The sequence below is a fragment of the Neolamprologus multifasciatus genome, chromosome 4 (genome assembly GCF_963576455.1).
Source record: "Neolamprologus multifasciatus chromosome 4, fNeoMul1.2, whole genome shotgun sequence".
Classification (NCBI taxonomy): Eukaryota; Metazoa; Chordata; class Actinopteri; order Cichliformes; family Cichlidae; genus Neolamprologus; species Neolamprologus multifasciatus.
In genome coordinates this window covers 864-144,022 of record NC_140442.1, presented here as the reverse complement: position 1 = coordinate 144,022, position 143,159 = coordinate 864, and the positions used below count along the sequence as shown (strand labels likewise).

Here is a 143,159-nt window from a genome sequence, read left to right as displayed (position 1 = left end):
GACTCAGAATACAGTCAGAGCAAAAAAAAAAAAAAAAAGAAAGAAAAGAAAGAAAGTTGTGTTTTCAAAATTGGAGTTCAAGTTATTTTTAGTGTGAACGTGCTACAGGTCATGAACAATTTTTTAAAGAAATTGTCATTGTAAGTGGACTAAAGCAGTTAATTAAAAGTAGTCTAACATAAATGCTGTAATTTGATTACTTTAATAAACATGTAACTTGGATGATTCAATGCTGGCGTGACCACAGTGCACACGTCTGCTGTCGCTCACAGTGGTTAAAGGGACGCTCAGGGAGTTTGTGTGTCGCTCAGACACATGAAACATTAGAGGGAACATTGCCTGTGAGCATTTTTATACTGAGAGAATGTTCTAGTGTTGTTATTGTGAGCTGGTCTTAGTTGAGCTTTAGTTTATCTTTATTCCATCTCCTGGTTTCTTTTCCTGTCCTCTGTGTTTCACCTTCAGTCATGTCCGTGCTTTCGTCTGCTTTATCTACGTGTCTCCAGTCTGTCATGTGTTTCATGTCTGTGTGTTGTCATGTCTACGTCCCATTATGTTTCCTCTTTTATTTTGAAGGGTCTAGTGTTTATTTTTACTTCCCCTGTGGCGTTCATGTTCCTTTGTGTCGACTGTGTTTCCCAGGTGTTTCCACTTCCCTCATTACTCTCCTGTGTGTCTCCCTCTGTCTCCCTGTGTTCGGGGTCGGGTCGACTGTTTGTATCAGGTCATGGACTTCAGCTGATTACGTCCATGCTTTGCTTCAGGTTCACAGTTTTTGCACATGTTCTGATTCCTGTTCATGTACCATGTCATAGTTAGTTTTAGTTTATCCCAGTTAGGTTTTAGTTGAGTTTTTCCCAGCTCACCTTGTTGTCTGTTTGATGCCAGCCTTAATAAACGGCTCGCTTTTCTCATCCTTTGTTTTCTCTGCCGTGTCTGCTTTTGGCTCACAACACAACACCTCGGCTGCTCAGTCATGAAAAACACAGACAGCAAATTTTAAGCAGCTTCAAAGATAAAAGACATTTCATGAAAGTTTGACCTTATCCGACCTTGATGAAGAGGTCAGAGGTCACATGTGACATGATGTTTTAAAGCTCTATACAATGACAGGAGCGTGGATGTATGTGTGTGGCGTGTCAGTAATTATAGCCGCTGACTCAGGTCGGTGCTTGTGATCCCACCAGACGCGCCGCAGCGTGTTTCAGAAGCAGTGCTGCTAAAAATAGCAGCAGGTGTAATTTTCACCGAAGTCCTGTCAGAGCAGGTGAAGCCAGGAGCAGAATCCAGGATCAACGCTCCGCTGTGGTACAACAGTGTCAGAGACGCTCACAGCCAGCTCAGACGCAGCGATGACTCCGACTCTGAGTCACACAGCGCCGTCAGGCGTCCACCCGACAGGTGGAAACAGGTGAGAAAACTCTCAAAACACTGACTTTGCTGTCATTTTAAATATTACAATTTATATGTGAAAATGCTGCATCGCTGCACTTTCAAATATCTCAGTGAAGACAGAACAAAGATTTACCACAAAGCAAGAAAGCATGAGACAAGGCTAATCAAAAGGTATTGGCTGAAGCATTTGCTTATTACGCCAACCCTTTTAACAAAAGATCTTTTAGCATGCAGCTCCTGTACACAGGGCTCGAAGCAAATAATAAAATTCAATTCAATTCAATTTCATTTATATAGCGCCAAATCACAACAAATGTCGCCTCAAGGCGCTTCATAGATACAGAGAGAAAAGCCCAACAATCATATGACCCCCTATGAGCAAGCACTTTGGCGACAGTGGGAAGGAAAAACTCCCTTTTAACAGGAAGAAACCTCCGGCAGAACCCGGCTCAGGGAGGGGCGGCCATCTGCTGCGACCGGTTGGGGTGAGAGAAGGCAAACAAAGCAAAAACAAAACAAACAAACAAACAAGAAAAAACACCACCACCTTAGTAAGTAACTACATCAAAGCAAAAGAATCAAGAGGTTTTCTGTTTTTTGTTTTTGTTTTTTTTTTTTTGCTCTTTTCATTCTTGATATATATATTTTTCTAATACTCTATTTTTAAACATATTTTTAAACAAGGAAAATGAACTACACCTTTTTTAAATCACTGTCATAACTATTCCACAGGTTAACTCCTCTAACAGAAACACATCTCTGCTTTATATTTGTCCTTATCTTGTTTTTTTTTTAAAGAAATCTGTTCCCCTTAAGTCATATTGACTCTCTCTGACTTTGAACAGCTTCTGAGTACTGGGGCAAAGCAAGCTATTTTGTGCTTTATACATTATCTGTGCCATTTTATATTCAACTAAATCATAAAATTTCAGGGTATTCAGATTAATAAACAAAATGTTAGTTGGTTCTATATAGTTTGATTGGTTTATAATTCTTATAGCTCTTTTTTGCAACTTGAAAATAGGAAGAGTGTTCGTTTTATATGCATTACCCCATATCTCCAGACAGTAAGTCATATATGGAAGCAACAGAGTACAATAGAGTGTGTATAATGATTTTTTGTTCAGGACATGCTTTGTTTTATAGAGAATAGCAATGGTTTTTGACATTTTTGTTTTCACATGGTTTATATGAGACTTCCAACTCAGCTTATCATCAATTATCACTCCAAGAAATTTATTTTCGTACACTCTTTCAATTTCAATTCCATTAACCCTGATTTTAGATACATTTTTCATTTGTCTAGTGCCAAAAATAATCAATTTTGTTTTCTTTATATTTAATGATAACTTATTTACATCAAACCAGTTTTTTAATATATTTAACTCCTTTTCCGCTGTAGTCAGAAGCTGTTCCAGGTTTTTACCTGAGCAATACAGAGTGGTATCATCAGCAAACAATACACATTTTAACAGTTTGGAAATGCTACATATGTCATTTATGTATAATATAAATAATTTAGGGCCCAGCACAGAGCCCTGAGGAACACCACAAGTTACCTTCAACTGCTTAGATTTTACATTATTGAATTCGACATATTGATATCTGTCATCCAGGTAACTTTTCATCCACTTGTATGCTAACCCTCTTATGCCATATCTCTCTAGTTTATTCATTAATATAGAATGATCAATCGTATCAAACGCCTTTTTTAAGTCTATAAAAACACCAACAGTATATTCCTTATTATCTATAGCATTAGATATCCCTTCTACAAGTTCCATCACTGCCATCGAAGTGGACCTTTTCACTCTAAAGCCATATTCAGCACCTCTCAGTACATTTTAAACTTAACCTGAATTATCAGACTGCTCAGGGCCAGGAAAACAAAAAATTAATCACGTTTAATCACTTTCTTTGCCCCCCCCGAGTATAAACTCTAGATGTTCATCTAGAGTTTATACTCGGGGGTTAAAGTAGGCTGTCTGAAGGTGTCTGTCAGCTGCGTTTGTGGTACTACAGAAGAGTAGGGATGGGTATCGTTTAGGTTTTATCTGATACCGGTGCCAAACCAGTACTTTTGAAACGGTGCCAGTGCTTAAACGGCGCTCGAACCGGTGCTTAAAGAATGGAAAAAACACAAACTTTGTCCAAAAACCTCTCATGTTTAGCTGTTTTCCACTTTTTCTTTGGTCATTTTAGCCTTTTTGTCCAGGGTGAAGGGAGTATCTGCCATCAAACAAGAAGACAGCTGCATGTAGCTATGATGATGTTTGCTAGTTTACCTTACATGCATTAATGTAATAACGTGGTTAGCCTACTCAACGTAAATTACACACGAACAACATTAAGCTACTCACGCAGAGAAGAACGGAGTTGCGAGGTATTAGATATAAACAAACTCAGATGGAGTAATTAAGTGAAACAAAATCATTAGGCTGTTGCCTCGTTTCAGTCAGGCAAAATAAAAATCCAACTTACAGTCTGAGAGGAGATCCTGGATGAGATGCCCCTTACCAGTAAGAGAGTGGATGTTTAACAGACTGCTGTTGATGTGTGGCAGTAGGCTTAGCTGCCCTAACAAGGTGGACCAGCACGTTGTGGGCAACACAGTTTTGCAGGGAGGACGACAAGTTTTGGACCAGATGGAAACTATTGAGTTAGTGTCACTGGTATTGAGGTTTCGCTGGAGCCCACGGTGGACGTACCTGCAGCGGGGCTTGAAAGCGATTGCACGTGTTTTGGTGTTTGTACGTGCTTTGTCTCTAGGGACCACCGTAAATATATTTTTATTTATTCACTCCACATAAAATGCAATAAATCAATTATAAAATACAAAAAACAACTATTTAGATTTCAACTTTTAACTATTTAAATTTTCAGCTTTTTCTTTTAAACAAATTTAAAGTGAAACAACACAAAACACTGCAAACCACAACACAGTAAAATATAAATTAAAATATGAAAACAAAAAGAAGATGCACATTCTCTGTCGTACAGGCCTGGGAGGATTTTTGGGAGAATGTTTTCCTGCTTGGAACTGTGTACATGGGATTCAGTGCATGAATAAACTTTCTGAATCCTTCATCATCCGCAACTGAAAATAGTTTTGGATTAGTGATGTGTCGTTTGCGAACGAAATGGCTCTTAGAGCCGGGTCTTTGACGTGAACGACACGAGCCGGCTCCTTATCACTTTTTTCCCGCTTCACTCCACACGCGAGCTTTGTGCTTTGTGCTGGGCAGAGGGGGGAGGGGCGATAGTTACCCTCAGTAGCACAGGAACAGAGCGGGAGGGAGAGAGAGAGAAAGTGAGCCAGGGACAACAACGTCACATTAGAAAGGTATAGTAATCATCCACAACTATTTTCAGTTGCAGATGATAAAGGATTCAGAAACCATGCAGGCCCATATGACAGAGAATATGCATCTTCTTTTTGTTTATATATTTTAATTTATATTTAATTGTGTTGTGGTTTGCAGTGTTTTGTGTTGTTTCACTTTAAATTTGTTAAAGGAAAAAGCTGAAAATTTAAATAGTTAAAAGTTGAAATGTGAATAGTTGATTTTTGTATTATATGATTTATTTATTGCATTTTATGTGGAGTGAATAAATAAAAATATATTTATGGTGGCTCCTCGAGACAAAGCACGTACAAAACACAACAGAAGTGCTCCAGGATGCTAGGGGGCAGTGTTGAGCTTTTGTTACCTAGAGGCTACACAATCCAGCAAGTACCAACGACAGGATTTGGAGTGTGGTAATAACAGGTAAATTAACATTTTTTTAAATTATTTGAATATATGTGAGTGCTTGTGTATAAATACACAAACAATACACATATGCTTTCATGCTTTCAATTGTGTAATTTAAGTGATCTAGTAGCTCTGTTTTTAAGTTCAGTTCATGCTAGAAATGTGTTTTGGAGCTTGTACGTGTTTTGTCTCTAGGGGCCACCACATATATTTATATATAAACATATATAAATAACATATATAAATATTTTTTACATTAGTAATTCCTTTTGTGCATAATTTTATATTGTTGTTGGTAATAAATAAATTAAAGCAACAAAACAACCTGAAGAGCCAGTTGGGAGCCGAAAGAGCCGGCTCTTTTTAGTGAGCCGAGCCGAAAGAGCCGGTTCACTAAAAAGAGACGGAAATCCCATCACTATTTTGGATGATTACTATACCTTTCTAATGTCCCTGGCTCCTCCCGCTCTGTTCCTGTGCTACTGAGAGTGTAACTACCGCCCCTCCCCCCTCTGCTCAGCGCAAAGCACAAGGCTCGCGTGCGGAGTGACGCGGGGAAAAAGCGATAAGGAGCCGGCTCGCGTCGTTCACTTCAAAGGGTCGGCTCTAAGATCCATTTCGTTCGCGACCAACACATCACTAGTGGTTAGCTTGGTGCAGCAGCACGGGGTGCTGTGACTGCTAGGACCTGGCATCCACATATGTGGACATCACATTTTGGGTTATTTAGACCAAAATACTCAATTTTACTCTACAAGGGCCTGATATCCACTTACGAGGACGTTATGCTGCTACTGTTCTATCACAATTTTAAACGAATATCCTCGTATGTGGCTCTTATTTTTCTTAAAAACAAAAATAAGGTAAAAAAAAAATCTGGTAATTCTTTGTTTTTACATTCATTGGGCCCCAATGTGCCCAAATATCAAAGAGAAATTAAAAATGCTGCTGTGGAAGAGTTCGGGTCCTAGGAGGTTAAAGCTAAAAATGGGTAGAAAAGTCTCTGAAAAGTGTAGTAACTGTGATCAGCCTTTTATCATGAAGCTGCTTGTATTGTGGTAGTGATTTTTCAGCAGGAAGTGGAGGATCTAGATCATTTCTGACCATGTTGTTTCTGTTCATGTTCTGGACTGTGATTGGCTGCTGATTCAGAGGAACTCATTTTCAATGAAAGTGTCTATGTTGAGTCCCTGAATGCACCACAAGAACAAAAATCCATCGAACAAAAACTACCCAGCACATCTGAAGGGATTTATTCAGCCGTGGGTGCGGCCTCCATGGGTTCGTGTGGATTAGGATCCACGTAGTCCTGGTTGAACATGACGGTGTCGGCTCCCAATTTGAACCTGTGGATGGCAAGCAGGCTCTGCAGCACCTGCAGACACAACATGCATGTTAGGGGTTGTTAAAAGCACCCACAATAATCAGATAAAAATATATAAAAAATATTTAATAATCCACATTTCACTGTTTTACTCTTTGGTTCAGATGTGGATACTGTATTGTTCTTTCTTTGTGTTTATGTTTAAGTTGTTTGTTGCTGGTTTTTAGTTTTTTTTTGTCTGTTTGGGAGCTGACACAGTCTCTATGGAGATGGGTTTTTGGGGGGGTAGCAGGAGGAGAGAAGCTGCAGAGAGGCGTGTAAGACTGCAACTCTACTTCCTGGTCCCAACTCGTTATATTTTGGGGGGGTTAATAAATTTGTCCATATTTGTAGAAATGAGAGCTGCTCCATCCAAAGTGGGATGGATGCCGTCTCTCCTAACAAGACCAGGTTTCCTCCAGAAGGTTTGCCAATTATCTATGAAGCCCACATCGTTTGTGGGACACCACTCAGACAGCCAGCAATTTAAGGAGAACATGTCTGTGAAGGTTCTCAGTCATCCAGGTCATCGTAGTCTAAGGTCTGTCATGGTCCTGAGTCTGGGGACTGAGTGTTTTGTGTTTCTTTATATTATTTTATGTTCTTGTTTATTCTGTTATGTCTTTTGTTTATGTTTGCTATGTGTTAGAGTTTTGTTTTATGCCTGCCTATGTTCCCTCGGTCTGTCCATGGTGTCACTGTGTCTGGTCCTCTGTGTCTGTTTCCTGTTTTATTCTGAAGGTCCTTGTCTTATGTGAGTGTGTTCACTTTACATTTCCCTTGCCTCGTCAGCTGTGATTTCTCCGAGGTGTGTTCCTGTCTCCCATCCCTTGATTACTGCTGCGTGTATTTAAGCCCTGTGTTCTCCTGCCTGTTGCTGGTTCGTCTGTGTTCTCTGGTCTGCGTTAATCTCCTCCGTCATCCTGAGTGGTTTCCCTGCATCTGTCTGCATCTCTCTGTCCTTTTCCACGTTTGGTTATCATTGCATGGTTTGCTCTTTAGTTTTCCCAGTTTATGTTTACCCAGTTCTATTTTTTGCCACCCTTGCCTTGTATACTTTCCACCTCCTTTATAAAGCTTCCTCACATCAGAAGTGCCTGCATTTTGGGTACTTTAACAATTCCACACATCCTACGAGCCATGACAGGAGCTTGGAAAGAAAAGCGTCTGGACTTCTTTGAGTTGCTTGAAGACGTTTCACCTTCATCCGAGAAGCTTCTTCAGTTCTAAGGTCAAATGGTGGAGAGTCCCAGATTTAAACCTAGTGGGAGTTTCCCCCCACAGAGGGACAAAAGGACCCCCTGATGATCCTCTAATCGCCTGAGCCAAGGTGTGAAACTGGGTGTGGGTCCCAATCAGCCAGAGTTTCAGGTGAGTTCATTGTGAAACCTGGCCCCACCTTATCATGTGATTTCCTGAGGTCAGATGGCCCAGGGTGTGAGTGGGCGTTAAGGCGTCTGGGGAGGGATCTCAAAACTGGATTATAGATGGCAGAGAGTTGGTGTCGTAAACCACCGCCTCTGTTCAAAGATGGTCGCTCACAGTGGACATAGATGCTTCTTTCACTCCTCTTTCAAACCATCTGTCCTCTCTGTCCAAAACGTGAACATTGGCATCCTCGAAAGAGTGACCTTTGACCTTTAGATGCAGATGGACAGCTGGGTCTTGTCCTGTGGAGGTGGCTCTTCTGTGTTGTGCCATGCGCTTGTGAAGTGGCTGTTTGGTCTCTCCAATGTAGAGGTCTGGGCATTCCTCGCTGCACTGTACGGCATACACCACATTGTTAAGTCTGTGTTTTGGGGTTTTGTCTTTCGGGCGAACCAGTTTTTGTCTGAGCGTGATTGATTGATTGATAGATAGATAGATAGAATTTTGTCTGACTGTATTCTTTTTCCTTTTTTTATATCTATTCTTGTTCTGTTCATTGCACGTGTTATAAGGACAATAAAGACATTCTGATTCCATTACTGAAGCAGCGTGGAATCACCCTGACAGAGGACAAAAGGCAGAAACATCCAAAGAGGAGCTTTGAATGTCCGTCTGGAAGCCTGGAGAGCTGTTTCTGAAGATCCTCGTAGACATGAGAGAGCTGCTTAGAGAGTTCAGATGGAGCTGAAGGATGAAGCTGCTCACACCAACTATTCACTTTCAAGCTCGTTAGAATCAAACTCATTTACTGTATTCCACATACGTTTGCACAGGTTTCAATAAATCACAGCATCTATTCTTAGCTATCCTAAGAATGACTCAAGAGTTTTGCTTAGTACAGTAAGTTTGTTCTTTAGTGTTGCACATAAACCCGACCAGGTGACAGCCAGCAGCAGGGAGCAGTCCTCTCCATGGACCATGCGTCTACTTTAATATGTTAATCTTAAAGTCACTTTATTAGATCTTCATACACCAAAGTACATGGTGATATCACATCACACACAACGACATCACTGCAAAAAGAAAACGCACAACATAGTTCATGAATGACTCTGTTACCGCAGCAACAGTAAGGCACTTAGAATAAGAGTCCAGACTGAGCTATGAGGAGGAAACAGAAAGCACATGAAGGCTCGCCCCTGATTGGCTAAAAGAGACAAGTCAAGGAAGGTTTGAGTTTCAGGCAAGAGGAGGGCTGAACAGTTTGTTGTATTCTTCCTCAAAGGAGACTCTCTTCAGACGCTCCAGAGACAGCAGAGTGAGGGCGCCCTACATACAACACGTCACATCACATGACACGAGGCACGTCACATGACACGGGACACAACACACATACGACAACACAGACAGAAGGAAACGGAATCATATGAGTTGTTTGTTACATGTACACAACATATCTTATACATGTGCAAGGGTTTAAATATTTCTAAATAAACGTGTTTGTGCAGTAGTCTGACCAGCAGGTGGCAGCAGTGGAAGCCTCCACACACTTACCCAGGTGAAGATGGAAAAGAAGGAGAAAACAACGGTTGCTCTGGCTGCGTCGGCTCCTTCGTTCAGAGGATTGTCCTCTTTTTTAGAGACCTGCCACTGATTGGCCAGAAAACAGAAGCCCACAAACCAGATGAAGGCCCATAGAGCTGCACACAGCACGGAGGAACCACATTTAACAAAATGCACAAACACACGTGCCCAATCCCACCGACTCCAAAGCACGGGAGATGGACACTCACCTGACACTACAATGTCAGCCATGACGGCCTTCTTCCTGTCCTTCACGCCGCTGATCTGGGGGAAGTAAACATCCAGTGCCAGGAAAGCAGCGCTGCATAGGAACCCCAGTGTTCCCATGGCGATGCCATAGTTGCAGGCGTTCTGGTTGCGGTTGAAGATGCAATACGGCTCCACCTCCTCTGGCCTGTTGACATAGCCCTCGTTAGCAACGCAGCCGAGGATGACGATGGAGAAGAGCTGGAGCGAGGAAGTAAAGTTTATTAATGAGCAAGTTTAAACACAGCTTTTACTGATCAAAGTGTACTGAATGTAATTTTAGATTTAAGGCTACATATCTCATAATTTGTTCGTTTTGACTCTGAAAACACTACATCCACATGAACTTCCCTTTTGGGGCAGGTAATGAGAGTGTCATCTCCACATGTCCAGAAAGGCGCAGAAGAAGAAACATGAGCCGATGTCAGATGTCAAGGCCACGCTCAACAGTTTTGACCAATCATGTTAACGTCCCGCAGTAACACTGTTTACTGGCTGGGTGTGGGGCTCTTTCTTTCTTTTGGGTCTGAGTGACCAAAGAGACACAGCAGCCATTTTTATCTTGAACCTTTATTGCTTAATATTTTTTTATAAATGCACTTTGAGCATATTTGTCTTCTCTCTCAAAAATAAACCCAACAACCTATAAACGTGCATGAAATTACATATTACATGAGAAAGCAAACGCAGACACGGAACCATTACCAGGCCATCAACAGAGGACAGCAGGGGGCAGACAGAGTTTCAGCGGGAACAGCCAATGAGTGGATTCTTTGAGGCACACAGAAAGTCTTTTTCCATGGCCTCTCCGAACTCCTCCCACACAGGAGTTTTTGCGTTGGCCACTGCCCAAGCCGCTTTCTGCTAGGCCCGTCGGTACCTACCGACTGTTTTCGTAGTCCCACAGGCTAACCGAGCTCCATACAGCTGCTTCTGCATGATGGATTCCACCACCTTGTGGATGCAGCTCAGTGCAGCAGCTCCAGCAATGTGCTGAACATGGTCCATTTGGACTCAATGTCCTCAGTCTGCCTGGGAATGCTGTCGAAGCTTTACCGGAAGGTGAAGATCCTGTGGACCGGGGTCTCTCCCAAGCAAAATCTCGGGTGTGGGAGGAGTTTGGTGAGGCAATGAAAAAAAACTAAACTGGAACATAAAAAACCCAAATCTATCAGCAGCAACCAACCAACCCAGTGATGTCACACTGTGCTGTAACACAAGATGGCACTAATCACGTTTTAAAAATGTTAAGCACTTATTTTTTTTAGATCCAGCAGAGTTATCTATGTCCGTTTTTGAGAGCAGGGCTCCTTGGTGTGAATTTGCTTTTATCAGAGATAGCAGCAGGAACATTCATTATTTAAGTAGCACCATGGAGCTGCTGTACTTCTACTGGAGCTGCTGGAGTATTCTGAACCTGTGTTAAAAAATACTCCAGTAAAAGTACTGAAGCAACGTTTTTACTCAAGTAAAAGTTTGGGTTTAAAGAGAAGCTTTAAAGTACAGATTTAACAACACTTCCATGTGAGCTTTAAACGAGCATCCTTGACTCTAAGCTCTCTGCTTCCTCTCCTTCTTTCTTATCTGTCTCCATCTCTGAGTGAACGTAGCTCTCTGTCTTTGCTGTCCTTGTCAAATAAGCTGCAGCACACTGTGGGACAAACTGCACGCACACAGTTTGTGTGTTTGCTGGTGTTTGTTGAGCTGATTTGACAGTGTTTGAGGTGAGCTGAGAACACTTTATCATCCGTGGTATCAGTCAGAATCAGCTTTCTATTTTCACCTGACTATTATGCAGATCACTGTTAACAGTTTCGGTGCCATGAATGGCTCTGAGGCCCGACTGAAACAGTTCCTGTTTCTCGCCTGAGCTGGGACCCGACTGCTGTTGTAACATGAAAGTTAACTTAGGAACAGGACGGGATGTTCTTGGCATCAAGGTTTGATGTTTTTGTGCCATGGCTGGATTCTGGAGGCAGAGCGGGCATGATCACATGCAGTCTGATGACTTCCTCAAAGAACGAATGCTAACCACACAGCGCAGCTCGAGTGGATACACGGCTCCTGTCACACTTTAATACATTTATACAAAGACGATCACAGTTTTGGAGAGTGTTTTATTTGTGGTCCTTGAATAGCGTCTGTAGATCTGCAAATATTTCACATCAGAAACCTGTTAATAAAGGAAGCTTTTCAGCTTTTTTAATCATGTGCAGCTGGACCTAACAGAGCTCCATGTGACCTTTAACCAGCAAGCAGCTGTTACCCTGCACCTCCCAGCTCCACAATTACCTCTTCCATCCTGTGCTATGGAGGCGTGGAGGACTGCATGTTTCTATCCAATCACGGCAGTCTCTCTCCTGAGCTGGCCAATCAGAGTGGCTGCAGAGTCAAACAGTGAGGTTTTGTTTGAGCAGTCTTGTGTTGAGCCTCAGGAATTTTAACACCAATCTCATGACTGAATCACACAGGACTCTCAGGACCCAGCAGCCAGTAAAGTGACGGCTGACCCCAAACAGAGAGAGAACCGACCAGAACCACTCAGTCACACATTAACACAAAGGCTGATCACGTAAACATCAGAACAGGCAGACATTTGTGAAGATGCTGATCTCCTGAAGTGTTACTTCCACCATCTCTCAGGTCAGAGGCACATCAGAGGAGGATGGACATCAGCAGACCAGGTGGACCCAGACTCACCTGAACTGGATCAGAACCACAGATCTAAGAGGTTCTGTCAAACCTCGGACTTCATTCAGAGTTCGGACAATTCGGGACATTTTCATTCTTTCTGCCTCACTTTGCTGGATTTACTCTAACCTGTCAGACATTCATCCACCTGCTGGAGGGAGCTGAAAACACGTGTTGGGGAACATGCGGCGCATGAGAGGAAGACCTTCAGGGAGGGGGCCAGGCCTTCAGGGAGGGGGCCAGGCATTCAGGGAGGGGGCCAGGCATTCAGGGAGGGGGCCAGGCACCAGCGCGGATGTGAGACTGCGTTCAGCAGATGAGACAGATGAGAATGTGTCGCCCACATGGTCAAACTCACCTGAACGCGCTAAGATAAAACAGGTGAGCCTGTCACATGACACCACAGCTTCTTGGATCTGATTGGATGGCACTGTGAGACCTCTCAGGTTTGTCCATAACACTAATGATTGGTTTGTTTAGAGACCCATCTATGACATAATTAGGACATCACAGGACTTACCCAGCACAGGATCCTAACGACGGTCTGCGGCTGCCTGATGAAGGTCGCAGGGTCGAACGCTCCGCCGGCCTTCCCCGCCCCGTACGCCTGGAAACCGTCCATCCACTTCCTCTTCCTCAGACCAGCTCAGACCACTGCAGTCCACCTCAACCCTCCAGAACCCAGCCAAGTCCAGTTAGTCGCAAACAGACTGGTCCCACTTCACTGCATCAGGACAGGCCCAGTCAGACCAGTAGGCTCAGTTGGTCTGGGTGTGCCTCTCTCTTCTTCTTCTCTGCTGTTATAAACTACTCTGTAATCTGCAGTAATCCTCTTCATCCTCCCTCACTGCAAACAGCCTTTAGCTCCCCCCGCACTGACTCACAGGGTGGGAACTGCTGCACCAATCAGAGGAAGCGGCCACAGGTATCCAATCATAGTGAAGGAGGCGTTACTCTGCCTGAGAGGAGGAGCTGCCTGTGAGGCAGAACTCAGGGCGGAAAACTACCATGTCTGTCTCCTCGTTCCTTCCTTCCTTCCTTCCTTCCTTCCTTCCTTCCTTCCTTCCTTCCTTCCCAGTAGCTTTGTAAATCCCAGCGAGTAGAGGTTTGCAGTGATGAACTCACAGACCGGGATATCATGGCGGCGGCTCTGAGGAAGACCTCCCATCTTCATTGTCCAGTCTGGAGATCAACCATCAGCTTGATTGTCCCTGATGGTGTGGTTGAGGCGTGGGGGGTAGCTGTGACCCCTGTGAAGGCCTCATTAATTAAAAGTACATCTGCAGAGCAACATCTGCTCCTAACCCTAACACCACCTGTCTCAGGGACCCTCACTGAGCTCCATTCCTGACCTGAGTACAGCCCAGCCCCAGACCATCACGCACTGAAACATCTGGAGCTTCACAGAACCCAAAAACACCAAAACATCTGGTTTCAACCTGCAGAAGCTGGTCTCCTCAGTTCAATCAGAGCTGTGGCCTGAACAGCTACACGTTTTTTATATTTAATGATTGTTTTGATCTTTACTCTTTGACCCTGAACCAGCAGCGATGCTGCAGCTGAGAGAATAAAGACTCTCCTCTCATTCGTTCATGTGCAGCTTGTTCCTGAAAGCAGGAAATGAAGCTCCAGCTGCTCAGACTGAACATCCATGTGATCGTGCGCTGATGCAGACCATGGTTCTGATCTGCTGCAAACACACACCTGAGTATCTGTTCAACCAATCACATTCATTCACTCTGATCTGCGACATACTGCAGCGAGTTCCACCTTAAAGTCTGAGCGCTCTGATGGGGGTCGCTGTCAGAGTGGCTGTGAGCATCACAGCTGTATCAGCTGTTCCTCTGATGATGTCGCCTTGTTTGATGTGAGCATGCTCACCACGGTACAATACAATACAACTTTATTTGTATAGCACATTTAAAAGACCAGTGGTACACCAAAGTGCTTTACAATAAAAACAGGAAAATTAAGACAATAAATAAAAGACTATTAACAAAGTACCACATATGTCATCAGGTTAAGGTCACTAATTATACAACAATAAAAGGGAATATAAGAACAAAGTTACTAAGAACAGATATAGCTGAAATATAAGTACATAAATAAGAAATTGAACCAAATATAAAACAGGGACACTAACTAGATGGAAAAGTTATGTTGAATAAATGAGTTTTTAAACGGGATTTAAAAGATAAAACGGAGTCTGACGCACGGATAGCAATAGGAAGGTTGTTCCACAGATTCGGTGCAACCAGGGCAAAAGCACGGTCACCCCTAGATTTAAGTCTAGATCCAGGCTGAGCCAGGAGTAATTGGGCTGAAGACCTGATGGTGTTGAAAGCACTAGAAAAGTCAAAAAACATGACCCTCACAGCGCTCGCCGGCTGGTCCAGATGGGTGTGGACACGGTTGAGCAGGTAGATGATGGCGTCCTCAGTTCCGAGACGAGGCTGATAAGCGAATTGAAGGGGATCCAGATGTGGTCTTACTATGGGTCACAGCTGGTCCAGGATGAGCCTTTCCAGGGTCTTCATGATGTGGGAGGTCAGTGCCACGGGCCTGTAACCCTGGGGGCCACTGGGACGTGGCGTCTTTGGTACAGGGACGAGGCATGATGTCTTCCACAGCACTGGTACCCTCTGCAGACTCAGCATGAACAGTTTATGAAAGACTCCACACAGTTTTAATCGTGTTAATCGTGATGATCGCGTTAACGCATTTAGCTGTGTTAACGCCGTATTAACGCGTTAGTGTTGACAGCACTAGTTCAAAAACAGAAACACCTGTGGGATACTGTTTGTCCGTGATTTGAACCGGGGGAACAAACTGTGGCAGGATCTGTGTTGCACCAAGGTACCGACAAAATGTGTTCCCCTGCCTCGCGAGCATTAGCACAGAGTGCGGATCCAGTTCACGCCGACTCTATTACAGACATTAGACGTGGGAGTAGTGATGTTTTACTTTTGTGAAAAAGTGAAAAATGAGTGTCGTTACATTACCTTTCAGTTTGACGGTTACAACAGAAAGTGATATAGTTATTGTTCTCACGTGGTATCCAATCGGATTATTTTACCTTATTTTTATCCTCCTGCAACTTTGCTCTATAAATAGCTAAAACCTCCAAAGTGTAGTTAGTCGTACAAGAAGTGTTTGTGACCTAAAAATCAAGAATGTGGGATACTGTTTGTGTGTGATTTTGACAGCCCAGCGTGTGCTCTCGATGCAGGGGAGACCTACCTACCACGACAGCTGGTGTGCAGGTGAAGCCAAAGGCAAGATATGCTTCATCATATGTTCCAGTCTTTGGCTTGAAGCATATATGGAGATGCTTCATCCTCTGCTTTGTGTGGGAGCCCCCGTCAAAAACCTGTCATTATGCTAGCAGTGTCCAAGATTTCTTTTCTTTTTATTATACACACACCCCCAAGTGTGTCAGAGCTCTAACACACACCTGACACACCGAAATTCACACACAGGTAATGCTCAGTCAGACCAGCTGTGTCTCTGTTGAATGCTAGACTAGTCTGTACGACTGGCTGAGTAGTGGTTGATTGATTGATTGATTAATTGATACCTTCCAGAAGATGAAACAGAGAATGCAGAGGAGGAGGAGCCCACAGATGACTGACAGAATGATGTAGCCAATGGGAACACTTTTCTCACCGTCTGGAGGACGCCACAATACTCTGAGCTGAGTCTGCACACACACACAAAGTTACCAAATTAGCACCTCAACTGGAACTGTTGTGTGTGTGTGTGTGTGTAGTACCTGTGTGTGTCCACTGTCCAGCAGTAGCGGTTGGACCTTTGATGATGAGTTGATGACGTCATAAGATGCAAAGGAAATGAGCTCATAGTTCTGATAAGGAGTCTGTAAGGAGAAATGCAATAACATCACCACCTACACGTGTGTGTGCGTGTGTGTGTGTGTGTGTGTGTGTGTGTGTGTGTGTGTGTGTAGGTGTGTGTGTGTGCGCGCGCACACGTACCTCTATAAGTGTATTTGTCCACAGTCGGGCTGAGATTCGGATAACTGCACTGAAGCCCCGCCCCAAGTCTGTGACATCACACACAAACCTGACACAGCCTGCCTCGCCACTGCTGCAGTTGTACACACACAAACACGATCAATCGATGATTGATTAGTGATGCTGAGCTGATAAGGTAATGTTATTGTTATGGATGTTGTGAGATGGTAAATGGCCTGTATTTGTGAGATCAGTAATAAAGTTTCTTCACCACATGAACAGTCTGTCTGTGTGAGTTTGGCTCCGCCTGCTGGACTGATGGAGAAACTGCAGACACACCCGAGGAGTTTCCAGCCAGCTGCAGGCGTGTGGCGGGAGAGAGAGGCGTCCAATAAACTGTTTAAAATACAGAGTCCAACTACAACACTGAATATCAAAACTTTTCTTATTTTGGATTTGATGCAGTGACTTGTTTCAATAAAGTTTCCAAGACCAGTGAAAGGTCTTAATGCTGAAAACAGCATTGAAGGAAATATAAACAGGAAACGATAGACGAGCTGTGCGCTGGTTAGAAACCAGAGGTCATATCAGGCTGCACCGGACCTCAGCACCTGGACCCGTTTTCTTCACTGTTCAGGCCAACAGAGATGCCAGGACATCAACATCATGCTTAGTGCTGGTACCAAAGAAAGCATCCCCTTCTGGCGACTTCAGAGCAGTTGCCTTGATGTCACATGTCACAAAGGTGAACCTAACACCGGTTCTTGCAGGTGAAATATGCTCTCGACTGTCGACAGTCGAGAGCATATTTCACCTGCAAGAACCTAACCCTAACCCTAACTGAAGAGCTTCAGTTTGCCTCAGCCTCTCATGCAGGTGGATGATGATGTTATCTACCTGCTGCAGTGTGTTCACTCTCACCTGTGTAGTACTGCCTTTAACACCGTCCATCCACTTAGAATGTGCGTCGCCATGTCACGTTTAGTGTAAATTTTAGAGTATATGTGCACGGTGTTTATCATGAAGACAAGATGAGCAGAACATGAAAGGTTGAACTAAACTGAACGACTGATCTGAAAACGCAAAATTGCCAATGACAAAGCAACGGAGGGAAACAGAGGGCTTGAATACATCGGATAAATATAAAGAATAGAAACAGGTGACAACACCGCTTAACGAAGCCTGACTAACGACACAGGAAGTAGAAGTCACCATACAGCACACAGACAGATGACCGACACAATAAAACAGGAAACATGTGAAAAAAGACACTGGGTCAATGATCCAGGAACCCTGACAGCGCGTGAGTCGCTGATTGGAGTTTTGCATTCGCAAAAGCAACACAAGTGGAATATGATCTGTGAAAACTTGAACGGGCACGGAGCTAGACCCAGTGTAGACCTCGAAGTGTTGCAAGGCTAGCAACAATGCAAACCTTTTCGATGGTGCTGTAGTTCATTTGGTGTTTATTGAATTTCTTCAAGAAATAGCAGATTGGACGGTCCACACCCTGTTGATCTACTTGCAGCAGGACCACACCCGCTGCAGTTGCGCTGGCGTCCACCTCCAACTTAAAAGGAGACACGAAGTTAGGTGCTGCTAAAACTGTGGCACTGCACAGTAACGTTTTCACTGACTCAAAAACAGTTTGGCACGCCGCAATGTGAAGGGTTTGGTCGGGCTGACCAGGTCAGTCAGGGGAGCGACTACGGAGGCAAAGTTTTTACAGAAACCGCGGTAGTAACCACACATTCCCAAGAAGCGGCGTAACGCCCTCCTTGTGTGTGGAATCGGAAACTCAATAATAGCCTCCACCTTCGCGGTTACGGGGCACACTCGCCCGTGACCCACCTGCTTTCTGAGCTAGGTGATGGTGGCTTTTCCAAAACTCACATTTGGTCAGATTTACAGTGAGCGATGCTTCCTCGAAACGCTTAAAAACAGTTAAGAGGGTTTGGAGATGACTGCTCCAGGAAGCAGAATAAATGACCACATCATCTAAGTAGGCATCACAGTTAGGGACCCCGGCCAAAACCTTAGCCATCAGGCGCTGAAATGTGGCTGGCGCATTACGCAAGCCAAAGGGCATCACTGTATACTGAAGGAAGTGATCGGGGGTAACGAATGCAGAGATCTCAGACGCTCTTGCAGTTAAAGGACCTGCCAATATCCCTTTATTAAATCCAATTTGGTCACATAAGTAGCGGATCCCACCCGATCAACACAGTGATCCATCCTAGGTAATGGGAAAGAGTCTGCTTTAGTGGCCGCATTCACCTTTCGGTAATCTGTACAGAATCGAGGAGTGTTGTCAGACTTGGGCACTGACACACATGGAGAGCTCCATGCGCTAGCACTTGGAACGGCTAAGCCATGCTCTAGGAGATAATTGACTTCTCTCTGCATTATTTCCCTTTTCACTGGATTCACCCGGTACACATGTTGTTTAATTGGCTTATGCCCCTCCACACCAATGTCATGACATAAGACAGTCGTTTGGCGAGGGTGATCAGAGAAAAGTTATTTTTTATCAGAGTAATGATGTCAGTTCGAGCAGTTTCAGGTTAGTCAGCAACAAATGATTCAAGATCATTTAAAATTTAAGAGTTTTTCAGATGCCCACTACCTAATGCATCATCCCTCCCAGATAATCCGTCATCCGACAGTTTGTAGGGGGGGAGGATGGCAACCGCGCACACCGGGGGCGCTGTTGTATTTTGTGCACATGGATAGAACAGTTTCAACGTATTCACATGACAAACCCTGTTTTTTTGCCGCCGATCTGGAGTGCGGATCACATAGTGGTTATTGTCGAGTTTACATTCAACACTGTAAGGACCAGCGAACTGCGTTAGTAAACTGGACCCCTCCACGGGCAATAACATCAACACCTTCTCCCCTGGTTGGAAACTTCTATCCACAGCTTTTTTGTCAAATCGAGCCTTCATTTTAGTTTGCACTTGCTTCAGGTTTTCCCGGCTATTTTCCACGCTAGGCGAAGCCTGTCTAAAAGAAACAACTTATTGACTATGGGACGAATGTTAAGCAGGATGAATCGAAACCATGATTGTTGATCAACAGCTGACTGCAGCAGCACTTGAATGAAACACCTTTGCACACCTGTGGACCTGCCGGGCAGGGCAGGGACTCCACAGCCAGAGAAACCCCGATCAAAGAACAGACATAGCCATCGCCAGAAAAACAAAGAGCGGGGGAGGTTTCTTGGTTTCACCTGGACACCACCGGCCCTCGCTCACCTTTTCCGTCTGTTGGGGGTGGGAATCCCGAAGGTTGTGCACTCAGATAAGGAGGAAGAAGTTTTTTGGCAGCTGTCCCAGCCGCTCCCGACTGAAATGTTTAACAGTGAATCCCGATCATAACCACCAAACAAATCAGCTGACTACGAGCGGTCCTAGGTCTGAGGCTTCCATCTCCTGCTGATGGAGACACGCTGATGGTCACCTGCTGTAGCTCAGTATCCGTCCAACAGAGGGCAGCAGAGGCACTTCGCCAGCCTTCAGTTGGTGTTGAAGCAGCAGGACAGAAACCATCTGCTCTTCTGATCAATAATCAATCACACACTGTGTGTGTGTGTGTGTGTGTGTGTACTCATGAAGGCCCTTCCTGCCACAGATGCCGTCTGACTGTTTGTCTCAATGATTTTGTTTATTTGCGCATTAAATAGAAAAAACACAAATTAACAGTAAACATAAAGATAATAGTAAAGTATAATAGTAATAACAACAACAACAACAACAACAATAATAATAATAACAACAACAACAATAATAATAATAATAATAATAATAGTAATAATAATAATAATAATAAAAAAAGCAAGACCTGGAAAAGGAGTCCAGAATGACAGAGAGGATCTGTTTAGGATAAAAACGGGATCTTTGTTACTTCCATATCTTAGATGACGAGTCTTAACATCGATTTTGGCTTTAACCATGAGCTAAACTGTTGCAGTGAGACGACCCTCGATTTGTAAACAGAGGAGGTGTGACGCGATGGGAGCTGGGAGATTCATACATCAGTATTACTCAATAATATTCCTTTTTTGAAACACACAATGTTTAATGAATGTGTCAGAAACCATCAAAGAAAGAAGCCTGAAGCTTTCACTGGTCGTTCTCACCCTCATCATCGTCATTTGGGACACACACATCCAAATATGTCCTAAATCTGAGCAGTGACAATATCTACGTGCTAACGGTGACGGACCAAAGCACTCTGGAGCTTTTAACTCTCACACTTGTTCGAGTAAACGCCACAAAAACACAAATATAACAGAAATGTGGAGCTGTAATTATTCCTGACAGAATCATTTTGTTAATATGAGCACATCTTTGTATTTCCATCACCTGAGTCAGTCCGCCTTAAGCTGTCAAACTTTTATGGACCATAAAACATTTCAGCCAATCACAGATAGTGGAGAAGGAATGAGCCAATAACGTCCATGAACACTGACACAATCATCTATATTTTTGAGTTTGTCTCCTGTTAACGACCTTCGTCATCGCAGCTTCAGTCACGTGGCTGTCAGCTGCTGACGAGCTGCAGCTCAGCTGAATCCGGCTCGTACGTCTTAGCAGGTGGAAGTCTGAGGTCAACATATCTTTCCTGTCATGCTGCTCTGCATTCTGCTACCTGGGACGCGTGCACAGGTGACACGCATGCAATCTGCATGGATGTGTTCATGAAATAAATGGTAAATGGTAAATGGACTGGTTCTTATGTAGCGCTTTTCTACTCTGTCCGAGCACTCAAAGCGCTTTATACAGCTAATTCATTCACCCAATCACACCCATTCACACAAGCACTTCTAAGCTTAAGTGCGCAGTATCTAACATTCATACACATTCACACTCCGATGGATGCATCGGAGAGCAACATGGGGTTAGTATCTTGCCCAAGGATATTTGGCATGCAGACTGGAGCAACCTGGGATTGAACCACCGACCTTCCGGTTAGTGGCTGATCCGCTCTGCCACCTGAGCTACAGCCACCCCGATAAAAATAGGCGTGGCATGGAGCTGAAGAGCTCACGCCTGTGGTCCATCGCCTCATCCCTCACCTCCTCCTGCCTCCTTCATCACACGTGTGAACATCCTGCTGGCCGAGCCCGCTGTAAGCAGTGCCGACAGCGAGAAGACGAGGAGGAAGAGGCACGTCAGAGTAATGGGACGGATTCATGAAGCTAACATTAATCTGACAGAGAGACTCGACAGGCACACACACACACAGATACACACACACAGACACACACACAGATACACACACTCACACAGGAGGGTGGGTGATGCCTCAGTGTGCTTTGGATCGGTTTACCCAGAATGCACTGGAACATGAGTGTGGTTTTAAGGGGGGGGGGGGGGGGGGGGCAGTACGGGGAAGGAAACCCCAACAATCCACTGAGCAGCACTTGGTGGCAGCAGGAAAAGGCCTCCAGCAGATCCAGGATCAGGGAGGAGCAGCCCTCTGCACAGGTCAGCTGGAGGTCAACCTTACCTGAGCTCAGGTGTGGTGGCTCAGCAGGTGTTTCATGTGTCCCTGGTCGGCCAGCTGAACAGTGAAGTTTTGTTTCCCGAGACGATCCAAACACATCGCCTGCTGTCCCAGCAGCGCTCCGTTAACTCATCAGCAGTGACTCACCGGCTCGGTCTATTTACTGTGCGCCGGCTGGGTTTATTTCCTAACTCTGACAGGTATTTCTTTAGTGACTCAGCTCTGTCTGAGCCTCCGGCTGTGTTTCTTTGCTGCATAGAGAGCCACAGCAGACTCACGGAGACGACAGGTGAGCCTCACAGTTACAGCAGGCCCTGCTGACAGGATGTTCAGCTGAAAGTGCGGCAGCGACCTCTTTCAGCTGTAATGACTTCTGACAACCGATCTGCTCGTTAGCTCGAGGCTAATCTCTGAGCTGACTGAGCTGCTCGTTAAGATTAATAAACAGTGAGGGTGGGAGTTATTTTCTGCAGGTGAGCAGAATCAGAGGTGACACTTGAGTAGAAAAAGAGCAGAACTCACCAGCAGCAGGAAGAAGAATCAGAGGACCTACAAAATAAAACCCTAACATCACAGCAGCTCTGCAGCCCATGCAGATTTAGAAGCAACATGAGCTGCTGATTGGTCAGTTCTCCAGCTTCCTTCTGTAGACATTGGAGCAGGGCGATATGACCAAAAATATTTATCACGATATGCATTTGAAAATTTGTAATAACGATATAACTGACGATATAACTGACACGAGACAAAATACTTTACAACTCCTCAACTTTATTAGTGCAAAAAAATCATTGTATTTTCACTTAAACAAGCAGCTGTTTATTATGTGCATTAAAGTTATATAAAAATGTAACACTGCAAATGCAAATTCCTTGCTGAAAGTTTAACCAAAAGGCATTTCCAGTGGAAACTGGCCGACATATCCTCAGCATAACCATGTATAATATCCACAACACTTAAAAAGGCAACCTCAACATCGAAGTTTACCGGAAGCCCACATACACGGACCAGTACCTCCTCTTTGACTCCCATCACCCTCTGGAACACAAACTTGGAGTAATTAGGACCCTACACCACCGGGCAGAACATGTTCCCTCTAAGCCTGAAGGAAAAAGAAGGAACACACACATGTAAAGGAAGCACTCAAAACGTGCGGCTATCCTAAATGGGCATTTTTAAAGTCAGCAAAGAGGCACAGAAAAGAAGATCAGACACCAGCGAGGGAGGATAAGAAGGACAGACGCAACAACATTGTCATCCCCTATGTAGCCGGTGTATCAGAGAAACTCAGGAGGGTTTTCTCCAAGCATGACATCCTGGTGCATTTCAGACCCAGCAACACACTCAGACACAAACTGGTTCATCACAAAGACAAAACACCAAAACACAGACTTAACAATGTGGTGTATGCCGTACAGTGCAGCGAGGAATGCCCAGACCTCTACATCGGAGAGACCAAACAGCCACTTCACAAGCACATGGCACAACACAGAAGAGCCACCTCCACAGGACAAGACTCAGCTGTCCATCTGCATCTAAAGGTCAAAGGTCACTCTTTCGAGGATGCCAATGTTCACATTTTGGACAGAGAGGACAGATGGTTTGAAAGAGGAGTGAAAGAAGCCATCTATGTCCACTGTGAGCGACCATCTTTGAACAGAGGCGGTGGTTTACGACACCAACTCTCTGCCATCTATAATCCAGTTTTGAGTTCCCTCCCCAGACGCCTTAACGCCCACTCACATCCTGGGCCATCTGACCTCAGGAAATCACATGATAAGGTGGGGCCAGGTTTCACAATGAGCTCATTTAAAATGTGTCGCTTTTAACAAATAATTATCTGAATCTTTCAACAAACGTTTTCATCTGATGTAAAATGTATAGAAAATGATTATTGTACATAGTAATTTTTTTAGGGTCCCATCATAATTTCTTCAGAAGTAACTAAGTACTGTACATGATGCCAGTATTTCCCACATTTTCTAGATTCTGTACCAGTACTGTGTATAAAATGCCATCAAAAAGTCAGTTAAGTTTTATTCTTTCTCACCTGTCTTTCTGTCTCCTTTCACTTTTTAAAGGTTGCCATGTTAGAAAAAATATTGTGCCCTGCCATGCTGTTTATTGATGTGGCAAATGAATTGTTTATGAAAATAAATCTAAATCTGTCATCAGTAATGATCATGTCTCACCTCTTCTCTGTCTTAATTTCAGGTTTTCACCATGTGTTGTGTTCAGGAGGTTAACGACCAACAGTCTACTTTCAGGTACTGTTAGAATACCAGAATAGGGAGGATGGTGCAGGTTTAAGTTTATTAGACTGATGCATATATACCAACAAGACCGTGTACATCACTGTGACAGCAGCGTTTGTTTTCCTTCAAAGGCTTTGTGGTTTATCCTGTAATACCTGGTGGGCCGGTCTCTGGTCAAAATGCCGATTTTTTGTCCCAGTCCAGCCTGATCGGCACTCGGCCGCCAGCTGACCACGATCAGCTCAGAGAGAAGCGATCGATCAATAATCCATCACAATGAAAAGGTTTTCATCCGGTTTCAGTTGTTTTCTATATCACACACACACACACATGACAAAACACAAACACTGGCGGTTGTTCTCATTGATTAATCGATTTTTGATCTCTATGTTTGATGGTTTCTTAACCGCACCCCCCCATCTCTCCCTCTTGCACTATCCTCTGATTGGCTGCAGCTCTACAGCAGCCTCCTCACTGCCAGCACGCGCTCCTCAGTCGGTCAGTGTGGATAAGAGCAGCTCGGAGCGGACCGGGACAGAGCCGTGCTAACCCGGACTCTCGGCCCGGCTCGGCTCGGACTGACATGTTCTGGGATCTAAACCGGACCGGAGCGCGCGGGACACCAATGTGAGCTGCAGGAAGGCGCATGCCAGAGCGCGCGCGTCCGAGTGGATGAATGAGTGACGGAGATGGACCGGAAACTACTGAGTCAGGTAGGGGGCCGTGTGCGTGTGCACAGTTCCGTGCTGCGCGTGCACCCTCTCAACTTTAAAGTGTGTGCCAAAGTCAGCGACTCTTATTGTGAAAGAACGGCCATAATTCAGATGGGTTTCAAAATAAAGGTTTCCCCCATTAACGATGTTTTTTTTAATTAATTGTGGCTTTTATTTTGAAATTCTGACTCTGTAATTTAGTAGCAGGATATCTTTGGAGCATGCTCAGTGTTAATTCACTGCCTGCAGGAGGTGAGCTGATCCTCCTCACAGCTGTCCAGCTGGAAACATCTGGAGAGTTGGGTGATGTCAGATTTACTGATGTCTTTTTGTTTTCATCAAGTTTGAAGTTTTTTTTCCTAAACTCAGAACAAAGTTTATTGAAAGGAGGAATAATCTTTGTCGTGTCTCACACTTGTGTGATGCAAAGGTCAGAGGTCAGAAGTAGGTTAAGTCTATGCACCTCCCAAACCCAGCAGCACACATGCGTTTCTGTCTGAGAAACACTGTGACGCTGCTGCAGGAAGTGATGTCAATGATCTGACATCAAGCTGAAGCTTCTGTGAAACACTGGAACGTGCAGCTCTACTCAAACTTTGGATGAAAACCAAACAGCAGTTCAGGTTCCTGATGGGCGGGAACCAGCGGCGTCTGAAAGCAGATCAAACCGCGGCCCAGAGATGAGCCTCAGCGTCACGTCCTCACAGACCGAGTCAGATATTAGGAGTACTCTCACTGGTTGTTGCTTTAGTCAGTCTCATCTTTAATGATGTTGTTTTTGCTCCGCCCACTTCCTCGCTGATTTTCCTTCATATTTAAGAATCGACGTAAACATTTCCAACGATCAGGAGCTTTATTTATGTTTACAGTTTAATAAAACTACAATAATTCAGACAGAGCCAGAACAGTATGCATTTAAATAAAGAACACACAACCACACACACACAACTCAGAGTTGTAAGGACTCTGTGTATAGATGGAGGTGTGGCTTCTCTTCAGTGTACAGCCAGCTGTTTTTGTGTGTGTGTCACAGTGTGTGTGTGTGAGTGTGTGTGAGAGAGTGTGTGTGTGTGTGTCACAGTGTGTGTGTGTGTGTGTGTGTCACAGTGTGTGAGAGAGAGTGTGTGTGTGTGTGTGTGTCACAGTGTGTGTGTGTGTGTGTGTCACAGTGTGAGTGTGTGTATGTGAGTGTGTGTGACACACATTCACATACACACACTCTCTCTCTCTCTCTCTCTCTCACACACACACACACACACACACTGTGACACACACACACTCACACTGTGACACACAGTGTGAGTGTGTGTGTGTGTGTGTGTGTGTGTGTGTGTCACAGTGTGTGTGTGTCACAGTGTGTGTGTGTCACAGTGTGTGTGTTCAAAGCAGCAGTAATGACAGTGAAGAGAGAGAGGATGTAGTGAGGGGGCGAGTGTCATGCATCACCCCCTGTCTCCATCTGTGTGCTCCGTCCATCATGCTCCACGCTGAAGGTGGAGGTCAAAGGTCAGATATCAGGTGACAACATGAAAAGTATAGGAAGTAGTTCCAGGCCACAAAGCTGATTTATTGTTAACCACTGGCGAATGAAGGGTTAAACTTCCCACAGCTGCACTGTGATTGGTCGGCAGCCTGCTCCTTCACAATAAAAGCCTCCTGCTGTGTGTCCATAGTGAAATTTGAAGCTGTGACAGGAGGAGGTGGGCTGGAGGTGATAATCATCACTCCTCCACAGGGACATGAAGGAGGAGAGCGCGATTAAAGGAGCAGTCTGCTGCTTAATGATGATGAAGGACGCTGAAGCTCTAAGTGGTTAAAGCTCCGTGTGTGTGTGAACCGTTATCATCACAAAGTCATCATCGGGCCCTCAGCTCAGCTCAGACGGCCGATACTCAGGCATAGCAGGGAGGAAAACCAGCAGTGACACACAGCAGAACGTTCCAGGGAAAATGTTCTGAGCCCAGATATGAGGCCGTCCTGTGTAAGAGCTCGGCTCTGTGTGACATTCAGATTCGAAGATGCTGAACTCTGAAACAAACAGATCAGCTCACAGCTGGCTACAGTGGCGGTCAGACGAGGGGGGCAGGTCTTTGAGCCTAGTGGCTGGCGCCATGCTGTGGGTGCATGTCAGCCTGACATGCTTGCTGGGTTTTTCACATTTGTCAGCATTTCCAAGTCAGCCATGGAGGAGGTTCAAGTACTGGCAGAGCAAACTGAGACGGCAAGGTGCATGCTGGAAGTCGTGTGACGCAGAGCAAGAGACCAGTGTCATTGTGCATTAATGTGCATTACTGTGGTCTGTTAGTGTGTGCTGGTGTGGTCCAGGTTACTTTATTTACACCTGCAGGTAAATTTGTTTTACAGAGAAATGATGGCGTTTGTCGTCACAAAACACACCTATATGAACCTGACACACACACGTTTGGTCATCAGACACGATGAGTCTAATACAACAGTTCTTATTAAGTTGAGTGAGAGGAACCAAGCTGTTTCTATAACGCCTCGTCCTGCATCCCGCAGAGGATGGAGCCATTATTAAGAAGAGATAAAGCCATCCTCTGTACCTAAATCTATATTTCTTAAGGCTGAAGGAAGTGAGTTCCAGAGCCGAGGAGCTGGGCGACTGAAAGCTCTTTGCCCCATAGTGGTAAGGCGAGCAGAAGGAACAACAAGATGAGTGGCGGATGAAGATCTGAGAGAGCGGGAAACTGTGGTGATATGAAGCAGATCACAGAGATAAGGAGGGGAAAGGTTATGGATGGACTTAAATGTGAGAACTAAGATTTTAAAGTTTATCCTAGTTTCTATGGGCAACCAGTGAATCTGTTGAAGAATTTGGGAGATATGGTCTCTTAAGAGAGTACGAGTTATGACGGAATTTTGAAGAAGTTGAAGTTTATGGAGGGACTTATTGGGGAGACCAAATAAGAGTTGGAATAATCGGACAAGGATGGCAGCAACATGGGAGTAAGGAAAGGACGGAGTCGGTTAATGTTACGTAAGTGAAAGTATTCATACCAGGCTATGTAAATAATGTGAGGCTGAAATGAGAACGTACTGTCAAGTATGACACCCAAATTCTTTACCTGCGGGGAAGGAAGGGTGGGGGGATTTTCTATATTAATCGAGAAACTGTGAGATTTGGTCAAGGTAGAGGCCATGCCAACGAGTAGGACTTCTATTTTACTACTGTTAAGTTTAAGAAAATTGGAGGAGAACCAAGATCTCCATAAGACAGTTCAAGAGGGAGGTAGGTGGGAGGGATGAATTAGGTTTGGAGGAAATGTAGAGCTGGGTATCATCAGCATAACAATGAGAATTGACATTATATTTTCGGAATATATGACCAAGTGTGTTAGTGTGGTGTGTTGGTGTGTTGATGTGCTAGTATGATAGTGTGTTGGTGAGTTAGTGTGTTGGTCTGTTAGTGTGTTGGTGTGTTGTTGTGTTGGTGTGTTAGTGTGTGGGTGTGGCGTGTTGGTGTATTAGTTTGTTAGTGTGTTGTTGTGTTAGTGTGTTGGTGTGTTAGTGTGTTTGTGCGGTGTGTTAGTGTGTTAGTGTGTTGGTTTGTTGGTGTGTTAGTGTGTTGGTGTGTTGGTGTGTTAGTGTGTTAGTGTGTTAGTGTTTTAGTGTGTTGGTGTGTTGGTGTGTTAGTGTGTTGCTGTGTTAGTGTGTTGGAGTGGTGTGTTGGTGTGGTGTGTTAGTGTGTTGGTGCAGTGTGTTAGTGTGTTGGTGTGTTAGTGTGTTGGTGTGGTGTGTTGGTGCGGTGTGTTAGTGTGTTGGTGTGTTAGTGTGGTGGTGTATTAGTTTGTTAGTGTGGTGGTGTATTAGTTTGTTAGTTTGTTAGTGTGTTGGTGCGGTGTGTTATTATGTTAGTGTGTTAGTGTGTTGGTGTGTTGGTGCGGTGTGTTAGTGTGTTAGTGTGGTGGTGTATTAGTTTGTTAGTGTGTTGGTGTGTTGGTGTGTTAGTGTGTTGGTGCGGTATGTTATTATGTTAGTGTGTTGGTGTGTTGGTGTGTTGGTGCAGTGTGTTAGTGTGTTGGTGCGGTATGTTATTATGTTAGTGTGTTAGTGTGGTGGTGTATTAGTTTGTTAGTGTGTTGGTGTGTTAGTGGGTTGGTGTGGTATGTTAGTGTGTTGGTGTGTAGGTGTGTTAGTGTGTTGGTGTGTTGGTGCAGTGTGTTATTATGTTAGAGTGTTGGTGTGTTAGTGTGTTGGTGCGGTGTGTTAGTGTGTTGGTGTGTAGGTGTGTTAGTGTGGTGGTGTATTAGTTTGTTAGTGTGTTGGTGTGTTAGTGTGTATGTGTGTTAGTGAGGTGGTGTATTAGTTTGTTAGTGTGTTGGTGTGTTAGTGTGTTGGTGTGTTAGTGTGTTGGTGCGGTGTGTTATTATGTTAGTGTGTTGTTGTGTAGGTGTGTTAGTGTGTTAGTGTGTTGGTGTGTTAGTATGTTTGTGTGTTAGTGTGTTGTGTGTAGGTGTGTTAGTGTGTTGGTATGTTGGTGCGGTGTGTTGGTGTGTTAGTGTGTTGGTGCGGTGTGTTAGTGTGTTGGTGCGGTGTGTTGGTGTGGTGTGTTGGTGTGTTAGTGTGTTGGTGCAGTGCGTTGGTGTGTTAGTGTGTGGGTGTGGCGTGTTGGTGTATTAGTTTGTTAGTGTGTTGCTGTGTTAGTGTGTTGGTGTGGTGTGTTAGTGTGTTGGTGCGGTATGTTATTATGTTAGTGTGTTGGTGTGTTGGTGTGTTGGTGCGGTGTGTTTGTGTGTTGGTGTGTAGGTGTGTTAGTGTGTTGGTGTGTTAGTGTGTTGGTGCGGTGTGTTATTATGTTAATGTGTTGGTGTGTTGGTGCAGTGTGTTATTATGTTATTATGTTAGTGTGTTGGTGTATTAGTGTGTTGGTGCGGTGTGTTAGTGTGTTGGTGTGTAGGTGTGTTAGTGTGGTGGTGTGTTGGTGTGTTGGTGTGTTAGTGTGTTGGTGTGTTAGTGAGGTGGTGTATTAGTTTGTTAGTATGTTTGTGTGTTAGTGTGTTGGTGTGTTAGTGTGTTGGTGCGGTGTGTTAGTGTGTTGGTGTGTAGGTGTGTTAGTGTGGTGGTGTATTAGTTTGTTAGTGTGTTGGTGTGTTGGTGTGTTAGTGTGTTGGTGTGTTAGTGAGGTGGTGTATTAGTTTGTTAGTGTGTTGGTGTGTTAGTGTGTTGGTGTGTTAGTGTGTTGGTGCGGTGTGTTATTACGTTAGTGTGTCGGTGCGGTGTGTTAGTGTGTTGGTGTGTTAGTATGTTAGTGTGTTATGTGTAGGTGTGTTAGTGTGTTGGTGTGTTGGTGCGGTGTGTTAGTGTGTTGGTGTGTTAGTGTGTTGGTGCGGTGTGTTGGTGTGGTGTGTTAGTGTGTTGGTGCAGTGTGTTGGTGTGTTAGTGTGTGGGTGTGGCGTGTTGGTGTATTAGTTTGTTAGTGTGTTGCTGTGTTAGTGTGTTGGTGTGGTGTGTTAGTGTGTTGGTGTGGTGTGTTAGTGTGTTGATATGTTAGTGTGTTGGTGTGGTGTGTTAGTGTGTTATTGTGTTGGTGTGTTAGTGTGGTGGTGTATTAGTTTGTTAGTGTGGTGGTGTATTAGTTTGTTAGTGTGTTGGTGCGGTGTGTTATTATGTTAGTGTGTTGGTGTGTTGGTGCGGTGTGTTAGTTTGTTAGTGTGTTGGTGTGTTAGTGTGTTGGTGTGTTGGTGTGTTAGTGTGTTGGTGCGGTATGTTATTATGTCAGTGTGTTGGTGTGGTGTGTTAGTGTGTTGGTGCAGTATGTTATTATGTTAGTGTGTTGGTGTGTTGGTGTGTTAGTGTGTTGGTGCTGTATGTTATTATGTTAGTGTGTTGGTGTGGTGTGTTAGTGTGTTGGTGCAGTATGTTATTATGTTAGTGTGTTAGTGTGGTGGTGTATTAGTTTGTTAGTGTGTTGGTGTGTTAGTGTGTTGGTGTTTTAGTGTGTTGGTGCGGTATGTTATTATGTTAGTGTGTTGGTGTGTTGGTGTGTTGGTGCGGTGTGTTGGTGTGTAGGTGTGTTAGTGTGTTGGTGTGTTGGTGTGGTGTGTTATTATGTCAGTGTGTTGGTGTGTTGGTGTAGTGTGTTATTATGTTAGTGTGTTGGTGTGTTAGTGTGTTGGTGTGTTAGTGAGGTGGTGTGTTAGTGTGTTGGTGTGTAGGTGTGTTAGTGTGGTGGTGTATTAGTTTGTTAGTGTGTTGGTGTGTTAGTGAGGTGGTGTATTAGTTTGTTAATGTGTTGGTGTGTTGGTTTGTTGGTGTGTTAGTGTGTTGGTGTGTTAGTGAGGTGGTGTGTTAGTGTGTTGGTGTGTTAGAGTGTTGGTGCGGTGTGTTAGTGTGTTGGTGTGTAGGTGTGTTAGTGTGTTGGTGTGTTAGTATGTTAGTGTGTTAGTGTGTTGTGTGTAGGTGTGTTATTGTGTTGGTGTGTTGGTGCGGTGTGTTAGTGTGTTGGTGTGTTAGTATGTTGGTGCAGTGTGTTAGTGTGTTGGTGTGTTAGTGTGTTGGTGCGGTGTGTTGGTGTGTTAGTGTGTTGGTGCGTTGTGTTAGTGTGTTAGTGTGTTGGTGTATTGGTGTGTTAGTGTGTTAGTGTGTTGGTGTGTTAGTGAGGTGGTGTGTTAGTGTGTTGGTGTGTTAGAGTGTTGGTGCGGTGTGTTATTATGTTAGTGTGTTGGTGCGGTGTGTTAGTGTGTTGGTGTGTAGGTGTGTTAGTGTGGTGGTGTATTAGTTTGTTAGTGTGTTGGTGTGTTAGTGTGTTGGTGTGTTAGTGAGGTGGTGTATTAGTTTGTTAGTGTGTTGGTGTGTTAGTGTGTTGGTGTGTTAGTGTGTTGGTGCGGTGTGTTATTATGTTAGTGTGTTGGTGTGTAGGTGTGTTAGTGTGTTAGTGTGTTGGTGTGTTAGTATGTTAGTGTGTTAGTGTGTTGTGTGTAGGTGTGTTAGTGTGTTGGTATGTTGGTGCGGTGTGTTGGTGTGTTAGTGTGTTGGTGCGGTGTGTTAGTGTGTTGGTGCGGTGTGTTGGTGTGGTGTGTTGGTGTGTTAGTGTGTTGGTGCAGTGCGTTGGTGTGTTAGTGTGTGGGTGTGGCGTGTTGGTGTATTAGTTTATTAGTGTGTTGCTGTGTTAGTGTGTTGGTGTGGTGTGTTAGTGTGTTGGTGCGGTATGTTATTATGTTTGTGTGTTGGTGTGTTGGTGTGTTGGTGCGGTTTTTTTTGTGTGTTGGTGTGTAGGTGTGTTAGTGTGTTGGTGTGTTAGTGTTTTGGTGCGGTGTGTTATTATGTTAATGTGTTGGTGTGTTGGTGCAGTGTGTTATTATGTTATTATGTTAGTGTGTTGGTGTATTAGTGTGTTGGTGCGGTGTGTTAGTGTGTTGGTGTGTAGGTGTGTTAGTGTGGTGGTGTGTTGGTGTGTTGGTGTGTTAGTGTGTTGGTGTGTTAGTGAGGTGGTGTATTAGTTTGTTAGTGTGTTTGTGTGTTAGTGTGTTGGTGTGTTAGTGTGTTGGTGCGGTGTGTTATTATGTTAGTGTGTCGGTGCGGTGTGTTAGTGTGTTGGTGTGTAGGTGTGTTAGTGTGGTGGTGTATTAGTTTGTTAGTGTGTTGGTGTGTTGGTGTGTTAGTGTGTTGGTGTGTTAGTGAGGTGGTGTATTAGTTTGTTAGTGTGTTGGTGTGTTGGTGTGTTAGTGTGTTGGTGCGGTGTGTTATTATGTTAGTGTGTCGGTGCGGTGTGTTAGTGTGTTGGTGTGTTAGTATGTTAGTGTGTTAGTGTGTTGTGTGTAGGTGTGTTAGTGTGTTAGTGTGTTGGTGTGTTGGTGCGGTGTGTTAGTGTGTTGGTGTGTTAGTGTGTTGGTGCGGTGTGTTGGTGTGGTGTGTTAGTGTGTTGGTGCAGTGTGTTGGTGTGTTAGTGTGTGGGTGTGGCGTGTTGGTGTATTAGTTTGTTAGTGTGTTGCTGTGTTAGTGTGTTGGTGTGGTGTGTTAGTGTGTTGGTGTGGTGTGTTAGTGTGTTGGTATGTTAGTGTGTTGGTGTGGTGTGTTAGTGTGTTATTGTGTTGGTGTGTTAGTGTGGTGGTGTATTAGTTTGTTAGTGTGGTGGTGTATTAGTTTGTTAGTGTGTTGGTGCGGTGTGTTATTATGTTAGTGTGTTGGTGTGTTGGTGCGGTGTGTTAGTTTGTTAGTGTGTTGGTGGGTTAGTGTGTTAGTGTGTTGGTGTGTTGGTGTGTTAGTGTGTTGGTGCGGTATGTTATTATGTTAGTGTGTGTGGTGTGTTAGTGTGTTGGTGCAGTATGTTATTATGTTAGTGTGTTGGTGTGTTAGTGTGTTGGTGCGGTATGTTATTATGTTAGTGTGTTGGTGTGGTGTGTTAGTGTGTTGGTGCAGTATGTTATTATGTTAGTGTGTTAGTGTGGTGGTGTATTAGTTTGTTAGTGTGTTGGTGTGTTAGTGTGTTGGTGTTTTAGTGTGTTGGTGCGGTATGTTATTATGTTAGTGTGTTGGTGTGTTGGTGTGTTGGTGCGGTGTGTTGGTGTGTAGGTGTGTTAGTGTGTTGGTGTGTTGGTGTGGTGTGTTATTATGTTAGTGTGTTGGTGTGTTGGTGTAGTGTGTTATTATGTTAGTGTGTTTGTGTGTTAGTGTGTTGGTGTGTTAGTGAGGTGGTGTGTTAGTGTGTTGGTGTGTAGGTGTGTTAGTGTGGTGGTGTATTAGTTTGTTAGTGTGTTGGTGTGTTAGTGAGGTGGTGTATTAGTTTGTTAATGTGTTGGTGTGTTGGTTTGTTGGTGTGTTAGTGTGTTGGTGTGTTAGTGAGGTGGTGTGTTAGTGTGTTGGTGTGTTAGAGTGTTGGTGCGGTGTGTTATTATGTTAGTGTGTTGGTGCGGTGTGTTAGTGTGTTGGTGTGTAGGTGTGTTAGTGTGTTGGTGTGTTAGTATGTTAGTGTGTTAGAGTGTTGTGTGTAGGTGTGTTAGTGTGTTGGTGTGTTGGTGCGGTGTGTTAGTGTGTTGGTGTGTTAGTATGTTGGTGCAGTGTGTTAGTGTGTTGGTGTGTTAGTGTGTTGGTGCGGTGTGTTGGTGTGTTAGTGTGTTGGTGCGTTGTGTTAGTGTGTTAGTGTGTTGGTGTATTGGTGTGTTAGTGTGTTAGTGTGTTGGTGTGTTAGTGAGGTGGTGTGTTAGTGTGTTGGTGTGTTAGAGTGTTGGTGCGGTGTGTTATTATGTTAGTGTGTTGGTGCGGTGTGTTAGTGTGTTGGTGTGTAGGTGTGTTAGTGTGTTGGTGTGTTAGTATGTTAGTGTGTTAGTGTGTTGTGTGTAGGTGTGTTAGTGTGTTGGTGTGTTGGTGCGGTGTGTTAGTGTGTTGGTGTGTTAGTGTGTTGGTGCAGTGTGTTAGTCTGTTGGTGTGTTAGTGTGTTGGTGTGTTAGTGTGTTGGTGCGTTGTGTTAGTGTGTTAGTGTGTTGGTGTATTGGTGTGTTAGTGTGTTGATGTGTTGGTGCGGTGTGTTAGTATGTTGGTGTGTTAGTGTGTTGGTGCGGTGTGTTGGTGAGTTAGTGTGTCTGTGTGTTAGTGTGTTGGTGTGTTGGTGCGGTGTGTTGGTGTGTTAGTGTGTTGGTGCGGTGTGTTGGTGTGTTGGTGTGTTAGTGAGGTGGTGTATTAGTTTGTTAATGTGTTGGTTTGTTGGTGTGTTAGTGTGTTGGTGTGTTAGTGAGGTGGTGTGTTAGTGTGTTGGTGTGTTAGAGTGTTGGTGCGGTGTGTTATTATGTTAGTGTGTTGGTGCGGTGTGTTAGTGTGTTGGTGTGTAGTGTGTTAGTGTGTTGGTGTGTTAGTATGTTAGTGTGTTAGTGTGTTGTGTGTAGGTGTGTTAGTGTGTTGGTGTGTTGGTGCGGTGGTGTGTTAGTGTGTTGGTGTGTTAGTATGTTGGTGCAGTGTGTTAGTGTGTTGGTGTGTTAGTGTGTTGGTGCGGTGTGTTGGTGTGTTAGTGTGTTGGTGCGTTGTGTTAGTGTGTTGGTGTATTGGTGTGTTAGTGTGTTAGTGTGTTGGTGTGTTAGTGAGGTGGTGTGTTAGTGTGTTGGTGTGTTAGAGTGTTGGTGCGGTGTGTTATTATGTTAGTGTGTTGGTGCGGTGTGTTAGTGTGTTGGTGTGTAGGTGTGTTAGTGTGTTGGTGTGTTAGTATGTTAGTGTGTTAGTGTGTTGTGTGTAGGTGTGTTAGTGTGTTGGTGTGTTGGTGCGGTGTGTTAGTGTGTTGGTGTGTTAGTGTGTTGGTGCAGTGTGTTAGTGTGTTGGTGTGTTAGTGTGTTGGTGTATTGGTGTGTTAGTGTGTTGATGTGTTGGTGCGGTGTGTTAGTGTGTTGGTGTGTTAGTGTGTTGGTGCGGTGTGTTGGTGAGTTAGTGTGTCTGTGTGTTAGTGTGTTGGTGTGTTGGTGCGGTGTGTTGGTGTGTTAGTGTGTTGGTGCGGTGTGTTGGTGTGTTAGTGTGTTGGTGTGTTAGTGTGTTAGTGTGTCTGTGTGTTAGTGTGTTGTGTTGGTGTGTTGGTGTGTTAGTGTGTCTGTGTGTTAGTGTGTTGTGTTGGTGTGTTGATGTGTTAGTGTGTCTGTGTGTTAGTGTGTTGTGTTGGTGTGTTAGTGTTTTAGTGTGTCTGTGTGTTAGTGTGTCTGTGTGTTAGTGTGTTGTGTTGGTGTGTTAGTGTGTTAGTGTGCAGCCCTCTTCTGGCGTCGGGATTCCAAACCAGTTTAGACCATTTAAACTGGTTCTAGGAGCGTGGCTCAGTTTCTTCAAAATAAAAGTCTTTCAGGTTAATAGCAGTGTGCGGTGCTTTGTGCGTGGTAGCCTTGGATTGTTCAGCCTCTGCTTAGTTGAGGCTCAGACCCACAGCAGGAAGTGCTTCCGCTGGCTTTTGTTTAAAGGTTGTGCTGTTGTGTGAGTGGGTGGCAGCTTTCCTTTGTGTTTGCCGAGCTCATTACGATCCTCTGATTCTTTTTATGCCGCTCAGTCACAAGGCTCCGTGTCCTCCACACATAATTCATGTCAGAGTGCAGAGAGCGGGATCAAGACTCCAATCAAAGGAGTTTGATCAGACTCACACTCGGCAGAGGAAGCTCATTACAGACTCATTATTGTCCTGAATGAGTCTCATTTACAGCGGCTTCATTTCCTCTGAAAACTCTGACATGCTCTGACATCTGTTTGATTTTAGTCTGTTTTTGTGGCTCATCATTGATCAGTGAGGAGCTGCTATGTTGCCTTCACTGCCTTCTGTTCCTCTGAGCCTCCACAGTTTCAAGTCTCTCAGCTGTTGGCCAGTCTGCTGCTGTCTGTTGTGGACAGACAGAGCTTTGATGTATTTCAGGTTTCAGGTTTTGCAGTAAATTCTCTAAAGTTAGAAATATCCTGTCTCAGAGTGACGCTGAAAAACTAGTTCATGCATTTATTACTTCCAGGCTGGACGACTGTAATTCATTATTATCAGGAAGTCCTAAAAACTCCCTGAAAAGCCTTCAGTGAATCCAAAATGCTGCAGCAAGAATCCTGACAGGGACTAGAAAGAGAGAGCAGATTTCTCCTGTATTGGCTTCCTGTTAAATCCAGAATGGAACTTAAAATTTCCTGAAACTCTGAAGTTGTGCCAGTCATAGGGAAGAGCACCGATCCTGCTCCACATCCAGAGGAGCTGGCTGAGGTGGTTCAGGATCCTGAGGATCCCCCCATAGTGCAGTCTGATTGTTGGGCTTTCTTTGCTATATCAGGTCCTTACTTTACAATAAAGCTGCATCATTTTGTTCTACTTTCTGTGGTTGGACAGGGGAGGAGCCTCCATCTTTTTGTGAGAGGATGTCGTGATGTCATCACCTGGTCGGATCCCTGCTTCAGTCAGCCTGTTGAGGTCTTCTTGAGCGAGAGCTTCAGACTCAGAGCTGCAGGTCTGATCAGGTTTCTGGTGAATGATGAATTCAAGTGTGCAGGTTAGACAAGACACAGAGGCTCCATACCAGGAGACATATGGACCAGCAGCACCTCTCAACCAATCAGATCGCACACACACAGTGCACCCCTGTGTGTGTGTGTTCCAGCTGATCCGATCTGCGGTGTCGCTTGGGCTGGACGAGCCTCCGCAGGCATAGCTGGCTCAGATAACGAGGATGGTTTCTGCAGCAGCTGCAGGACACTGACGTAACTCCTCCCACTGAGCTGCTGAACGCGCTGCCAAGATCCAAACATTCACGGCAAGAAGACGGAGAGTGTGCTGCACTCAGCTAGCGGTCTAATTTTAGCTCAGAGACACAACAGTAGATCTCTGCGGCCGACACATTTACTGTGTGTGTGCGTGTGTGTATGTGCATGTGTTTGTGGGTATACCTGTTTAGATGGCTCTGTTGGGACCTAAACTTGAATGTTACCATTCTTGTGGGGACCAACTGCCTGTCCTCAGAGTTTGCAGACATGTTTGAATCTCAAATGTGGTTTTTGTGTCAGGGTTACAGTTAGGCTGAGGGTTAGGGTAAGCATAGATGTCCTTACTAAGATATCAAAACGAGAATGTGTGTGTGTGAGACACACTGCCAGCTGAATATCAAGCTGTGAAGTCACGCTGTGTGAATCATGGCAACATTAGCGAGGAATTAACAGAAGACTCCACATTTTCGCAGACTGAGCAGCTGATTGATGATCAATCACTGAGCTGATTGATCAGTGATCACTGGAGCTGTAGAGGCAGAGATGAGCGACAGGCAGGTGAGAGCTGAATATTCAGACTGAACGCCCTCTGAGGAAACACCATCTGATCTCACGCTCAGATGTGAAGGAGTCGGCACATGCATCTGTGTCCATTATTACTGCAGTCCAAACAAACCTCAGAGAAGGTCCTGAGACAGAACATGACCCAGCACATAGCTCCGATGAGAGCGCCACCTTGGTACCAATGTAGCAGGTCCACTGATTTAAACGGGCCTCGCCAATCGCAGTGCATTCTGGGGAGTTGCTGTCATGTTATTGTTCATCCAGAACCAAAACAAAGATGGACGCCAACAGGAAATAAGAGGAAAACTCACGTGAATGATCAGCAGTTGATCAGATTCAGAGAGAAACAGCGAGGATGTTCACGTTCAGCCTGTCTGTGGTGTTCGTGGGCGTGGGCGAGTCACGGCTCTGTGATACACGTTTCTGCATCTCTGACTCTGCAGACAAACACTTTAGTTTCACTAAACTGTGAATCGGAAAAATGAAAGTCATTCATTGAAGCAGGCTTATGTCTCTTATTTTGGTGCAGTCTTTCAAATTCAAATTCAAATCAAATTTTATTTGTCACACACACACACAACCACACACAGTATGACATGGGGGTGGAATGCTTGTAGCTGTACAATGCCCGACCATTAAATGACAGAAAAAAGGTTTTACAGTATTTACAATTTACAGGTTACTACAAAATTTACAAATTAACTTAGAAATTTACAGTAAGAAATGTGCAAATAGCAGAAAGAGATTATAAAGATTATAAATTATAGGAAATGTGTGGTGATGTGATGTGTGTGAGAGTCCAGTCCTACACCTGGTTCAGGGCCCGAATAGCCTGGGGGAAGAAGCTCCTCCTCATTCTCTCTGTTTTGGCCTTAAGGGAGCGGAAGCGCTTCCCAGACCTCAACGGTGAGAAGAGTCCATTGTTGGGATGGGAGAGGTCCATCATAATCTTCCTAGCTTTGGACTTGCACCGCTTGGTGCAGATGGACAGCAGGTCAGGGAGCTCTGATTGAATGATGCGTTCGGCTGAGCGCACCACTCTTTGCAGATCTCGTCTGTCCTGCTTGGTGCTGTTCCCAAACCAGGTGCAGATGTTTGCCGTCAGGACGCTCTCGATGGTGCAGCAGTAAAAGTTCTTGAGTAAAAGAACATTTTACATCACTTCATTACATCACTTCCTGTTTTGGTGCAGTAGCTTGTAATCTCATTGTTCTTGGGTCAGAGGTCACACCCAGGCAGGATCACAGCATCACAGAGGTCCTTTGATCGTGCCTCTGAGGCGTCTCTTTTGTGACTGGCTGAAAGGCCTTCTCCTCTGAGTCGGTGCGTGTTTGTTTGGACCAGTGTTGGGACTAACGCGTTATTAAGTAACGCGTTACAGTAACTACGTTATTATTGTGGTAACGAGCACGGTAACTAGTTATTATGCCAAAACCGGGAACGCGTTAATCATTACTGGGATTTAGATCGTTATTCGTTACTTCGTGTGGTGGCATCGCGGAGCTTCCACAGATTCAGTAACATTAGCAAGTGGTGGAGGCAGCAGGTGGGTGAGGGAAAAGGGAGGCTAGAGGAGGAGAGACCCGAAGCGGCCGCTGGTCCGAGAGTGTCAGGTGAACTGAACTTCAGGTAAGAAGTTATGACCTGCAGTCCATCTGGGTCAGATATGAACCAAGTTTAGGTGGAGTTTATTTTCATTATGCTGACTTTTCCGTACTGCGTGCTAGCTAGCATGACGGAGTTTCTATACAGCTGGGTGGTGCTATGTTACTGATGTTGAACTTTATTTTGTTCATAAGGTTAATTATTAGAGTTGTCAACCGTCCTGTAAAAAACAGAATCGTCTCGTATTCAGAGAAAATATTACGCGTTTTGTGTTGAGGTGAAAAGGAACAGTTTGTCCCGTAATTCAGCTACAATGAAAAAGACACAAAGCTGGAGTTATTCTGTCTTTGCTGCACAGCTGCCTCTTCTCCTCTCATCCTCTCACCCTCTCTCTCCTGTTTCTGCTTCAATCATGAAACTGATCAATGATCAGCTGATCGGCTTTTCTCTCTTGTTTATTTATCGCCCACTCTGCGCCAGAAAGAGGATCAGCTGTTGTTAGAATTTATTTAATATTAATTTCTAGTATCAGCTGATGTTTGCTGGAGCCACAGCTGTAAAGCTGCTGGTCATGATGGTTTGAATATGTGGTGAGAGGGAAACATGAAGATAAAACCAGGAGACGTCCTTACTGAATCATCAGAGCTGAACAGCTGATGGAGAAACAGGTTTACCTTTTAGGTGACATGGATGAGTTGAAGTTATGAACTGTTTCTGAGAGACAAATAACACCAGGATCCTTTTCTAAGTAGCTGACAGCTGGTAACTGTGCAGGGGCGGGTCTAGCAAAGTGTTGCCAGGGGGGCAGGTAGGGCATTAACAGGGAGAGGGGGGCACAAAGAAATACTTTCTTATTCTCATTTAAAATGTTTCGCTTTTAACAAATAATTATCTGAATCTTACAACAAACGATTGATAGATTGATGCATATATACCATCAGAACAGTGAACATCACTGTCACAGCGTTTGTTTTCATTCAAAGGCTTTATGGTTTTTCCTATAATGGTGGCCGGTCTCTAGTCAAAATGCCCGGGCCGATTTTTTCGTCCCGGGCATTTTGGGCCGCTCAGCTGGATCATCGCCGACCGCTGGTCATGTGATCGACCTGAACCGAAACTCTGCTTTCAGGTGGTCTTCGTGTGCGTGGCGCTGAGCGGGCCAGTCTCCCCGACTGAGTTAACCTGCGAAACTTTGATCCTGCTGTCGACCAACTTCACAGGTAACTTCCTGTTTGGGATTTCCTTTGACGTGCTCAGTGAAACCGGAGCGCCAACACCTTCTCTGTGTTCTGCCTCTCAGCAAGGACCTTAGTGCTGCTCAACCAGACATTTACCATCAGCAACTCCTCAGGTCTGTATCACACACTCACCTTTGACAAACATCAGCACCAGGATCACCATGAGGTACTCTGCTTTTCGCCATGGCTGTACTCTCAGGTGTACCTGCGCAGTACTGTTTAAGACTCCAACAGTAAAATTAAGAGGTGCTTCCTGTTTGAGTCATTCTCTAATTTCATTGTAGACTTCAATAATATTTACCAAAGGTGAGTCTCATGAAGTAAAGTTCCCTACAGGTCCTTCTGCCTCTCACCCATCGCTCTCTCTTTGCAGGTGTGTACTGCGACCTGTCGGTGGATGGGATAGGAACCTGTTGGCCTCGGAGTGCAGCAGGTGAGCTGGTCTCCAGACCGTGTCCTGAGCAGTTCAACGGGATCCACTACAACACCACCAGTAAGTGCCACCTGCTCAGATGCAGAGACGATCATGCTAATACGTTCACAGACAGTTTCTGATGTGTGAATGTGACAACAGCTACACACTTTCTCTCAGACACAGGCAGAGTTTTTTCTCTCATAAATTTAGATTTTTGTTTATTTTTTTACCTTTAGGGGCAGCTGTTGACCGTTCTCTCCTAGAGGGGGCGTGTTTTTCACAGTATATACTCTGTCTCCATTGTCTTCAACTGATCTTTATCCACAGCCAATCAGAGGCTGCCAATTAAGTGTCAGCCAATCACAGTTTCACACTCTGTGTTCTCAGTGACGTCCAACACCACCTCCGTACCAGGAGGAGCTGACTTCTTCTGTGCCAACTGTCTTCATTATATCCACTGTGTGTGTGTGGGTGGCATAAATATCCTGTTTAATTAAAGGTTTAGGTTGCCAATCGAACTTAATAGCATGAGTCATCTGTGTGTGTGTGTGTGTGTGTGTGTGTGTGTGTGTGTGTGTGTGTGTGAGTGAGAGAGAGACCAGCTGGAGCTCATGTTTCACTGGACCTTCATGATTTCTTCACACACAGAAAAACTTGCCTCTGATGTAATTTGGCATCTGATTGGATAACATGTTAATAAAGCGTCTGTCTGTGGGCACTGATGTATTGATCTGATCAGACTGATGTAAATCAAACACAGCGTGCACTGATGAGGTGGGTGATCGGGGCGTAAGGCCCTGATGACAGCTCAGTAGTTGCCATGGTTACACTGGAGTCAAGTTGGGTTGTGTTTTCTTCAGATTCTGATCAGTTCTCTCTAATAATGATTGATTGAGATATCGATGGATGACGAGGTCCAGTTCTGTTTGTGAGCTGTGAGTCTGAGGACCCAGAACCAGAACCTGAGCTGGTTTGTCGATGTCAGGGAGCAGACATGTCAGAGGGAATAACTGTGGATGAAATGCTGTTCCTAATTTAAATAAATTCAGATCAAACTGAGGTTATTGTACTCGGCCCTGAAAAGCTTAGAAATATGGTATCTAAGCAGATTCTTCCTCTGGATGGCATTACCTTGGCCTCCAGTAACACTGTGAGGAACCTTGGAGTCATTTTTGACCAGGACATGTCCTTCAACGCACATATTAAACAAATATGTAAGACTGCTTTCTTCCATTTGTGCAACATCTCTAAAGTTAGAAATATCCTGTCTCAGAGTGACGCTGAAAAACTAGTTCATGCATTTATTACTTCCAGGCTGGACGACTGTAATTCATTATTATCAGGAAGTCCTAAAAACTCCCTGAAAAGCCTTCAGCTAATCCAAAATGCTGCAGCAAGAGTCCTGACAGGGACTAGAAAGAGAGAGCATATTTCTCCTGTTTTGGCTTCCTGTTAAATCCAGAATTCAAAATCCTGCTGCTCACATACAAGGTCTTAAATAATCAGGCCCCATCTTATCTTAATGACCTTGTAGTACCATATCACCTCTGTCAGTGCGCCCCAGGGTGGCTGTGGCTACAGTGTAGCTGCCATCACCAGTGTGTGAATGTGTGTGTGAATGGGTGGATGGCTGAATGTGTAAAGCGCTATACAAATACAGGCCATTTACCATTTTATATCACCGTATTAGAGCACTGCTGGTTTACTTGTGTAACTAGGGTATTTCACTAGCTGAGACCACATCCTCATTTAGATCTGACAACAGATGATGAATTGTGAACTGATGCTGCAGGTTGGGGAAGGCCTCATAGTGGACTGACAGCAGCTACTCGGCGGATCCCCAAAGAAGGAAACCCCCTAAAAGTAGTGATGAAGTGCCTTGAGGCAAAAGTTGTTGCGATGTGGCGCTATATAAATAGAATTGAACTGAATTGAGCTTTACAAAGGTCTTGGAGATTCTTGCAAATATACAATTGGTAGGTTTGTAATGACCGGCCCATTACAAGCCTACCCATGGTCAGAGACTCCTTTGCTAGAAGCGGGTGTTGCTGCACTGATGCAGAAGGAATGGCCAGAGAAAAGATTAGGAGAAACTCCAGACAATGAGAGAACTTGATGAAAGTGTGAAAGAAACCAGGATCTGGTAGAAACGTGGATAAACACAATGATAAACAGTTTTTGAAGGTGAGGTGTACTGGAATTTTCTAAGGTTGAGGTAATTGGTCAGCGGACCATGGGGGCTTAGACATGAGCTGATTTTGAAGAGAACCACCTTCTGCCATAATAACCACCAATGCAGTTAGATGAAGGAGCAACATCTGTTTAGAGCTGAATGTAGTCAGGGTGGGACAACTGATCATCAAAACGAAAGTGATGCCATTCCTGTTAGCGAGAAGTTGCCAGAGTGATTATGGCAAGGACTGATGGTTTAGATGCCGCGGTAGCAATTATGCACAGAGCAAAGTTTAGGTGTCCAACAGGAAGAGCAGCAGTCCTTTAGCACAAGAGGGAACAAGGAGAAAGTTTTGAAGGAAGAGATTGATACAATTAATGTGACATTAATACTTCTCTGAACAAAGAAGCCTGGAACTAAATGTTGTCAAGGGTTACGCCAAAAAAACCCTCCTGTTTCTCTTCTGACAATGGAACGCCAAGTTCAGTGAAAATTGACTCAAGAGCTGGAGAGGTGATATGACCAGGAAATCGTTGAGAAGATGGACCAGATATGGCACTTTATGGTTGTTTAGACATTCCAAAGCAAGTCTCCAAAAGTTGATTCTGTTCATCTGGACGTAGCGTTTTTATGGGAGAAACGTTTCATCACTCATCCAGGTGACTTTGTCAGTCTCAGCTGACTGCAGGTTTTCCCAATCTTATCAACAGTACATTTGCATAATGACTGAAACCAGCCCACTCAAGGAACAATGGGCTGGGAGATCGGTTCCTTAATCTTAATTATGCAAATTCTCATGACCATTGATCAACAACCACTGACCAAAGACCACTGATCAATGGCCACTGATCAATGGCCACAATGTCTGTCATTACTTGGACAGGCTGACAGAAAAAACAGACTTTGAGAGCACGGGTGGGATCAGCTTTTTTGACCTGTAGCTCTGTGACTCGTGTTTTACCTGTACTGACAGTAACGCGTTGATGTTTGTGTTCAGATCGGGTCTACAGAGAGTGTCAGGTGAACGGCAGCTGGGCGCCTCGAGGAAACTACAGCCAGTGCACCGAGATCATCGTCCTGGTGAGAAGCACCAACGCCAATCACTGATCAATATGCTCTGACCGTGTTTCTATTACCGATGAGCTCGTAAACCCGAACAGAGCCTTGAGGAGCTAACATTAGCCACATTAGCTAACACGATGTTTGGTAGTAATGCACAAGTCCTGTTAAAGGAGGAAATCATGCTCAGTGTGTGGTAGTTTAAAAGGAGTTAGTGCAGGTTTCACTCGTATGTTTGTTATTGGGCCCAAAATGAGGGTAACGATGTGACATCGCTAAAGCTCCGCCCACCCTCTGTCATTACTCTGACAGACCAGGGACGACTATGTCCTCAGATGATACATGGGACAGGAAAACACTTTCAGTGTGTGTGTGTGTGTCTTTGTGTGTGTTCACAGTCTGCTGGGTGATAATGGTCTTCTCTGATACTCTCATCAATATTGGATTTAGATTCATTAGACTGTTGTCTGATGACATCAGAACGCTCATACCACTCGCCCGTCCGTCTGTCTGTCTGCCTCAGGCTCATATACTGGTGTCATCAGAGCATGACACACATGCCTACACACACACACACACATATATGTTGGGTCTGTGTTTCCACATGCCCCGCTAGTTTAGAGACGTAACCCTCATGAAGAACGGAAAACAAGACAGAACATCTTCAGCCGGCTTTTTACCCGCTAACAAAGGAAGTTTGGTCAGAACCAGCTCCTTACTTGTCTCTAACCCAAATCCTTCAAAGAGTAGCTTCCCTCACAGCTATTTATTCCCATGATCGTTACAGTACACAACACAACACAAGCACCTCCCACCGTAAAACCCCCCAATGGTTACAAAGACAAGGCACTATGTGTGTGTGTGTGTGCAGAAATGATAATAATAAAAAATGACACACTCAATCATGTTGAGATCAGGGCTCTGTGGGGGCCGTACCATCACGTCCAGTACTTCTTGTTCTTCTTTACTTCTTGAAGATTTGACTTTGGCTGTGTGTCTGGGCTCGTTGTCCTGCTGCAGAATACATTTGGGTCCAATTATACGCCTCTCCGATGGTATTGCACGATGGACAAGTATCTGCCTGTATTTCTCAACATTGAGATCACCATTATTAAATCTCCAACTCCATTTGCAGAAATGCAGACGCAAATGTTCAGGGAACCTCCACCATGCTTCACTGTCGCCTGCAGACACTCATTATTGCACTGCTCTTCAGCCCTTCGACGAACAAATTGCCTTCTGCTACAGCCAAATATTTCACATTTTGACTCATCAGTCCAGAGCACCTGCTGCCTTTTTCTGCACCCCAGTTCCTATGTTTTCGTGCATACTTGAGTTGCTTGGCCTACCATGTTGGAGGCATGGCTTTTTGGCTGCAACTCTTTCATGAAGACCACTTCTGGCCAGGCTTCTCCTGACAGTAGATGGGTGTACCTGGGCCTCACTAGCTTCTGCCAGCTCTGAGCCGATGGCACTGCTGGACATCTTCGGATTTCAAAGGTTAATGAGCCTGATGTGTATTTCATCTGCTGCTTTCTGCATATGTAAATCTAACTCGGGAATTATCATACTAGATGCAGAAATAGCTACTGATCTCTAATCTGAGGAGTTTGGAAAGCAGAGCGTCTGGACTTCTTGAAGTTTGGGAGTGTCCCCAAGTTGATCCTATATTAGTCATCTGTCTAATCACACAAACTAAGGTGTGAAAACGGCTGTGGGTCACTATCAGCCAAGGTTGTGAGACCCAACCCCACCCTATCATGTGACTTACTGAGGTCAACTGATGCAAGATGTGAGTGGGCAGTAAGAGGGGAGTACTCAGACATCTACACTGGAGACACCAAACAGCCTCAACATAGAGCCACTTCCATGGAACAAGACTCAGCTGTACAGCTGCATCTAAAGGTCAAAGGTCACTTTTTACATGTTGAACAGAGAAGACATGGTTTGAAAGAGGAGTGAAAGAAGCCATTTATGTCCACTGTGAACGACCATCTTTGGTCAGAGGGCGGGGCTTCCACACCAACTGTCTGCCACTTATAATCCAGTTTGAGATCCTTCCCAGACGCATTAACGCCCACTCACATCCTGGGTCATTTCACCTGAGGAAATCACATGATAGGGTGGGGCCAGGTCTCACAACCTTGGCTGGTAGTGACCCACACCTGTTTTCACACCTTGGCTCATGTGATTAGATCGATGATCAATAGTGGGTCAGCAGCTTAGTGACTCTGCATCATTTGCTCTTAGAACTGAAGAAGCTTCTTGGATGAAACACCTTCAAGAAACTTAAAGTCCAGACATTTTTTTACCAAGCTCCTCATATCACCATGAACCTTCAGCAGACCTACTGATCTCTAGTCTGGAACATGACCTATACCAGGTTACTTCTGCAGCTTTAGTTACCATGGAGATGAGAACCGATGAGTTAAGCTGGGATGTACTCTGCTTAATACTGAGCTCAGGTATTTACAGGTGACAGGAAGTCACTGAAGCATGATTTCTGACTTCTCAGCCACACAGCATCGATTTGTCACTAGGGGTGGGTTTTTATAATCGATTTATCGATTAAAATCGATTATGGCTTCGATAATGTAAAATCGATTCTTTAAAATCCTGAATCAATTTTTTAAAATAAATATATTTTGCCCGAAATGCCAGAATCTCAGGTGAAATCTCACAAAATTTCAACAACCACCAAACAGCTAAGACAGTAAATGAGAGCAGGAACATGGATTCTGCACAAAGACTTAAACACACAGCCCAACCGCGGATCAGAATCAGTGAGATGTCGCCTTTCTCACAGTCGGGGCTGAAAGCCGACAGCGCGCTGATTCTGATCTGTCGGCGGTCCGCGCTTTGTGTTCACGCCCTTTATGCGCTGATTCTAAAGCTGTTAGTTTTATCTCTCTCCAAACAATATTGACCGAACCAGCAGCAAAAGAAGATCCAAACTAGGCTTCACATAAACAACGTCATGAATTCACTCTGACTTTTATTGTTTTGCTTCGACCACGATGCACAGCTCTCTCTCGCATGCTCGCTCTCTCGCGCTCTCTCTCTCTGTACTGTTTTCTGCATTATTCGCTTGCTTGTTACGCACAAGTCTACCGTTGTTTACAGCGCTGTCGGCCGACGCTTTTTTTTTCCGTTTTATATACTTCCGAAAATAAAACCTAATTTCTGCTGTTCAATACTGAACAAATTTAAACTTTTTTAAATTATGCAAAATGCAAAATGCTTAGCCGTGTCTCTAATAAAACCGCTGTAACTTCAGAGGTAATGTTAATGTGTTGATTAATGGTTTTCTTTCGTTTTTGATCTACTGCAGAAAATTTTTATAAAATCCCAGAACAGGAAAATCACCTTCATGTTTTTCTGTGTTTTATCTTCAGCTACTTTGACACAAAGGCATCTGCTGTGACGCTCACACCTTTGATAAAGTCTTGGTGTGTCAGCTTCCTTTTTATAGATACAAAAATATGTAAATGTACTGATCTGAATTATAATATTTCTGACTGTCAAAATTTCCCAGATTCAAATCAAAGTGAATCGAATCGAATTAAATCGAATCGAATCGAATTAAATCAAATCGTGGATCGAATCGATTCGGGACCCTGTGAATCGGAATTGAATCGATTCTAGAAATCAGTGACGATACCCAGCCCTATTTGTAACCTTTGTTTGATTTTAACAAGTTTTCTGCTTCCTCCTGATTCACACACTCTCTCACACACACAGAATAAACTGAAACAGTCAGTGACAAGTGTGAAAACATGAGTGATCAAACGTCAGTGTGAATGAGTCCTCAGAGAGCGAGAACCATCTGGAGCCTCTGTGTGTGAGCACTAAGGGGGCAGATCCCTTTGAGGTCCAGGTGGGAAGCTGGTCCATTTGCTGTGGGCAGCGTTTCCCTGGGGTCCTCACAAAGGCACAAAGAACAACATGTGTGTGTCTATAAGTCCATATGTAATGTCATGTGGTCTGCTTTGTGTGTGTGTGTGTGTGTGTGTGTGTGTGTGTGATAGAGAAAGAGAGAGAGAGAGGAGAGAGCATCTCCCACTGAGACAATCTGTCACCCATTTCCTGCTCTCCTGTGATTGGCCAGAAGAGCTGGCTGCTGGTCAATCACAGACCGTAATTAACAAGCAAGGTGTGCGTGTGTGTTTACAGTGCAACGAGGCTGAGCATGAAAGGAAAGTTGCATAACTGTTCATTATTATTACAGCACAAACACAGAGTTGTTTTGATTACACCTTTGGCATAATTTTTAATCATCTAAATGAAAACAACATGTTGCTATGGAAACATGCACACAGAGAAAGGATGTGATTGTAAACTGATTATATGATAGACTTTGTAAAGGGAATGACCCCCGTTACACAGCATCTCCTGTGAACAGAAACATAACCCCGGTCTGGATGGGCCTGGGCTCCCTTGCCTTGGTGGATACCAGAGGACGGGGGTGCATATTGGGGTCAGCGGGGGAGCTGGCCCTAGGGAGGGACACCCTCCCCTCCCTTCTTTTCCTCCCCATCCCCGGCTGCCTCCCTCTTCACGCTCCACCACACCCACCCACACAGGTAGGGCTTTGGGGTGCGGGTGTGTCACCAGGGTGCAGGGGAGACATTCCCCCCCCCCTCTGTCCTCTTCTGGCCACCTGTGCCTCAATTTTATCTCACAACTTAGACATCCACATTACTTACACTCTCATAACACACACATATATATATATATAGGGCCTTGAGGGTGGGCACGTTAACGGCGTCCAGTAGACGGTCTGTGTATTCAAACCTGCCTCTGGCGCCGGTGCCCACCTCTCAATTTTAAATCCATGTAGACATTGAGGGTTCTCGGGAGGGGCCGTGCTAACACCTGCTGCTCTCTGGCAGCAGCACCATGCTCTCCCTTGTTTTAAATACACTTTAGAGCAACACGCAGCAACACTACACTTGAGCGGGAGGAGGGAGGTATGGGGTCTTAACACACCCCTGTTCTCTGCTAGCCATCGGGGCGGGGGGGCTGGGAAGAGATGCTGGCTGTCCGATTGGCCTCCCTGCTGCTGCGGAGCCTGGGGCGGTCTGCTTGCCTCCACCCCGGAGGGAAGGGTAACATCTCTTGGGTCTGGGTGCCGTTTCCATCTCTGGGGGTGAGGATACCTGGACCCGGGATATAGAGTATGTTTGGGGAGTGTGATTGTGTGTACATGTCCATTTACGTTTATTCCTGCGTTGGGTGAGTGCTGAGTGTTTGTATATGTGTGCATGAGGGTGGGAATGCATGTCTGTGTCTGTGTGTGCCTGTTTGTCTGTGTCTATATGTCAGGTCGGGTCTTAGACTTCACCTCTCTGGGAACTCCCAGGCCCTCCAAAGTGTGGAGGCCTATCTCCCCTCACCACACTCCCTGCCGGTGACTGATGCCCTCAGGGGTCGGTGCGTTGGTGGTTCTTGGTGTCCGGGGCTGGGCGCTCAGGTATGTACCAGCTCACTCCCGGTGACTACTTGGCGGGGCCTGGCGCCTGCTGCTCGGTCAGGCCTCTTCCGGGGCGCGGGGGGCCCTCGGGCCTCCGGCCTCTGTGCCTGCGGCTCGGTTCACTCTGGCACAGCTGGCTGCCGGCAGAGCCGGCGGGCACGCCGGTGCAGCCCCCTCTAGCTTCTGCCCGGTGGCTACTGGGTGACCCCTCATCTGGGGATCCTCAGCCCTTCCCATGAAGGTGGCACGGATGCCCCTCCGGTGGTCCTCCTTGGGCTCTTGCACTCTGGGGCCTCTGGATGTCTGGGGCCTGGATCTCCTCCATGCCTGCTTCATGCCCTGGGGGACGGGGCTATGGCTCTCTACATCCTCTAGCAGACCATTACATGGGGAAACCATTTGAATACAAGCGCGCCGATCCACACAGGTGTGCACATGGGTGTTCACTATTCGTAGACTTAAATCACACCTTTCTTGGCTGCTACTTCAAAGCACATTGTGCGCTGTCTGTCCTGCGTGCTGCACAACAACATTCAATATTTAGTATTTACTGCTGTTTACACTTAGCTAGATTAATGCGATGGTGTTGTGTATAGTATGTTGCATTGTTTTGTTTGTTTTTTTTGCTTGTTTTCTATTCTTTTTCTCTCAACAGGTGATCCCGGAGATATTTTTTCTTCCCCCCTTTCTCACTGTCCCTCTCCCCTTCTGTTTTTCTTTTCCTTCCTCTTTCTTTCTCCCTTTCCTATCCCTCACTCATGTCTGTCCCGTCTGTAACAACTGAAAATAAAATAAATAATAAAAACAAAGGTCGATCAAATGGACCAATACGGCAATGCCATGATGATCCATTTGGCAAAATAAATCCATTGGGTATCCTTGTTGGTCCTCAGACAACAATTCTGACGGCTAAAGAACCAAATGGGACAGGCGAAAAAAAAAAAAAAAAAAAAAAAAAAAAAAAAGAACAGAAACATAACCTAAACTAACCTCGTATTGTGGGTTATCTCAGTTGTTCTCCTGACTGAAGTCCGTGTACAGCATCCTGCCATGTGATTGCATTTGTTCCTAACCCATCCAAACTTCAGTAACACTACAAACGTCACTGCTGTTTAGTTTTCTGTCTTCATTTCATTTTAAATCCCTCAGTCAGAACATGGTATTTATTTAATCTTAAAAACATTTTTGGAGACCTCCCACATACCACCAGTGGCATGCATACCACAGTTTGAGGACCACTGCTACAGAGGTCTTAGAGAACATGAGCTCCTTCACCAGCTCCAGATAAAAACCTTCACCAACCAGGTGGAAATTATTTTTTTATAGGTCAAGACTATAGGATCCAAAGAGAGATCAAAGGTCAAAGACATGACCTCAGATATGCTGTGGTCGAGTCTCAGAGAGCTGTTTATGAAGAATGTTTACTAGTTGATGGATTGGCTGATTGATTTCATTCCAGCACATATTGAAGAAATATCTCATTTACATATATTAGAACATTATACTTGTGCTGGTGGATTATGGGAGGGTGGGGCCTTTGCTGGGTCACCTGACTGTGGGTGGGACTTCTTTAAAGCTCTTTCCTCCTTTGTTTCACTGATTAAGATAACCCTTCAGCTTTGTACCTTCATCTAGAGGAGCAGGAAAAATGTGAGCTCAGTGTGGCGGGGCCTTTTCTCCATGACCTTTGAACCTGTTCTAGTTTTACTCTTTCAGACATTTTCATGATGGGGGGAGACTGAGCTCAGACTTTTATAATAAAGATGAAAACATGAAACTGTTGAACTGCATGGTTGTTTCTGGGGTCATAGGTCAGATCTGACAGGTTGTCCTTTCTCGCTCTACTTCCTGTTTCAGAGGAAGAGTAAAGTTCACTATCAGGTGGCTGTCATCATCAACTATCTGGGCCACTGCATCTCTCTGGGAGCGCTGCTGCTTGCCTTCACGCTTTTCATGAGGCTCAGGTAATGCACCTGTCTGTGTGTACACCTGTCTGAAGACATGTCGCTTGCTGTGAGGACAGCTGAAGGGTTAAGCTTCAGTTCCTGGTTCAGGTTAAAGGATCACTTATGCGCATCCTCACAAAGAAAGGAGCACAGGGCCGGCCCCCTGGTGGACGGTGAGGGTAATGCAGGTGACTGTACCATGAAGAAGATTAAACAAACCCATGATATCCTTCCATCATCTGGACTCACCTTTACAATGGTGCTCACACAAAGCTAGTTATCAACTCACTAACCCTGCACATTCACATGGAGGGCATCTGACCAATCACAAAGGGGCATTTCGTGGGTCACATGACTCTTCCTCCACAGAAAATAATCCCTGTGAGTGCAACCTGATGTTACAACATGGTGATAAAAAAATCTCTAAAGAACAGCGAAGTATGCAAATAAAATGCAACATTGTAGTAAAAAGGGTGAGATACATGCCACAGAAAATTCTTAATCAATTTAGTGCACGCAAACATTTGAATTCCAGGTGATAGCTTATTACTGAGCACGCTCAGTGCTGCTGTTTGTTTCCAAGGTGATGGCTGGAACCACTGAAACATTGTAGCTTCCTGTCTCACAGCCCGATGAAGGAGGCGTGGAAATCAGATCAGAGTGAATGAATGTGATTGGCCGATCAGGTGTTCAGGTGTGTGTTCCATGTTTCCAGCAGAGTGGCGAGACTCAGCATCATGTCTGAATGAAGCAGAACACCACATGCACATCCTGTGACAACACCATTATCGACCATAAATCGACAGTGCGTCTTAAGTATGAATTCTGGTTGTGCTTACTGACCTCAAACCAATTTTATGTGCTACACTCAAAAATCTGTCAAAAAATGTTTTAATATGACTTTGGTACAAAGCCGCACCACTTGATGGATTGTCGGAGCATCACGGCTACCATAGTCAGGAGCCTCGTGGAGTGATACGTACTGTGCTTCAACGTAATATTATGGTGTGTGTATAATGACCTGGCACACCTGGAACACCTAGCTGTTAGGATGCTACATGCTTATGAAGTAGATTTCAGACTTAAGGCTATCAGTCACTTTTTGTTTCGCTTAATGCACCTTATGTATGAAAATAGATCCGTTCACTGATACTGCACCTTATAGTCTGAAAAATATGGAAACTGAGAACATTACCTGCTCTGGACACTTTGAGTTTTTATTGCTGTTTATTGCTGCTGTTCAAGGTTTGAGAGTAAAGCTAGATGTGATGACTGAATTCAGACCTCAGGTCAGCGGGTGCAGTGGTCCTGTTTAAGGATAAGATATTAGAGAGAAAAAAACTGTTGTAAATTTGTTTGCTGTCAACAGACAAAAACCTAAAGAATAAAAATCAATATGTTTATTATTTACTGATCATCAGGGAAGCACAAAGACAGTGAAACTGTAATGAGGGGTTTTCCAGGAATGATGATGCTATTTTCTGGAGATCTGATTGGTCTATAGGTGGCGATGTCATACCAATTGATCTGTAATCTGGAACCTAAGCAGGTCTAGAGAAGGTTGGAGTCACAGCACATGTTACCATGGCAGTTTTCCCCAGTAAGTAATAAACTACCTACAGAAAGCCCAGGTTAACCCTGAAGTTATCTGGATAAGCCAAAACCCGGCTTAGTAATACAGACCTCTGAAGTTGTGATCCAGTAATTAATTACTAAGTAACACAAGATCAGAATTAATCTGTGCGAACAACGATGTATAAATCCTGGCAATCCTCCTGCACTTAACAGCGTACACTGTGTTACTCTGTTTGTGTCGGGGACCCGATCCTTGGGGTGGTCTAATGTTTTGGTGCAGTGTGTTTTGGGGTTTAAATGCCACAGAGACCCGGTGTTTAGAGAAAATGTGTCTCAGCTGCTCCGATACTCCTGACACGTACGGGATCACTACAGGTTTTCTCTTGGGCAGCGGTTGTCCTTCTCTCCTGGATCGGCTGGAGCTTTCTTTAGGCGCCTTTCCAGCTTTGACAAAAGTCCAGCTGCGATACTCACATTTACTCAGGGCCTTCTTGATGTGCTGTCCTTCTGCTTCCCTGGCCGCTGTGTCTGTGGGGATGGTGTTCACTCTGCGTTAGGGTTGGGCGATATGTAAACCGACAATCGTCAGTCCAATAATTGTCGATGTGGTGACTTTTTGATGGCTGGAGCAATGTAATCATACATGGACTGATTCGCGTGTTTACAACACAGAAGAAGTTCAAACATGTGTTAATGCGGTCATCACGATTAACGCGATTAAAATTTGTAACGCTCTCAGCCCATCTGAAGCGCAGAATGAACAATCTTTGGACAAACTGCCTGGAATAAATTGACTACATTGACAATTAAAACATGAGAGGGTGATGCAGGGACGGTGATTGCTGTTAAATATTCCGTCATAATGTTTGAATAAATCAAATTGAAGCCTGTTAAAATGTAATGTACTAAAACCACCAGAAGGTGGCAGTAATGATCTGAAAGGTGTTTCCTGATGCTGCTCTGAAAAAGTCTGATGTTGTGAGATTAGCTGCTCACAAACAAAAAGGCGAACATGATGAAATCCAGAACGACCGAGCGCAGCAGGAACAAGCTGCGGAAAGCTCAATCCTGAAAAGCTCACCTGACTGATTAGTGTGGAGGTGTTTAAGGAGGAGGCGATCAGTTCACGTCTGTGTTTCAGGAGCATTCGCTGTTTGAGGAACATCATCCACTGGAACCTGATCTCTGCCTTCATCCTGAGGAACGCCACCTGGTTCATCGTCCAGCTAACAATGAATCCCGCTGTTACCGAGAGAAACCAGGTGCTCACACACACAGTCACATACTGACAAACACACTGATGCTGACCGTGACGCTGACTCCGGCCTCTGCAGGTGTGGTGCAGGCTGGTGACGGCAGGTTATAACTACTTCCATGTGACCAACTTCTTCTGGATGTTTGGCGAAGGCTGTTACCTCCACACTGCCGTCGTTCTCACCTACTCAACCGATAAACTCAGGAAGTGGATGTTCATCTGCATCGGGTGGGGTCAGTCCACCTGTCCCCCTTTCTGTCTGTCTACCTGTCCTCCTGTCCCTCTCTCTGCTCACCCGTCTCCCTCTCTGTCTGTCTGCAGGTATTCCATTCCCCATCATCGTGGCGTGGGCTTTCGGGAAGCTGTACTACGACAATGAGAAGTAGGTCATGTGACCAGACAAGACTTGCTAAATATAATGTGTTGCAATATTGAACGTGAGGAGTCATGTGACTGTGTTTTGATTGACAGGTGCTGGTTTGGAAAGAGGGCGGGAGTTTATACAGACTACATTTACCAAGGCCCCATGATCCTGGTCCTGCTGGTAGGAGCACAGCCAGTCCACCTTAAAAACACTGCAGTCCTCCTTAAACACAGCCAGTCCATCTTAAATTCTGTCAGAGACTGATGCTGATGTTTTGGAGATTCCTTTGACCAGCAAGTGGTGCTGAAGCCCCCATCAGACAGTAGAAACCAGTAAAAACCCATAAAGTCTATAAAAATCGGTGGCGTTCAGAAATATCAGATTTGTTACAGACAGCTGAGGATGATTTATCGAGAGAGGAAGAGGAGTGAGATTTAACGTGAGAAGACACGTCAGCTGACAAGCTGTCATGTGATGTGGTCTCTGAAGCCTGCTAACCTGATCAGATCATGTACACACACTGAGAGGTCACATGTGTGTCAGAAACACCTGCACAGGTAACTTGGCTCCAGCTGTGTATAAACCTGGAAGTCTTCTTCTCCTCAGATTAACTTCGTCTTCCTGTTCAACATCGTCCGGATCCTGATGACCAAACTCAGGGCATCAACAACCTCAGAAACCATTCAATACAGGTAGAAACACACCTGTAAAAGGTGAGCTGGGTTTGTGATTGATTGATCAGAAATAAATCATTGGTTTGCTCTTACAGACAGATGAGCGCAGGTGTGATGTACAGGTGATAGTTAGCTGTCGCCTCACCTTTGCATGTCTCTTTGGAGGTCATCTTCACCTTTGCCCTCTCGCTGCATTGGCCTGTTTGCTGAAGGAATGCCTGTGTGGGTTAATGTGCTGCTCTGGTGCTGCAGGAAGGCTGTGAAGGCGACGCTGGTGCTGCTGCCTCTGTTAGGAATCACCTACATGCTTTTCTTTGTGAACCCCGGAGGAGAGGACGAGGTCGCTCGGATCGTCTTCATCTACTTCAACTCCATCCTTGAGTCCTTCCAGGTTCAGACTGCCACCCACACCAGAGGGAGCCTAACACAGTTTAATCAGAGCGCCTCGGTGTGGTCACTGAGCACCAATACATGAGCTGTCAGACCAGGTTCAGCTTCCTAAATACAGTTTACTTTGCTGGTCTCAGTCCAAGACTAAACTGACCGAGCTTTCTTAGCTCAGTTTACACAGACTGATCTGAAAAGAATCATAAACCTTTAGCTTAGCTATTAGCCAGACACACCCTTTGATGATGTCACTTCTAGGCTGGACTATTGTAGCCCATCAGTCGCTGTTAGCTAACTTGTCGCCTCTCTGTGTCCCTGCAGGGCTTTTTCGTCTCTGTGTTTTACTGCTTCCTGAATAGCGAGGTTCGTCATGTTAATCAGGATTCCTCTTGGTTTCACATCATGTATGAATCGTATTTACATGACCCTTCTGATCTCTCTGTGTACCTGTTCACATATCTAGGTGCGCTCCGCAGTCAGGAAGCGTTGGATTCGTTGGCAGGACCGTCACTCCATCCGGAGCCGTGTCATACGTGCCACGTCGCTGCCCACCTCACCGAGCAGAGTGTCCTTCCACAGCATCAAACAGTCCTCAAACCTCTGACAGACCTGAACTCACCCAATGGCGGTCTGAGATGTGATTCCCGTTGGCCAATCTGAGCTCTTATGATGCATGAGGACCAGACAGTTAGAGGGGGGGCTCTGTGTGGCCCCGCCTCTCTTCACCCTCACTAGACTCTCTGTCACTGGACTCAACCAATCAGCTACTTCATATGTTGCACTGAGCAGTAGGGATGGGTATTGATAAGATTTTCATGATTCCGATTCCATTTTCGATTCTTTTTAAAAAAGGAGAACACTAAGGTCGATTAGCTCAGAACTTTGTTTTATATCTTCTCTTTGAACAAGAGAGAAATGTAGGAGTAAGTGGCCTTACAAACCCAACAGTGAGATCTTAAGAGATCCACAGCCTACGGCTCTTCAATGGGGTGTCACAGAGTCCCCAGGAAAAAAAATTGTAAATGTAAAATAATAAAATAAATATTTTTCTGTAGCAATAACAAAGTATAACATAAATTATTCTGTAGCCATTACACAAGAATACCCAGTAATGTCCCTGCCTACAATTAAACACATTCACTTACCGAAAATTATCTGCTGTGGCAAACGGCTGCAAGCCTTTGACCACAAACTGAGTCACTGCTCGGTGACATTCGTCTATCCTGGTCTGAAAGGAGACGCTACGGTAGACTGCAGCGAGAACTGCCAGCATCTGAGCCAGACTCTGTCTCATCATGGTCACCTAAACGCACAGTAATGGCAGGTTTGTAATAAGGCAGATCGCGCTAACATAATCTGCACTGTTAGTTGATTATTTACCTGCTGCATTAACAGGAGAGGACGTGCAAACGTTACCGCTGCTGCTGGGTTGAGATTCACGAGTCCGGAGTTAAAAACACGACATTCATTTAAGGTCATCGCGTGTTTTGTGAGCAAATGCTTTTGCATATTCGTAGTGTTTCCTCCCTTAAATGAAATATCTACTTTGCAAGTATAGCAAGTTGCCCTGTTGTCATCCGTTCTCGAAAAGTGTAACCAAACTTTTGAGCGTTTGAGCCGCTTAGGCGCCGTGTTTCCTGCCAGGTAAATGACGCTCCTCAACGTGGTGACGTCATTCGGGGCGACTGGAATCGATAAGGGAATCGTTTGCAGAAATGGCAAACAATTCCAAGGAACTGAAACAGTGGAAACCGGTTCTCCACAAGAACCGGGTTCGATACCCATCCCTACTGAGCAGCCAGACTGCATTTTATAATCGGTTTATTGATTTATTGATCAGTGTTTTATTTATCAGCTATTACTGTATGTATTACTGATCACCAGCTTTCTGCTCTTCACGCACACTGATCATCACAGATTCAGAGGTGTGTGGTGACAAACCTAACCCTAACTTAGACTGTCTGATAACCCTGACGTCAGCTTCCTGCTCTACTTCCTCTGGTGAACATTTATTCAGATTCAATCTTCGGGCAAGTGGATTAAGGATTTGTACCATTTCCACCAGTGGCAGGAAAGTAAAGCTGGATTATCAGCAGGTTTTATTTTGCATCAGACGGAGTCTTTACAGCCACAAGAACGTCTGCTTGATGTTTGGTGTAAGTGCTCCGCCACAGAGACACTGCTGAAGGTGTGTGTGTGTAAGTGTGTGTGTGTGTGTGTGTGTGTGTGTGCACGTATGTTTGTGTGTTTGTGTGCACGTGTGTGTGTGCACGTGTGTGTGTGCACGTGTGTGTGTAAGTGTGTGTGTGTGTGTGCACGTGTGTGCACGTGTGTTTGTGCGTGCAGTTTAATAAATTAACCCAAGCTTAACTTGCTGTGAAAGGGGCGGAGTTTACACCATGTGACCAATCAAACATGGACAGATCAGCAAACTGATCTGTTTATTTCCTTCATGAACAAATGGCAAAGAGGCCGTTTATACAACCATTCCCACCTGCAATCCCTGGCCAGGTAAAAATACGTGACACACACAAGTTGACACACACGCCACCATGGTGAGTGGACGGGAGAGCCAGCCGGCTTGGATTGGCTCTTAGCCTGCGCCTTTGCTGTGCTTCCAGTTCTTCGCACAGTGGTTTTGGCGACTCAATGTCAGGATGAAAAAGCAATAGAAAGCACAAAAACACCTTTTAGCCTGGAGTGGCTGTTGTGTGCTGCTGCCGCAGCGCCAATTACTGAAGTATGACAAAATCTATCAAACGAATAATGCGCCTGAAAAGTGTGTTGCACTCTGCCGTGCATTATTAATGATGCATGCTGTTTGAAAACTCATGACAACCACTTCAGTAAAATTTCAAATCTACAGTAACAAAAATCATGCAGCCATTTTCTTCTGCTCGTCTGAAGTCGGGTTTTCAGCAGCAGGAAAGCCCCTCCCCCTTTCACCTCATCCTCCAGGAAAACAGAGACATCCCCTGGCCAGCCGATCAATCTGATCTCTCCAGCGTATGCCGGGCCTCCTCACCCTGTGCCTGGCTGAAACTCCTTACCCAGGAGGCGACAGCGTTAGCCATCTCCTTTCGATGTGGAGGAGTTCCCCTCCTGAATGACTGAAGTGCTCGCCCTAACCCTAAGGGAGAGCCCATCCACCCTTTGGAGAAAACTCATTTCTGCTGCTTCAATCCGCATCTCGTTTTACAGTGTTCACAAAACGATGTGTGCGAGATTAACAGATTTATGCCGTTTCTCAACAAGGTGCATTTGGTGCCAGATGGCTGCTTAGGACACTAACTGGGCATGAATTAAAAATATAACAATTCCATTAAAGCAGTGGTCCCCAACCACTGGGCCACGGACCGGTACTGGTCCGTCGTTTGGTACCGCTCCGTGAGTCGTTTGGTACCGCTCCGTGAGAGCTGAGACTCGGGCTGAAATTTATGGTTTTCAGGGTTTTTATCATTAACTCGGTTTCCCTGGGTCTTTTCCTGTGTTGTAGTTGTGCGTCTTATTTTGAAAGAAATATTTACACGTTACCATAGCGACCAGAGAGCATTAAGGGGCAGAGAGGAGGATGTTACTCTCAATGCTGTTGGTGCATTTCAGGAGGATGCTAATAAAGTTACACAATTACACAGTGATTTTGCGTTTATTATTATATTTACCCTCAGTTTTTGTCTCGGTTGTTTGTTTTATTTTGTTGTATTTATCCGCCACACCTTAAAGGCCGGTCCGTGAAAATATTGTCTGACATCAAACCGGTCTGAGGAGCAAAAAGGTTTGGGGACCGCTGGATTAAAGAACCAGTAAGTCTGTTACTGACAACAATGATGAAGGGGAGGGAGAGCGTGGTCCCCTGAGGGGCCGCTGTGCTGCCTCGCACATACGGTACAGAAGCCTCACATACTGTGGTTGAGGTGGCAGATCGTCTATGCAGTCAGGTGACTGTTCACGCCCACTACTTGCAGCTTCGCTCAGCAGTGCAGATTGGATTGAAGGCATTGAAAGCACACGTGTGTCATCCAGGTCATGGCAGCTATCCTGTGGACTGTGCTGGTAGATGTTCTGCAGAGAGGCCACTGGACTCCTAACGATCTTTTTGGCAGCCATCACCACTTTCCAGGCATTTGCAGTCCATAGGATTGGTGTTGCTGTATCACGATTAGGGATGGGTACCGGTATCCGGTGCCATGATGGCACCGGTTCTGATATAAACGGTAGTAACCAGACCGAAAAGCAGCGCACATTTCGGTGCTTTATTTCGGTGCTTTTTTTTCCTGAGATGTGATACACTTTGAATTCTAGCCAATCATTTTACGTTTCCGGGGATAGTAGGCGGGTCCAGGTACGTACGTTCTTTTAGAGCAGAGCTACAGGTTAAAAATGCCCAAGGCGAAGCGGTCAAAAGTCTTGCTGTACTTCACAGCAAAAGATGCAAACTCAGCAGCCTGCAACAAGTGCTTTAAGGTGATACTGTGGAAAGGAGGTAACACCTGAAATCCGATGAAACACCTGGCGACGCATAGCGTTTTTTTTAAAAGCCGAAAAATGTGCCGTATTTGATAGCTTGCTGCGAGACCTCACACCGAGCACATCTACTGCAGGTGTGGTGCCTGTTATCGGACGAAGAGTTAGCAACATCCCCCAAAAAGCTGAAGAGTAGAGTCCTGGCCCCTAGCCCTGCCAGTGTAGCAGAAATGATGAGGATGATGATGCAGCAGCAGCCGTTCTTCTCTGCGTGAGTAGCTTAATGTTGTTCGTGTATAATTTACGTTGAGTAGGCTAACCACGTTATTACATTAATGCATGTAAGGTGAACTAGCAAACATCATCATAGCTACATGCGGCTGTCTTCTTGTTTGATGGCAGATACTCCCTTCACCCTGGCCAAAAAGGCTAAAATGACCAAATAAAAAGTGGGAAACAGTTAAACATGAGAGGTTTTTGGATAACGTTTTTGTTTTTTCCATTGTTTAAGCACTGCTTCCAGCCAAGAGTGATACCATATATGCCCTATAGCTGCAGAAAAGGCTAACATTGTTATCTTTTTACAAAAAAAACAGCTGAACATGAGAGGTTTTTGGACCAATTTTGTGTTCTCCATTCTTTAAGCACCGGTTTGAGCACCGTTTAAGCACCGGCACCGTTTCAAAAGTACCGGTTTGGCACCGGTATCAGATAAAACCTAAACGATACCCATCCCTAATCACGATACAGAAGGTCAGGATGCTCTCAGCTGCTGCAGCTGTAGCTACATATGAAACTCATCGTCCTCAGGAATCACAGCCACTGCTGAGCCCTCCTAACCAGCTCTGTGGGGTTAAATGTCCCACTGAGGTCCTCACTGATGTAGACACTGTTGGGATTTGTTTTTATCTTTAAGACTAATATCTCACAATTAGAATCACATATTTGTCTTTTACTGCACACAGAGTCTTGTAGAAGAGTTTTGGATTCACTCTGATAAAACAGACCATGTTTCCTCAGCCAGATAAGCCAATGACCTTAGTATCCTGTTATTACACATAATGAAAAGTGCTGCTGCCTGTGCACGATGCATCCTATAACTGCAGTGTCATCTGCAAACTTTAGAACAGAACAGAATTCAATACAATAATACATACAGAGAAAAACCCAATAGAGCACCTTCTATTGTCATTGTACATGTACAATGACAATAGAAGGTGCTCTATTGTCATTGTACATGTACAATGACAATAGAGGGTGCTCCACACCAGCTGTGCCAGAATAAAATATAAATAGTAGGCAGCAGGGATAAATAACAAACAGGAGACATATGTCCAATCAAGAGGCACACATTACCGATAAGTTGCAGCGTCCTTGGAGGAAATGCAAGGACATAAAGACTCACACATAGACTCTGTGTGTGAGTGGTCTGAGTGATGAGGGTCACTCATGGCTCAGATTGGTGGGTGGGGTGTGGGGATACAGTGTTTGCTAACAGTCTGAATGGCCCAGGGGAAGAAGCTGTTGCTGAGTCTGGAGGTGTGGGACCTGATTGGCCTGAGGTGGCGACCAGAGGGCAGCAGGTCAAACAGGTGGTGGGCGGGGCCACCTGTGATGGCCCGAGTTTACCTGAGACAGGAAGATCTGGTGATGGGCTCCAGGGGTGTCGGAGGGCAGCCAGTGTTAATTATCCTCTGCGCAGACTTCCTGTTCTCAGTCGTGGCCCCTCAGTTACTCCTCCTCAGCACACTGTTCAATATCCCAACTCTTTGATCTTTGGGCTGAAGGAAGAACAACACTCGGTGTGTAAATGCTCAATCAACAATCTCTTTATGCCACACTATGAGCATTAAAAAACGTCCAGACAGGAGAAGTGGACAGGAAGGTGTCCGCCAGATCTCCAAGTGTCTGACCGTTTCTCACATTCTTATAGCTTCAGCTGCCCTCCGAAGTCATAAAACCTAAACATCCACATTCTTTCGTTATGACCTTGGCCTCCTGTGCCGTATGTTCTGGTCTTTCTAATCAGACAAATAAGGCCATGCTTCTCTGAAAACAATATTTCTTATAAATCAGCAGTATAATGCATCATAAAACAATGTCATTCATTCGCTAGCAGTCTAATGTAATACAAATCAGTCTAATCAATCTAATAATTATCACCTTCTAAGTCAGGAGTATAATGCAAACACAACACCGAGAAAGTGCAGCAGCTGCTGGGCCTTCTTTACCATGGCCATGGTGTCGTGGGTCCAGGTGAAATTGGCGGAGCCTTGATCTGTCAGCAAATCAGTGAGACACTGAGACACTATCTTCTCGAAACACTTAATGACGACAGACGTGAGGACTATAGGTCAGTAGTCATTGGGGTGTCCACGCCAGTGTTTGGGGGGATGGGAAAGATGGTGGCGGCTTTCAGACATGTGAGAACGATGGCATGAGTCAGGGAGAGGCTGAACAGCCTGGTGAGGATCCCTGCCAGCTGGCCCGTGCAGGCTTTGACCGCAGCTGCTGGGACTCTGTCGGGACCGGCAGCTCTCCTGGGGTTCACTGCTCTCAGTGACCTCCTGACCTCATGGAGGTGAGGAGCAGGGGGAGTGGTCTAGGGTGTGGTCTCAAACTAAGAAAAAAGGAATTGAGCTTCTTGATGCATGCCCAATCATCCAGGTAAGTAAATCCCCAAAAGTTGATTCTGTTGATCTGGACGTTTTCAGCGGGAGAAACATTTCGTCACTCATCCAAGCGACTCCATTTGATCCAATGCAAATGTGCTGTTTATAAGTTTGGGGAAACCTGCAGTCAGCTGAGACTGAAGAAGTCACCTGGATGAAGAACGAAATATTTCTCTCACTGAAGATGTGCAGATGAACAAAATCAAGTTTGGGGGAATTGAGCTCCTCTTTGAGTTTGAGGCTGCTGTTGGGGTTGGGGGCTCTGGCCTTTGTAGTTGGTGAGGGCTTGGCGGGGGTTGAGAAAACCCTCTATCCTCTTCCTGTCGGCCTCCTTGGCCTGTTTGAGGCCCTCCCCAGGTTTGCTCTGGCAGTGCTGTGCAGAGAACTGTCCCTCAGCCTGAGTTACGAGTTGTGATCAGAGGATAATAATAATAATAAAAATATTGCATTTTATTTATAGGCACCTTTAAAGACCTTGAAGGTTTCCTTACATTAGTGCTACAAAATAAAAACATAAGGTAAACAAATCTAAGAATAAGTATGGAAGTATAAAAGCTAAACAAGGTAAAAATGGACTAAGACTGAGTCATGATGAAGGGAATGCAATTCTGATCAGATGGTTTTAAGACGTGACTTAAAAGTGGTGAGAGAGTTGGTGGTCTGAAGATCTGCTGGAAGTGCATCTAAAGTCTCGGCAGAACAACTAAAGGCTCTGAGTCGTGTGGTAGCCAGGCGAGCACGTGGAACAGACAGAAGGGAAGCTGAAGAAGAGCGGAGCGTACGAGGGGGCGAGTACATATGAAGATCAGATAAATATGGAGGAGCGAGGTTATGAAGCAGGATAATGTTGTCCTTGTCTGTCTGTTGGGTCAGTGGGTGCACTGCAGCAGCACCACTCTCTCTCAAAACACTTCCTACTGGTTACAGTGAGTGCTGCTAGCCTGTCCTGCTGCCTCCAGTGCTTTATTTACCTGACCCGATGAAGCCGTTAGGGGGGGCAGGAGGGTCGGGCCTACTACCTGTGTTACAAAAGTATCCAAATGTTCATCACATATAAACAAAAACACCATGTCATGATGAATTGGATTACATTGAAGCTTTAATGGTTTTATAGGCTGATCGTACAAAGCCATGCTTCACTTCAGGACACTAGAGCGCCCCCTTGTGGTGGACCTGCTAACTTCTTATCTGCTAAGAGGAGCTGGAACACCATTATGTTTAAACTTATACCTGAACATGCTTAAATTATCAAAACTAAAAGTATATGCCACTATACATTAAAATTTATGGATGGATGGCTGAACTGTGCTGGACTCCCACGCTTCTGAAGATTAAATGTATTTATTTATTTTTACTTTTCTATTTATTTGATTTTAATCAGGTCATTACTTATTTAACTTGTTAGAACTTCTTCTTGTTGTGTTGCGTTTCTTCATGGTGAGTGACAATAAAGAACCCTGAACACTGTTCTTTATTGCATTTGTCTTTTTTAAGTCTGCTGTTTCTGATGCTCCTCGCAAAGTTCCCAAAACCTACAAACAGCAGCAGATAACACAGCTCACCTGTGCTGAGTCACACAGCTGTGCTGAGCTGATGGACACAGCGAGAGCCCAAGATTTGTTAGTTTCCTCCTGCACTGATTTTAACGGTGCGTCTTCAGAGCACCAGGTGCACCTTCTTGTCCCCCACAGGTGAGAAACTGAAGATGAAGAAAATACAGGAACCACGGCGCTACAACAGTCATTCGCTGTTCTTCACCTTCTGCTGTTCGCATGCAGAGAATGAGAAACGCACACCTGTACCTCAGGTGTGGCTCAAAGTTTCAGGACATTACAGACAGGAAACACCACCTACTACATGCAGCTCTACTGCACTCACACCTGAGGGCTGCAGAGCAACCGCTGCAACACCTGTGACAGGTGTTCAGTCTTTACGTTACAGTGTTGTCAACACAAAGTTTTTTATTTTATTTAATACAAGAAAGATAAGCTATCCTGTTTCTCAGACCATAAGGCGCACCAGATTAAAAGGCCCATTAAGCAAAACCAAACAGTCAGATAAGTCGAACTTTACTCATCTCATTCTTCTCGCTTCCTGCACTTCTGTACCATTGATTCATTAATGTTGAATTCTGTTCACATGTTCTACGCATGTCTCTTAACAGGAGCTATTTTGGGGTCCTTATACGCACACAATATGGTAATATTATGCTGAAGCACGGTACGTGTTACTCTGCGAGGCTCCTGACTATGGCAGCCGTAAGCTCCAACAATCCACCAAGTGGCTTCGTGGCTGACCAAAGTTGTACAAAACATTTTGATGTAATTCTGATTCTGATAGTTTCAGGATGACCTGCCATCATCCAATCACACATCTGCTTACCTGTATCTTTTGCTCGTTTCTCCTCCTCTTCTTTCCTCTTTTTTCTAAACGGAGCACCTGATGGCTTTGAACCTTTCTTGTCCATCTTCCATTGGTTTTAATTTTGCACTCCAGTATAAACACCCATCCCCCAACCCGAGGATCACCACAACATGACCTAACAGACCTACACCTTAGTTCACAGATTCTCTTTGTCTAAGGTGTATTTCTGGGATTTTGCACAACCCAGGATTTAAATCATGAATACATGATGGGCTTGGATTTACAACATTATGAATGAAATGTGCTCTATTTGGAAGCAGCCGGTCCCTCCCCTATTGACGGGTTGTGTGTGAGACTTTAAATCAAACTGTAAATTATAAATTTTAAATTGTTATTGATCCCTTTACTCAGAGTCCTTAAGTGTGTATTTACTTTCTTACTCTTCTTATATTTATTGTTTGTTTACTTGCGCTGCTGTAACTGGAGCCTCGTCGTCTCTCTATAAACTGGACTGTATGTAGCGGAGATGACAATAAAGTTTACTTTGACTTCAGCAGCGAGCATGCGCACCGAGGAAAAACATCGGTGCAGATATAAGTCTGTATCATGATGTCTGGTGTTTTCGTGTTTGTTTGTTTTTTATTTTTGTGTTATTTTGCGAGTTGGTTATTAGACGCTGCTCCAGCCAGCCAGAGAATCCCCGCCGCCCCGCCCTCTCCTCTCTGTACCGCAGGCGCACCTCGCAAACGAGGGCGCCCTCACTCCCAGCAAATGGGCGATAGAAAGCCGATCGGTGACTATGCCATCGTTGGAGCAGCATGAGCACGAGTAGTTCTTTATTTTTATTTTCCGATGCCCGTGATGCCGCCCCGGGCATCCGCCCGTGTCGCCCGTATCAAAAACCGCTACTGCACACAATCCATTCGAGCAAAGCCAGGTGAGCTGAGGCCTTCCTGCCACTGACCTCCGACCTTGTGACACAGCGCTTCAGCTGATGCTCAGAGCTGTCAGGCTGCTTTAGAATCAGTCGTGGAGACTGATCCGTGCTCGGCCTATCTGAACGATGACCTCAAAGCTCAAGCAGACAACTTTAATGTTTAAGAAGTTTACAGCACAGGTCAGCTTTGCTCAAAACTTCCTTCCTGTTATTTTGATACGTACGCGCTGTGCTCATACCTGCGATTCAGGTAACGATCGCAAAACTCCGCCCACTATGTCGGTGATGTTGTTTTATTCTCACCTGTGTGCAGTTCCGGTTCAGATTACTGTGACCCTCCCACACCTGTGAGAATTTCACTCTGTGGAGCAGAATCGCGTTATTTAAGCTTAATGTGTATAAAGAGAGCCGGAACTTCATCTCCGTCATCGCGTGCGACCTGAGACGAGAACGCGACACTTTCTCTCCTCCGTCTGGATGCAACGGGTTGCCATGGTAACGGCAGCTTCCTCCCGGCATGCAGCAGCCTGCGCCCCCTCCCTCCCTGTTAGAGCGGCGCAGGGTGGAGCAGCAGACGGACCGACAGCAGCAGCAGCAGCAGCAGGAGGTAAGAGCCGGACAACGCCCGTCCTCCTTCTCTTCACCCTCTTCATCCTCCTCCTCGGAGATTCTCGGAGCAGCTGCGGCGGGTTTGCGGTGACCGGATCAGTCCGCAGGCTGCTGTTAGGCCCCGAGCGAACACGGAGGAGGAGGAAGAGCGGGCTCGGGTGTAGCTGCGCCGAAACATACAGACTTTTATGATTGTATTTCTGCATTATCATCATCATGGTGATTCACCGTGCCTGAGCATGCTCACTGACTCCTCTTCATCACCTCTCTTCTCTGTGTCCTCCCCTCCTCTGTAGGAGTGAAGATGGATGGAGACTCCGCCCCCCTCACAGATGGCCCCGCCTATGAAACGCAGAAGATGGAAGGTTGGTAACAATAATTACTGACAATTGATCGATAACTAAAGGTGTGAAACTGATCACCTGACTGAGCTTTAACCCTAACCCTACTCCCAACTTATTTTGCTCCACCCCTCCACTCTGATTGGATGGCTGTTAACTGGAGCCGGAGAAGAAAGCGACTCTCCTCCACATAAGATGAACATGAAAAAACCTGAGGAGCAGCTTTTACCAAAGTCAGAGTCAGCGATCGACGAACTCTGGCTGTTCTTTGATTATTAGTCGTCATTAACATATTTTTTAATCCTCCAACAGAAAAAGCCGCTGTGAAGGCAACTTCTGAAGAATCAATGAAGGTAAATCTGTACACTTACTGATCGGAATCAATAATCAGCTGTTCCCAGAGGCTGGCGCCATGCACGAGGCTAACACGATGATGGGAAATGTTCACGAACTGGAAGATTCTTCCCAAATTCACAGCTTTCAGACCTCGCTCCTTTTCACCATGGTAACCGACATTGTGTTTCAGGCCTCCAGGACAGCAGGAGGCGCCAGAGCAGCCAAGATGATCTCAGCTAAGAGCACAGGTACACTGACCCAGTATAACCAGTCACACCAGTTTAACCCATCAGAGCCACTAACCCGTGTCTGTCTGTCTGTCAGAGTCCGTGGACGGCGTCAACAGTCCAGGAAGTCGTTCTCCCGCCAGCCGATCGTCCACGCCTAACAGAGAGGTGAAGAAGGTGAGAACACCTGAGATAGGTGCTGAAGTATTCATACAAACCAGCAGTACAGCAGAGTATAGGTACTCTGACAGAGGGTTACTGGTTCAGCAGGTCGTTCTGTCTGCAGTCACCATGTTGTTCCAGAGCACGCATGTTACTGAAATGATCCGTACATAATGTGTGTAGTTCTGTGTGATTTACACAACATTAAGTAAAACTGCAGGTCTTCATTTTCACTGATGAGCGCATCACCTCACAATTAATGCAACGACTGTTTGGACTGCCTGCACGCGATGCATCCTGTCATCTGCAAACTTTAGAATAGAACAGAATTCAATACAATAATACATACAGAGAAAAACCCAACAATCATATGACCCCCTATGAGCAGCACTTTGGCGACAGTGGGAAGGAAAAACTCCCTTTTAACAGGAAGAAACCTCCGGCAGAACCAGGCTCAGGGAGGGGCGGGGCCATCTGCTGTGATTGGTTGGGGTGAGAGAAGGAAGACAGGATAAAGACATGCTGTGGAAGAGAGACAGAGATTAATAACAGATATGATTCAATGCAGAGAGGTCTGTTAACACATAGTGAGTGAAGAAGAAACACCCAGTGCATCATGGGAATCCCCGGCAGCCTACGTCTATTGCAGCATAACTAAGGGAGGATTCAGGGTCACCTGGTCCAGCCCTAACTATATGCTTTAGCAAAAAGGAAAGTTTGAAGCCTAATCTTAAAAGTAGAGATAGTGTCTGTCTCCTGAATCCAAACTGGAAGCTGGTTCCACAGAAGAGGGGCTTGAAAACTGAAGGCTCTGCCTCCCATTCTACTTTTAAATACTCTAGGAACAACAAGTAGGCCTGCAGAGCGAGAGTGAAGTGCTCTAATAGGGTGATATGGTACTACAAGGTCATTAAGATAAGATGGGGCCTGATTATTTAAGACCTTGTATGTGAGCAGCAGGATTTTAAGAGCCAATAACAGAAGGACTGGTTCTGAGAGTGTCTGTAACTGGTACCGGTAGTTAAAATGGTTCTGCCATTCTGCAGGTGGCGGTGGTCCGGACCCCTCCCAGGTCTCCTGGCTGTGCTCGTGGACGGACGCCCCCCCTCCCCTCTCATCCAATGCCCGACCTCAGCAATGTGAAGTCAAAGGTTGGGTCCACGGAGAACCTGAAACACTCACCTGGAGGGGGCAGGGTAACGTACATCCGTCCACCTGCTGTGCAGAGCTGACTCTCAGGTAGATCCTGACACTCACCTGTCTGTCTGTAGGTTCAGATCATCAACAAGAAGCTGGATCTCAGTAATGTGACGTCAAAGTGCGGCTCCAAAGACAACATCCACCACAAACCAGGTAACGTTCCACACCACAACCACATATCTCGAGATTAAGTGGAGAGCTGATCAATAAAAAGTAGCACAGACTAGTAGTACAGGCTGATCTCTTCGCTCTACTCCTCAGGTGGAGGGAAGGTGGAGATCAAGTCGGAGAAGGTGGAATTTAAGACCATTCAGTCCAAAGTCGGCTCTCTGGAGAACGTCACTCATGTGCCGGGAGGAGGGAAGAAGAAGGTACGCACTAACATCCGCCTCCTCAGGGGGGTCGGAGGAGCAGAGTCAGCACTCCCGACTCCGCTGTTACACCGCAGTGTCATAGAAACGTCAACAACGTCCTGCACGCAGAAGACCTGCCGTCTCCTCCGTAAATGGAGACGTCTTCGGCCCTGCTCACGCAGGTCACCGGTGTCACGCGACCTAATTTGTCCTGTAAACTCTGTCCGCTTACAGTGGAAGCATAATTTCTTTTGTCCTTTTATTTGGCGCTTTACACACCCAGCTCGGGAGCAGCACATTTTTGTCACATGACCTGATTCCCAGTCATGTGACACCCGCGTGTGTGTTTGCAGATCGAGACTCAGAAGCTGAGCTTCAGAGAGAGCGCCAAAGCTCGAACCGACCACGGTGCTGAAATCATCATCCAGGCTGACTCCTCCCCTTGTGATCTTAGCAACACTTCCTCCCATGGAAGTCTTAATGCAACTGAAACTCCACCCCTCGACGCCCTGGCCGATGAGGTAAGAAGTCCAGAATAAAATCACAAAGTAAAAACATAACATATGCTAACACACCACTTCCTCTTTCCATAAGGTGTCCGCCTCTCTCGCCAAACAAGGCCTGTGATTGGACAAACCCTGTGCCTACAGACCCTGCCCCCCTGCTGTCACCAAGGAAACGGCCTAATGGAAGAAAAAAAATCATCATACATGTTACACAAAGCTACCGAGGATTGGAGAGATTTTATGAATCAGATATCACCCAGAGTTCACCCAGGTGTGCAGAGTCACATGATCAGCCTCACTTATATTTGTTATCTCCACTGCCAATCAACTTTAAGCTGAGCAGTGACGAATGAAGGAATAAATATGACAGCACATAAATGTTTAACCTTAAGAGTTCCTGTGGTAAGCTGATCAGCTCAGCATGCCGCTGGCCTCGTCTCACTTTAAAAACCTGATCAAAGACCCAACGGCGTTAAACACACACTCCACAAACCTGTGACGCGTAAACGCCCACAGCGCCGCCCCCCATACCCGGAGCCCGCTCTTTAATCTGACCTTTGAAGAAAATTTCAGCTCGTTTTGAATTTGGCGGCAGACGCCGTGAACGTGTCCCAGTTAGTCCGCCGCACGATATCCTCGTGTCGGTGTTGTTCCCATCATCATAAATGTTGTTCCAGGTTCAACATTGCAAGTGACCAATCACATTGTTGTGACGTCATACTTTTGCGACTTCGGAAAAAAACACCTTAAAAAAATAATCTACTTAACTTGTGAGAAACCGCCGATTCAGCGATTTGAATTCTTTGCATTTCAGGATACTGTTTTTAATAAACGGTAAGCATTATACAGAGTGTCCGTGCAACATTGTAATTTCATAAATTAATAAATCGCTTGGCTTGCAAAAGTATGACGTCACAACAATGTGATTGGTCACTTGCAATGTTGAACCTGGAACAACATTTATTATGATGATGTGGGAACACCGACACGAGGATATCAGATCATCCTTAGTCTGCCTGCGCTGTGCAGAAGTTTCGTTTTGAGCACTGATTCGATGAAAAAGCATCTGAAGCCTGAACTCGCCATTATTTTAACATCTGTCTTGAGCACTTCCTGGAGGAAACAGGAAGTGGGAGAACGGTGGGAAAAAGTGAAACATTAAGTCATGTGACTCTGGAAACAGGAAGTGTGCTATTAGCGTTGTTCATAAAATGTCTCCAATCGTCGAGCCTCTCTCTGATGTCATCTTTCTACCAATCACATCTCTGTGTTTTTGCTGACGTGCTGTACCAACCCCTCACCACCACCATCATTAAAAAAATACCCAGAATGCCGTTTGATACCAGGTGCCAAAACATTTGTGTCTCTCTGCCTGTTGGCTGTTCAAGTGCTTTGTACCAATAAAGTTTCTCTTGAATCTGACGAGTTTTTCATCACTGCAGAGAAACGCCATGACGCCAGCCTCATTATAACCACTGTCAACAACATAAACAGGAAGCAGTTTTATCAGATTTATGTGCTTCTTCCACTTATCCGGGAACGGGTCGCCTAAACAGAGAAGTCCAGACCTCCCTCTCCCCACTCACCTTGTCGTTCCCAGGGTTAGAAAGATATCGTCTCTCCAGCGTGTCCTGGGTCTGCCCCGGGGACTCCTCCCAGTGGGACATGCCTGGAACACCTCACCCAGGAGGCATCCTTGTCAGATGCCCAAACCACCTCAACTGGCTCCTTTCGAGCAGGCTAAGCTCCTCAGCTGATCTCTAAGGGAGAGGCCGGCCCCCCTTCAGAGGAAGCTCATTGTATCCGCTCACTCTACACCATGAAGGACAGGTACAGCATCCAGATCACTAAGCCGATCTCCCGTAAGCAAGACCCAGTGATGAAACCAAACCAGAAAAACGCCATTCTGAATACTACATCAATGGTTAGCACTGTTGTGAGGTTCCTAGTTTGTATCCCAGCTGGTGCATGTTCTCTGGGTTCCTCTCACAGTCCAAACACCTGCTTGTCTGTTAGACCTGTGACAGACAGGAGTACAGCTGGGATAGGCTCCACCCCCCCATGCCCCTTGTCTGGATGGACAGATGATGTAAACAGTTCATGGTAGGCCAGAGTGAGGTTTTTAGGTTGACTATTATGGGATATTATGGGACATGCACAATCGCGGCAAAATCAGTTTAAAATTTTAGCTTGAAGCCGCAGTTAGCAGCTACATGCAGCCTTTTATCGCCTTTTTATTGCCTCGCGCCCTATCACAGCTGGAATAGGCTCCAGCACCCCCGCAACCCTGAAAAGGATAAGCAGAAGCGAATGGATGGATGTTATGGGATGTCTTTCAATATGAAACTGGCTGCAATTAGTCCACATCAGCTCAAAACCACAAGAATCATCACCTGTACAACCCAGTGTCACGGCAAAACGTGTAATAGCCTTGCCAGTCCACTGTGTGCAGTTCACACTTTGGTTCTCCAAAGCTTGAAACGGACACGCCTGCAGAAGTAGCATTACCAGATAGATAATGTAGTTAAATCCATGAAGACAGTAGCAAAACAGTAACAAAAAACACACATAGGTCCACGGTCCTTAAATGCTGGAAACGATCCAGCTTCCATGTAAATGCGTTAATGTCTATTTAAACACACTCGTGATTAGCTTCATTTTGGCCTGAAATTAAAATCTCCCTCTGCTGCACGCATGTCCTCAGGCAAAGCATGAAACGTGATATCATGTTCCCATCTAACACCTGTTCATGTTACCTGTGGTGACTCACCTGAGCCTAATCCAGGAAGCAGATTCACTAAAACGGAGTTTAAAAACAAACTCTGCTGATCTCAGTTCAGCAACCAGTCGTAGGTTCACCCCGAGTGACAGACCGCCATCATCAGTGGAGCTCAGATACCAGGATACTGTTGCGATCGCAGAATGAATAAAGTTTGATTCAAATCCGTCTGTGGTCACCTTCCAGATCAGATGAAGCTGAATCCTGACCTTTGACCTTAAATCTAACAATCTGATCAGGTCATTGACGGCAACAGACTCAACATCGGTTCATGACAGCTGAGCAGCCTCATGGCAAATGCTACGCTAATGTTTCTACTGTCATCTAATGCCAGCTTCACTCACAGAGCAGGTAAAGGTCAGAGGTCAGCCACAGTTTCACATCGATAAACCTATAGTGTGAAGAGAAATGTTTTTGGTTACAAACGTGAAGAAGGGTTCCCCGATCTCAGTCATTACCTGTTACCATGGTAATATTAGCAAACTCAGTTTTAGCTGAACTTGCTTCCAATAAAAGGACTCTGGGCTCTGACTGGCTACAGAGGAAGCAGACAGCAGTGGGCGGGGTTTAAATGTTTATTGATTATTTCCATCAGGATGAAAAACAAAACAAAAGAAAAATATTAAAAACAAAACAAAACCAAAAAAAAAAAAAAAAACCCAGCTGTGATGACATGACAGGAAGGCAGTGTCAGGGGGCGGGGCTTCAGGGCACCAGCAGTCCGTTTCAGTCAACAGGAGGATGGGGAGAGAGGCGGAGCTAAACTGAAGGTCTGTCATTGCCTAGGAACAGTACTCCTCTGGCCAATCAAAACAGGGGAGGGACTGGCTCAAGCCAGGGTTGGGGCGGAGCCAAAGGGCGTGGTTAAAGAACGTCATCACTCTCGGCCGTGTGGAGCTGCGTGTCGTCGGCGTCCGTCATGATGCTGCTGTCCTGACTGTCGTCCACCTCGGCTGCTGGAGGGAGACAGGTTAGACCATTTTTACAAATAAACTCGGAATCAGCTGACAACAGAATTAAATAAGTAACGTTTCCAGAAGAACATGAAAGATCGAATCTGGATAATGTGTGTGCTGAAATAATGAACGGTTAGAGAAACATCAGCGCATTTCAAACTAGTGACTGCAGAAGGCTTCTGACTGCATCACGTTCTCAGGCCGCTCCTGCTGTTCTGCTCTCACTTGGCTGCGTTCAGCTTCCCTCGGTGCTCATCAGTTCCCGGGCAGTAATTACTCATCTCTTATATTTATTTATCAATCACAGCTAGCTTGGTGTGGCTCGTGTTACAGTTCATTGTCAAATGCTTCATGTCAAAATGTGTGTAAACAATCGTGTTGCTAGGCACCCGGCGGGCCGCAGCAGCACTTTTTCCTTTCTGTGGGGTGGAAATGACGTCACCGATGCTTCCAGGTACAAGTGTTTTCTTTCACGTTTGATCCACACACTCCAAAATTCAGTATTTGTCAGAAAGCCCTGAAATATTTTTTTTAACAAAGATACAGAATCTTTAACCCTTGACGGACACACCGGCGTGTCCGTGTCACATGGCAACGCAGCCTCGCCAAGTCTCCGTTTCCACTTGTGTTGAAAATTCAAACCTGACTTGGTGTTGATTGGCCGAGTAAAACCAGAGTTACGGGGAAAAACGAGCTTTTCTAAGGACAATACTCGGACATGGGCCCAGGTGGACAACAGGAGGAGGGATACACCTGCAGGTGTCAGGGCTGTGACCTGCCCTGCTGCCCTGTAATGGACAGGAACTACTTTTTGGAATGGCACAAATCAGTTGTGTGGCGTCCTATTGTGACAGCTTCTGTAACGGGTTTAAATACACGCGTGGCCGAAGCCCTTGCTGCGTTTTTACATAAAGCTTGTTGTTTGCAACATTTCTACACACATTTTAAATTTACGTTTGTAATTCTGAAAATGATGTGAAACACGTTTACACTTTTCTGCTGTGAATACATGTTTGTTCTGGTGCCGAACACAGTGATTCTACAGAAGAATCAAACCCAGGACCACAGACGGTAAAACGCCATCAACTAAAGATGAGTGTGGACTACTTCCTGTCTGTATATGACATCACCAAACAGTGGCTACAGTGCGTACCTTCGTCCTCAGGCAGGTATCTCTTGTCGATGGCTTCCTTGATCTGGTTGTTGGCTCCTTTAGGGTCCAGGTCCATCGCCCAGCTGAAGTTCATCAGAGCCAGGTGAGTCTGACCCAGCTTCTTATACACCTGAGGCACAGGCGTCACAGTCGTCAGAACATTTATTCGTCACTCAGGAAATTACGGGCTTACAGTTGCTCCAGGAAGGATTGCTCTGACTAGCTGCTTAATTTCTCTGCACACCTGAACAGCTTTCAGTGATGACACATTTCTGATGACAAAAAGAGGTCAAATGTCACACTTACCTTTCCAATGAGGAAGTAAACCAGCGACTCTTTAGGAACAATCTGCTTCAGCTCCTCCAATTCCTGCAGAGCCGCCTGCACGCGCACACACACACACACACACACACACACACACAGATCAGAGGGGCAAACAGCACAACAGTACAAGCGTCTAACAGCAGGGGGCGCTGTCTAAGTGGCGTGTGGCCTCCTGCTGTTGTCTGAGGTTCTCATGCTCCTTTTTTCCCTGCTCGTTTACATTGCAGTGAATGCTGCTGTCGCTCCCTTTCTGATGCCGTCAACCAATGAGAACTCAGCGTGCAGTCCACGCATCATGCATAGAAGAAGCCACATGTGACCACGATGGAGAAACATCAAAGCTCCTTTAAAACTGATCTGAGGTCAGACGCATCCAAGTGCGGACACAGCATCCAGGCGCGGACGCAGCATCCAGGCGCGGACGCAGCATCCAGACGCGGACGCAGCATCCAGACGCGGACGCAGCATCCAGACGCGGACGCAGCATCCAGACGCGGACGCAGCATCCAGACGCGGACGCAGCATCCAGACGCGGACGCAGCATCCAGACGCGGACGCAGCATCCAGACGCGGACGCAGCATCCAGACGCGGACGCAGCATCCAGACGCGGACGCAGCATCCAGACGCGGACGCTAAACCGCAGACTGCATCTGTCTCAGCCGCACGGTCGCTGAACCGGCCCGCCTGCAGTCCAGACCTCTGGCCAGCTGACAACATCTGGAGCATCATGTAAGCAACAACAGGACGAAGCAGAGCCAGGACTGCTGAACAGCTGGAATCCTCCATCAGACCAACACAGACTGATGTTACAGAGGAAACACGGAGCTGTCCTACCTGCCCAGAGCATCCTTGTCAGATGCCCGAACCACCTCAGCTGGCTCCTTTTGATGTGGAGGAGCAGCGGCTCTACTCTGAGCCCCTCCCGGATGGCTGAACTTCTCACCCTATCTCTAAACGAGAGTCCAGCCACCCTTCAGAGGAAGCTCATTTCCACCGCTTGTATCCACGATCTCATTCTTTCCATCATGACCTACAGCTCGTGACCACAGGTGAGGGTAAGGATGTAGATACACTCAGCTCTCTGTTCACCACGACAGGCCGGTATAGCGTCCGCGTCACTGCAGCACTAATCCATCTGTGGTTCTCCCGCTCGCTTCTATCAAACCCCAAGAGCCTGAGATACTTAAACTCCCCCACCTGGAGCAGGAGCCGTCCCTGATTGGGCGCTGACCCTTTCCTGGCTGATTCTCATTCACGAGCTCATCAATTTATTAAAAGGGTTCATTTTCTCAGTTTTAAGACAAAGGTCAAAGGCCATGCTTTATGTAATCTGATTACAGAACAGGCGAAATCAAGAGTATTGATCAGGGAGTTTCGTCACTGGCTCTGGGTTTTAATCCACAGAGCACTCTGTGATGTCACAGTTTCCTTCCGGTCAGCTTTCAGACCCTCAGTGTGTTTTCACACCAGCGATTACGTTCGTCAGTCAGTTCTGACAAGTATTGATTACCTTGTACTTGTCGTTGGCGAACAGGATGGAGGCTCTGTGGAACTTGCAGAGTGGGTTTTTGGGGTCGATGCCGATCGCTCGGTTCAATGTTTCTAAGGCTGCATCAGACTTCTTCAGAGCATGCTGCACCTGCGCGCACACACACACACACACGCACACACACACACACACACACACACACAGCAGAGGGTCAGTGCTACGAGCTAACAGCTCATCTGTTGCAGTCATTGCACTTCATTAGTCTCACTGGTCAGAAACCGGTTGATGTTTATTTGTTTGTCTCCTATGCGGAGAAGCAGCAGGTGGAAGTAAGGCTCTCACGAGATGACTGCTCGCTTCACGCCCCAAACCAAAATGGAGGATGCTGTAAAGCGGCTCATGGTGCCGTGACATCCCTTTCACACAGAAATCTTGTAAACATCTAAAAAGTTGGAACTGTAACGGTTCATTCTGCACGTGCTCAGGTGCGCCTCCAGTGGGCGTGTGAAGACTTACCACTCCGATGTGGCAGAGCAGCACGGAGCTCTGAGGGTTGATGCTCAGGGCTTTCTTAAAGTGGATCTCAGCCAAGTTAAACTTCTCCTGTTTGTAGTAGATCATTCCCAGACCATACCTGCGCACACACACGCACACACACACACGCACGCACGCGCACACACACGCACGCACACACGCACATACACACGCACACATACATACGCACACACGCACGCACACACACACACACACATATGCACACACACACACACACACGCACACATACATATGCACACACACACGCACACACACACACACACACACACACACACGCACACACACACACACGCGCGCACACACACGCGCACACACACACACACACGCACACAATGAAGAAGATTAAAAACGATCATTACGGGTTTTTAAGAAAAAAAAATGGTGTCAGTGTCTGAGTGTGGAGCAGGAGTGCGGCCCACAGACAGCCCACTATGATGTTCAAGAAATATTTGCGTTTTTTGATGAAGAAAAAGCTGCTGTGACAATAAAAACACGTTGTGTTACCTCACTGAGTGGTTTAACTGTAGCCGTAAGAAAAAGAAAAATATCTGCGTGTGTTTGTGGTGAGCAGCAGATCAACGTTCATCATGTTCAGGCCTGTGCACCTGTGCGCACACAAACACTTTGTATACAGTTGATTTTATGTAACAGTCAACACTGAACTTTACTCTTTTACTCTGTTTTCATCATTTCTAACACGAGGTTTGAGACCTTTTGTGCTGCACTCTGGGAAACGACTGCGGTTCTGCTCATTTCACTCTCACGTGTTTCTTCCCACACGTCTCTGCGTACCTCGTCTGTACCACTACCCTGTCTCGGAGCATCTGCTTGTTTCTAAAGAGGCTACACCTGTCAGGGAGAGCAGGGCCTGTGGTGGAACCTTTATACATGTACTGTCAGTAGGCGTGGTCAATGTGGGGGCGTGGTCGGTGTGGGGGCGTGGTCAGTGTACCAGGCATTGTAGTGTCTGTTGTTGACTCTTATGGCGTTCCTGAAGCAGGCGAGCGCTCGGTCCAGCTCCTCTGTCAGAACGAACTCGTGACCCAGCAGAGTGTACGCATACGCGAAGCCCGGGTCCACCTGAGACAGAGAGGGAGGGGCATCAGCTGACCCAGAACACAAAACCATTTCTGTACAGGTGAGGTGGCCCCAGCTGACCTTCTTCCCAGAATCAGCGCTTGGTAACGTGGCATACCTGGATGGCTCTCTGGAAGAACTTGATGGCGATGTCGTGCTCTCTCTGCAGGCTGAAACAGTTTCCCGCTACACACCAGGCCTGTAGACACACACAGCACATGTCTCAGTGTCACACAGTCAGTGGGTTTCTTACCTGGACAGGTGAGCTCCTTACCTCGGGACAGTTCTTGTCCATGTCGGTCAGGTCTTTGGACAGCGCCGACAGGGCGACGTCTTTCTGCAGGTGCCACAGCGTGGTCGAGTAAATCTCCATCCCCTCCACTCTGTACGACTCGATCCTGCGCACCTCGCTGAACATGCGCTCCGCCTACAAACACACATTGTCATGACAATGGACAAGCACCAGCAGTATCCAAATGAGGCTTCACCTGGACTGGAGGCAGTCTGCAGGTGCGCCATGAGATGACCACAAAGACACCGCCCCCTTCCTTATTTTTTCCCTCCCCATGTCTGTGACACAGATACGTTTCAGATAAAACTGAGTCCAGTGCCAGCGGTGCTAGTACAACCAATCTGAACACACCTGCCCTGTGTGCAAAGGCCCCTGCTGTTAAACCACGATGAGGCCTGATTAATGAGACCACGTCAGCACGTCACACCACCATCTACAGACAAAGTGAGATGGTCTGAAAAATTGACGGGGACATTTCTACAGTCAGACGTGGTGGTGTGACGGTCTGGGGCTGCTGCAGCACCTGGACCACTCTCTGCCAGAACGTCCAGCCAGCAGTTCACACCCTGAAGCTCAAGAGCACTTGGGCAGCAGGACGGTGATCTGAAACACACCAGCAACTCCACCTCTGATTGAGTTCAGATTCTTTGGAGAGCCAAACAATCGGTCACTGACAGTCATCAGGTCAGGGAAGTTACTTTTGCACAGCACTGTGGATAGGTGAGTCGCAACCAATGTTCCCTCTAATGTTTCATGTGTCTGAGCGAACACACAAACTCCCTGAACGGACACTTGGACCACAGTGAGCAGCAGCAGACGTGTTACATGTTATTTAAAATAATGAAATTACAGCATTTACATTTATGTTAGACGACTTTTAATTAACTGCTTTAGCCCACTTACAATGAAACTTAAAAAACAATCTTGTCCATGACCTGTGCAGCATGTTAACACTGTTGGAAGTAAGAATAACTTGAACTCCAATTTTGAAAACGCAACTTTCTTTCTTTTCTTTTTATAAAGCTGTGACTTGTATTATGAGTCTGTGGTCTGGGAGAGAGTCTGTAACTCTGTCTACAAGATACAGTAAATAATGACCAATGTTGGGCAATTAATGATATAGTTACTTCTTCAAAAAAGTAACTGAGTTATATAAACAACAAAGTGTTTTGCAGCTGTTTACCTAAAAGTGCAGCCAAGGCGTTTTTTAAACAAACATTTCAAACTATTTACAGAACAATCAGCTGTTCTGCATAAAATCTGATGCCACACAAATTATTTGTGCCACAAAAAATAATTTCTGTCCACTATGAGATGAAGGAGAACAACAGCCTGATACCTGCAGGCCTGACAGCAGCAGATGTGTCACTGCTGTAACACCTGTAACACTCAGCAGTCGCCTCATTGTTCTGACACACAACAACACTATTGACTACACTACACACTAACTACACACTGACTGCACACTGACTACACACTAACTACACACTGACTGCACACTGACTACACACTAACTACACACTGACTACACACTAACTACACACTGACTGCACACTGACTACACAAGATTTGTGCTAAACGTCGCAAATCTCCCTCTCTCTCTCTCTCTCTCTTGCCATCTCTCCTAAAACTTCCCCCTCCCTAAACAACTAAATGCCATGTTGCCATATCATTTTTTGATTGGTCCACATGGTACATTTTTCCACCAATAGGAAAGGGCGGGGGTGTCTTTGTTCACAGGCTTTCGAGCGTTTTCCTTATAAAACGCAGTTTTCACCGTTTCTTCCCGCAGTAAATATAAACAACGACAGTATTCAGGAAGAAAAACAAACATTGCAGATATTTTATCATAACTCTGGTTTTACGTGGCCGATCAACACAATTTAAAAACTGGTATAAAGTCCACACTTGGTCCGTCAGTTGTTCCGTCTGTCCTGCTCACATCTCCAATGGTTGTTCACATTGTCATTAACTTCACTCCACATCAGCCGCTTTGCTAAAACACCGGTGTCGCACATAAGGACGCTGTCAGAGCCTGTCAGCCACGTTGATCAGCTGCGTATACGAATGTGAATCGCATCATTGGCTGGACTTTGGGATAAGGTGGCATCGCTCTGATCCCATACTGGAGCAGCCAGTCACTGACTAACACTGCAGAACAGAGTTGTTAACATTTTAACCACTACATATTTCAAATACAACGAAGGCTATTACAGACAAAAACATGGCTGTGCTATGGGCTCCCCCGTGTCACCTATTGTAGCCAACCTTTACATGGAGGAAGTGGAAAGGAAGGCTCTTGGCTCTTTCAAAGGAAGAGTACCCAGCCACTGGTACAGATATGTAGACGACACCTGGGTCAAAATCAAGACACAAGAAGTGGAATCCTTCACTGCGCACATCAACGCTGTGGATAAAAACATCAAGTTCACCAGGGAAGACACGAAGGATGACTGTTTGCCTTTCCTGAACTGCGCTGTGCACATTGAAGAGAATGGCAACCTCAACATCGAAGTTTACCGGAAGCCCACACACACGGACCAGTACCTCCTGTTTGACTCCCATCACCCTCTGGAACACAAACTTGGAGTAATTAGGACCCTACACCACCGGGCAGAACATGTTCCCTCTAAGCCTGAAGGGAAAAAGAAGGAACACACACATGTAAAGGAAGCACTCAAAACGTGCGGCTATCCTAAATGGGCGTTCTTAAAGTCAGCAAAGAGGCACAGAAAAGAAGATCAGACACCAGCGAGGGAGGATAAGAAGGACAGGCGCAACAACATTGTCATCCCCTATGTAGCCGGTGTATCAGAGAAACTCAGGAGGGTTTTCTCCAAGCATGACATCCCGGTGTACTTCAGACCCAGCAACACACTCAGACAAAAACTGGTTCACCCGAAAGACAAAACGCCAAAACACAGACTTAACAATGTGGTGTATGCCGTACAGTGCAGCGAGGAATGCCCAGACCTCTACATTGGAGAGACCAAACAGCCACTTCACAAGCGCATGGCACAACACAGAAGAGCGACCTCCACAGGACAAGATTCAGCTGTCCATCTGCATCTTAAGGATAAAGGACACTCTTTCGAGGATGCCAATGTTCATATTTTGGACAGAGAGGACAGATGGTTTGAAAGAGGAGTGAAAGAAGCCATCTATGTCCACTGTGAGCGACCATCTTTGAACAGAGGCGGTGGTTTACGACACCAACTCTCTGCCATCTATAATCCAGTTTTGAGATCCCTTCCCAGACGCCTTAAGGCCCACTCACACCCTGGGCCATCTGACCTCAGGAATTCGTATGATAAGGTGGGGCCAGGTTTCACAATGAAATCACCCGAAACTCTGGCTGATTGGGACCCACACCCAGTTCCACACCTTGGCTCAGGCGATTAGAGGATCATCAGGGGGTCCTTTTGTCCCTCTGTGGGGGGACACTCCCACTAGGGTTATATCTGGGACTCTCCACCATTTGACCTTAGAACTGAAGAAGCCTCTCGGATGAGAGGTGAAACGTCTTCAAGTAACTTAAAGAAGTCCAGACGCTTTTCTTTGCAAGCTCATTTGACTATGATGACCTGGATGACTGAGAACCTTCACAGACATGTTAACGTTTTAATTTTAACTTCAATTCAGGTTAGATTTTTATGTGCACAACGCAGATTTTCTGTGTGCAGAGACGTGTCAGCTTAGAGGGAACATTGGTCAGAACCTCACGATCACGCCACCTAAAGGAAAGAAAAAAAAGAGTGCGTGCGTTACCTGCGTGTACTCTGCCAGCTCGAAGTAGCCCTTGCCGATGTGCGTGAGGACCCAGCCGGTGTTGTAGTGCTGGGGGGGCAGCGAGGTCAGGATGTTTATGGCTTCTCTACAATTGTACGAGCACAGCGCCAGGTAGCCCCGTCCCAGTTCCCGTAGCAACGCCATTATGCTGTCTGAAAACATAACAGGTGCGTCACATAAACTGTACTTACTGCACTGATTACAGCAGCCCTGGAGGAGGCGGAGCCTGGAGGCGTACCTGCGGCGGCCCTCTGGTACTGTGGGATCTTTGTCTCAGGTAGACTCAGGCTGGGATCCAGTCTCAGGATGTCCAGGCTCTCGTTCAGGTTGGTGCTGTTAGACGTCTTCGCCGATTTACACTTCGTCTTCCTGTTCGGGATCTTTGTCGGGAACTTCATCTTCAGCTTCTTACTGTTCTCCTGCAGAGAGAAGGACAGTCAGGAGGAAGGCTGGAGGCACCACAGGTGCTACTACAGCATGTAGTGGTTAGATTTAACTTACTACTACAGTGAGTACGACAGTGAGTACCTTGGCAGTAGAGCTGGCGCTTGTAAACAATCTGGAGCTTCTTCTGGGCTGAACATTTGGCGGCCCCGACATGCTGGGACTGAGGACCTGAGGAGAGCCACTGAGACACAGACAGGTGATCAGAGGTGGACACACTGGTACCTGCAAGTCCATCAGAGGTGGTAAAGTGAAATTACGAGTCATCATATACAATTTTCAGCTTCTCCTCTGAAGATCACCTAAAGAAGATCAGAGCAGCTGAAGGGCCGACACGTTTGGATCATCAGGCAGTCAGAACTGATCCCTGCTGTGCAGCAGGTCCTGTGATTGGCTGCCATAGTTACCTGCTGTGAGGTGCAGAGGTCTGCGATTGGTTGAAGGGGATGGGGAGAACGTCTCTGCTGTTACCGCTCTGACTGAAGACAGACTTGGACTGACTGATCCTGGAAACAGCCTGAGACGGAAAGACAGGTACAAAAAAACAGTGTTTGTTGTGTGTGTGTTAGTCCCCGTAGGGAAATTGCTCCTCTGCATTTAACCCATTCACCCAGTGAAGCAGTGGGCAGCCACCAATGCAGCGCCCGGGGAGCAGTGTGTAGGGACCTTGCTCAGGGGTACCTCAGGGTAACCGTTCAGTGGAGTCGAACCCCCGACTTTCTGATCATGGGGCCACCACTCTACCTACTGAGCTATCCCTGCCCCTGGTACAGGTGAGCAGAGGAAGAGGGGAGGGGAACTTCCTGTGAGGTGAACAGGAAGTGTTTAACCTGTACTAGCCTTGTTGTGAACATTACTGGGGTCAAGCAGAAAAACTGAAACATGTCATTGTTGTCAATTATTTCAGAACCACTGAGTTAGGATTAAGGTCAAAGGTGTTGACAGGAAGTGCTTTATTTTGAAATGCAGTGTTAAGTGCGAGCCATTTGATGATGTTATGAAGATTATGTGTGAAGTATGACAGTAATGTGCTTCTTGTTTGTCACATCTCTGTTATTATTCAAAGCTTCTACACAGCTGACTGGTGACCAGCAGGGGGCGACTCCTGTCTGTTACATGAGCAAACATCTTCCTGATTGGCTCGTTTCAGCTCCAGAACTCAAAACTCAAAGGTGAAATCACAGACACGCCTGTCTGTGTGTGTGTGTGTGTGTGTGTGTGTGTGCTGTTACCTTCTTGCTGGGGGCTGTAGTTTGTGTTTCCATAGTGGATGAATAGTTCTGTAGATATGTGGGGTCTCCTGGGCTGGGCTCCAAGGGCAGGATGCCAAAGCTACACACACACACAGAGTTTGTAAACACACTTCCAGCTCCAAAGGTAAGACTCCAACTCACCTGTGCAGGTGTTGTACTCACCTTGGCGTTAGTGGGCTGAGGGCTGCAGGACCTCCAAGTAAACTCCGCCCACTCTTGGGCTTGTTCTGTTTAGCTAAAAGTGAGCCAGCTGACGCCATAGAAACCGTGTTCCCCAATAAGGAGCCCGTGTCTGGAGAGATGAGGGAGGAGTCGATGTAGGAGACAGACAAATCAGACGCCAGCTTTCCGTTTGATGATTCCAGATTCAGACGATTCAACTCCTAAAAAACAAAAACGCTGTCAGCTGCTCATGGGTCAAAGCTAAACAGCCGCACTGCAGGTGCATTTGTGTCGCTCACCAGCGTGTCCTGTGGCGTCTCCATGAGGGCGGTGTCTAATCTATGGGAGGAGTTCTGGGCAGGGCTTACAGATGGTGGAGGCGGGGCAATGGAGCAGTTCTGTAGCGAGGACAACCTGAACACCTGATCTGGGTCTGGTTTCTCTCCTAAAACACAAAGCATCAAGTGTGATTGAAGTCACGTGGAGCCTGACAGTGCTCGTGACTCCACAGGAGGATGTGTGCGTTACCTAGGTGACAGAGGTTCTGGAAAGGCGACCAGAGGAACGGGTTGAGAGTTAGACTCCTCTGAAAACACTCGGCACCTTTGGCAACACGATCTGTCTTACTGCTCACAGAGAGAGAGAGAGAGACAGGTGAGTCAGCAGAGCATCCTCACCTGTGAAGCGCAGGTGAGTTTGGTTCTTACCAGTAAATGTGCCCCAGTAAAGATAGCGTGAAAGAGGCGGAGTCTCCAAACTCTGTGATGATGTCATCCTGACTCTTCTGTTTGTTCAGCACACCACCAATCAGAACCTGCTCTCCTTCCGCCAGCCTGAGAGACAAAGAGGCGAGGTCAGAGAGGCGGGGTCCGAATGGATTCTATTTCCTGAAGTTTATCATTTCTGACTACGTTTACATTTACGTGTGTGTGTGTGTGTGGCCATGTGTTCTTACTTGCTGAGCTCCACGCAGCACTTTGCCAGCAGGAATCGAACCTGTGGCGTGGAGCAACTGTGAGCCTTCAGCAGCCGGTAGGCTTTGTAGGGCTTCCCCGAGCGATAGTAACATGTGGCCAACAGATAAAGCGCCTCCTCTGACCTCACTGACACACAGGTGAGACACACGGGTGAAAAACAGGTACTGACAGGAGTGTATGTGGACACACAGACAGGTGTTACCTTCAGCGTAGAGCCTCTCTGCGAGGAAAACAGCGTCCAGGTAGGCGTAGTGGTTCAGAGCCTGCCACACTGCAGCCTGACAGAGACAGACAGGTGAGGCGCAGCTGGGAGGGGCAAGTCATCTTACAACAGGTCACATGATAAACTGTCGGGGTCCACGGCAATGCGCTGGCCTCAGGTGTGCCCGACATTCATTTGACTCTTTATGAGCTCATTGGTACCAGAGGCACTGAATCGAAGAGTCGTCATCACTGCCACGGTGGATCACGGAGCTCGCAATAAAGATTGAAAATGTGACGTCATTCAGGCGTAAAACCGCAAAGGATTCTGGGAACTCGTGGCAAGAGGTACTAGCGCACGCAGGCTTTCAATTGAAATCAGTTACACAGCAATAAAAAGAAACAAAAAATAGCAAGAAGCTGTTGTGTTATTAACTGCAATAGCTGCATGACAGCCAGGGGAAGCCGACGGGCAAAGAGATCGTTGTTATCGGATTACGTCGTTGAAGCGAAACCATGTTTCCGAAGTAACAAAGAGGCGACGGATGGCCTGGACTGCAGCCAATCGAAGACCAAATATAACGTCCCAGAACATGCAGCTCACATGTTAGTCTGCTCCAAACATTCCCACAAAGGTCAGTCTTCTGTTGTAGTTAATACGTCATTTTTCTTAACATAATTGGTGATATGGGTTACAAGCAAGTCTGGCGCTGAACAGAAATTGTCGCTCCTTTGTTTATTGCGCATAAATGGTGAATTGTCCTGACACAATATTGCGTTTCGCTTCTGTTATTACCATGGTACATTGACAAAAACATATACTTTTATTCACAGGGTAAAACTGTTGTTTTGTATCACTAATTCCCCAGTGCGATTACAGCGTACAGTATTATCGTCACTGCTACATTTCTGTAATGAACCAGAAATTATTTCCACTACTAATTAATTACTGTTCAGCTCAAAGGTCCTATTAATAAACGGTTAACAAATGTGTATTTATGAAGACGATTTGTGAGACTGGTTCGTTCTACACGGTGCATTTTAAGGTCCTGTACCCGTCCGTCGGTAAACTGTACCTGGGCTTGTTGCAGTGACCTGAAGTTACTAAACTTCATGAGTGTATGCACTCACTACTACTACTATGTGCTACGTGATCACTAGCAAAACAGTTAGCATAACATAAACACAGTGAAGCTGGAGGACGAACGCTAACTTTTTTTCCATTCGATAAAAGTAAGCGTGAAGATTCTTGCTGGTCAGGAACAAATGCAATCGCATGGCGGGATGCTGTAAACGGACCAGAACAACTGAGATAATCCATCCACAATACGAGGTTAGTCATTAATATACTGCAACAACATGGGAATAGAGCAGCTGCAGAGAATTCGGCATTAATGAATCAATGGTATGGAAGTGGAGGAAGCGCAGTAATTTGCAGATGATGTTGTTTGCAGTCCCTGCAATGCTTTCGACCAAAACAGGCGCAGCTCGATGACACCATCAACATACGCTATCGCGTATATAGTCAAACTGTCTACCGTTGGCCAAATTTATATAGTTTCTACCGTATACGTTTATGCCGCCCACCCCTAGATGTAGCTAAAGTAAATAAATAAGTGTAAATACGCTGTCGCAACAAGCATCTTGCTCACTGTTAGGGCTGCCACAAACAATTATTTTGATAGTCGACTAGTCACCGATTATTTTTGCGATTAGTCGACTAGTCAGATCATCATCCATTGGATGTAAAACGTACAGCTTATTGCACCAGCAGCATCTCTTATATATATCTGCTCTTATATAACTATCATTAGCTTACAGCTTTAAGTGTTTCAGGTCTGTGCTAACTAAAAATAAAGACAAGATGATAGTTTATTAAATGTTAATGAAATTTGCAGATTGTTTCGGTGAAGTTTAATAAACTCCTTGCTATCTAAAATATAACAGGACACCGGAGTAAATTCTCGAGCAACTCACACTTCTGATAATCAGCTGTCTGCTTGATGTTTATTCAGCTGTGTAAAAACTTTAATCTCAGCCAAACCGATTTACTCAGGAACAAATAAAAGACTAAAAAAAGCCAAACAATAACATTTTTAAGTTATCTAAGTGACTTATATATGTTTAACCTGAGTAGTGAAAGACGGCGGTGGGTTTGAAGCCGGGAGTCCGGTGTTCTCACGGCTCTAGTTAGCCTAGCCCCCGGCTAGCTATCGAGCTAGTGGGTAACAGATATCTCCGAAAACGTCGGAGCGCTTTTGAAAATATGTGGTGTCTTGATAAACTGAGCAGATATTTGAGGTTTACACAGCTACATTCTCGCCTGAAAATATGTTAAACGTTTATTTTGTGACCCAGAAAGAATAATAAGAGTAATATTAAAACTAACTAGCTGCCGCCATTGTTGGAAACTGAGCTGGGCTGCGCTATGAATTCTGGGACACAGCTTCTTCTTCTTCTTCTTCGGGGTTTAACGGCAGCTGGCATCCTTGTACATGCAGTGCTGCCATCTTCTGTTTCAGTCCGTTATTACACTCTTAAATCCTACTACTTATTCCTGCGTCTTTTGGGATCTTACAAAGCTTCAAACGATGCGTCGACTATTAAATCAGTCGTCGATGATTTTGATAGTCGACTAATCGTGGCAGCCCTACTCACTATGTGGAGCAAGACTTTGTTCACTGATGCTGTGGAGTGTAACCCTGCCCGACTTCATGTCACACAATTTTCACCACGTTACCGACAAACCCTCAAATGACAGTGGACGAGATATGAATTTTCATGCTTATCAGTCTTTTGTGTCACGATAACAAACCTCAGTTACCGGGTCAAGTGTCCACGCTCTTTGCTCAGGTACTTATTTACCTGATTGGATGTTTTTATTTCAACAAGTTAACTAGGGTTGAACTTAAAAAAAGAAAAAAAAAGATTTCCTGATTCAAATCGAATTTAACTTGAATAACGCAATATTGAAGAATTAAATCCTGACATCGATTTTTAAATATAAATGTGTTTTGAAACTCCAGAATCAGCTTAAAGCTCACAAAAGAAAGACCAGGTCAACGATTCCACTAAAACACTAAGACGCCTCACAGGTTTCGTCTCCAACCAAGATAGCCTCCCGCGTCCCCCAGCTCTGTGGAGTGTTTTATACAGGCCTGTATCAGGGTCAAATTCAAGCACCTTTTAAGGTTCATTTCCAAGCACATTACCAAAAAAAAAAAAAAAAAAAAAAAAAGATGTTTCACGTCACATCACCTCAGTAAGACCATGTGAAATTTAAAGCAAAACACCCTCGGCTTAAACACCTTTGTTGCCCTTTGTTAAAAAGCAACTCAAAACACACATTTAGCTTAAAATTAAGATGTGGAAATACGAACAAATGAACTTGTTAGAGATATTCATCTCCTGTTGGAAACAACAACCCAACAAAACAAGAGACCTGTACCAAACACCACAAAATAACACACAGTCAGGCCAAATGAAAAAGTCTTCTCAGCAGATACTGATGCTTCTTTACTGTGTGACACTCAACATAAAACTGTAAGATGTTTAACTACACTGCTGTGTGTATTATTGTCCTAAATGATAACCTTGAAAGTGTTTGTGCTAATAACATCATGTATAGTAAACAGGCAGGGAGAAAAGCTCTGACTGGGAGGGGCTGTGAACACATGACTCACTCAGTTCATTCGACATAGGAGACTTTAAGAATGCACGAGCATCGAAAACCTGTTCATTTAATCTATCATCTGTAATATTATTATGTACAGCCATCATGTATTATCTCCCTTAAATAAGCAGGCAGCCTTAAAGTATGAAACATATGTGTCTCCTGATAGTGCCCACAGGCCTCAGTGTGAGCTTGTTTCATGTGTAGGTGCTCACAATAAACACGTTTTGAATGAAGGCCGGGGAACTTCGGGAGCACAAAAACGTGTCAACTCTGCACGTATGGATCGTATTACCATTGTTTCCCCCTGAGGTGTTGCCAAAGACACAGAGTTACATAAATCACCATAACTAACTGCGTAGTGCTGCTGTATTGCATCACACTCAGTGCACTTCAATCACTTGTCCAGTGAGTTTGATAGCTAGCAAAAAAATAATAATAACTTTAAAAATTAGCATGCATAATGTAAACATACTCAAACACTCATTAAAACGGCAACCCGGATTAATGTTAGTGCACCCACCCACCCATGTTGGGGGGGGGGGCAGACTGACATGCAGAGGTGCAAGCAGCCCCAGGTGGACAAACTTGCGACTCATTATGTCTCTATGTGATAAGAAAAGTATTCAGACAGTTATTTGTGCTGAATGAAAAACAGTTTGCAGCTGTTTTGAGCACCACAACCGAAATCTTTAAACCTTGAAAAGACATTAAAGTCCATGAATTTTCAAGGGTTTCAAGCACCTGCACGAACGCTGTTCGTAAACTGTTGATGATGAGTCTGCACGTTCAGCAAGAGACTGAGATTACCCATAATGCATCACTGAACGACACAGGAAATCTTTTCTGCCTGTGGATATAACTGAACTCCTCCACCTAACACACAGCTCACAGTGCAGCAGCAACAGCCTTTTGCAGTAAAATAACAAAGTTTCCCAGGTTAGAGTAAAATGTTGATCGTATATATTTCACCTCTGTAATATTTATAACTGAGCTATTTCTTATATTTAGTAAACTTTATAAAATATTGTAATTTGTCTGTTACTGTTATTGTCTTGAAGCGACTGTAAACTAGGGTTGGCGATTGGAAGAATCTATCGATTATCAGCCTATTGCCCATCGTTTTGATTTATTTGCCCATGAGTAAGTTTGCCAATAATGATGGCGCTAATAGATCCAGTCAACAGAAATAACAGCCCCCTCCTCAGAGAGCGCCAAATCCTTGTTGACAGAGCTGCTGATAGCCTAGCATTCTCAGCCGGATGGTGAACACGTATATGCTCATGCCAGTTAGTCTTTGTCTTTTAGCCTGTCTTCCTTCTGTCTTCTACCACACACACACACACACAATTAATTGGAAGACAGGTTTTATTATATTCCCTGCTGATAAAAAATAAAATCTTAATAAAAATGACCACAAAAAAATTTCAAGTGAAAAATAAGCACTTCTGTTAAACTATTGCAGAGTCTCCACATTGTAATTTTACACAATATCACTGAACTATTGGCACTGTCTCGAGCTTTCAGAATAATAAATAAACACTTCTGTTCGGAATAAAATAAATACAAATTAGGTTTGCGAATAAAATAAACTTTTAAATTATTGCAGAGTGTCCATATTGTAAACAAACAAACAAAAATAATTATTATTAAATAAATAATAAAATATAAAAAATTATAAAATAAATAATAAATAAAATAATAATTGGCCCCCTAGTGGCAAATCTAAAAAACTACAACAGAAATGACAAGCCACCCTCTGATTAATGAAATAAGTTGGTATCGGTTCATGGTATCGGTTAACTTTTACGAGTACGAGTACACACACATTTTACAGTATCTACCCGATACCAGTATCGGTATCGGTGCATCCCTAGGTTTACGTCTTTCATCCCAAATAAGCAACTTTATATTCTTTTAGTGCTGTCAGCGTTAACGCGCCGTCATTATGACAAAGACGATTAACAACTAACCTATCAGGACCGGACTGAGCTACAATCCCTGAAATGTCTCTGTCAACGTATTCCAGGCAGTTTGTCCAAAGTTTGTTCATTCTGCGCTTCAGATGGGTTGAGAGCATTACAAATTTTAGTTGCGTCAACACCGGATTAACGTGTTAACGCTGACAGACCTAATTTTTTGGGAAATTAGTTCGTCCATGTTTGGTCTTCAAATCAGTCCGTGCATGATTACGTTGCTCCGCCCAACATAATGTCTGCACATGCGCGAATATACCGCCCATCGTCGATTATTGGACTGATGATTGTCTGTTGGAAATTTTTTACATATTGCCCAACCTTACTGTAAACACACCTTAAGAATGATTTAAGTACTCTGATTCTGAAAACTCACTGAAGCAGCAGCAGGAGAAGATCCAAACTACGCTTCACGTTTGAAAAACATCAACATGAATTTTTGCTCCCGTGTTAAAAATCACACGTCCTGCACAGCTCTCTCTCTCTCTCTCTTTGTTTCCAGACTAGTCTCCAAACAAATCTCTGTTTTCTGCATTATTTGCTTGCTTGTTACGCACCAGTTTACAGGTTGTGTTCAGATGTTGATTCATGGTTTTGTTCATTTTTTGATCTACTGCAGAATATTTTCAAAGGGTGAATGTTTGTCTGTGTGTCTGTGTGTTAGCCCTCTGACAGACACCTGTCCAGGGTGGACCCCGCCTCTCGCCCTATGACAGCTGGGACAGGCTGCAGCCCCCCACGACCCTATACAAGACCAGGCCAGAGTCTGTGTTTTATCCTCAGTTACTTTGACACAGGATCTCTGCTGTGATGCTCACACCTCTGAAGAAGTCTCACAGTGTCAGCTTTGTTTTATACACAGATAGTTCACACTGAGTCTGTAATTGCAGAGAAATGCTCAAATAAGAATTTAGAATTAAATGTTTTTCATTTATAAGGTTCAGAGGGCTGTTTTGACAGTACACATCCAAGAAATACGATCATCATCATCATGACATTTGTGACTGAGTCACAAACCAAATCTAACTGAGTCGGGACCTTTGAATCAGTTGTTGAAATCAGTGATGATCCCAGACCTGAGTCGACGTAGCTCAGTTGTGATTGATGACAGCGACACTGAGGTGAAGTGCCGAGTACAGCGCTGCTGTAAGTTTCTCTTCTCCTCACGGCCATATATGAGACTTCTTTTAAAGTGGATCTATCTCAGTGGCACTTAGGAAAATAAACTCTCATGATGTGAGAACGTAATCAAACTGTTGATCAGAGGGAAATTAGTTTAAAGACACTACAGTCTAATGTTATCTGGCATGAGCTCGAGTCTGTCTTGCTTTGTTCACAGGAATAGGGTTCTAAACCAGTGGGGCCTGCGAAGCGCAGACCCAACAGACATCGTGCTGTTGTTCAGCCATGTCTCAGACGCTCGCATGTCTGATCTGCTGACTGTAACTCAATGCGACAATGTTGAGATTAAATACATTTGTGTAGGATTTCTTATGTTAGAGCCCCAACTACAGTCCAGGAGTGAGGCTTAAGGTGAGAAGGAAGATTAATAGATTCCCATATCCATTTTTGTTCATATTCTTCTATCCAAAACAGGAATGTGATTTAAAAAAAAGAAGAAAAACAGATTATTTTTCTGTCTTTAATGATTGCTGCATCTAACCACACAGCAGAAGGAACAAAATAGTCACAGTACGTACGAGTGATTTATGTATGAATTATGAACCAAGGAGTTCAGAATCCAGAGCTCAAGGGCTCCGATAGGCATGACCCTCCAACTGCCCACCCTACCAAAGCCAGGTCAGGATAGGCTGAGCCACAGAGCGTGGAAGGACCACACCTGTCCTAACAGTAGGAGCCTGAGTGAGAAAGAGGAAATGATGTCAGAAAACATCAATGAAAAGTCAAGACAAGACGAGGCTCTGGAGGTGAGGACGCCGCTAAAAAGGAGGTGTGAGGTGTTAGAGTGTGGAGATTTGGGCGGTTTGAAGTTGGAAAAAGAAGCAAAGCCGCTCGTTTCCATAGAGACAGCAGCGTTCTCACCACTTACGACGCAACGGCACGCAGTGACATCATAAATGTATTTGCCCACTTCACTGTAACTGCAATGACAGCAAGCAGAGCAGAAAACATCCAACTTCAGTCACCGACCCTCGTTACCAGACACACAGCTACATAGATGTGTCTCACATCACCTCCACATGGGGAGACACAGACAAGCTTCTGTAAGCTTCTGTACACGCTGGTGTATCTGTGCAGCTTCCCAGATTGATTTTGCATTAAATCTGCATTATTTAGCCAGAACTCCTGGCTCAGTTTGCTGTGAGAAACAGATCTCCTCCCACACTCAGCTATAATCTGTGTATTTCAACAGTAAACACAAAGTTATTGATCAAACGCTGGTATTGTTCAGTAGAAAGCTGAACGACTACGAGCAGTACAGGTTTACCTGACTGTAAACAGTTTTTGACTCCAGGTTAAAATAAAGGCTGTGTCACCTGTACCTGCTAACAGCGAGCCATACATAATCAATAGCCAATACCGTAGTTAGATCAACACTCTGTGTGCTGCCATTGGTCAGCACTCCAAACACACACCTGAGAGCATCATGTGAGACAGGACGTGTTTATGCCAGACTGTTATCGATGGGTCAAACTCAGGAAAGTTATTGATCAATACGCTGATCGATCACTGCAGCAGTTCCGTTACTGACGTCACTTCACTTTAACTCTGCAGTCACAGTTTACCCGAGTGAGATCACAAACACACCTGTGAGGAGACATTACCCATCAGTCCGCGGCTGACATGGCAGCTAACGGCTAACAGCTAACGGCGGTTCATGTTACCGGGTAGTTAGCTGCCATTAGCCTGTGTTAGCTGTGAGAGTCTAACGGCCGCAGGATACCTTCATCTGTTCTCTGATCTGCGATCAGACTCTGACATTAACAGACTCCCAAGGAACGGATTTGATCGTTTTATGAACTTTAAAGCAGAGTTCCTCCTCACTAAAGCTCCGTTGAGTGCTAGCAACTGCGTTAGCTGCTAACCGAGTCATACTAACACAGAACTCCATATGAAATCCAACAGTTTCTCTCGGCACTCTCACCTGCACACATCTTAAACTCCGTGATATACTTAAGAACATCGGGTCCTGTTCTATGACAAATACTGCTCACAGTCAGTGACCCACCCACAGTTGGTTCCGGTGAAATACTGACTTTAAAGAGTGTCTGTTCGCTCTCCGCGGGTCATTTCCCCTCAGCCGAATTCAGGCCTCTTCAAATGGACCTGCTCGGATTCCGGATTTATTTTAAAATTAGACAGTGTTCGTTTCTTGGATCTGAGCCCAAAAGATGTGCGGAACAAAAAGAATCATGAAATATCAAATAAACTGACCAATTTTCCCTTTAATTAGATCGGAAATACCTGGAATCTTAATCTGACGAATCTTTAAAGGTGTCTGGCATGACATATCTCAGCTGTACCGGGTGTAAATTAACAGCTCTGCGTGACCCGAACGGGCCGTGACAGAAGGTACTAACGACCACCAATAATCGCAGAAAACTCTCTCTGTGCCGTCAGCGGCCCTCTGTAGGGCCTGCGGCCGAGGAACAGCGCTCTCACCACGGATTGCACCCGCCGCTAAGGCCGGGCGCAGAGACAGGCACAAACTTCATACATGCTCCGCTCCCCACGCGTGACAACGAGCCAAAGATGTGTATTCATACCTGGACAGGTTCCTGCAGCACCGTCATCCCGCTCTGAGACTCCTTCTGTCCGGTCCGGGGGTCTCTTTTCTCTCCGCTCTTTCTTCACTTGAGTCTCAGGAGGAGCTGCAGCCGAACATTTGAACATACCGACCGTTAGCAACCGAGTACCGCCGAAGATACCCGAGGAGGGAAAATGCCGCGACGGACATGAGCGACTGTCAAACGGAGAAAGCCGAAGTATCTCCTGCGCCCTCTGGTGGTAAAACGTATTACAGCGGTGTTCAGTGTTCTGTCGCCTCCTGGTGGTCAGACTTGTTAGTAGCAACAGCAGACTGGCTGACATGAAGTCGTGAGCCATTTACAACGGCGGCCCTAAATAACTGGCGGTTGTGGTCTAACTGGCGGTTGTGGACTATCTTTGGGGAAGATCCTGAACCCAGAGTTTCTCCTAATACATCCATCAATGTCTCCAAAAGTTGATTCTGTTCATCTGGACGTAGCGTTTTGTGGGAGAAACGTTTTGTCACTCATCCAGGTGACTTCTTCAGTCTCAGCTGACTGCAGGTTTCAATCTTATAAACAGTACATTTGCATAATGACTGAAACCAGCACCAGTGAATGAACATGAGTACCATTCACAGAGAGTGAAGGGGAATGGCTGCAATCACAGCATTGTAAGATGGCGAAAGATGTACCCTTAGGCCCCCTCCTCAATTCAGAGATTCTCTTTCCCTTTTCACATAAATGGCCTCCTTGACTCCGCCCTCAAACCAGCGTTCCTCCCTGTCCAGGGAAGAACTTCTGGGTTTTGGTCAGTGGTCAGTTCCTTCAGTGGGCTGGTTTCTGTCAATATGCAAATGTACTGTTTATAAGATTGAAAACTGCAGTCAGCTGAGTCTGAAGAAGTCACTTGGATCAGTGACGAAACGTTTCTCCCACAAAACGCTACATCCAGATGAACAGAACACACACACTCTCCACCCTGCTGCCAAAAAGAAAGAGGTATCGGAGCATCCAGGCCCTCGCTGCAAAACTGCAGAACAGTTCTTCCCCCAAGCCGTCAGACTCCTGAACACACACACACACACACACACACACACACACACACACACACACACACACACACACACACACACACACACACACACACACACACACACACACACACACACTTTCAACTTTCAGACACCAGGTTACTATTTGCACATTTTGCACATTTCCATTGCACTGCCTTGTGTTGTCTTGTGTCTGTCCTGTTCTGTCTAGAGTTGCACTGTCTTGTTTTGTTTTTTTTGCAGTTTTTGCACGTTGGACTTCACGCAGTCCTGTGTTCGTCTGTTATATGTCATGTGTAGCACCAGAGTGAGAGGAACGATGTTTCCTTTCACTCTGTGCTGTACCACTGTACATGGCTGAAATGATAATAAAAGCCACTTGATTTGACTTTGAGTTAGACTCGCAGTAGAAAGGTGTTGTATTATTACTGCTCCCCTCTCATCTGATAGCAGAATACCTCACTGCCAAGGCTGAATGTATGTTCCTGCATCAGCCACAGAATGGTGAGGATGGCCCACCTGTTTCCAACTCAGACCTCCACAGAGAGGGTGAAGGGAGACATGATTTATATTGGTCACTTCCTGGGTGGGTGTTACATGTGTTTTTGGTTTGATGTCTGAAATCAGGTCTGTGTTTAACACCCCCTTAGATTTATTATTTTAAATCCTTCCTGGCAGCTTCAGAATTATGATCTGAATGCACCTTGGTGCCAAACACATTTTGCTTTTCCAAGATCAGCTCTAAAAACTCTCTATAGGCTCTTCCTGTTCAGATGTTTCTTTAATCTGATTATTTCTTCATTTCTATTCTTGTTTTTACAGTTCTTCCATTATGTGTAGTATACAGTATGACAACGCCTGACGACAACAAGGGAAGATGGAACAAAAGGATAGAGTACAAATAGAAATGCAATGTAATGTAACTGCTGCACCTGTAAAAAAAAACTCACCATGTCCTGCAGGGGCCGAGGTGTCCAACATAAAACACGTCAGTAAAAAAATACTGTGAATGCTGAAGCTTCGCAACCAAAAGGCCCGGCAAGAAGGTTGTGGGCTCGAATCCAGGATGTGCCGAGGCCTGTGTGCAGTTTGCATATTCTCCTCGTGTCTGCGTGGGTTTCTCTGGGTCCAAACACAGGCAGTTATTGTGTGAATGTGAGTACGAACCATTGTCCATCTTGTGACAGGCTGGCGACCTTTCCACAGTGTACCCCGTCTCCTGCCCTATGAAACCCCCTTGTGATCAGTAAGAGTACAGACATCACACCTAAAGCCAGATGGTGCTGAAGTCATGTGACTGTCATGTCCAAGCTGGTGCACAAGCGGTGGAGTTTATTAGAAGAACTGTTGGCATTAATTAGACCTGTTCATGTATCGGTTGGTTAAACTGTCAGCTAATGTGCTAACGTAAACATCAGAAAAATAAAAGAAAGTCTTCATCACAAATTATTTTTTGTGGATTCATATCTAATATTTTATAATCCATAAATGTATAAATGAGACAAACTGATTACAAAGTTTTGTTCATCTTTTCCTATTGATAAGACTCCCCTAAATAATTAAATGATGTTTTTTTCCACCGTCTGCCACAGCGATACCTTGTTATGGTTGTTTGTTTTTTTACACTGATTTCACCTTAAAAATTGACATGCTGGAAAACTTTCTCTGCAATGTCACTTTTTTATCAGGTAGTTCCACTGGTCCATCTCACCTAAGCATGTTCTTTTTCTCTGTATGTATTATTGTGTGAATGTGTGTGTGGATGGGTGAATGACTGAATGTAGTGTGAAGCGCTTTGGGGTTCTTAGGGACTAGAAAAGCGCTATACAAATGCAGGCCATTTTTACCATTGTAGGGTCTACCTTACAATATAAAGCACCTTGAGCCGACTGTTGTTGTGATTTGGCGCTGTGTAAATAAAATTGAATTGAACTGAACTAAGACCAAAGTGAGGGCCACCCATCAGTCTGAGGTGATGGGATGAAGACAGGACAAAGAGCCAGTGATTAATAATAACTAATGATTCAGTGCAGAGAGGCGTAAAAACACATAGTGAGTGAAGAAGAAACACCCAGTGCATCATGGGAATCCCCCAGCAGCCTAGGTGTGTGGCCATGAGCCTGACACAGACACTACACCTCAAGTCAATATTCAGTTCAATTGTATATATGCAGCACCAAATCACAACAACAGTCGCCTCAAAGTGCTTCATATTGTAAGGCAGAGGCTGGAATAACAGAGTCTTATATGGTTACTATGTGCACAGACAACACGGCAGGAAGGTAAAATTCTGGCTTCATTTTTGTACAGTGGGATGAAGTGCAGCCAGGTCGGCCATCTTTTCTACAGTCACTGCTCTGTAGTTACTCTTGTCTGTCCAGGCAGTTTCTCAGTTACACTGTTTTCAAGAAACAGCAGACATAAACTGAAACAAGCTTCTTTTGCTCAGCAATGCGCACACAGACAGGAACCTCTCTGCTGAATCTGCAAAAAATAAAACTGTTAGCGTGTTAGATTAATGCCTAAAAGTAAAAATACATGTGGCACAGTAACATAGTAACTGGGATGGCTCGTGATCTGACGGTAAATAATAATAATGGATTGCATTTAGCGCTTTTCGAGACCCTCAAAGCGCTTTACAATTCTACTATTCATTCACTCTCACATTCACACTGGTGGAGGCAGCTGCAGTTGTAGCCACAGCTGCCCTGGGGCAGACTGACAGAAGCGAGGCTGCCATATTTTCGCCATCGGCCCCTCTGGCCAACACCAGTAGACGGTAGGTGAAGTGTCTTGCCCAAGGACACAACGACCGAGACTGTCTGAGCCGGCGCTCAAACCGGAAACCTTCCGATTACAAGACGAACTGCCAGGTCTTGAGCCATGATCGCGCCAATGTTTAGTGTTCTTCTGGACATTGTACAAATCAGCTGTCCACACAGATGTTAGGTTTGTAGTTATGCAGCTTTCCTCTGGAGAAATCCTGAGCTCTAATCAGAACTCTTTGCACGGTGCTCAGTGATTTCTATCAGAAGAGTTATTTCTTAAATCAAAAGCATATTGATTCTCCATCAACCTGCTCTGATTGATCTGACTTGCCGTGCTGTTTTCAGAGATAAACGTGAAACCTGAGCTCACATTGGACTTTGGAGCTGTCAGGGTCCTGGGCCAGTGACCCAGTGTTTTGAGTTTTGCATTGTGGTGGTCCCATGATCAAAAGGTCGGGGGTTCGAATCCACTGAACGGCTACCCTGAGGTACCCCTCAGTAACGTACCATCCCTACACACTGCTCCCCAGGCACCCAATGGCTGCCCACTGCTTCACATGAATGGGTGAATGGGTTAAATACAGAGAGGAATTTCCCCACAGGGATCAATAAAGTATAAATTATTATTATTACCAGCTTTATCATTATCAGCTGATACCTTTGGTTCCTTTGCCACTTCTTTCTCTGACTCAGTTAGTGACCTAGGGGTTCTGCTGGACAGCTCTTTCAAATTTAACAAACAAGTGTCTTCAGTAATCAAATCTAGCTTCTACCAACTGCGCCTTATTGCTAAGGCTAAGCACTATGTCCCTCATAAAGATCTTGAAAAGCTCATTCATGCTTTTGTCACTTCTAGATTGGATTACTGTAACTCCCTCTACTTTGGTCTTCACTCCGCTCTCCTTCACAGACTTCAGCTTGTCCAGAATGCTGCCGCTCGCCTTCTGACTGGCACTAGAAAGCCTCTATCACCCCTGTTCTTATTGAGTTGCATTGGTTACCCATAAAATATCGCATTGAATTTAAAATATTGTTGCTCACCTTTAAAATTATACATAATTTAGCCCCTCGTTAGTTTGTCAATCTTCTTAGTCTATATGTCCCTGGGCGAGCCCTCAGGTCTTCAGCCCAATTACTCCTGGCTCAGCCTGGATCTAGACTTAAATCTGGGGGTGACCGTGCTTTTGCCCTGGTTGCACCGAATCTGTGGAACAACCTTCCCATCGCTATCCGTGCGTCAGACTCCGTTTTATCTTTTAAATCCCGTTTAAAAACTCATTTATTCAACATAGCTTTTCCATCTAGTTAGTGTCCCTGTTTTATATTTGGTTCAATTTCTTATTTATGTACTTTATCTTTTAGCTATATCTGTTCTTAGTAACTTTGTTCTTATATTCCCTTTTATTGTTGTATAATTAGTGACCTTAACCTGATGACATATGTGGTACTTTGTTAATAGTCTTTTATTCATTGTTTTAATTTTCCTGTTTTTATTGTAAAGCACTTTGGTGTACCACTGGTCTTTTAAATGTGCTATACAAATAAAGTTGTATTGTATTGTACTATATAACTTTGATCTTGTCAGTATTTATCATTTCTAGTCTTTTCTAGTCACAACACACGTCTGTGTGTTGTGTTTCCTGCTTTACTTTGTAAGTCTGTCTCATGTCAGTGTGTCTACTTTGGCTTCCCCTGGTCTTATTGTGTTTGATTACTCCCAGGTGTGCTCTCCTCCTGTGTCCCATTGCCTTGTTATCCCTCCGTGTATTTTAGCCCTCTGTTTCTCCCACTCAGTGTCACGTCGTATCCTCATGCTGTGTGTGGTCCCCACTATGCGCCTCCTCCCTAGTCTCTTGTCTCCACGTATCCTAGTGTTTAGTATTAATCTTCAGTTTCTAGTTTTGGTTTGTTTTTTGCAAGTTTATTTCTTGAGAATTATGCTACTGCAATAAAGCAGCCTCTTTAAGTTCATTTCACCGTTGAGTGTTTTGCGTTTGGGTCCAACATCTTGCCTGCCACACAGTACTATCATGACAGGAGCCACTAATTCACACTCTCTTGAGAGAATGCCAGTTTTTACTGAAGTCAACTGGCAGCATCATGCATATTAAATTGGTTTTCACGAATGGTCAGACGGTCTGTCACTATAAATTGTGGGATGGCGTTTTCTCCTTCCTTCAAACTCACTCACTCACTCAATCAATCAATCAATCAATCAATCAATCAATCTTTATTTATAAAGCACTTTTCATACAGAAATGTAGCACAAAGTGCTTTACATGGTTAAAAGCAGCCCACCCCACCCTCCAACTCACTCCCCACACTCTCATTAACATAAACAATCATGGATACATACCCCCCCACCACACACACACACACACACACACACACACACACACTTAAAAAGTAAAATTGGGCTGGACAGACATGAGCCAGGTGAGGAAACACTATCACAGTGTTACACACAAAGATAAAATAAATAAGAATGGGATCAATATAAATATAAATAGAGTAAGAAGATAAATAATGAATAAGAATAACATCAATAAATATTAGGTAAAACCTAAATTAATAATGTAAATAGAATAACAGGATAGAATAAATAAGCATAAAATAAATAAACATTAAGTAAAAGCTAAATTAAAAAGGTGGTCTTGAGCCTGTTCTTAAAAACATGTACGTTCTCTGATCTCCTCCTGCTGTTCCACAGACGGGGACCATACCACTGAAACGCTGCCTCTCCGTGAGTATGTGTCCTGACTTTAGGGACAATCAAAAGGCCAGTACCAGAGGACCTCAGGGTCCGTCAGGGTTCATATGGTAGAAGCAGATCTGAGAGATAAGAAGGCCTGAGACCATTAAGACATTTAAAAACCAATAAAAGAACTTTAAACTCGATCCTGAAACACACGGGGAGCCAGTGCAGCGAATCTAAAACTGGTGTAATGTGGGCCCGCCCTCTGGTCTTCGTCAGCACACGAGCTGCAGAGTTTTGTAAAAGTTGTAAAGGTGAAATATTCTTTTTGGGGAGACCAGACAGCAGGGCAGTAATCAATGCGACTGGTAATAAAAGCATGCATCAGCATCTCCGTGTTGGCCCGAGAGAGAATAGGGTGGACTCTGGCTATATTTTTTAGATGATAAAATCCAATTTTGGTTACATGTTTAATATGTGGGATAAAACCAAGCTCAGAGTCAAAAATAACACCCAGGTTTTTCACTTGTAGTGAAGCACATAGTGAAAAGGCCTGTAATTTAGACAAGAGTTTCTCTCTCTGAGCCTCAGGACCGATGATTAAAACTTCAGTTTTGTCCTGGTTAAGCTGTAAAAAGTTTTCTGCCATCCAAGATCTTATATCTAAAGTACAGTTAAAGAGGGGCATCCATTGGTCTGGTGTCATCAGGAGACACGGAGATGTACAGCTGAGTGTCATCAGCGTAACTGTGGACGTTCACTCCATGCCTCCTGATGACACCGCCGAGAGGGAGCATATACAAATTTAAAAGTACAGGGCTTAAAACCGACCCTTGAGGCACACCACATGTCATTCTATGGATCTTAGAGGAGCATGTATCCATACTCACCATAAAAGTTCTGTCTGAGAGACAGGAAGTGAACCAGTTGTGTACAGCACCAGAGAGGCCCACCATGTGTTTCAGTCTGTTTAAAAGAATAGCGTGGTCTACTGTATCAAAGGCTGCGCTTAGATCCAGTAGCACCAGGGCTGAGATCCCTTGTCTTCTAATGATGCTGCCTAAGGGAAGCATGTATAATGTAAACAGAATTGGTCCTAGCACTGAACCCTGTGGAACTCCTTAATTAACCTCAGTGTGTGAAGAGGACTCTCCATTTACATGCACAAACTGGAGTCTATTAGATAGATATGATACAAACCACTGCAGCACAGTACCTGTAATACCTACAGCATGTTCTAATCGCTCTAATAGGATATTATGGTCGACAGTATCGAACGCTGCACTGAGGTCTAGCAGGACAAGCACAGAGATGAGTCCACTGTTAGAGGCCATAAGAAGATCATTTCTAAGTTGAAGTGTTCGAGTCAGTTTTTCTGCCATCGATGGACCTCAGCTTACGTCAGCGTGTGTTTCTGTGTAAGAAGTCACAGCATAGAGAATAAATTCCCCAAATAAACCAGAAAGAACAGACTCCACACATAAATGCAACACATTTATTTCACAGAATGACATCATTTCCTGTTCACACCTTGCATCACAGTTATGTCAGAAAAACTTACGATGTCATGATTACCACTGCTATTATTATCCTATTGCTAATGCTAACACATGTAAGCAGAGTTTGCTAACATGAGGGCGGGGCTACAGAGCAAGTATCAGTATCAATATCAGGTGGAGTTACAGAGTGCAGTTTGCTTCCGGAGAGAGTCGACATTTAGCCACCGTCAGGTAGGTCTCCACCTGTAACACAAATGTCATCTTCACCATCATTACATCATTTTCATCATCACAGTGACATTACCATTATCCACTGCCTCACCTTGTGCATGTCCTTCTTGAAGCAAGCTAGCAATTCATAAGTTTGTCTCAGTGATTCGTTGCCTCCCAGACTTTGATAATAGTTTCCATAAGGAGCGTGCTGGAGGGCGTCGCTGTCAGGATAATTCTCTGCTTCATCCTGATTGGCCTGTAGGGTCAGGTGGTTAGTTGCATTGGTACCATGCATGGAGCAATATGTTTGTGCAATTTATCTTCTCACCCTGATCAGCAGCAAGATTCCCGTTTTAAGCTCAGACAGCCTTGGTGAAATCTGGTTCCTCAGAGAGGAACCTCCAGAGAGAGAGCGACTGGGAAACTCCCAGGACTCGACCAGTCGATAGGAGATCGACAGCAGCTTCAGGACCTGTGACCCATCAATAAGCAGACAACAGCTTCAGAAGATTTGCGCATGTGTAGTACTGTATACTGCTGTGCAGTGTTGCGTAGTACTGTGTAGTTTAATGACCGAGCTGCGCTGCGTCTCGTGTTTGTCAATCGGGCTGATGATGTAATCAGAGTTGCAGAAATCCTGCAGGAAGACCTTGTTGAGCTGACGCTGCTCCTCTGTCTGCAGAGAGCTCTCCTATGACACACAAAAATAAACAGGTACATACAGAAATACACAAAATACACAGGAATACCCGTGTTTTATTCCAATGTTAGTTCTGACAGCAAATTTTAATATGTTTCATAATTCTTAACTGAATATCCTGAGATTATAGCTGACTGTGACTAAAATGTAAAGTGTAAACGTCTGCTGTGTTTTTAGCAGTGACAGTTCACAAAGTGTCTCAGTTCCCTTGACATCAAATCTGAAGTGTGTCCATATGTCTGTGTGCATCTAAACTCACTGCACACATTGAATATGCAGAACATTTTGTTGAACACATTTTGAACATAGTTTCTGTCCTGTGCATTGCATTTAGTCTTTTTCAGAAAGAAGAAAGATTGTTGATGAAGGTGTTGGTGAGCTCTTGTCTGTCTGCGCTACTGCAGGCTTACAAAGTCCGAGAAGAGTCTCTGGGCGAGCAGGTGCAGGTGCGTGACTCTGTTGACTGCAATGGAGAACAAACGCTGGCTGTCTGTGATCTGCTGAGAGGAGACGCCCAAACACACGACCGACAGCAGGAGGACGACTGACAGACAGACAGTTTCAGACTTTGTTAAACATCGGTTTACTTTGCATAAAGCAGCGGCCCCTTCTCGTGGTGGAAGCCCAGATGTCTTACCCGAGTCCATGGCTGGCATCAGTTCAGGCTCTGTTTGCGGCTCAGACGATTATGATGTGAGTCGGTGGTTCTGATGTTTTCAGCTCAGAGTTTTTGCTTTTATAATTGAAAACTAGATGTTTAAATTCATCAGGAGAAATGTGATGCAAGCAAACATGTGTGCCTAAGTCTAATTAACATTAACACCTCAATCATCATATTGATGCTACATGAAAAACACACCGCTGGTGACTAAAGTGCTTTGACATCCAACATGTTTGTTAATACTTAAAAAGAGATCTAATGTAAAGTTTTTTAAGAACTCCAAAATATTTATATCAAATCAAATTTTTCAGGTGAAAAGAAGAAGTTACTTCGAACTCCACGTGTTGAGTCTGGCCAGAAATGTTCACACCGACAGTTTGACATTTGTTCAGGTTTTCATGATGACAGACTGTAATGCTCGCTTTGATGACTCACAATCACCTGTTGTTGACTGAACATTCAGTCATTAAACGAAATTCTGAAATAAAGGTTGACACAATTTAACATTCATGCTTTATCAGTTGGACCTGCAAACACTTTAATGAAACTTACTTTAAAGTGCAGCTATTTCATAATTCAAGGTTCCTTCTCCCCATTCTGTTCCTCAGGTGTCATATCACACTGGGCCGAGCCATGGACACATTTACAGGTGAAATCAGTCACGTGATGGAGAATCAAGTACACTAGATATAATTAAAACCACAAAGTATAACTTATGTGTGCTACGTTAAATCCATAGTTCCTGCTGATGCTGATAAGCTTTCGATGTGTACTGGACTAAAGTCTAAAGTCAGCAGTGTTACCATTACAGCAACATGATTTTGTTTAATTAATGAGGATAATTCATTGGGAGACCCCCCTCAGATGCCATTGTGATCATGAACGACTCTGTGATGAAGAATTGTTCAAATCTGAAAGTTCGAAAGATGTATTTAAAACTTGCACAGCGACATCAGCAAACATCAGCCTGCATCGAGGGTGAAGCACTGAAAACTTTCTATAGCACAATTCTGTCTCCATACAGCCTGTGCCTGCTCCCTTCATCTCAAAAAAATAAAAAATCTGCACCAGATACTAAAACAGTTAAATGTAGACGATCAATTCGCTCTCTCAGGTGTGGGTTTCTGTCTGACCTGTGGCTTTCCTGCTCTCGTTTTCTCCTCACTTGGCATGCCATCTATAATCCGGTTTCCTTCCCAGACGCCTTAACGCCCACTCACATCCTGTGCTATTTGACCTCAGTAAGTCACATAACGTGGTGGGGCTAGGTCTCACAAACTTGGCTGATAGTGACCCACACCTGTTTTTATAAAAAACAGTTCGTACAATATAAATATCATATTGTACGAACGTGATAATTATGTATATTGTAATAACGTGATATTATATTGTACAAACATGATAGTATATTGTACAAACATGATAGTATATTGTACAAACAGGAAAAGTATCTTGCTAGAACAATAAACTTTTCACGTTATAACGTGATACACTTCTATTTTTCTTTTGCCTGGGTGGCAGCTCTACGCTTCCGTACTTTAGGTTTCAGCACAGGAATAGGTTTTTAGCTTGTCAAATGCTGCATGTAAACTTCCTCTAAAGAAAAAAACTGAAGATCTTTATTTTCCCTGAAGAACTGAGGCAGAACTTTAACCTGAACAGAAAACACTTTTAAAGTTTCTCAGGTCAGCCATTTATCAAATGAACATTTGATTTTTTTTGTAATCAAAGTTTTTTATTATTTTGGACATTTAAAAAAAACATAACATAACAACCCAAAACAACAAAAAACACATTCTGTGAAGAAATAGAAAATAACAATAAATAAATAAATAATTAGTTGCACACACAAGACCCTTAATTGATGGGTGAGCGTGGCTCAAGAGTTGGGAGTTCGCCTTGTAATCGTAAGGTTGCCGGTTCAAGCCCCGGCTCGGACAGTCTCGGCCTCCACCAGTGTGTGAATGTGAGAGTGAATGAATAATGGCATTGTAAAGCGCTTTGGGTGCCTTGAAAAGCGCTTTATAAATCCAATCCATTATTATTAACATTCAGATTAAGTATTTAATCCCTTTTTGTAACACATTGAAATTGAAAGCTGATAATGAATTAGCAATACACGTTTGATATATTGTCATTGCCTCCGACTTATGCCAGTTAATTTTGTAGCCTGATAACTTAGAGAATTCACCAATAACATTTAGCAATGTTGTTATAGAATTGGTAGAGTCCTGAAACACCACCAAAATATTGTCTGCATATAGAAATAATGTATGTTCTCTCCCCCCTCCATTCACACCCACTATACTTGAATCTTCCCTAATTTTAATAGCCAGGGGTTCCAAAAAGATAGTGAACAGGGCTAAGACTACAACCCTGACGGGGAGACCTGGAGATATTAAAAAAAGGGGACATCAGTCCATTGGTGAGAACAGAGCCTTTCAGCCCTGTGTCTAAACTCATCTACAAAAATTATCACCAATTCCAAATCTTGACAATGCGGTGAATAAAAACTCCATTCAACCCTGTCAAAAGGGTTTTTCTATATAAAAAAAAATGAATGAAAATGCAACCCCTGTTTTGACTTTTAGATTTTCAATATCTTTTTCAATGTGTTTATTTTCAATAAACTGACATTTGTTCAGCTGCTGAAAAGAGTAAAACAACACAGAAACAGCTGACCTGAATATTTATGTTATTACATGTACTGAAAACAAGATGTAACCGAGTGAAAAACACGGTCAGATGTTTGTAAATGTATTCACAGCGGTCAGCAATCACGCAGGAAACTGAATTTATTCAACACTGCATGAAAGTGAGAAATCATAGAGAGACTGGTCTGAGGCTGTGCAGGGACGTGTTTTCTCATTAATGACGTTTTTTTTTATCATCTTTTATTTAAAAAACCTATAAAGTTTCAATAACGTTTCTTCAAAAAACACCAAACTCTTTGATATAAGTCTCTGTCTGATGAGGAAGAGTTCATCCGAAGAGTTGACAGCAGCTCAGATTAGAGCTAACAACAGCAAAACCAGCCGAACATCAGCTGCAGGAGGAGATCAAGGAGAAAGACTTGCGCCTCTGTCTTCGATTGCCTTTCCCGCTTGTCAAATGTGATGAAGGAAAGAGAAGTTTGGTGATCCCAATCTAGCTGCTTCTTACTGTGATGTTGACATAGCTGCCAAATGTCTGAAAGATGGACTACAAACAGATTATCTTACATACTTTACCCAATCTGTTGTCTGCTAGATAAATAAAACCTGTCAGTTCATTAGATAATAACTGCAAATAAACGGGAGAAAACAGCTTGTAAAGGAAGTCCTTTTCAAATGAGATTCTCCCCTGTTGCAGAGGTGATCCAGAGTAACTCCTCATTCATTTGGGATTTCTGTGACTGCCATCAGATTCATCCATGATCGTCCTAAAGGCTGAAACACACCTGACAAAGCTCCTGCAAACCGAGCTGAGAGCAACACTTTATTAAAAGTCTTCATTTTTATTTCATTTACAGGCCCGTCTTCAGATTTCAGTCAGTAGTTTATTAATGAACATTAACACGACCCAAGTGGAACGGTGTTGGTTTATCGGGCTGGGACAGAAAGCTGTTCATGATTATTAACAATCTGTGTGTGTGTTATAAAGCTGTCACTGTGTGACCTTCCTGCAGCTTCAATATTTAAACTGTCAGGAAATAAACTCATTCATCTTAATTAGCATCTTGTCTCCATGGTGATAGAGACAGTGAATATGTGAGTGGCCTTGAGCAGAGACCAGGTGTGCACTGGATTCATTCTGTAATCAGTCAGAAGATTATAATGTCACCCGATGCATTTTATTAACCACTGAAGTGGTTGCTCGTGCCTCGTGCTTTTATTTAGAAGGGGCTGTAGCAGAGTAAGTCCAGCAGGGGGCGACAGAGTAGAAACTTATTCTGTCAACAGTTTACTGCTCACATGATTAAAATAGATTTGAAGTCATTATCGGTAAGTACAAACAGACTAACCTTAAATTAGTTTAATTAACAGTAAGTTGAAGACCCCGCCCCCGGGCAATGCTTTAAAAGTTCAGACTGGGTTCAAGTTCAGGGTCAAGGTTCTGGGAAGTCCTCACAAACACCAGCACACGTGTGTGTGTGTGTGTGTGTGTGTGTGTGTGTGATCCTTGGTCAGCTGTTGCTCTTCTTGTCTTTCTCTTTGAACTTTGGCCATTTAGACTCAACAGCAGCTGTCGCCTCTGAGCCAGACAGGAAGAGAAGTCTGAAGGTGTGAATACTTAGCGTCCAGGTGGAAGCGCAGTTGCAAATCGGAAAACTTTATTGACATGAACAGACATAAACGTCATGACAACACTTACAGAAGCTTTGTTTTACTGCAGGTCACAACTATCCTCCATCCAACTGACCACTCAGATGGCTGAGACTCATCCACCACATGAAGCAAAAGCTTCTTAACAACAAGAAGACAGTTTGACAAAGTTCACCTGCAAGTCTGTAAAAAACAACATAAATGTATTTTGAGAAGAGACAAAGGTTTTAGGATCACTGAAACTCAGCAGAGTCCATAAAAAGAGAAATAAGAAATTACTTCTCTTCTTCTTCAGTGAATAAACACTGTTTACATCACAAAAACAGCCTGTTCCTATTGGCTGTCCATTTTCAGTGTAACAGTTTTATTTCTTTTCATTTCCAGGTACATGGACATGTTTTATTAAAAAGGTGTGCAGCAGTCTTTGAGGGGTGTTTGCTTTTATGTCATTAGTGTGTCACCAATCAGGAACAGTGTCAGCATACAGCAAACAAGCCGCCTCAGCCAGTAAAACAACACTTCCCGTTTTATCAACTCTGCAGAAGCTTTTATTTTGCATAAAGAAAGCACCTGCAGCTGCATTCAACAAACTGGAAGTATTAAAAACTGGGAATACAAACAACTTGTAGTCTTTTGTTGATGAAATGTTAATTAAATAGGTAAACATGTGGTTATATTTGAACTACTTTAACCAGAACTTCTTCACCTGCTAACATGCTGTACTCTCATTGGCTGTCAGCTCTTAGGTTCAGGTTAGTAGCACATGCCTGTTATGAATTAATGAGTACTGTCTCGGGCAGTTTCAGATACAATCTCAAACACATCCGTCATAACATTTGAGTCGATTGAGGTGACTCAGAAACAATCAATAATCAGGGTCACCTGCATTAACCATGGTGTTAACCTCCAAACACACCGGAAAAACAGAGTCTCTGCTGAGTTTGTAGAAAGAACGCCAGCTGCAGCTTCCACAGGTGAGAGGAGAAACTGGAGGAACAGGTGTGCTGTCACACGACAGATTCCCTCAGGTTCTCATCTTGAACAAACTCATGAGTGCTGCACGGCGGGGCGGCGTGGAGAACAAACTCGCTCTGAAGCTCTACCTGGGTGGGATGCACCTGACCTGAAGCTGTCTGCTCGTGGCTGCCGCTGTACGGCTGACTCAGTCCTTTAGAAAGAGTTGCTTCTGTCTCTGGTGGCTTGTCCTGTCGTCTGTCCAGCTTCTCTCCATATTTGTAGGATGCCCGTTTGACCTTGCCCCGCTGAAGGAGGTGCTTCCTGTACGCTCTCTGGATCACTGTCGCTGCTACCTCTTCCTGTTTCCTCCGCAGGGTACTGCTGATTGGTTCATATGACTCCTGTATGTCATAATGATCACAGCATCAGAGACAAATAATATTTCTGACAAGCTGTCAAAAATGTTTTTGACCAATTGACTCTTTTTCTTCATTAACTGAATACGAACAGATAAAAATGCTGCTCTATTACAAAAACACTGAGCTTGATCTGCTGCATGTTCACCGACACATAAAGAGCCCACAAATCGCCTTCTAAATATGTCTCTTCATTTCCCGTCAGGACAGAAATGTGTTGTGGCCATTTTTGTTGAATTCTTGTGAATCATAATTTTTATCCATTATAACATACTTAAGCTATTTCGCTATTAAAGTGTGTAATTAAAAGTTTAATTTTGGAAAAGTTGTTTGGACCCTCGCATTAACTCAGAGCATGCTTGGTGGAAATGTTTTCCTTGTTGTCAGCTGGTAAGACGGGAGCGTTTTTAAAATGATTTTTTGACCACTCTGTGAACTTGTGGAATTAGATTAACTTTTGTTTATAAGTTGTAAGAAATGATTTGGTACATAATTTTGCAAGAAATAAACAGCATATATTTTTCAAAGAGTCATGTTGGAAGTGCGTTCTGAAACAAACCACCTGCTGCCACCTCAGGCCTGGATTATTCTGTTTTGAAGCTTAAAAGGCCGTGACACAGAGGTTAACCATCTTAACCTCATTAGACACCAATCCTAACTCTAACTCTGGTTGCCAGAATATGTAAGTTTTGATTTTATGAGATTGTTTCTCTGGGTCTTTGGTCTGGCCAAAGAACATACTCATTCTGACTGACACATCAAACATACTCACGTTTTTTGCATTTTTTTTCTTTTCTCCAAAGATTTCTCCACAGATTCGTTTGTCACTTGTCATTTACGTATATATGAGAGCTTTGTGTGACTGTTAGACATCTCAACATGAAATAAAAATTTAGACAAGCTAAGCATGAAGCTAAGCTATAAACAGGTCTCAGATGTAATAACAGCTTCTACACAAATTCAAAGCAGTACTGAAAGGAAAGCAATTACTGGTACTTAAATATGCCCATGTGCAAACTCTCCCAAGAACTGTACATGACACTGGTAAAGACTTTATGATAGAATCGAACAGAACCTTGGATGGGTTGTTGGCTGTGAACTTGTCTTCCATGTTGCCTTTTAGAGCGTCCATGGCCCCGGAATCACCTAAAACCTATAAATGTAATATAATATAGTATAATATAATAAAGATCCAATAGAATAAGCTATAAAAATGAGCAGGTGAGGTTACCTGTGCAGTGAGAGCAAGCAGTATGTCCAGACAGTGCAGCTTTTCTCCGGGTACCAAAGGCAGGTCCATTTGGATCAGGGTGGCAGCGTTGGGTTTGGGAATCCTCAGAGGATCCTGCAGAGCATCGCAGAAGTCTGACAGCTCACTGAGGAACACATTAGAAGCCACAGAACTTAATTCTTACAGGTCTTTAGAGAACACCACATCTCAGATTAGAGCCAGACTAAAACACAGGTGGACTCACCTGTAATGTATGAACTGTGAGGCATCGGGATCAAACTTTTCCCAGGTTTCATAAAACATCTCAAAGTCATCTTCACACAGTGGGTCGCTGCTCTCCTCTGTAGCTACATTGAAGTTCTCCAGGATGATGGCAATGTACATGTTAACCACCACCAAAAAGGACATGATGATGTACGTGGTGAAGAAAACGATGCCTAATGCTGGGCTGCCGCAGTTCCCTCTGACAGTCGTTCCTGGGTTTTCAAAGTCAGGGTCGCAGTCTGGGGGCGTGTTCATGATGGGATTTAGCAGACCATCCCATCCTGCTGATGTGGTGATCATGAAGAGGCAGATCATACTGTTTCCAAAGTTCTCAAAGTTAAATATGTCGTCAATCATCGCTTCCTTCTTCACGTAGGCAAAGTTAGACATACCAAAGATGGAGAAAATAAACATGATGAGGAAGAGAAGGAGACCAATGTTGAAGAGAGCAGGAAGGGACATCATCAAGGCAAAGAGCAGCGTCCGGATCCCTTTGGCTCCACGAATAAGACGAAGGATTCGGCCAATACGAGCCAATCGGATCACACGAAAGAGCGTAGGTGATACAAAGTACTTTTCTATGATGTCAGCAAGGAGAAGGCCTAAAGGAAGGAAGGAAGGAAAAAAGAAAGAAGGTGGAAAGGGAAAAGAAAGTATGAGATTCTTCTATTAACGTGTGAATTAAAAAACAAAAATATTAAATATTGTCAGTTTCCTCAAACATGGATTTACCTGCAATGGAAAGTATAACCACCACAAAATCAAAGATATTCCAGCCGACGGCAAAGTAGTGCTGCCGCAGAGCGATGATCTTTAGACTGCACTCTGTGGAGAAGATGATGATGAAAACAAGGTTGACCCAGTAAAGGATGATTTCTTTGTCCTTGCTCTGCTCATCTGTTTCCACCATCATAGTCACCATGTTGAGACAGATCAACACCATGATGAGAACGTCAAAAAAACGTTGGGTCACCAAGTCAAAGACCAGACCCTGAAACTTATTCTGGACACAAAAAATAAAGGAACAATTTAAATCTTGCTCCATCCCAAATGTTTTAATCCTGTTTTCTGCTCACAGGAAGTAATCGAACTGACCTCAGGCCGTGGGATAGGTTTCTGAGGTGTCTTAGAGCCCAGTTTCTTCATGGCGTTGTAATACTTCTTCTGCTCCTCTGTCATGAAAATATCACCTCCCCCCATGTAAAGAAAAAACAACACACAGTCAGCTGGCAAATAGAAATCCAGTAATAAATGATTGATGTCAGTGAGTAAAAACCTATCTTAGCTTTCTGCTGGTTGAAGTTATCTATAATGACTCCGATGAAAAGGTTGAGGGTGAAGAATGAGCCAAAGATGATAAAGCAGACGAAGTACAGGTACATGTACAGGTTGTCCTCATACATTGGCTGGGACTCCACCTACACTCCCAAAAATGTAACCATGATAACCAAGATAAAGGTTAGGATGAGAATGAAAACTGTTGACTGATGTCATTCTCTGGGGACACTATTTCAGGGGTTAGGGTGTTGCCATCAGTGTTGGGAAGGTTACTTTTTAAATGTATTCCACTACAGATTACATGCCCCAAAATGTATTTTGTAACGTATTCTGTTACTTTACTCAATGAGAGTAACGTATTCTGTTACTTTGGATTACTTAATATATTATCATGCTTTTTACAGCTACATGAATGAACTATTGCTGTGTGATTTATTACTATTACTGAAGGTTACTCTCCATACCAACACCAACTAGATGTTTAAATCTTAATATAAATGAGTAACAGTAGTTGGACATTAGGTAAGGCTGCACTTTTTGCAGTGATCTCGTATAGAAAACTATTCCACATGTATATAAAACAGGTCCGCGGCTCCGAACCGTAGTAAAGGGACCTCTGGCTAATACGTTGGGTTTGTGTCGGGTTCGCAGCTGAAAACTAGCTTTACTTTGTTGTCTGGGTCAACTTTGCTAGTGAGAGACAGAGAGAGGCGTTGAAAGGCTGCTCCAACGGAGCTTATTGTTTCAGAGGAAAACAGAACACGGTGTACAGTCGAGTCTTAATAGCTTACTTACAACTGGGCTCGTCAGGCTCTCTTCTTGGCTGCAGTGGTTATTATTATATTTACATGCTTCCAGCTCCCGTTTCTGCTCCATGACAGCTCCTACTTATCCTTTTTCTCCCTCCCTCGCTCACAGACACATAACGGGTATGACAGTCCATTCTCCCTGCAGCACGGACTACACTGCCCATCAGGTTACATGCTTTAGGGCTATGACTGTAACACTCTGCCTATTGCATTCATATTAAATCATTTTTTGAATAATACATTTTAAAATAATATTTCTTCACGTTATTATGTGGACCACAAGTAGAGGTGACATGAGCCGCAAGATAGAGACACAGACATTTGAGCCTCATAATGCGTGTTTTGTTTGGGTTTCCACCGGCGTGGAATTACCAAAAATAGAGAGAGCATAGCCAAACATATGAAACAGGAAAAGACTGCCATGTAATCCATTTATTTCAACAAAGTAACTGTATTCTGAATATCATATTTTAAATGGTAACTGTAACAGAATACAGTTACTCATATTTTGTATTTTAAATACGTAACACCAGTACATGTATTCCATTACTCCCCAACACTGGTTGCCATTAGATATCTGATTTCCTTTCCCGTCTAATGGGCATTGTTTAGGAATCCAACAAAATGAAATAAGCTAAATTGTTGTGATGGCTTAAATGTTTTTCTTAGGTTTACCCGACTAACCACAATAACTCAGAAGCACGGAAACGTTCTGACATGAAAAATTCTTGTCCCTTTCCGTCAGACTTCATTGTTAAATACACAAATCTGCTCACAAGTAGGAGATCTGTGCATCGGTATCAGCACAGTCTCAGTAACCGTTTCAGTACAACTGACCTCTCTTGAGTCTACTGCTGCATACATGATATCCATCCAGCCTTTAAATGTGGCCTGAAAGACAAAAGTCCTGAACATCAGTTTCAGCTGTTCATCTACTGCAAGAATCAGCAGGTAAAGACCCACAAAACATCATGACAGCAATATCTAATCAGTGAGGTCAGTAGAATTATTCTGTATTGATCTATTGGGTTATTTCTCTGTGAAGTCACAGGTGTTTAGACTAACCACTTGCAGCAGAGACAGGTAGCCCATTCCAACATTGTCGTAGTTGATCTTCAGGTTCTTCCAGCGGACCTCAGTGAAGTTTTCCTGAATCAGAGCCAAACACTGGGTCTTGTTGTCAACCCTCTCAGGGAGAAACAACTCCTCCGATGTCTCATTGAAGCAGTAATAAAACTTTCCTGCAAACAGGTTCACGCCCATGATGCCGAAAATCAGCCAGAAGATCAGACACACAAGGAGGACGTTGAAGATTGATGGGACTGCTCCAACCAGAGCATTAACCACCACCTGCAGTGAGAAAGCAACCAGTCAAACACAAATTTACTAGCACCCTGAGACCCTCTTGACAGGGTTGTAGACATGTGCTAGCCCCACCTTCATCCCCTCAAAGCGGGAGAGGGCTCTCAGGGGCCTCAGCGCTCTTAGGGTCCGCAAGGACTTGATGGCTCCCAGCTCAGAGTATCCCATGATATTTGCTGTTAGCGACACCAGAGACACCTAAAAGACAAATGACACTGGTGGTGAAGTCAGAGTACTAATGTCCTCCTAAAGTAGACTGTTACGCCACAGGGTGTGAGGACCCCAGAATAAACACTTTGTTCTGATTTAAAACAAGCTGTGCATGAACAGAAGTCTGTATGAAATATTCAGATTTATTAGCAGTTTAGACATGAACCTGGAGGAATGGAAACCTGTCCTTATTACTGTGGTGGAGTCTCCCTAATGAAGCTTATGCACAAGTTCAATAAGGAATATCTGTAGTCACATATCTGTCTGTTTTCCCGGTATTGCGGCTAATCTAGGCTTTCATTAACTCTCCCACACTGTGCAGCTGATTTTGACATCACTGCTCTAGTCCAGTCATCTTTTTTCCAACCTTCTTCAGGCCAATCAGCCTTTGCTGTGGGTAAATCTCACTGTGTACCCACTCCATTGCAGACCCCTTGGTACAACCCTCCTCCTCCCCATCACCACCTCTCATGACTCAGCCTCCGTTCAAGTCTCCATCTTCATTTCCACCACCAGCATCAAGATTCCTAGGGGTCCAGCCCTAATCCCTATCACCAGTGGGATTCCGTTCCGCTGTGATGGGCCATTGTAGTCGAACCACCAAATACCTCAAACTGAATTCTGAACATCAATAAATTATGTTCAAATCCTTCTAATGATCTCTCCTTATTAAACTATATGCAAGTGTCTGGGGAGACACCGGGGAGCCCATGGACATCCATGTTTGTGTCTGTAGAAACCCTCGTTGTGTTTAAAATATGTGGAGGTAAGGCAGAGGTCTTTAGCTCCACTCCAGTGGAGGGGTGGTGCCGCGGGCTCAAGGGGCAGTGCCAGGAAAGCTAAGTTCCAGGTGGCGGAAATTAGCCTGATGAACTCTTTTCCTGTTTTTAGTGACATCGGGGACTGGCAGGCGAGTGTGAAGTACATGAAGCATTGTGTGTTTAACATAACCTGCAAAAACACTAGGAACAGTGACTGAACGCTGTGTGGGTCAAACAGGCAGACTGTTGTTGATTCAGTGAAATTGAAGTAGAATTTTTAACCTCCCGTGTTCACATTCCTGTTTATAGAAATTAGTGCACATTTAATGAGATGCAAAGTATGTAATAATTTAAAATAAGCAAACAAAAACAATCTTAATTTCTATCTGGGATGTTTCATAATGTCTGTCAGTTGTATCATAGAAAAACAAAAGATCAACAGCATCTTTGGTAATCATCCATTCTGTTCTTACATCTACAATGAGGAAGTCAAGCCAGCACCAGGCGTTGGTGAAGTAGGTCTTGAATCCATAGGCGACCCACTTGAGAACCATCTCCACCACGAACACGTAGGTGAACACCTGATCCGCATACTCCAGGATCGTCTTTATGACCCGACGCTGCTCCATGTAGACATCTTCAAAAGCCTGTTTTCAAATCAGCTTTAGTCACCACATGGAAAGTTCACTGTGAAGTGCATCCGCTTGTAGAGTGATATTTATTAAAATAAACCAACACAGACATTTTCAACAAGATTAAACTGCTTTCTGCACTTGATAGACACAAACAGTTTTATACTGCTTTAGTTTATTCCTCTGATAATTTTACCAAACTCATTTGCTAAAATACAAAAAAGTGGCTCAAACCCTAACCCTAACAGTAAAGGACTTGGTTCTTTTTGTCTTAAACGCCGAGTTATTTTTTTTAAAAGGCCTCCATTCTGATCACACCAAAGAGCTCACAGGTCACTTTGGATTGTATCTTGCAGGTATTTTCAGGTAGTTCCAGGTATTCCAGGCAAAGGTATTTTCAAGATTAAGGTGGTATTTCTCTTCAGTTTCAGACATCAGCAAACTGATGGCGATGGCACCATCAGAACACTTGTTTCAAACACTAAGAGTTTATCATGTCACTCACTTAGGCATTCAAACCTGACCTCTCGGTTAACCTGTCACTTAAATTCTGAGTTTATTTAAAGCCTAATCATCTCAAATGAAAAGGAGAACGGAAGTGCAGAATAATCCGTTTCTGAACAAGAAGTTCCAGTTGCACATTTTACATAGTGAAAAAATAAAGTTTGAACCTTACCCATTTTTGTACACTGCTCATAAAAGTTAGAGGACCACTGTGAAAACACATTAGTCCTCAGTTGGAAAAAACCCACACTGGATATCTGTACCGATAAGAGCTGGGTAATGTGTTAGGAGTGAAAGGATGCCACAATGTTTGATAGAAATTAAAATTATCAACCTAAATCAAGCGTGTCGAACTCCAGGCCTCAAGGGTCGGTGTCCTGCAGGTTTTAGATCTCACCTTGGGTCAACACACCTGAATCACACGATTAGTTCATTACCAGGCCTCTGGAGAACTTCACGACATGCTGAGGAGGTCATTTAGCCATTTAAATCAGCAGTGTTCGATCAAGGACGCAACCTGCTCCCTAACCCTGGAGTTGCCCATCCCAGACCTACCTACAGACAACATCCTGAAAATCTAACTGAAAAAAGGATGCAGCAGGCTGGTCTATTTTGTTGAAATTTCATTGCAGCAACCAACAAACGGCACTCTGTAGTTTGTGTTGTATGCATGGGTGACAGTGTCAGAGCCTCTTTCTGATAAGATGATGCTCCTGGACAGTCTGAGGTGCCACCTGGCGGTGTTGGATGGATTAAAACATAACCTCCCGGTTGTGTTCTATCACATTTGGGTTAGGCAAGCGCGTGGGCCAGTCAATTGTTGATCCTCTAGTGTTCCAGGAACAGTAATTTCAATAACACGAAAGCAGCTTGAAACTGAGCTTCATAAAAGTTTAATTGACTTGATGCTGAATGCTGATTAAAAGGTGTTTCTTTGAGTTGTCGTGTGTTCATGTAGGGGTATTTGTTATATCTCACCTGTAAAACCTGAAGCAGACATATTAGTAGCCGACATGTGCTTGCCCACACTGTCTCCACAGGTTAGTAATCACTGCACAAATACGAACCAGTCATTTCTGACCTGCTCAGTCACATGATCAAAACAAACCAATCAGCACTGAGAAAACTGAGCAGCAATCAGAATTATGAGGATTAATAAAACAAAAATATTACAAGCAGAACAAAACATAAAAAACTCAGAAGAAGAAATGAAGGTTTTACCAGAGCACCGCTGCTCAGCAGGATCATGAATATGATGAATGTCTCAAAGTAGTTGTTCTCTACAATAGTGAAACAAGTTCTCCTGAAATTAAACCAGACTTTCCCACGGCCCTGGGAAGTTTCTATGTCCAGGAGTGGACAGCCACTGTAAAACTCTGAAATATCAATTAACAAACAAATGCAGTGTTTGAATTGGCCAATGAAACCACAGCACACATTTAACTTTGCAGTCGGTCCACAAGGAACGCTTCACCTTATAATCACAATCGCTAATGTTTGTCTATGAATGCATGCATGTGCCTACTGTCGCTGCAGCAGTCCACAGGCGTGTTTGTTTCTTCATCTTCCTCCTTTGGGACTTCAGGACGAAAATCTGCAGTACTGCAGACTGATGACATGTCACCCTGAACAAAAAGAGAGCAGTTAAACTTTGATAAAGACAACACTAATACATAATTACTAAAACTAATCCAACACTAATGACATTAATACAGGAGCAGAGCCTAAATTACCTGTGTTTACCTATACTAGCTACTGCGTCATGCTGCTGTGAAAAAAGGTCCATAGAATAGAAAGGAACAACAACAGGGATTACTTGTGAATACTTCTCTTCTTCATCCAGGTCATCTTCCTCTTCCTCTTCATTTTCACGTATGTCAAAGTAGGACTCGGCCTCGGCTATTGGGACCCGCAGGAATGCAATGTTATGGTAGTTACTGGTCAGGATGCCATGGTTAAAGCTAGAGGCTTTGTCGTGGGGCTCTGGTTCATCTGAGGTCACAAAGGTCAAAGGTAATACCTCCTTCATCATTGTGTCATCTTCCTCACAACTGACTGCCAAAGTAAATGGACATTAAACCCAATAAATTAAAGCTTTTTTTCTTTACACATAATACTAATAAACAATAAACATCTGAAACATGGCTTGTACCACTGGACTGGTCTTGGTTGACTTGTTTCTTATTTCTCACTAAAGCCCAGATGTGTTCCAGGATCCAGAACTTGGTCCAGGCCACAGCCTGGTTAATCCGGTTTATGGCGATTTGTAAATTGTTTTCTCCTTCATCTTCTGTAGCTGCTAGATTATCACCACTGAAAGAACTCAGCAACAAGGCCAGGAAAAGATTCAGGACCTGCAACAAAAGGGAAAAGCTTTAGAAACAGATTCATGGCCTAAAATAAGAAGAAACTAATTTAGGAACACATTCAGAATGAAAAAATAACAGTTTTATCAGTGAATGCAAGACAGGCACTGCTTGCTCAGTAAAACCTATAAATCAATATCAATTAAACCAAAACATGAAAGCAATCTCTCGCCTCACATCTCAGTGTTCTGTCACAGAGCTTCTCTCATTGCCTGTTTACGTCATCCTTTGATTTACTGGCATCTTGTGGGTGCATTTAGCTATCATCTCTGGAAGCAGATTTAAATCTACTTGGCGTGGGCTTGGCAAGCCTGTGGAGCTCCAAAGGCAGCTCAAATGAAGTTGGACTCTGGCAGTGTCTGATGCAAAAAACTTGAGTGTGGTGAGAACATGGAACAGCACGAGTCCCAGGGGGGTTGAGGAGTGTGATCCCCCTGTAGTCAAAGGAGCTTGCAAAGAAAAGCGTCTGGACTTCTTTAAGTTGAAGACGTTTCACCTCTCATCCGAGAAGCTTCTTCAGTTCTAAGGTCAAATGGTGGGGAGTCCCAGATTTAAACCTAGTGGGAGTTTCCCCCCACAGAGGGACAAAAGGACCCCCTGATGATCCTCTAATCGCCTGAGCCAAGGTGTGAAACTGGGTGTGGGTCCCAATCAGCCAGGGTTTCGGGTGAGCTCATTGTGAAACCTGGCCCCACCTTATCATGCAAATTCCTGAGGTCAGATGGCCCAGGATGTGAGTGGGCGTTAAGGCGTCTGGGGAGGGAACTCAAAACTGGATTATAGATGGCAGACAGTTGGTGTCGTAAACCACCGCCTCTGTTCAAAGATGGTCGCTCACAGTGGACATAGATGGCTTCTTTCGAAGAAGCCACACCCAGTTTCACGCCTTGGCTCAGGCGATTAGAGGATCATCAGGGGGTCCTTTTGTCCCTCTGCGGGGGGATACTCCCACTAGGTTTAAATCTGGGACTCCCCACCATTTGACCTTAGAACTGAAGAAGCTTCTCGGATGAGAAGTGAAACGTCTTCAAGCAACTTAAAGAAGTCCAGACGCTTTTCTTTGCAAGCTCCTTTGACTACGATGACCTGGATGACTGAGAACCTTCAAAGACATGAGCCCCCTGTAGTTGGAGCACACCCTCTTTTCCCCCTTTTCACAAATGGAAATCAGAGGCACTGTCTCAACATTGCAAAGACATGTCAACCAAGAGAGCCTCACAACATCCAGAGCCTTAAGGAACTTAGGGCAAATCTTGTCCACCCCAGGGGCATAGCCACGGACCATTTGTGTGAGTCATCAGACGGTTTATCAGAGTCGCCATGAGGCTGTCAAAAAGTGCAGCCTCATGGCGAAAAAAAAATGGTGTGGAGGTGTGGAACATGATCTAATGGAACTCAATGTCACCAACCTCCATTAGAATGCCTTAAAAACTCCACCACAGGTGGGAGTTGAAGAGCTTTTGGATTTGGGCCTCTGTCAGACGTTCCTAGTGCACCCTAATGTTTGGGTACATCAGGTTTGTTTAGCATCTCACCACCAGTGCACCAATGTCCACCAATCTGCATGCCAAATATCCTTGGGCAAGATACTAACCTCAGGTTAATCTCTGATGCATCAATGCATGTGAATGTTAGATAGAAAGAGCATGGAAAAAAAATCTGCTGTGAATGGTTGATGAGGCTTGTGTTAAAACAAAAACGCTGGGTTTATCGTCTTTGCTTGCCTTTCTGTAAATGTCACCATATACCTTTGACTTTCAAAACTTGAAACAATAAGAAACAGATTTAGGAAAAAGTACTTTCTAGTCAGATACTCACCACCAGGTTTCCAATAACCAGGACCATCATGAAGACAGTCAGACACATGGTCTGATCCGACACCTCCATACAGTCCCACATGGTCTCTATCCACTCACCGCACAGCACCCTGAAGATGATGAGGAAGGAGTGGAAGAAGTCATACATATGCCAGCGAGGAAGCTCACAGTCCTCTGCAATGCGACAGACGCAGTCTTTATAGTTCTTCCCAAACAGCTGCATGCCGACGACAGCAAAGATGAAGACAATGATGGCAAGAACCAGAGTCAGGTTCCCAAGAGCCCCCACCGAGTTCCCGATGATCTTTATCAGCATGTTCAGGGTTGGCCAGGACTTGGCCAGCTTAAATACTCGCATCTGTAAAGGTGAAGAAGCATGTGAGATAAGGGTGAGAAGACAGACTAGCACTAATATAATTTTTCATTCACTTTCTGAGTAAGTGATGATGGTAATGACAATGATGATGATGCACTGACCAGTCGGAATGAGCGTAACACTGATAGGCCCTGAACGTTAGCTAATCCCAGTTCAACCAGACTCATGGTGACAATGATGCTGTCAAAGATGTTCCAGCCCACCTACAGCCATGACAAAAAGTACAAAAATGTTACTATAGGAACAGCTGTGAATCATCAGTAAACAAACGCAAAGTCTGACCTGGAAGTAGTAATACGGGTCCATGGCCAGAAGCTTAAGGACCATTTCAGCTGTAAAGATACCTGTGAAGACCTGGGGGTTTAGAGGTGAGGGGTCAGACATCCAAATATGTTAAGATCTTTACTGTGTTTAACAGAGTGTAACATTCATGTGAGCTGAATGCATCTAATCAGGATCACATTGTATGACTCTATCACTGACCAGATTCCCAACACTCAGCAGCTCCTCAAACTCCTCTGTCATTGGATAATGCTCCATAGCCATGAAGACAGTGTTGAGGACGATGCAGATGGTGATGGTGAGGTCCACAAACGGATCCATAACAATGATTAAGAGCCACTGCTTGAGCCATCGCCAACAGCCACAACAGTTCCACTTCAGGAAAATGTCAGCGAACACATACCAACATGGAGGACACGGCCTCTGGTCATCCTCAAATTCTGAAAGTCACAACTGATTGGTGAAGCATGAGCTTTATTGAGATTTTCTCTAAAGGTCCTGATGTGCACATATCACATACAAATGTCACAGACCAATTAAATGGGATTTATGCAGTGTTCATTTTAAGACAAAGAGCTTCACAGAGGTTATAAGTACAGTGAAGGCTTTCTGTTTGTGTTATGCTTTTGCTCTGCATACTGTCACAAGCCAGAGATCAGAAGTCAAGCGAGATTGTTTAAAATTTTAGACTGAATTTCTATCTCCAGGTAAAGAAGGTTAATTTTCATCTCCCTTGTTCTTGCTGTAGCTATTACTCATTACCACTGTGGTTTAAATCTCTCCTCTGGAGTCTTTGTTCATTTCACCTTCTGCTGCATAGCAGTAGCTCAAAGTTAAATTCAACCTTTGGTTTAACATGTTTCTGCTGTTTGTGGGAAATACATGAAAGCTGCAAGTGATTTAAGCTCATTAATGTGCCTGTAAACATTTTAGACCAAATGTATTCGAAAGCAGCTGAACAATGACTATAGACATTTATGAACATTGGAGATGATGCTATTTGGACACTGTAGGTTGGTATTTTCAGCTGCAGCAGATTTTACCAGAGACTTCAAAATGCTTTTAAAGAGACTTTACATAGGGACCATTCAAATGAACACGACCAGCTGCATTTTTCCCGCAAGGTGCTCGACGTCTACCTCTGAACAGTTTGACCTGGTTGGTCATAATGACAGTACATCCCACAGGCTCTGTGTTAGAGGTAACATGACACAGGTGTATGTACCTTCCATTGCATTGTGCTCTAGCTTGTGGCTGTTTAAATCTGTAGATGAATTTTTCTTCTGCAGTGTTGGGTCTGCATCCTCTAACAGCTCTGCCGTCCTGGTTGCCTGCTGCAATAAAACAAAGATTCAGCTGTGTTTAAATGATCCTGTGCAAGTTTTCATGCCTCTGATCAGACCTCCTCTTCTCTCCTCTTCAGTGCCTCCAGCATCTGAGCGTACTCCTCCTCCTTCTGTTTGGCTTCAGCGATGGTAGCTTGATTCTGCTCGGCGTACGCCATGGCGACCACAGCCAGGATGAGGTTAATGAGGTAAAATGACCCGAGAAAGATGACGACCACAAAGAAGATCATGTAGGTTTTACCGGCGGCTCGCAACGTCTGCATAGAAACAAAAGAAGGACAGGTGGGCGGAACTGCTGTATGTGCTTTGGCTCTTGGTTTGTCTCATAATATATAAGATGTATGACACTGTTGCCCTGTTTATGTTCTCATTTAATTCTGCACTCATTTATTTTGTGTTTATTTGGTAAAATGGTAAATGGCCCTTCTTTGTGATGACGTCACACAGGTGTATTTGTTCTCTTTATGATGTTTATATCTGCAGTTATGCTGTTTCAAGCTGTCAAATATTTCAAACGTCACACAAATATTTTTCATCCTAAATTCTGAGAAAGTTAGAAATCGAATGAAACGTAACATGGCAATGCATCATGGGAAGTCAGGAAACAGACTGTATCTCAAAAATGGACGTAATGTCCAAATGCCACCCCTCAGTTCTCCATATGTTTCTTCCAAGGAGCCAGATTGTCTTGTAATTTAAAAAAATGTTCTTGACCAATAATTTTTCACATTTTTTCAAGCTTTTTCAAAGTTCTTCTTTTTACATTGGATGTTTTTTTCATCCATTTTCAATCCAGTCCTTGTCCTTGACCATTTTCAAATGAAATTTTTTTCTTGTGTGTATTGAGCCTCTGAACTCTGACCTATAAATCATTAAAGCATAAAAAGCTCTTTACTCAAGGGACAAACCAATGTTGTGGGAAACAGAATGAAAAGCCTGAAGTATGCCAAATTACACAAGAACTGAAGTGAAAATCAGTCACGACAGGTCTGAGCTACGTAATATTTTAAATCATCATCAGTAGGGTAGTCATCGGTCAGAAGTTTCCATCCACTCATCATGAGCATGAATCTCGTAGTATTTTAGGGCTTTTGATGGTATCGGTGAACTGCAGTGAGGGATTGTATGTCACACATCATGAATCACTTTAAAAAAACAAGAATTGGATGCAGAGGTTTGTGTACATACAGGCTTACACACACACACACACACACACACACACACACACACACACACACACACAGACACACACACACACACACACAGAGACATTTAAATTTGATTGTATTTGATGGTTTGGGCCATGACATGAAACAAGACATCAAACCACTGTTGTGGAGGCTAACGGGGTTCCTTACAAATGAATAAACCAACAATAAACACACACACACACACACACAGACAGACACATTATATTGATAAAGAGAGCCGATTTCCCCCATACTGGCTTCTCTTCATTGGCTCCCTGTTAACCCTCTCAAGGCAGGCGTTGCCGATTTGCAACAGTTAAAAACTAACAACCTGATTACCCCACATACATATTTTATGAGTTTTTTTTACTCAGCAGTACCACTGCAGGACTTGGTTGTGCATTAGCGACAAAAAGTTTAATTTGAACCTGAGACTGTTAAATTTATTATGAATTTAAAATCCTGCTCCTCACATACAAGGTCTTAAACAATCAGGTCCCATCTTATCTTAAATGCCATAACACCATCCTAATAGAGCATTTTGCTGTTAGAGTGCTCTCTAATATTGTAGGGTGTAGATTTTCAAGCAACTTGAGATAATTGGCGTGAACTGCTTCTATCCAAACATCAGTTTTCATTAGGAAAGAGTTTAGTGAACTCAAAAGCCAGTTAAGTAGTTGGTTTACTTTCTCGCAGAGACCAAATGGCTCCTGATTGATTGGAAAGTATGCAGCTTTTTCTACATGGAGGATGTGTCCATTTTTACAGTTTGTGGAAACAGCCTATAGTGGACCAGCGAGTTACTGACCAGCTGGAACAGATTTTCCCAGAAGTCCTGAGTCATGAGTCTGAAAAGAGCCAGGAACGCCCAACCGAAAGTGTCGTAGCTGGTGTAGCCGTAGTTTGGGTTTCTCCCTGCCTTCATACAGACGTAACCATCCGGACAGACCCTGGACACATTTTTGTCATCATCTGTGCTCATGTTAACATTACTATTATTGCCATTTACTATTATTTGTATCATTATGTTGACATACCCAGCATCAGAGCTGTTTCCACACAGCAGAGCATCAGCATGACCAGGATAGTAGTAATGGTTCTCTGTGACAGACAGACTGGGGTTACAGCTATGTTCTTCAGAGAACCTTAATCCTAACCCTTAAAGTATTCCTACCTGGGTTGTTGATGTACTCGTAGAAGTCAAAGTTACTGGTTCCCGTGTTGTTGCTGTAAGTGTCATTGCCATAGAAACTGGTGTTAAGATTACTGTCTGACGTGTGGTTGCTAAGAAATGGTGGTGGCATCAGGACACATTTTTGCCTCAGGTTTCCCATGAAAAGCTGAAGACCAATCAGAGCGAAGACACTGAGGCAGAAAACTGTCAGAATCATGACATCAGCAAGCTTCTTCACTGATTGGATGAGAGCTCCAACAATTGTTTTCAGACCTGCGGATTGGATGGGTGTTAAAGTCTAATCACAAACAACAAAGTCATCACTACAGGGAGACTAAAATCGCTGAAGTTTGTTTGGTGGTTAAACACGTTTTTTGTTTTTTAGGTGCACTTAACATCCAAAATCCAGTCATACACACACACACTGACCAGGGATGACGGTAATCGTTTTAAGAGCTCGAAGAACTCGGAATGTCCTCAATGCCGACACATTTCCCAAATCCACAAATTCCGTCAAATATCTGGAATAGACACATCATCAACACCTTCATCTCTGATCATTGTCACTATTTTCATAATTTTTTTCACCTTTGTAATCATTCTAATCATCGTCACTTGCATCATTTTCCTTTAATTACTAAATGTTGTTTGAAATTTAACTATGAAGATGGAATATAAATAACTTCCATCTAAAATAAAATATTTTGCTTTTACAGTTAAAGCTGCTTCTGAGGCTTCTTTTTTTCATTTTGCCAAATAAAATGAAATAAAATTACATCTTAATAAAAAAGCACCGTTTACAAAGCCAGTTATTTTATGAACCGTATGCTGTCTGATTAATACATCAAGTGTATGATTGATTATTACGCCATGCTGATGACCATGAAGTCCAGCCAATTCCACGGGTCTCTGAGGAAGGTGAAGTCTCCGATGCAGAATCCTCGAGACAAAACTTTGATAGATGCTTCAAATGTGTAGATGCCTGTGAACACATATCTGTTCAACAAGGAAACAGAGAAAATAAAAAACATAAAACACACATCAGCAGGGTATTATAGCAGCAAAGCAAAATCCCCAACTGGACTTAACACTGGATTTCTGACCCTTACATATGTCTGTGTAGGTATCAGTCATCCAGGTCATGGTGGAGTTTGTAAAGAAAGTGACAGTTTTGTGAGGATCATCACCTGACCATCTCACTCAGCTGATCAGGTTGGCTTGTATAGCAGGTACTAGTGATATTGTGTACATGATGGATGCATCACGTCACCCACTTGTTTTCTTACTCTCATGTCTCCATCACTCTGGAACAAGGTGAACCTGTACTCATCAGACCAAGTGACCCTCAGCACCCAGTCCTTGTGCTTTGTAGCAAACTAAGAGTTGCCTTCACATATATGCGTGCTCTTACTTTCACGATTAAACAGGATTTCCTCTGCTGAAGTTTTATAATATGATCAGGATTTTTTTCTTATCACATTTCATGGAGGGAAATGAGAGTTTACATATATTCTTCCAGCAGAAATCAGGTTGCAGAGTGAAACGAGGAAAGTAAAGGAGAGCTGTGACACTTAATTATGATTTAAATCAAACAAACTTTGATTCAGTTAGCTTAATGTTTGAGTATTGTTTTTATGTGTCATGTGACTTCAACATGGTACTGTAACCACGTGCTTGAGGCGAACTAAACAACCAAATGACCAAAGCTGCTGAGACTAAGAATCGCTGCTGGAATACAAGAAGTCAAAAGAGGAAACGTGGGTAGTCCAATGGTTTTTTCCAAAACATTTCCCTCAGAGCACTTTTTCCAGCTGTTGCAGGATCTTTCTCTCAGCTTTCTGAGAATCTCTGTGCTCACTGATAAACATGTCACATGGTGTCATAGAGACATCTGCAGAGACCCACTCACGATTATACTCCAGGGTCATCTCAGACAGCCACAAAACATGAAAAAACCCCACACAATAACCTGAAACGTGATGTCACTTTAGAGAGAGAGAGCGAGAGAGAGAGAGAGAGAGTGTGTGTGTGTGTGTGTGTGTGTGCGCGCGCGCGTGTGCATGGACTCACTCGACTGTCTTGCTCCATGCTGGTGGGTCACTCATCGTCATAAACACACAGTTGGTCAGAATCGTTACCATAATGAACAGACTGAATAAAGTTTTATTTGTAAGAAAAAAAATGCCATCCTGTTGTCATAAAGGCATACTGTGACATTATGCAGGTAGGGTGTAAACTATCGTAAAGGATATGAATGAATGAGGACCTTGATGGCAAAGATCCTGAGTGGGTTGAATGGACTCAGCAGGTAACAGGCGGGCTCAGCATTAAACCTGTAGATCACGTTTCCTTTACTGAGCACAATGAAGGTCTGCAGAGAGACAGACAGGTGAGACACAGGTGACAGGCAGACAGGTGGTATGGTGTTTCTCACCATCAGTATCAAATGATAACATGTAGACTGGTTGGGTAAAGTCCCACACAACCTCAAATATCCTCGAGAGGATAAAGAACTGGTCCATTGTTTCAACCATGACAAAAACTGCTCCTCCTGAATCCAGTGTTCTAGTAACAAATGAACTCTTGTCTCTGGTACCCTGACATAGACAATTCCAGGAAAACTCAAGATGCTGTATAGGTGGAGCACCCACCCTCCAGTTCTCTTTCATAATGATGGGGACCACCTTCCCAGTCTGCCAATCCAGAGGAACCATCCCAGAGCTCCACATTGTGTTGCAGGTGTGTCAACTAGAAATGCCCTACTACAGTGGTTCTCAAGCTTTTCACAATGAGTACCACCTCATAAAATATATGGCTCTTGGAGTACTATCCTTATCAACGACATTAAAGTACAGTAGTATTGGCCTAATAAACACCACATACAGTTTACACAGACAATTTTCTTATGAATGTTATTTATTTTAACTGTCATAAACAGGATGTGACGAGTGATAATAATAACAACTGTACTGCATTAAACCATTCACAGCAGGTGTAATATCCGATCGTTAAGTGATGACCTGATGAATCCTGCTTCTGGGTCCAAACTACTCTGCATTTATTAAGGCCGTTGTGTTTTTAGCGTGTTCTCTTTGTATCTTGTTTTATCTAATCTGAAATAGTCAGTGATCACTGTCGGCCTCTCTCGGATTTTACCATTACTATTCATTTTTTAAGCTCAGTTTTTAAAACCTTACAATGAAACTACAGCCCAGCCCATGCAGCAGTATGTTAACTAACTAACCTTCTATTGCAGTTCTTCTTCTGACTGAAAATTGGTCCATTAACAGCATCCTGCCATGTGATTACATTTGCTCCTAACCATCGGGAACCCTCTTTGTGTGGAAAAAAAAATGCGTTCGTCCTCCAACTTCAGTCACTGCTGTTTGGTTTTCTGTCTTCATTTATGTTGACAGTGAGAGCACTGCTGGCTGTGAAGGTTTACCACTCACTTGCAGAAGAAGCAGATTGCATTCTCCTGGCTACCAGGAGCTTCAGCATCCAGGCGATAGTTCCCGACTTATTGACGACATCTCCCGCGCCCCCACCAATTCTCCCGGGGGCCTCCGACTCATCGATGGTGGCTGGGAACGTGGCACCTCGGCACCGCAGAAAAGGGCGGTGTTTTTACCATTAGCGTGACTGCCCTACAACATCCAGGGCCTTTAGAAACTCATGGTGAACCTAATCCACCCTAGGAGCCAGGCCTCCAAGGAACTGCTTAACTGTGTCAGTGACTCACCTCTATTTATTGGCTAACTAAGCCCAATTCCTTCCCTTGTTCTCAGACTCTGCTACCTCTACAGAAGCTATGCCAATAGGATTCAGGATGCCTTCAAAGTATTCCTTTCTATGACCATCTCAGCTGAAGTAAGCAACAACCCACCCTGCTATAAACAGTTTAATTTGAGCACCTCTTTCCCCCTGTGAGATTTTGCTTCAGCTATAGCCTGAGTTCCCCTTGGCCTGTCGGTACCTGTCAGCTGCCTGTGGAGTCCCACAGGCTAACCAAGCCCAGTGGCCCAGTGGCTCTATTCCCCTCTGGTGTCCACAATGTTGAGTAGGGATCACGAGAGGTATCAACCGCTTTGCAGCTGCATCTCCTTGCAGCAGCCTAATCAATGAAGGTGTAGAACATTTCCAGCACACCCCCATGATATATTTGGGTGTGCCAGGTGTGTCTGGCATCCGCCCCTGCTACCTGATCCAACTCACCACCAATTGGTGATCAGTTGGCAGTTCAGCTCCTCTCTTCACCTGAGTGCTCAGAACATATGGCCGTAGATATGATAATACAATTACAGAAATGTGTTGTACATTTATGGACATACTTATGTTCAAACATATATTTCTTTAAACAAAAACACCTTCTTTGACTGGTAGAAAGGATCCAACTCCTCCAGTGGGGTGTTGAGAAACTCAGGAGGTGGGTCTCCATATATAAGGGGAAGAGGTTTTCCGGCCTCCAGGTCACTGGCTGGTTTAGGAAGATCTTCCTCTGCAATCTGTGACACAGCCAGAGTATGGATTATATGTTTTCAGAGTCCTGATTACTTATCCTTAGCTGATCAGTCAGTATATTATATACCTCAATGTTGTTCTCCTTTCTTATCTGACATTCCTTTTCTTCAGCTTCATGGCGCCGTTGGATTTCCTCCAGTGATGCTGGTGTGAATCGTCTAAAAATCTCTGAACCAATAGGGGGCAAAAGAGGTGCCATGTTGGCATCATGCAGAATCTCCTGAACTTCCCTAGTTCACCTGTCACCTGTAGGGAACGAAAATGCAGGGGATTTAAGCCCTTCATTAGAAAGGAGCACTATGATGTCACAGTGAAACTAACTAAAAGTGAACTAAGTCAAACAAGATCAGAATGCAGTATCTCACTATACTTCACTTGAGCTTTCATGTTTTCAGTGTTGCTGGTGTTGACCCCACCCTTGCGTTACTATGGCACCAGCAGCTGTTGGGAGTCATCAATTTAACCCTTAGGTGTAAAATTACAGTGAGTACGATGACCTGGCTCATTCCAACACACACACACACACACACACAGACACACGCGCACACACACACACACACACACACACACACACACACACACACACACACACATACACACACACACACACACACACACAGACACACACACAGACACACACACACATACGGACACACACACACACGCACACACACACACGGACACACACACAGACACACACACACGGACACAGACACACACACACACACACACGGACACACACACAGACACACACACACACGGACACAGACACACACGCACACACGGACACAGACACACACACACACACACACACACACGGACACAGACACACACACACACACACACACACACACACACACACACTGTATTTTGTATGTTAGCTGGATATAAACTCATCCACCGTGACTCCGACATGTAGCATGTTATAAAAACTTCTTTCAGTGAATATAATCATCACTATTGATCACACTGATGATTGACTACATTTTACAGTAGACTCAGCAGAGAAACTGCATGTCTCCCAGCTCGTCTGTCAGCTCAGTGACTCTGCTGGTTCCCACAAATATTAGGCTACAGGAAGCTTAATAGAGACGCTCACACACACTTTGAATCAGTCCAAAGAATTCATTATTACCTCAAACACTAAGTAACACCTGTGTTAAAATGTTGTTTCATCGCATGTAAAAATAACAGATTTAAAATAAATGTAATAACTTTCACTAGCATCATCAGAACAAACACATTTAACGCTTCGTTAACATTCAGCTCAAAACATTAACTCTCATTAAAAGTGCCACTGCTGTGGAAACACAAAACACACACGCACATTCATCAACATACAAACACATGAAAGCACAATAGGTAAAATGTAACCACAGAAAATCTGATGATGGCACAAAACCAGGCTTACAGTGAGAGCTGCTGTAGCTGCGTCCTCTGATTTAACCTGAAAGTGTGTGTGTGCATTTATATGTCTTTGTTTGTCAATGTGTGCATGTGTTTGTGTGTTTGTGTGAATGTTTGTGTGTCCATCAGTGACATGTCATTCAGCCTCTTGTTCTGGTGATAGCCGGCGCCACACACAGACTGACAGACAGTAATGTTTTGATTCACCACAAGATGGCATCAGAGACCACTTTACATCACTTTACATTCACAGTGACCATTTTAAGTTCCTCCCAAATAACCCATTATCACTAATAGTAATAAACATCATTCATGATAGATCTGACGTCTGTCCAGACTTTGTTATTCTTTAGCTCCTGTCCCGTTATTAGATTTAGCTGTGTGTATTCCCAGGTGTCTCTCCTTGGCCCTCATCAGCTCTTGTATTTATTCAGTATTCAGTATTTATACAGTATTTATACAGTTTGCCTTAGTCCATTGTCACATCATCTTGTTTCCTGCTTATCGTACCTCCTGTTTTGTAATTTTCCAGAGTTCAAGTCAGTTTCCTAGCTGTCAGTGTGTCTGTTTTTTTGGCATGTTGGTTTTCCATTCATAAAAGATTATGTCATTTGAATGCCTGCCTAACTAAGAGGTCTTCATTAAACCTGACATCCAGAGAAGTTCCTAAGTCCCCACACTGTTTGATCGTGTTCTGGTCCTGATGGTGGCAGTGAAACCTCACTGTTAATGCATAAGGCCGGAGTTCACAGCAGTATGAGGACCTGATTCGTGACGTCTAACACGGATCAAAAAAGTCTGTTTCTATGCAGATGACACTCTGATTTTGTGTTCACATCGACAACAAGCAGTTTTCCAGCACAAATCTTCAGCCTGTGAATCCAGAATATTTCATAAACTTCCCTGGAAAATATTCAGCTGCGGAAAATGAAAAAGGAGACTTTATCAAGCTGACTGAGCTTCTCAAAGGCTTTCCTTTGTCCACAATCGAATCCCGTTTATCTGAAAAACTTTTTTTTTTTACACCTTTAAGGAAGGAAAGGAAAGTCTGAGTGACTCAGAGAACAAAATACATAAATCAGCTCACACTAACACTATCAGAGGGCACACACCCACAGATGCATTAAAAGCAGAAGGACTTTTCTCTATCGGTGTGACACAACATCATCACACCCTGCTGGAACAACAACACAGATAACTCTCTGTGTGTGTGTGTAACCATAGCCTGCAGAATGCTGTTGGACATGCTCAGTAACGTTTGGTATTTCCTGTCTCTCTTTTGGCTCTGTTGGTCTTTGAGCAGGAAGTGAATGACAGACTACAGCTGCAGACGCCTCCTACAGGCAGGGGGTGCTGTTCCACATTTCATTTTAAAGAAACATTTATTCAGTTATTTGGGAACTTAAACATCATACCAACCTGAACATCATAACAACCTGTTCCTCAAAGAACAGTCTAAGGTGTGTGTGTGTCTTTAAGTCTTTGTAAATTGGTGAGCAATATTTAAACTATATCGACTTTAAACAGCACAGCGTGTGACCACAGAGCACCAATATGAAACAGCTGACTGTCATGTGACTGTCATGTGACTAATGTAGGGCCTGTCATTCAGTCTGAATTTACCACAATTTGCAGCAATAATAACAAATACACACACACACAGAGGGTTTCCATACTGAGCTCGTCTTCAGATCACCTTCTGTTGGTGCTCACCTCACTCTTTCTCCTGATCCAAAACATGGAGGACAGAAAGTGACCACATGACAGAAACAAAGACTGCAGTCGTGTCCTGAGACTTGGAGCTACTTGAACAATCTTCATGTGAGAGGCAGATGGGAGCTCCGATATGTGAGCGAGCTGCCTTCTGTTGGAATGGAATCATTTCAGTGTCTCACTCACTTCTTCACGTTTTTCTATTGCACAGAGTTAGAAGACTGTGTGATGCATGAGAACAGAGCTAGCCTATGTCTGACATTGCACACTAACGTTGACTTTCCTGTTAGAGTTTCTGACTCTTACCTCCGTGAAGTGGTTTGCTTTGTGCAGAACCGTCGCTCACTGTTTACCACAGCTGTTTGAAGTTTTTATATTATTAGTAATGTTTTGTCTTTCTGTGTGTCATGATTGGATGCAGGGGCGGATCTAGAAGGGTGGCATGGGGTGGCAAGTGCCACCCTAAAATGATCCCTTGCCACCCCAAGTGCCACCCCAGTTTTGCATATGACAGTGTTGTTTATTAAAATAAGATAGCATTAACAGTTTGAGCGTAGTTACAGTCAACACTGAATATAAATGCTAAAACTGAATATATTGCATAGTGCCCCCCCACCCCTATACCATTAACAAATGGTTCAGCCCATAGCAGGACCCAAGCAATGTTTATGATCGTGCCAGAGCACATTTTGAACAACAAAATGGGAATTTCGGATTTTACACAGATGGTTGGATGTTACACTCTGGAAATGGAAGGAAGGTGAGTGTTATTAACCCTCTGTGGTCCACGGACACGCTGCACCTCCAGATCACATGACTGATGTAAGCTGACACAGCAACAAGCTGCAGCCACGCTGAGTCTCTATTTCAGCCCACACTGAAAGTTCGGACTTCAAAGTTTTTACATTTTAATTACAGGCCAGTAAATCCAGAGTTATGATCATATATATAAGCCACGCTTTTTTCTAAATACTGTCGTCACGTTTGCGTGTGTGTGTGTGTTTTTTAAATGTTTTGTAAGGACAGCGCAAAAATAGTAAAGAAAGAAAAAAAGCCACCTCTTTCTTATTGGTGAAAAAATGTACCATGTTGACCAATTAAAAAAAATAAGTCAACACGTGGGATTTGATTGTTTAGGAAGAGGGAAACGTTTTGGGAGTGACGGTAACGGCAGTGAGACAGAGCGAGTGAGCGAGAGAGAGAGAGAGAGAGATTTTTTAGATGTGGGAGATTTGTGACGTTTAGTGTGGAGTGTATACTTAGTGTGTTGTGTAGTTGTTCTGTTGTGTAGTCGTTATTTTGTTTTGTGTGTCAGTGAGGGCACTAATGAATGTCACAGAGGCACATTTGCAACGTAAACACTGAGTAGAAAACCAGCGGAGTGATACACCTCCTGTTGTCAGGCCTGCAGGTTTATCCCTGTGCTCTTCTGTCTTTTGGTGGACAACCATTTCTTTTTACTGGCACACATCATTTGTGGGGCATCGTAATGCAACACCTGATTGTTCTCTCATTTTAGTTTTAGTAATATTTTTAAATTCTTTTACAAAATGAAAACAACAGCAGGTGTATTGGCTGCATTTTTAGATAAATAGTTGTATATGTTTACAAAATGTACAATTTATATTTGCATTTCAAGTTATAAAAATTTACTCAACATGTCTGCAGGTTTTTTTACAGTAAAAAAATACAACTAGGATTTTAAGTCCTTTGTCTGATTTCAGATCAGTAATAGTTATATTAATAGTAATAGTAATACTAATGCAGTATTTCAGTGAAAAAAACAACTAAATTCAGTTGAGATGAAAAGATACCAAACAAGGCAACGGGGAAAAAATAAAATGAAACAATCTCATGGTGAAATACAAACGTAAACTCAAAAGGAGTCAAAAATGTCCGGTTGTATTTCAGAGGGTTAATCCAACAAATCATGAAAAATTAGGTTTAAATTTTTGTTCATGGCAGTGCAGATTTCTGACATTTTGTGTAATTTAAGCTGTAACAATGTGACTGTTTTCTAACAAAAAACAGTGAAACTTAAGTTAGACTTGTGTTTGTAAATGAAGCGCCCCATGTTGTGTAACTTTCTGGATTTTATACTTATTGGGCTACATATTTATTTATTATACAGGCTATACAGTACATAGCATCAAAACTCACGTTTTATGTAACTAAAGTGTGTAATTATGTGGGCTACAGACAATAATCAAGTTATCGACTATATTTATATGAAAAACGTGTATACTTACTGCATTTGAATCATTTTAACCATATGTAACCACCTGCATATGTGTTTGGGGGGAAAAAAGGGCTTCGATTTTGCCACCCCATTTGATTTCTTTGCCACCCTCATGCCACCCTAAGAAAACTTCTCTAGATCCGCCCCTGATTGGATGGCTGGAACCTCCTGAAGATCTGAACAGCAAAGCTCTGCAGTCATCTACTTAAATCGATTCATAAGTGCTGATGGCTGTTTTTGAACTGTTTAACGTCACCCCAGCTGGTTTGTGGTTTGTTGCAGACAAATTTGTCTTGTCTGAATATTGTCAGTGTCAAATTTTGCTGTGTGAGTTTCTCTGATTGAGACGTTCCCAAGTTCACTGACAGCAAGTTCAGATTCTCCAATTTCTCTCTGAAATCTCTGCGGACAAGAACCGAGCTGCAGAGTCGAGCAGCTGACAGACACCAGCACACACACACACACACACACAAACACAAACATGCAGATACACACACACACACACGTGCTTTAGTCTGTACGGATTCTGCGAGGATCACATTGCAAATCAGATGCCAAGAAACTTGTAACTATAAATCCTCCAACCTTCTGCCATCACGCACGTGTGCATGTGTGGGTGTTTCATTCAGTTATGCTTCTCTTCAACTCTGAAAACTACATTTTATTACAGGAAAATCACCTCATGATATTTACCGAGCAAAGCCACTGACAGATGAGAAACCATGAAATCAATTGTTTTCCTTAATATTATACATGTATCTATTTAACTGTAAAGTGTTGTGTCATTCACTAGTTAACCTGGCATGCAATTTTTAATAATGCCAGTACACAAGGTGTCCCCGCAATTTAACACAATTTAAAACAACGTGTTATTTAATAGATGTCTGAAAAAATGTGTTTATTTCAGTTATATTATTTCTTGATATTTTTTGCTTCTAAGACCAGCGTCTCCTGATCCTAGGCGACAGAAAAGAGAGACCTCGATCAGGATTCACACTAAAGAAAATAAGACTAACTTTTTGCCATGGGCGCACCGGTGCGCCTAACTTTAAAAAAAAAATAGGCGCACCGGCACAAAAGTTAGGCGCACTCAAATTTTTCAACCGCATCGCTTAACACCGCAGTTTTACATGTGCACTTTTTTTTGGGGAAAATGGCAGTCCATACAGACAATATTCATTTCTAAATGATTAACTAACAGTCTCGTGCTTAAAGTGCTTTGTCAATATTGTAGAAAATGTTAAACTTAATCATCATCTCGGCTCCTCTGACGACCTGTTTGCTGTTGCATGCTGCTGAAAGGCAGTGGGGAGAGGGGACACTTGGGCAGTGCATTTATTGCAGCATATAATGTGTTTTCTGGATACACTGTGCTTTTTCAGCATTCACAGATTGATGGCACCGTTTCAGAGCACTGGCTATGAATTTCAAACGGATCCGGCCTTAACTTAACAAAAAAGTTATCAATAGTTCTTTTCATCTTTTCTTGTCCCCCACAGCTACATCCACTTCTGTCGGGCCTAGGCTGCTCACTAGGGCTGGGTATCATCACGGATTTCTATAATCCATTAGATTCCGGTTCTCAACGTCCTGATTCGATTCAATTTAGCCTCAGACAGACAGAAATATTATAATTCTGATCATTTATCAGTACTGATACATGTGAGACTTCATCAGAATTGTGAACATCACAGCAGATGCCTTTGTGTCAAAGTAACTGAGAATAAAACACAAAAAAACATGAAGGAGATTTTTCTGACCTGACTCTTTATAGCAGATAACCTTAAAAATATTCTGCAATATTCTGCAATTTTGCAGAATTTTAAAAAGTTTTAATTTCTTCAGTATTGAACAGCAGAAATGAGGCTTTCTTCTCCGAGGTCATTTAAGTGAAAAAAAGAAAAAGAAAAGGAAAAGACAGCGGCCGACAGGGCTGTAAACAACGGTACACTGATGGGTAATAAGTGAATGAATAATGCAGAAAACAGAGATTTGAGACGGGAAACTGTTCTTGAAGTACAGGGAGAGAGAGAGAGAGAGAGAGAGAGCTGTGCATGAAGTGTGATTTTTTTCGTGGTGGAAGCAAAACAGCAAAACTCAGAGGGAATTCATGACGACATTTATCAAATATGAAGCGTACTTTGATGCTTCTTTTGCTGCTGGCTCGGTGAATTTTGGTTGGAGAGACAAAACCTGCAGCTCAGAATCAGCGCAAAAAGACGTAAATACAGAGCGGACCCGATGCATCAGAATTGCTGAGCTCCGACAGCGTGTCCGACAGCGTGTCCGACAGCGTGTCCGACAGCGTGTCCGACAGCGTGTCCGACAGCGTGTCCGTCGGGGGAGAAAGCCAAGAAAGACAAAGCTGATTCTGATGCGTCGGGTCCGCTCTGTGTTTACGCCTTTGTGTGGAATCTGTGTACCTGCTCTCATTTGCTGTTTGGTGGCTGTTGAAATAGTTTTTTGAACATTTTTCTTGTAAAACTAAGGGGGCCCCAGCAAAAAACGTTTGGGAACCACTGCCTTAAAGTATGATACAATGGAATTATCAGTTATTTAAATAGCTAACATTAACTTGTTGGACGATTCATGCTTACCAGAGGTGACTAATGCTACTTTATTTGAGGTTGGATAAAGGTAAATTTACAGTTTACTAAAGTTAGTACTAATGTGAAACACACAGGTTAACTTGGCACCAGTTTCACTTGTACAGTTTTTTTTTTCTGTAAATGAAACAGACTCTTTCTGGAACTAGTTCTCCTTATGCTAACATTTAGCATCAGCATTAGATAAAGTTTATTCGTCTACATTTTTCTGACCACTGGCACTGCCTGGTGGTGAAACCTGTGTAACACACCGTGACATATTTATCAGGTTAAACGTGTACAAGATATGAAAGACTGACAAGAAGAGAAATTGTACTCTCTATTAATATGTAGGCTTAATCTTTACATCAGGTTTTCAATTGACCCTGGTGATGTTACTCCTCCCACAGTTACTGAGGAGATCCGTGCACCCTTTACTTGATCAACAAAAAAGGTAGCAAAAAGCTGAAGTGAGTCATACAACATTGTTTGTTACAAAACTACTGTTAATAACTGACAACCCACCGGAGGAGAAAAAGACATTCTAGTACTTCTAAATGAATACAACAAAGAACCAAAAACTAACAGCACCTTGTCAAAGTCATTCAACGCAAAATCGAGACATGAAACATGATGAACAAAGCTGAAAGTGCTACTGTCACATCTGCTGAGGCAGACGGAGATGAGAGATTGTGGTCCCAAATGAAGATGGAGACAGAGATGGAGAAGGCTTTAACAGAACACTGCACAACTACAACACAAAAACCTGAACCGCGAAACCTGGAACCTGTGAAACATGAGGGAGGTAAGCAGATGAGCCAACAACAGTTAAAGATGGACTAAAGGACTAAAAAGATGGACTAAAGGACTAAACACACAGAGGAGAGCCAGATGGAATGAATCTGTACATGTAAATGTCTTTGACATATTGATCATGAAGGGCTTTGGAAAACACATCTGACAGGGTTATGTGTTGGGAATGAGAATGCTCTGGACTCTGACAGCCTCTGCTTTAGGATGTCATGGGTTTTCCTGGGGACCTGAACACTTGGATAAATTGTTGCATTCTTATTTACAAAGCCTGGGGCATTTATTGCTCTAAAGAATGTCACAGTAGCAGACCATCCATCCATTCACTTCCACTTATCCTTTTCAGGGTCACGGGGGGCGCTGGAGCCTATCCAGGCTGTCATAGGGCGAGAGGCGGGGTACACCCTGGACAGGTCGCCAGTCTGTTGCAAGGCCAACACACAGAGACAGACACCCATTCGCGCTTGCATTCACTCCCGCATTCACACCTATGCCTGCAGACCTAACCTACCCAACCCGGGCAGCAGCATAACTTATGTATGGAGTACAGGCCTGTGAGGCTAGAAGCTGCTAGCACACGTGATTAAACTGTCGCACCTGTCGGTTCTGAAGCAAAGCTCGTTTTAGCAACCGGATATGTGATCATCAATTTAAATGAAATGTTTCCTGGTCAGAAGCTGCCACTTCATCTTATAGCAAACATAGCATCCTGATCTGACTCTAATAGTGCTAATGTGACCAGCTCAACACCATTTCCTGTGGCAGACTCTTAACCTTTTGGTGTGACCCTCCTCTGTTAGTGCTCAGCTTTGCTGCAGCCACACAGAGCTATATTGGAAAGCAGCAGTTGTTGGTCCCAGCAGTTGTTAATATCTGATCCCTGATCAGCTTCTTCACTACAGTCAGCTGGCCTATATATAATGTCTGCTGGCTTACCTTAAACTCTAAACCCAGTCAGTGCTCCGTCTTATAAAACCCAACCCTCTTTACAACTATTAAAGTCTGAGTCGCATTTAGGGTGGATAATGTAGCATAGTAATGCTAACCTCCATAATCACAAGGTGCTGCTGCAGTGTGCAGCATACACGAGATCAACAACATCATCTGCCAGAAAGATGTTAAAGAAGGAGTACTCTGGTTTCTCCGACTTACACATTGGGCAGTAAATAAGAAGGTAAAAAAACCCCAATCTGACTCCACTGTCTCTGCGTCAGCCACTTCAGATGCTCCTGCTTGTTTAAACTGTGAGCTATTATCATCTTACGCTATCATTCCCTGAAGCATCTTTCTTGACACGTCATAAAACCATGGCAACAAGACAAATTTATTTTGCCTTTTTATATTTCTAGCAGCAAAAGCATGAAGTGAAACAATCAGAGTTCATCCTCATAACTTGAACTTACAGACACTCAGTTAGCAAACACGCCAAACCTGCAAGCACAGGCCACTCAACTGAACATTCCTGTGAGGCTTTCACACAAGTTTCAAGTAGAGAGACTGGTCACTATAGGGGAAATTCAAAAGTCCAAACCTGCCTGGAAAGATTAAATGATTCTCTGTGTTTTTGGTTTTTTAAAGCGCCACCTTTGCATAAAAGAAGAGCAGTTTGGTTAAAGTGAGTCTACTTTTGATTTACTTTGATATTTTTTCATTTAAGCTAAAAAGTGTCTGATGATGTGCAGATATGATGACAGAGGGTATCAGGTTAACAGCAACGCAACAGGTGTAACACACACACACACACACACACACACACAGTGTACTGAGAAGCAGGACAATAACGAGGATCGGTTGTTTCAAAGTGAAAACTAAAGCATGAAATCCTGCTCTTACATTTAAATCAGAATCCAAAGCAGTTTGAATCTTTGGTGAAAATTGTAATTTTAGACATTTTTCGTAAATTTTTAAGTTTTCAGACTAACAGACGAAAACGTGTCTTTAATTATCACAGAAAACTGCTCCATAAACAAATGAAAGATCAACAACAAACCAATGTCTTTAGTCTATAAAATCTTAGGTTTCACTTCACGTCCAAAAGCATAACGTTCAGACTCACCTGCTTCTGCTGTTTCTTCCACAATAAATCCAGTAAACATCAGTCACAGCACCATGCTGCCTGTCCGTATGTCTCTCTCCGTCTCACGTCTTCTGGCCTCGCCTTACTCTACGTCTCTGGCTGAAACTTGAGAGGTCAGGTAGTGTGTCAGCACACTCTCACACACACTCTCTCCCTCTCTCTCTCTCTCTCTCTCTATCACACACATGTTCAGCAGTTCCCATCAGAACTTCTCAGAAATGGATGTTGTCAGAAATCCTTTCTGACAACATAAAATTATCAACCCCTCATTTAAAATAATAAAAGAGACATTTAGTAAGATGAACAGATTAATTGGTCAAAAATATATTTGTTTTTAAAGATGCATGATATATGGCATGTATTCCTATGTGAGACATGACAACTGAGGAGCTTAAATCTAAAATGTCTCTTGAAAGCAGAATCTCACCAAGGATAAGCTAGATTCAACGTAGCACTAAGTTTTTGTCACAACAGTCATAAAAAGCATTTATGCAGCCATGAGAGGAATTGAAAGTCCTGCAGCATACTTTCCTCCACAGGCAGGCTGGAGGATTTTCCCATCAGACCTTGGCTTGAGCAGAATATCTCAGGAGATCAGATCATCTGTACTGTACAAACATGGCTGCCCCCTCCCTGAGCCTGGTTCTGTCTCAGGTTCTTCCTGTTTTTCCTTCCCACTGTAATCTTACGGGGTCATGAGATTTGGGGGATTTTCTCTGTATTATCGTAAGGTCTTTACCAGACAGTATAAAGCACCTTTAGGCAACACTTGTTGTATCATGGTGGTATATAAATAAAACTGAATCGAACTGAATGTTTTCCACTTAATAACACACTCCAACTTTAGTTTCCACTTGCAAGACTAAGCATTTGTCCCGTCCAGTTAGAATATCAGGTACTTTAGTGGGAAACCAGTCATCCATATAGGATATATTCTTAAAACCAAACCTGCTAACTGACGTGCAAAGTGTTCACTCGGAACAGTTGTAAGATCAGGAGGTTTTATGTTTGCGTGGCATTCTGTCTGTTAACACTATAGCTCCAAAGTTTTGAAACAAAGCTTTTAGAGGTGTAGATTGGGGTCATGTTAATAATCAATTCCAATTTGGCAAACAAATTGACGGTTGCATTGGCGCCTCCAGCCATACCACCGTCCAGCCATTCTCCATGGCATCCAAGTTTTTATTTTCTTATTTTTAGTTTTTCAAAATAAATTGTTTTATGTCAAATTTAAAAAATTATTTTAAATTTCCAGTCATCTTTTTAACATATCATCTAACATGAAATGTATCTTCTTTTGTCATGTGAAGACTGTGTGCAGGCAGAAGTGGTGGTAAGGAGAGCCCAATGTGCAGACTCTTGGAGGCAGAAAGTAAACTCAAACTCAGATTTATTGCTAGATGGCAAACAGAGAACTGGCAAAACTGAGAATACAAAAACTAAACTGAAAATAACAATAGGCAGGCAGGCCACACAGCATGAACGATGGAGATCATGACACAGACCAAAGAAAACACAGGGCTTAAATACACAGAGGGAGCAATCAGGGAATGAGAGTCAGGAGGGAAACACAGCTGGGACAAATCAGGGCTAATGATACAGGGGAAGCACATTAAACTTGAGACACAGACTTTCAAAGTGAAACAGGAACCACAGACTGAACTTACAGACACAGACAAGCAGCCAGCAACAGAGAGAACAGAGACGTGGGAGCAGGGCAGACACAGACACTGACTGGACACAGAATAGAAGGAGTATGGAAACCAAAACTTAAGAACTACAAAAATCACACACCAAGAACTGGGGAAAATAGAAATGGAAAACAGAAACAAAAACCTTCACAGTAATAAACTAAGATGAGCAAACAAATAAAGGTACACAACTGAAAACACTGGGTCAACGGCCCAGGTTCCCTAACATCTTTATCCACTTCATGATTTATTTGTGGAAAACTATGATTTTTAGATTAACCATATATGATATAGCCATTTAAAACGATGTTGCAGAGGAATGGCTTATTTGAAGAGTTTCAGTCAGGTTTCAGAGCTCATCACAGCACAGAAACAGCTTTAGTGAAGGTTACAAATGATCTTCTTATGGCCTCCCACAGTGGACTCATTTCTGTGCTTGTCCTGCTAGACCTCAGTGCAGGTCGATACTGTCGACCATAATATCCTATTAGAGCGATTAGAGCATGCTGTATGTATTACAGGTACTGTGCT

General features: G+C 44.1%; 5 protein-coding genes and 1 long non-coding RNA gene across 9 annotated transcripts; 1 reads left to right on the top strand and 5 right to left on the bottom strand.

Moving 5' to 3' along the window:
- Positions 1-4,173: 4,173 nt before the first annotated feature.
- On the bottom strand, positions 4,174-13,284 carry syngr1a (synaptogyrin 1a). 2 transcript variants are annotated; one of them, XM_085157005.1, is made up of 4 exons: positions 12,923-13,284; positions 9,675-9,912; positions 9,436-9,581; positions 4,174-6,525 (listed from the first exon to the last, which is right to left on the bottom strand). In XM_085157005.1, exons 1-4 carry the CDS (start codon positions 13,022-13,024, stop codon positions 6,403-6,405), a joined length of 609 nt encoding a protein of 202 aa, XP_085013131.1. In that variant the 5' UTR covers positions 13,025-13,284; the 3' UTR covers positions 4,174-6,402. The 2 variants fall into 2 exon arrangements, with proteins under 2 accessions (XP_085013131.1, XP_085013132.1); XM_085157006.1 differs by lacking the exon at positions 4,174-6,525 and adding an exon at positions 8,882-9,210 and having other exon boundaries at positions 12,923-13,271.
- Positions 13,285-14,507: 1,223 nt separating this feature from the next.
- Positions 14,508-20,009, bottom strand: LOC146519316 (uncharacterized). The gene is made up of 3 exons (XR_014873719.1): positions 16,395-20,009; positions 16,175-16,276; positions 14,508-16,102 (listed from the first exon to the last, which is right to left on the bottom strand). It is a non-coding gene; the product is annotated as an uncharacterized LOC146519316 (long non-coding RNA).
- A 4,603-nt stretch (positions 20,010-24,612) lies between these two features.
- crhr1 (corticotropin releasing hormone receptor 1) lies at positions 24,613-67,144 on the top strand. Its single transcript, XM_085156824.1, has 15 exons — positions 24,613-24,852; positions 40,304-40,394; positions 40,475-40,525; positions 40,786-40,905; positions 43,998-44,080; positions 51,390-51,496; positions 54,195-54,315; positions 54,388-54,541; positions 54,630-54,690; positions 54,780-54,852; positions 55,279-55,364; positions 55,599-55,737; positions 56,055-56,096; positions 56,197-66,777; positions 67,079-67,144. The coding sequence occupies exons 1-14, from the start codon at positions 24,829-24,831 to the stop codon at positions 56,335-56,337; spliced, it is 1,293 nt and encodes a 430-aa protein (XP_085012950.1). The 5' UTR covers positions 24,613-24,828; the 3' UTR covers positions 56,338-66,777; positions 67,079-67,144.
- Positions 67,145-70,161: 3,017 nt separating this feature from the next.
- Positions 70,162-94,903, bottom strand: cdc27 (cell division cycle 27). 2 transcript variants are annotated; one of them, XM_085156823.1, is made up of 20 exons: positions 94,734-94,903; positions 85,358-85,433; positions 85,134-85,281; positions 84,886-85,011; positions 84,707-84,804; positions 84,478-84,623; positions 84,179-84,399; positions 83,996-84,095; positions 83,171-83,280; positions 82,848-82,947; positions 82,558-82,738; positions 82,299-82,471; positions 78,513-78,665; positions 78,357-78,437; positions 78,114-78,241; positions 77,123-77,240; positions 76,628-76,756; positions 75,099-75,173; positions 74,793-74,922; positions 70,162-73,636 (listed from the first exon to the last, which is right to left on the bottom strand). In XM_085156823.1, exons 1-20 carry the CDS (start codon positions 94,758-94,760, stop codon positions 73,548-73,550), a joined length of 2,409 nt encoding a protein of 802 aa, XP_085012949.1. In that variant the 5' UTR covers positions 94,761-94,903; the 3' UTR covers positions 70,162-73,547. The 2 variants fall into 2 exon arrangements, with proteins under 2 accessions (XP_085012949.1, XP_085012948.1); XM_085156822.1 differs by having other exon boundaries at positions 70,162-73,639; positions 94,734-94,901.
- Positions 94,904-102,714: 7,811 nt separating this feature from the next.
- Positions 102,715-104,347, bottom strand: gh1 (growth hormone 1). The gene is made up of 6 exons (XM_085157763.1): positions 104,283-104,347; positions 104,056-104,189; positions 103,520-103,636; positions 103,274-103,417; positions 103,055-103,201; positions 102,715-102,975 (listed from the first exon to the last, which is right to left on the bottom strand). Exons 1-6 carry the CDS (start codon positions 104,299-104,301, stop codon positions 102,913-102,915), a joined length of 624 nt encoding a protein of 207 aa, XP_085013889.1. The 5' UTR covers positions 104,302-104,347; the 3' UTR covers positions 102,715-102,912.
- A 3,933-nt stretch (positions 104,348-108,280) lies between these two features.
- Positions 108,281-130,339, bottom strand: scn4ab (sodium channel, voltage-gated, type IV, alpha, b). 2 transcript variants are annotated; one of them, XM_085157008.1, is made up of 30 exons: positions 130,174-130,339; positions 129,953-130,090; positions 127,838-127,956; positions 127,656-127,745; positions 126,453-126,581; positions 126,015-126,106; positions 125,586-125,858; positions 125,449-125,512; positions 125,220-125,361; positions 123,278-123,478; positions 123,101-123,209; positions 122,077-122,315; positions 121,876-121,947; positions 121,695-121,796; positions 121,219-121,575; positions 119,187-119,388; positions 118,851-119,089; positions 118,560-118,659; positions 118,256-118,410; positions 116,372-116,545; positions 115,003-115,125; positions 114,631-114,915; positions 114,403-114,456; positions 112,759-112,896; positions 112,574-112,678; positions 112,211-112,481; positions 111,459-112,080; positions 111,215-111,359; positions 111,059-111,136; positions 108,282-109,968 (listed from the first exon to the last, which is right to left on the bottom strand). In XM_085157008.1, the coding sequence occupies exons 1-30, from the start codon at positions 130,303-130,305 to the stop codon at positions 109,618-109,620; spliced, it is 5,301 nt and encodes a 1,766-aa protein (XP_085013134.1). In that variant the 5' UTR covers positions 130,306-130,339; the 3' UTR covers positions 108,282-109,617. The 2 variants fall into 2 exon arrangements, with proteins under 2 accessions (XP_085013133.1, XP_085013134.1); XM_085157007.1 differs by lacking the exons at positions 127,838-127,956; positions 129,953-130,090; positions 130,174-130,339 and having other exon boundaries at positions 108,281-109,968.
- Between the last annotated feature and the right edge of the window lie 12,820 nt (positions 130,340-143,159).

Excerpts from the sequence above, each read along its gene's own strand:
- crhr1 (XM_085156824.1), top strand. The coding sequence starts at position 24,829 with ATGGACCGGAAACTACTGAGTCAG. Across the intron at positions 54,853-55,278 it reads CCATGATCCTGGTCCTGCTG|ATTAACTTCGTCTTCCTGTT; the intron begins GTAGGAGCACAG and ends TCTTCTCCTCAG. Across the intron at positions 56,097-56,196 it reads ACTGCTTCCTGAATAGCGAG|GTGCGCTCCGCAGTCAGGAA; the intron begins GTTCGTCATGTT and ends TCACATATCTAG.
- gh1 (XM_085157763.1), bottom strand. Across the intron at positions 103,418-103,519 it reads ACGAGACGCAGCGCAGCTCG|GTCCTGAAGCTGCTGTCGAT; the intron begins GTCATTAAACTA and ends GATGGGTCACAG. Across the intron at positions 103,202-103,273 it reads GAATCTTGCTGCTGATCAGG|GCCAATCAGGATGAAGCAGA; the intron begins GTGAGAAGATAA and ends CTGACCCTACAG.
- cdc27 (XM_085156822.1), bottom strand. The coding sequence starts at position 94,760 with ATGACGGTGCTGCAGGAACCTGTCCAG. Across the intron at positions 85,012-85,133 it reads TGCTGCGTGGAGCTCAGCAA|GCTGGCGGAAGGAGAGCAGG; the intron begins GTAAGAACACAT and ends TTTGTCTCTCAG. Across the intron at positions 73,640-74,792 it reads ATACCTGCCTGAGGACGAAG|CAGCCGAGGTGGACGACAGT; the intron begins GTACGCACTGTA and ends GTCTCCCTCCAG.
- scn4ab (XM_085157008.1), bottom strand. The coding sequence starts at position 130,305 with ATGGCACCTCTTTTGCCCCCTATTGGTTCAGAGATTTTTAGACGATTC. Across the intron at positions 125,513-125,585 it reads CGAGTACATCAACAACCCAG|AGAACCATTACTACTATCCT; the intron begins GTAGGAATACTT and ends TGTCTGTCACAG. Across the intron at positions 114,916-115,002 it reads CCCGCTTTGAGGGGATGAAG|GTGGTGGTTAATGCTCTGGT; the intron begins GTGGGGCTAGCA and ends TTCTCACTGCAG.
- syngr1a (XM_085157005.1), bottom strand. The coding sequence starts at position 13,024 with ATGGACGGTTTCCAGGCGTACGGGGCGGGGAAGGCCGGCGGAGCGTTC. Across the intron at positions 9,582-9,674 it reads GGCTGACATTGTAGTGTCAG|CTCTATGGGCCTTCATCTGG; the intron begins GTGAGTGTCCAT and ends TGCTGTGTGCAG. Across the intron at positions 6,526-9,435 it reads TCTTTTCCATCTTCACCTGG|GTGCTGCAGAGCCTGCTTGC; the intron begins GTAAGTGTGTGG and ends TTGTGTCTGCAG.